The sequence below is a fragment of the Leptonotus elevatus genome, chromosome 3 (genome assembly GCF_054856555.1).
Source record: "Leptonotus elevatus isolate MCC_2025b chromosome 3, RoL_Lele_1.0, whole genome shotgun sequence".
NCBI lineage: Eukaryota > Metazoa > Chordata > Actinopteri > Syngnathiformes > Syngnathidae > Leptonotus > Leptonotus elevatus.
The window spans coordinates 25915081-26059259 of NC_141241.1; the positions used below are offsets into that span (position 1 = coordinate 25915081).

At 39.0% G+C, this 144179-nt stretch overlaps 6 protein-coding genes across 10 annotated transcripts in view; 3 read left to right on the forward strand and 3 right to left on the reverse strand.

The window, feature by feature from the left end:
- Nucleotides 1–8213: 8213 nt before the first annotated feature.
- Nucleotides 8214–53270, reverse strand: crtc3 (CREB regulated transcription coactivator 3). 3 transcript variants are annotated; one of them, XM_086072048.1, is made up of 16 exons: nt 52792–53270; nt 52116–52292; nt 44937–45047; nt 42664–42795; nt 38133–38191; nt 29755–29817; nt 24628–24731; nt 23310–23360; nt 23132–23217; nt 22442–22491; nt 21673–21893; nt 19260–19495; nt 17117–17278; nt 16914–16997; nt 14080–14287; nt 8214–11901 (listed from the first exon to the last, which is right to left on the reverse strand). In XM_086072048.1, exons 2-16 carry the CDS (start codon nt 52245–52247, stop codon nt 11696–11698), a joined length of 1905 nt encoding a protein of 634 aa, XP_085928174.1. In that variant the 5' UTR covers nt 52248–52292; nt 52792–53270; the 3' UTR covers nt 8214–11695. The 3 variants fall into 3 exon arrangements, with proteins under 3 accessions (XP_085928174.1, XP_085928173.1, XP_085928175.1); XM_086072047.1 differs by having other exon boundaries at nt 52116–53270; XM_086072049.1 differs by lacking the exon at nt 29755–29817 and having other exon boundaries at nt 52116–53270.
- Nucleotides 53271–54289: 1019 nt separating this feature from the next.
- iqgap1 (IQ motif containing GTPase activating protein 1) lies at nt 54290–105068 on the reverse strand. The gene is made up of 37 exons (XM_086072046.1): nt 104762–105068; nt 103697–103799; nt 91790–91946; nt 90810–90887; nt 89627–89703; nt 88108–88175; nt 87593–87706; nt 86888–87066; nt 85776–85863; nt 85538–85695; nt 85373–85457; nt 84727–84890; nt 83213–83373; nt 83011–83135; nt 82754–82917; nt 69588–69678; nt 69319–69486; nt 68279–68421; nt 68025–68195; nt 67138–67221; nt 66967–67038; nt 66666–66735; nt 66217–66581; nt 65939–66102; nt 63543–63767; nt 61303–61443; nt 61124–61208; nt 59231–59463; nt 59001–59133; nt 58762–58864; nt 57404–57539; nt 57218–57305; nt 56580–56789; nt 56273–56439; nt 56070–56189; nt 54855–54963; nt 54290–54762 (listed from the first exon to the last, which is right to left on the reverse strand). The coding sequence occupies exons 1-37, from the start codon at nt 104805–104807 to the stop codon at nt 54649–54651; spliced, it is 4959 nt and encodes a 1652-aa protein (XP_085928172.1). The 5' UTR covers nt 104808–105068; the 3' UTR covers nt 54290–54648.
- A 3123-nt stretch (nt 105069–108191) lies between these two features.
- cartl (cocaine- and amphetamine-regulated transcript-like) lies at nt 108192–110029 on the forward strand. The gene is made up of 3 exons (XM_086072050.1): nt 108192–108449; nt 109301–109375; nt 109692–110029. Exons 1-3 carry the CDS (start codon nt 108312–108314, stop codon nt 109797–109799), a joined length of 321 nt encoding a protein of 106 aa, XP_085928176.1. The 5' UTR covers nt 108192–108311; the 3' UTR covers nt 109800–110029.
- An 18622-nt stretch (nt 110030–128651) lies between these two features.
- On the forward strand, nt 128652–130085 carry cart3 (cocaine- and amphetamine-regulated transcript 3). Its single transcript, XM_086071126.1, has 3 exons — nt 128652–129004; nt 129310–129393; nt 129493–130085. The coding sequence occupies exons 1-3, from the start codon at nt 128801–128803 to the stop codon at nt 129598–129600; spliced, it is 396 nt and encodes a 131-aa protein (XP_085927252.1). The 5' UTR covers nt 128652–128800; the 3' UTR covers nt 129601–130085.
- Nucleotides 130086–134353: 4268 nt separating this feature from the next.
- cdkn2aip (CDKN2A interacting protein) lies at nt 134354–138274 on the reverse strand. Of its 2 annotated transcripts, none has more exons than XM_086070763.1 (4): nt 138123–138274; nt 137563–137812; nt 137385–137494; nt 134354–135873 (listed from the first exon to the last, which is right to left on the reverse strand). In XM_086070763.1, the coding sequence occupies exons 1-4, from the start codon at nt 138253–138255 to the stop codon at nt 135284–135286; spliced, it is 1083 nt and encodes a 360-aa protein (XP_085926889.1). In that variant the 5' UTR covers nt 138256–138274; the 3' UTR covers nt 134354–135283. The 2 variants fall into 2 exon arrangements, with proteins under 2 accessions (XP_085926889.1, XP_085926890.1); XM_086070764.1 differs by lacking the exon at nt 138123–138274 and adding an exon at nt 137928–138113.
- Nucleotides 138275–138438: 164 nt separating this feature from the next.
- tubgcp4 (tubulin gamma complex component 4) overlaps nt 138439–144179 on the forward strand; it is a 14337-nt gene continuing 8596 nt past the window's right edge. For both annotated transcript variants that reach the window (XM_086070760.1, XM_086070761.1), the window contains exons 1-10: nt 138439–138615; nt 139140–139268; nt 140456–140578; nt 140654–140707; nt 140796–140852; nt 141058–141137; nt 141351–141552; nt 142094–142259; nt 142357–142481; nt 142810–142860. In XM_086070760.1, coding sequence (XP_085926886.1) covers nt 138538–138615; nt 139140–139268; nt 140456–140578; nt 140654–140707; nt 140796–140852; nt 141058–141137; nt 141351–141552; nt 142094–142259; nt 142357–142481; nt 142810–142860 — 1065 coding nt within the window. In that variant the 5' untranslated portion in view covers nt 138439–138537. The remainder of the gene's footprint in view (nt 138616–139139; nt 139269–140455; nt 140579–140653; nt 140708–140795; nt 140853–141057; nt 141138–141350; nt 141553–142093; nt 142260–142356; nt 142482–142809; nt 142861–144179) is intronic.

Here is a 144179-nt window from a genome sequence, read left to right on the forward strand (position 1 = left end):
GGGAATTTGCCGGACCTGGGGCGTTTTCTAGATGGTAGCCTTTAGACAAGCTAAAATCAGGTCTAAGTTGTGGCGCAGCTTGTGTAACACGATTTTGGTGGATTTGATCGAGGCGCAGGCAGATTGATTCTGAGCTCCGCTGACGTGTGGTGGATGTCATCATATTTCAAACATAAATATGACAACAGCATGTGTCAATCCCTCTCAATGATTGCAGTAATCAATTATTTGAATGCATTTTTAATTCATATCATCATCAAATATTATCCAGCTGCACCCGAAAGCTCCACCCATGCCCGCACTTTGCGCTAGGACCCAATTCTGGTCAGACCTTTTAATATCATGTAAGGCTGCAGTCTTTAGACTTATGCATTAATACTGATGAGGAAAAATAGGTAAATTAATCAATCCCCAAAAGAGAATACATTTAGCACTGAATTAAACTTTTTGGCTAACTGATGAAGTACAGTTGTCTGTCTTGGAGACTGGGCTGCAAGGCCCAGTGCGGGGAACCATCAGCTCGCTATGCTGCTCAATGCATGTATCTTTTAAATCTTGTATGCAGGCCAAGTGGAATGAGGTAAACACACGGGCGTGGGAGGAGTTTGGTGAGGACATGGAAAATGACTTCCGGACGGCTTCGGGGAAATTCTGGTCCACCATCCGGCGTCTCAGGAAGTGGGAAGTGGTCCACCATCAATAATGTTTAATGTATAGCGGTCGATGAGGTGCTACTGACCTCAACTCAGGACGCTGATAGGCAGTGGGAAGAATACTTTGAAGACCTTCTCAATTCCACCGACTTTTGATGAAGCAGTCTGGGGACTCTGAGGTGAGCTCTCATGAATATCTCTGAGTTTGAGGTCACTGAGGTGGTAAAAAAAAAAAAATTCGTCTCTGGCAGGGCCAAGGGGATGGATGTGTTCCTAAAGGCTGTCCTGGTTGGCACATCTCTGCAGCATCGCATGGACAACGGGGATAGCGCCTCAGAAATGGCAGACTGGGGTGGCGGTCCTCATTAACTATTGGTTTGTTACAATTCTGCTTAACGTGGCTATGAATCAGGCTGAATTTTTAAATCACTGATTTTTTTTTTTAAACCTGCATAGTTATTTGTGTCATCTCTTGTGTCATACCTAAATATAAAAATGAAAATCGGTTGATATTTTGGGAGAGTTGCGCAATCTAAGGCTATTTGAAAGTCTGTGCTCCATTGACTGATTATCTAGCAGTTACAGATGCGCAGATTGCCACATTGTTGGTTCTTTTTTTGTGTGTGTTTGGCCTGCAGGGGCAAATGTGAGTTAGGGGGTCTGATTATTCATTTGTTTATGGTTTTGTTCCTGCTATTGCCTGTGACTATTAGCGGTGGGAATCTTTGAATGTCTCACGATTCGATTCCGATTTTTGTGTGCACGATTCGATTCAGAATCGATTTTTGATTAGGAGCGATTCTTGATTCAAAATGATTTGATTGACAATGATTTATAATTTAATTTATAGATGTTTAAGGAATCATAAAGATCTACTCCAGTCCGACTCGCTAATGCTAATTTGTGCGCTATTCGCGGCACTTTTATCACTCAAAAGAACGGCTCCACGCTGCAAAAAAACCCCAACTTTTATTGGAATAACTTGATCGTGACTTTTTCCTTCTACTCTTTAATGTGGCTACAACTTAACAGTATATCAGACTGCGTGGAACCCCATTGCCCCTAAGTGGCCAAATCGGGTACAACATGAACAGCGCTCCCAATAAAGGCACACACAAACAAAGGAAAGACGGTATAAAATAATTTAAATAAAATCAATTTTGGGACATTTAAAAACGATTCTCAATCGTACTAAATGAGAATCGCGATTCTTATGAGAATCGATGTTTTGGCACTCTCCTAGTGACTATGAATAATTATGTAAATCACTTTTTTCCACATCACAGCTGAGGACTTTTTGTTTTCGATCCAATAGAACCATCGAGACTCTGAAGTGTGTTTTAAGACTCCAAGTCTATTTTAGTTTGCTCTTAAGGTCAGCGAAAGTAAGCAGAGTCTGCATGAATAGTCATGTGTCTTAAGTTCCGTTCATGTTCTCTCAAGTCCTCCTTTATACCCAGTTTTAGTTTAATAAGAAATTAATTAAACGTGTCATAAATTTGACACAAGTCTTTCCAGCAAGTCATTCAAGCAAAGATAAATGTCATCTTGAATTGCAATAAAATGATTTTGTCTGTTACACAGTGATGTCTTTCAGCTGTCTTCCTGTCCCTGCTTGTAGAAAGATTTTCCTCATAGTTTCATCCTGATAAATGGTGAACCCACTTCATGCTTTAAATAGTGAGTTTGCTGAGAGACAGCGACTGTCAGGACGCATGTTTACAGTAATCATCACATTCATACACGTGAGTTTGGTATCTTTTTCATTATGTGCATTTGGCAGCATGCCGCTCTGTAATCAGAGGCAACAGAGCCCAAGGAGGCCCTTTAGTGCTCCAACATGACATTAAAGGGCCTTCCTCAACCCCCACCATCCTTTTTCAGTCTTTTACTGAGCTGGCAATCTGCCAGTATGACTGCAGACTCTTGATGGATGGTACAGGTTTCACACACTGATAAAATACTGCCAGCGTGAACAGTCATATCCATTACACACAGCCGGGATGCGTCGAACTAACAACTTCGTAGATGTACTCAGGAGTAGGGATATTATAGTTTTTGAATTTACATTTTAGTTACAGGGAAGTTTTTTTTAAATTAGTTAGTTTTCAGGGTGGTTCTGTTAGTTTTACTTAAAAAAAAAATGCTTAGTTTTGGATTAGTTTTAATTAATTAGTTTCAGTATTAGTTTTTGTTTTATGAAATGTGTGCATTACTTGTGTGCAATATTTAATAAACACCATGGTAAAAAAAAAAAAAATTCTTACTGAGCGTTGCATTTCGGCTGAGTTAAATGAAAAAGCAGGCGAGCTGAGCCATTGGAGCCAAAAGCCCCCCTCCCACCCCTTTTTTAAAAATAAACTTTATTAAACAATCTTAACTTTGCCCCCCCCCCCTTTTTTTATATAAAACAAACTTTGGTCAACAATCTTAATTTAGCCACGTCAATCTTTTTTTTAACCAGCTTTATTGAACCATAGAATAAGTACAGAACAGTATACCTGAAATAAACAAAATGAAACATTATATATTAGTATACTAATGTACAATATAAAGGAAACAAATCAAAAGCACAAAAAACAAAAAAACAATAATGCCAAGGGTTTCATATAAAGTTTTCAGAGCCTTTCTGTTATGAGAGTCATTTATAAGTCTAATATAAGTGATAGTATCAAAGTGAAAGTGTGTGAAGTTGGTTTTTGATTTCCATACTTGCATTTATGATTTTTTTTGTTGCCCAAAGTATCAACAAATTAATAATAGCCAAAAGTCAAGCATGCAAAATTGTCAGCTAGGAGCGACGTCATATGAAGGTGCTTTTCTTTTGTCTGCTGCTGCTAGATGACGTCACGTCTATGCGACACACTTTCAAACGTCCTTATTCCGGTGAATGTCGAAATAAATAAATATACTTAAACTCACATTTAAAATCACCCCCAAAGGCACATGTGTTAAATTAATTACCAAAGACTAAAACGAAGGACGTCTGGGAGGCAGGTGGAACGGAGCGGGGGGATATCATTTCCCTCTGCTCCATCTCACCTGCTCCCAATTTTAATGCACCACACACACACACACACACTTGTATATACACTGGGTGGGGTCACATTCACGGTGTAGGGGTCGAGTTCGCCAGTCGGCGAGCTGGCGAACTCAGTAACAGGGTTAGTTTTCACTAAGGATGCTGGTGTGACAACCGGGGCCTTTCCCCGCTGGGTCTGGGGTACGGGGGGGCCGCCCGTCCCCCGGTGCTCCCATCTCCCTTTCTGTCTCCAGTGTTCCGTCCCACCACATGGCTGGAGGTGGGGTGGGCACGGGTGCCCTCGCTGCTCCGCTGTCCGGCCCCTCTTTTACAGAATGAACAATACTGAGCTCTCAAAAAAAAAAAAAAAACAAGGACGTTGCTGCTAGTAGTTTCAGTTAGTTTTCGTTTTTTAAAAAACATTTTCATTTTTATTTTATTTTCTTAATGAAAATGTTTTTTTGAATTTTTGTTTTATTTATTTATTTATTTTTATTTATAATCAAGACACATACTCCGTTGATTACGCAAGACTACAAATGCGCAGCTATCATATTGCGCAAAATTGGAAGAGTAAACAGAACTATTGGCAACGGATATGTGCAAAGAGCCCATTGACGCCCACCCAATAAGGTTTGTATAGTAATTGACCATACAGTTGATGCCATAAGCACTTTTTTCTGTTAGTATAGATGGCATTTGCATGGCGTCATGTGTGTGGGGTGCATGGAAAATTGCAAGGATATATCGAAAAGATTTCCAACCAAGTCTACCGAAGTGTGTTCTGACCATTTTGATTAAGAGTCTACTTGTAAGATGATTAAAATGCATTTTACCGTAATGCGATCGTAATATATGTGCCCTGCTAGCCATGGCTAGCTCTGGCTAAAAATAGATCTAAGTGGTCAAAAGTTTCCATTTTGAGATTTCTCCAAATACCCTCATTAAGATCTCTATTTTCCTTTCCCAGCCACCCAAAAGTTGAAATTATAGTCAAAGTGTATGAAAAAAGAAGAAGTGATGAGTCAACAATGTTCTTGTTCTAGCATGCTAGCGTGTGTAGCTAGCATGGTCGGAGAACTAGCTAACTTGGTTACAAAATAACCCAAGACTCGTCGCCTCTAATTCACAAATTATAATGCCCATAACAACTAATAAAAGCCGAAAGTACAGAAGGCGCAAGAATATCTGTGTGTTGGGATCGAGCCATTCTACCAGAGCAAGCGTGAATGTCGCCATGGAGTCCGGACACCGGCAAATGTTTCTAATCCAATCGATACCATTAATCAAATGTTTCAGCGTGTACCACTGCCTATGTCTTCTTTACATGTTTGAAGAAGCTGGGGATAACAAAATAACATTCGGTGTAAACACAATGGGAACACTGCGAAGTAGCCTACGCTGAAAAGTCGCCACACCAGATGGAGTCGACTTGCAGGCCGTGACGTAGAATATCATCAATAGTCTTACTAGATGAGGCTCTTCAGTTCACTATCATGGGCTATGGGTAGCCCCCTGCCTAGAAACCACAAAAATAAAAGTTAACCATTATTGCTTAGCAGTAAAATGCCACCAGATAGAGCCACCGCAATATTTTAGACGCAAAAACATTAAATGTGGTTAGTTTTTCAATAAATAACAGATATATGCGAAATTTCCAATTCAGAACAGCATAAATGCAGAGGTTCCATACTGTACAATATATCAGATAAATCAGACAGCCACATATTAAGGTAATGACTATAAAAACAGCACTGTAAGGTTCGTGAGCAAAGTACAATTAAGCTAACATAAATAGTTAATTTTGCAATGGAATCACTGCTTTATAAGTTCTAAAAAGACCACCACTTGCCCCCTCAAACTAAGGATCACTATCAAGAAATACGTGGTGTGATTCCTCAAAAGTAAAAAAGCAAACAAAAAAAGCTGTGAAAAGGCATGTAGTGTTTATTTTTAGGACGTTTGGGATGCAGATGGTGGAAGAGTCTGCGCTGCTGTTGTGAGGGTCTCAAATAACATAGTGTCACTCAAGCCAACAAATTTGATCCCAAAAGGAAGGAAGCAGCGTGTGATCTGTAAATGGAAGCCTTGACATGCTGGACTGGACTGGCTTGTGGCCTTTGTTTACATCCTTGGCTGTGTTATTCTCAGCCAATCGGATCGCATCATTGCTCCATGGGAACAGCTGCTTGCAATAAGCCACACACAAATAACAATTTGGTGGATTTGATAGATAAGAAGTTATTTTTACATGCTCAGTGGCTGCAGCTGTTATTTCTATTGCGATGTGTGAATGAAGAGATTTGTCAAACTATCGCGCCACTGACATGAAACAGTGCATTAGAGCTGCTTCCAGCGAGACACCTATGCGTGTGATTTAGGGGCTTGTGGGTACATCTCTGACACTGTGCACACTTTGGTGGTTTATTCCACTTCACACGCAAAGGAAAGACCCGAGGTAACATCCGTCTATTATGGACAGAAGCAGCACATGTTTCTCATCCAGACTCCTTGTGTGGACCAACTCTGAACATGGAACACAAGTCTTTTCTATCTACTATCTCTCTCTCTCTCTCTCTCTCTCTCTCTCTCTCTCTCTCTCTCTCTCTCTCTCTCTCTCTCTATTTATATATCTTTCATTTCCTGTCAAGTATAAATGAAACTCTTTGCATGACATGCGCTTGAAATTGTACTAAGTAAACAGAAGTCCCTTCAGTGAGTCAACAGACAACTTATTCCTATCCTTTGTCCACTGGCTTTGCATCAGTGAAAAATATTCTCTCTACTTTAGAGTTATGTGGAGAAATGCAAAGGCTCTCCGTCCCTGCAGCAGTAAGTTTAACATCAGTTTTTGCATTGACGAAATAGTCCACTATTTTACCTGAAGAGCTTTCCCCAACGGGTAGTTGAACTCATATGGTGGTCCAAATCGCCGGGCCCCTTTGTTGGCGACGGAGATGTACGTGCCAGCTTTGCACACCAAACATTCTGCCTCGAATGAATCCCGACCAAAACGGAAACGGGTATCTATTTCTTCTTGAGGTTATTGTCGTTTTGGCATTTTGGAGGTCTGGCCGCGGTACAGTATATGTGAATGTTAGATCTTTTTTCGTCCAATCAGATTTCAGCATCAATGTGTTACCATGTCGATCTCACCTGCCCCAAACCTTCAGAATAAGAAGACAGTGCAGGCCAATCAAACCTAAACTATATTAAAGATAACACAATTTCATTAACTAATTACTTTGGAAATTTGGCACACAGGGTTAGTTAGCACAAAAATTTTAGTATTGTTCAGTCCTCTGTGATTGGTTGGCCAGCGTAAGCCAAGTTTGACTAGCAAAACATGTCTGAAGCGGTCATTCATAATTAGCATTCGGTGAGTATGACGTTTTCTATGTTTATGTTTGATTTTAAAATATTCCAGATCTTGTAGGTAGCACTGTTACATTTCAGTTTTGTATAGTATTGATAATTGTGACATGTTAATGGTGGTAAAACTCACCACTGAAGGCCCAAAAACCAAGTTGAACATTTGACTCCTCTATAAAGCCCAATTGTCGTGTAATCTGTTTTGGGATGCTTGGAACAAATACAAAATCGGTGTTGTTTAGTTTTCATTACACCCTTTAAAATAAGCGACCCATAAAAACTGAAACCAGCATTCCAAGATGTTTATGAATGTTGTATTCTTAACATCAACTGGAATCAATATTTTACAATTACCCGGGGACATATTCAAATACTGCTTGGTTTTCCAAGGTGGGGTAAAATTTAATTCACTGGCCGACCGCACTCACTGGGCCACATGAACACAACAGCACATATGAGCACTCGAGGAGGTAGAAGTCAAAAGGCCGTTCAAGCTGTAAAAAGATGAGCAAACAAAAAAAATGAGCTCAATGCAAATGAGTGAATCATAATGTTAATAATTGAATTGTTTAGTCTAAAAGTCAGACATTCACTGTTTTTGCAACAACACAATTTTTTTTCTCCCCAGTTTTAGTTGAGTTATTTCATTAACTCTAATAACACTGAACAGTTTAAGGCATAGACAAAAGTTTTTTCTAAGTTCCTTTCTTGTATAATTTAATTTGATGCTGTAAAATCCATTCAAACGGCTTCCAATTGTTGGTTGGTTGCATTGATGTGAAATCTTAATTGAGATGGGGAATTTTCATGAAATGAATAGCGTTTGGGGTAATTTAATGGGAAACGAGCGTCATTGTCTCCAGTTTTTCCACTAATAAAAGCCCAAAACAAAATGATCGCATCTATCATGATTTGTTTAATTCTTATAGTTTCCTACGAATCTTAAATTCTCCACCAGAAGATTTAAGGACAATTACAAGCTTCCAAATGTGTGAAAATCACCTCGGGAAGGCCCTTTTCTGTTCCAACATGAGTGCGCCTCACATATTAAAAGCAAGATCAGATTGGAAGGCAAATCCTATAAAAATGATTGGACAAAATGCTGAAGTCACACCTGTGCCTTTACTGCCACCTAACGGGAAAAAAAGGAACATCACCAAGTATCATTCTTGATGTACACAGTTATGACATTTATTGTTTATATTAAACCAAAAGGGTGAGCACTAACATATATCAAAAACAAAGACAGTTAAATTTTATGTGAAAGGAAAAAAAATAAAGATGCAGATCAAATAACAAAATGATCATAACACTAGTGGACATTTCTTTAAATAACAGAACTGTACATAATATGTCGCTAAAAAGTAAGACACACACACACAAAAAAAAGTGATACTAAGTGACAAAATATAATTACAGGCAGCTGATACAAACAACCCAGGCTATGAGGAAGCGGTGGCTATCTGGAATATAAAAAGTACAAATACACATGTAAGGCAGCAGAAGGTAGGCAATTGAGAGACCGAAAGCAGGAAACAGGCAGGGCATAGACAGAAACACAAAAAGAAAAATGCACACAAAAGTGGCTCCATCACTCACAGTGACCCCACCGTCTCACGCTGTTTACAACATAGCCAGTACAAATGTATATAGAAGCTCAAACTAAATATAAACTCTGATAAACAACCCCCCCCCCCAAGACCCCCTTCATTTTCAACCACACATCATAAAGGTGAAGCTCTTTTGTACCCGTGCATCACCTTCTGACTGAAAAGTAAAACGCAAACAGTGCCATTAAGGGGAGTTCTAAATTTAGTGCCGTTCCTATGGCACTGCAGGCGCGTTTTAAATTCTCCAGATGGCGACACCCACCCAACGCTTACAAACACTGTGGACACTGGACACATGTAATATTGAGACTTCACATTATGTTCTGCCCATATATATATATATGTATATATATAAACTGCATGTTTAGTTCCACTGCATAGTGTACATGTACCTGTTCAACAGGTGGGGGGGAAATAAATCAGAAAACAATTGCATAGCTGAAAGAGCAAAGTCAGAACAATGCTTTGTTTTTATGCTTTCATTAAAAATATAGTTCCTGACTTTCAGTGAAAACAGACAACAGGGGCACTCAATGCCCAAAGTGGCGCATTTCTCTAAATCAGTTGGTTATAAAAACATCGCAATGGTCCTAAATATGTATACATGTGGTGTCCAAACTATGACCCAGTGGCCATTTGCGGCTCGCCATTTTTCAGTGGCCTGTGAAATACACAAAAAATTTCATTTGACACAGTTAAAGGGGAAGTACCCCCATTTTTTTTAAGGGGGGGGGGGGGGAATAATATACTCTATGCAGCTCCACTAATCTAAATAAGGTATTCTAGTTGATATTGCATTAGTGGAATATGAGTTGAGCAGCAAAATCCAACCGTTTTTATCCATCTCAGGGGGCGGCTATTTTGACACGTGCTGTCGAGTGAAGATGACATCAATGTTGCTCAGGTCTCAGGTAAGAACCAATCAAAGCTCAGCTTCAGAAAACAGATGAGCTGTAATTGGTCATTGCCTGAGCCCTGAGCAACTGTGATGTCAACAGCAAGTGGCAAAATGGCCGCCCATGAGATGGATATAAATGGCTGGATTTTGCTTCATAACTCTTTTTCCACAAATGTAATATTAATCAGAATGTCATGTTAGTGAAGTCACATATAACATATTATTGTCAAGAAATTTTTAAAATTGACTTCCATTTTGAAATATAAAAAAACATGGTGCCACTATTTCAAATAAATTGGTTTATTTACGAGATATGCAAAAGCACAAATTTGTACCAATTTTTTTTTTTTTTTAGGACTAAACACAATTTTTCTTCATAACATTATTGTGGCCCATGAGTTCAGATTTTCTGTATTTGGCCCTCAAATGGAAAACGTTTGGACACCCCTGATGTATACTGTATATATTCAAATATCCTCTATATTTTTATCATAAAAAAATCAATAGTTGCTCCATTAAACTTAAAATTCTCATTCTCAATTTAATTGACACCTTCTTCATAATGGCTTCATTCAACTTCTTTGGGTTATCAGGTAACATAATCACATTGGAGCAGGTGTAAGACACGTGAACCAATCAGTGCAAAAGACGTGAAGTGCAACGTTACACGATGTCCCGCGTCCACGTGAGTCGTCTGCACTCAGTCACGCACACGCGCGGGGTATTACCGTACTGCAAACACAATTGATCCACAGCAGTACAACGCATGCCCTTTATCACAACATTTAAGCACAGTGCAAGCGCCAGCACAACTTAGTACAAAACTTAAAATACAATACACTGATGTAAAAAAAAAAAAGAAGAAAAAAGTTATTTTCATCTTTTAAAATTGATGCATACAATGTTTCCCTGTTGAGGGGGTTATATAGGCTTTATGCAGCACATATGAGAATTTTAGCTCTTAGTTATAAATCCAAACATCTATATTCTTTAGTAACGTAGGTAAAATATCTTTGTAAACAGTTTGCCCTTTTTGTTTTGTAGTACATTCTAATCATACTAAAATTGAAACTTATATTAGTATCTCTCTCAAAAAATAATCTGTTCTCGATTCCAAACATCATCTGTGATCTTTTTCCTGATACGATTGTTCGAGAGCGTGAAGCTGTTTGATACCTCAGCATGAAGGAAGCGAATGTTGACCTCGAGCACCTCTCATCTGGCATTCCCTCACTCACGGGAGCTGTGAGAAAAGTCAATTGTGGTGGGTTGGCATCTTTGCGGCTCTTCAGCACATTAATGGGATTGCCATGGGAATGTAACCTTGGCAACGATACTGCCACGGTTACGAGGGTTGGCTGTGAGGAAGAGGAGGGTGAGAGAAGAAGGATGGCCCAGGCTCCTCAATGGACCAACTCACGGACTTTTGGATGTCAGTGGGCGAGGCGGCCTGAGGGATCACTCCCATGACCACCAATGTCGGACAAATATGAGATTAACTCATTCAATCCCCAAAACGTATAAATATGTTTTTAATACTTTGTCCTGCACTCCCAAAAACGTATTTATAAGTTTTTTTATGCTAGAGCATATAGAAGGCTTTGATGCAGCTTCTGACCTGAAGAGGTCGCTTACAGCAATGGTAGGTCAACCAGGACCATGTTGCAACAAGCTCTTTTTGTCAGTGTTTTCAACAGGTTTGTGAATAATGATTACATTTAGCTATATTCTAATGGTAATTGTTGCAAAACGGAAACAGATATAAATTCACTTTTTTTCCTGATGAAAGAAGAGACTCTAATCTTTCTTTTGGTAGGTTCCACTTTTTTTCATAGCAATAGAACAGAATATTCTGTGGGCCGTAAAACAGCCGGGAGCGAAGGGGGTTGCTACAATGAAAATGGTTGGGAGTGAATGAGTTAAGCAAGTGTGAGGATGCCAATTTTGCATGGAGCAGGTTTCTTTAATATCCAATTTGATGCATTTTATGATTTTTTTAGTGGCTGTCAATGCATGGCGCAGTCGGCCAATTGAAAACATGCATTTTCAGATTCATGCTCTTTATACTGCAAATGTGACTGTGTGTTGTCTGTGTGTGTGTGAGTTCACGTTTGCAAGAAAGGGGGATAACGTGTCCCGTTCAAAGTCTGTCACTGCGGAAAGTATCCTCGACTGATGGGTCCGGCAGCACCATGTCGGGATCGCTGAGCATGCTCAGACCATCCAGGCTGAGGGGCTCGATGTGCAGCTCGTCCTCCAGCGGGAAGCCTCCTTCCGAGTCGAAGCACTCTGACATTGTCGACAGCACACCGCTGATGTCCTTTGACAGACTCAGGTTGGACTCATCTGTAGGGAGAGGGGGAGACAAATTAAAGTGGTTCAAATTCACTTCCACCGGCTGCTTCATTGACCTCACGAGTACTCATATTTAAATGACACTTATCCAGTAGCCCAGAATTGGTTCACAAAATATTTGCATACTATAGGTTTGGGGGGGGGGGGGGTCTTGCATAACAGCCCAACACATCTCATTATGATTCATGGTCTTTCATGCCCTTGCTGGTTATTTATTGACAGCCAGTCGTCTCTGTAGAGGAGGATGGATTCTTTGTCATTTGTTTGTCAGTCTGTCAAGAATATCCTAAAAGTGAGCACACCCCTCACATTTCTGCAGATATTTAGTATCTTTTCATGCTTATATAACAGAGTAACTGTATTGTTCCCTCAAAACACAGCCATTAACTCATTCACTCCCAGCCATTTTCACGGAAGCAATCCCCTTCGCTCCCGGTTGTTTTACTGGATTTTGACTGATTTTGCAAGACTCTCAGAATATTGTGTTCTGTTACTATAAAAAAAACATGAAAGATTAAAGTCTCTTCTTTTATCAGGAAAAAAAAGGTATATTTGTATCTCTTTCCATTTTGCAGCAATTAGCATTAGAATATAGTTAAGTTTTATCATTATTCACAAATCTTTTTAGAATTCTGAGTAATTGAGGGGTTTTTCAACATGGTCCTGGTTAATTTCCTATGCTCTGCTGCCACCTGCTGGCCGCTTGTGTAATAACTACAATTTATTCAACTGTTCTGTGCAGTTGAGAGGCTGCATCAAAGTCTTCCGTATGCTTTAGCATAAAAAACACACACATAAAAACGTATAAATACGTCTTTGGGACACTTGACACATTTAAAATAAAACATATTCATACGTTTTTGGGAGAAAATTAGTTAATAGCTAAAGAACTGGCAACACAAATGAGTAGACCGATAAGTGAAAGTCATTTTCCCTCCTTAGTCTTATATGACTAAGTCGTTAGTGTTAGCACAAGTCTAAGGTGTGAATAGGGATGTGATGTGTTAAATTTGGTGAAGTGTCCCGGGCTCGCCAGACCCATCCTTTTACCAGCGAGCGAGTCTGCCCCTGCGACCCGGACCAGACAAAAATGGATGGATGTAAGCTTAAAATCCTAATTGGTTTTAATTCTATGCATTAAAATGAAATGCAATGGGAAGGCTGCTTATTCTATTCCAAATAGCATGATTTAAAACTCATCTTGAGTTAAGCCCAGAGGTATCTGTTAAAAATAGTCTTATAGTAATTTATCTTTACAACCCAAACATTTACTTGACTGTAAAGGAATAACAAATTTGACATATTTCCCCAAGTTTTGATTTGGAATGGAATGAGCAGCCTTCCAGATACATTTGTGTGTATTGAATTAAAAATGGAATTAAAGCTATTATCGAGTTTGTTTAACTGTTTTAACTTTTCAGTTGTAGGTTTGCCTCAAATATAGATTATTATCTCTTACATTGAAGAATGATGAATTGCATGGATTTTTCTTTCATTTTATGTTACATTGGAGGTCGAATTGAAAGCGCTCATCACATTTTAATGATAAGAAAAGCCATTATCTTTCGACAGGCAGCAGTTAATAATACATCTGAAAAGTTTTCTCTACATTTTTTAAGCATGGTGCACTTTAACCCTTTAAGCCAAAGTTATTTCTCAGGCTCTTGTTCGAAAATTACATACCCAAAATAAAAAGAGGATATCTCTGCAACCACAAGGTCTATTCGAATTATTGTGTCATAATAAAGGAAACGCTTGTGAGATTTGTATATATGTAACTGGTTAAAAGTAAATAAAGATGGCACACAGCACAAATGCTAATTAAATTAGTTGGCGTTGAAGCTGTGTTTGGGCCCGGGGCATGTAAAAATGGCTTTTATATTCTTGTAGCCCCAGTTCTTCAGTTTAATTTGATGTGTGACATCATTATATTCTTTCATGATTAGTGCATTGTTTCAGACAATTTCTTCTTCAAAGTCAGAGAGGCCGCCAATTGGGGGCGCTCGGGCTTAAAGGGCTACATCCGACCTAACCTTGAAATAAAGGTATTCACCAAAAAAAGGGCAGGTTATAATGACCATTTTTATCTTTCATGCCTGAATGTAACATTATTTTGTGTTGTAGTTTCAATCTGTTGTCTTCTGCAGAAGTCTGATGGTGAATACTCACCAGTAAGTATGATGTTGGGCAGTCCTCTGCTGCAATTGGAGTACAGCATGTTTGAAGCCATGTGCATGGGGTCATGCAAGTTGCCATGGCTGCCACCCAGCCCTTCCATGGCCGCCTGGGAGGAGTACAGAGAGGATGGAGAAGGGTCGAAGCAAGATCCGCCTGCTGTGGAATTCATCACATTTTCCAACAGACTGAACTGGTCCGACTAGCCAGCAGATGGTTGACAAGAGAGGGCAAAAAGCAGAAAACAAAGTGTCTCAGTATTCCATGTTTCTTAACATAATCATTAAACAATGATAAATATTCATTACAAACATTGATATTCATCCATATCACACGTTGTTTTATTTTGCTCTACAGGGTTCCTTAACGCAAATTCAATTTAGGACTTTCTTTTAGTGAACACTTTCATGGTTCACATGCCCATCAAATTACATTTCACCGTTCTCATACATACATACATCTGAAAATTACAGGTTGAATATTTGTTCTTTCCACTGTAATATGGGAATACAATGAATACAATGTAGTAATTAAAACTCCCTAGAGAATGAATACTGCTGTGCACCTTTAAGATATCTAACAAAGAAAGCTATAAAAGTGAAATAAAGATGGATGAATACAAAAATGACTTGCAACTAAACATTATCTAAAAGAGGGTAGTACTTGTGTTTTTCCATTTGGTCAGAAACACACTTGTTGCAGTCTTATTGCAAAATTATTTCTGAGCATCTTGTCAATTCATTCATCAATCATAGCTTTTCCTAATCTTAACCACCTCCTTGTAATGGCCGTCCTACAGGCAGCACTAAGAATCTGAAACAGGAATTTATCATTGGAGGACAAATGTCCTGGTGCCATTTCCCCGAGATAGAGAGAAACAAAATTAAATGGAATATAAGTGGGTAACATTTGATGCATATTTTGATCGACCTCCTGCCGAAAGGTACTGAGCAAGAACAAAATATGTACAGTGTTCTCTTCGCTACTTTTCAGTTCAGTTACTGCGGATTCACTGTATCCAAGATATTCATTTGTGACCAATGTGTGACATTTGTAATCCGGTTTCTAGTTAAAGTAAGCCATTTTGAGATTAAAAAGAAAAATCCTGAAACTGTTAATCAGACATATGAATTGGAAGGGTTTGAAAGAGATACAACATCCTCGGCAGCATAATCATTTGATCTGATTCAAGAAACGGTACCAGCTCCCATCTTCTTATGTCTTCCTTAATTTTGTTGTTCAGGCGGACAAAGTTGAGTGAGAACAATTTGGTAAGTCCTTATGTACGTACATTCACCCCGAGATAACTCGTGGAATCAGTTTCCCATCTCAACATTTCTGAGGGGCTATAATTGAAAGAAGGAATTTGTGTTTTGGAAACAATTTATAGGCTGAACAAGATCCTTTTTTTTTTTTTTCAAAACTGAAAATATCTGTTCAAGAGATTGCTCTGAGTCGGATAACTGAAACAACACATCATCAGCAAACAAGGACATCTTTTATTCTCTTCCTTCGATATTTATTCCTTTAATTTCTTTATTCTGAATAATCCAGGGCATCACGGTGGCTGACTGGTTAGCACGTCCGCCTCCCAGTGCAGAGGACGTGAGATCGAGTCCGGGCTTTGGCCTTCCTGGGTGGAGTTTGCATGTTCTTCCCGTGCTTGTGTGGGTTTTCTCCGGGTAGTCCGGTTTCCTCCCACATTCCAAAGACATGCATGGCAGGTAATGAGTGCTTGAGTGAACACTCCAAATTGTCCATAGGTGTGATTGTAAGTGTGGATGGTTGTTTGTCTCTGTGTGGCCAGTGATTGGCTGACAACCAGTTCAGGGTGTACCCCGCCTACTGCCCGAAGTCAGCTGGGATAGGCTCCAGTGACCCTTGTGAGGACAAGTGGTTAAGAAAATGGATGGATGGATGGATGGATGGATGAATAATCCACTGGCTAGGGGGCTCAATAGAAATTGTGACTAAAAGGGGACGAATTGGATAACATTGTCTCGTTCCACGTTTCAGTAAAAAGGAACTTGAAACCCATGTATTAATTTTCATTATCGCCCACAGGCTATCGCTGAGAGCTTGTATTCTTTTAACAAAATAATTATGGAAACAAAAATGTTTCTTTAGTTGTTTTTAACAAACCAGACTTACTTAAAAGTGCTGTTTTAGCTGGCAAAGTTGCTAGTGTGGTTCTTAAGCTATATTCGTCTCACAGCTCAAAATCTCACTAATGTAGCAGAGCCCAACAAGTCAAGTTGGATCGTGTTATTATAAGAACAAGTAATTATTTACATTTAGTAAAATCCAGAAAAAAAACCTTATTATATGTATTTATTTATTTATTTTGATTAAACATTACTGTTAAAAATGCACTTCCAAAGAGTGTTGGCAAAACCGGTTATCATTTTTATGTTGCTGAATGTAGCTGATAAAGTAATTTGTCCAACATTTGTTACCGGAACAAAGTGTCAATCAGCAACAAATGTATATTATCTGCAGTAATACGAAAGTGGCCAAACATTAGTTTTGAGGGTCACAAAAACGGTTTTCAAATGATTAATTATAGTTTCTAGGCAGAAATTTATGTCTCACCCAATTTTTTTGGTCGACTTAACCTTGTTAGCCGATCCCCCCCCCCCCCCCCCCCCCGAGTAGCAAAACTGCTTGTATTCATATTCAGGCGAGCAGTGTCCACACATTTGACTGTATCATTTAAGCAGATAACTATTTTTTTCAATAAATGTTCAGTTTGGTATTTTTTTTACTGTCAAATCTGCTATTTTTATTGACAGCCCAAGTGTCTGTCCATCGTTACAGAGTCGACCAACCTGGTACGGAAAGGTTTTGTTGTGGCGACTGGAGAATTGTTGCTCCATGAATGAGTCACAGAAGAGCGGAGCAAAATTGTTGTGCTGTAAGGAATGAAAAGTGACAATGTTCAGAAAAAGTCATTAATTTCTAACTGTATAGTGACAAGTGACATGTATTATGTGTGTAATATTGTGATGGAGACCATCTTCCTGGCACTGACTTGGCTTGGGTTGAAGTCAAGTGCGACGCTTTGCAGAGGGGAACCACGCTGATGTTGATGCTGGCACTGACGCACCTGGTCCACTGCATGCTGGGATTGCTGGTAGAGTGGATAGGGAGGGGGTGGATCCCTTGGCATATTGCTGGTATCTAAAGCAACTCCCTACAGAATAAAAATAAGCCAGCAGGGGTCACTAGTGAATGATTATAAGTTTATTCAGAGTTAAATAGGGGGTCATCCGTTTTTTGGTGGGCCCCACATACATTAGGTTCTGAGATAACAAACGTTTTGTTAAATATTTATGGCCCGAAGTGTTTTTCAAACAAATAATTGCTGTAATTATGATATTGCATTAGCATCGGATTGTGATTGACGACGTTCCAACTTCTGTACAAATTCAGGTTACACCAATATTGGAACGGCACTCTATAGTAAACCAAAATCCCTCTGACTGGAAAGAGATCAAATGAACTTAGTAAATACGGTATAACTTGAAACCGGAACAGCACTTGAACTGATGATTTTTACAATATTTTCTTTTTTAGAGCTATATTGTACTTTTGTCTGATTGTTTTCATACTTGTATTTTTTCCATTTATCTCATTACTAGATTATGCAAAATCATAAAGGGGACGTCAACCAATTATTTTTTGACAATAATATATTCTATGCAGCCCCTCTGGTCTATGGTATTGTGGTTAATAGTGCGCTAGTGGAATATGAGTTAACCCATTAAGGCCTAAAGTGCCTGGCGAAACATGTCTCTAAAACCTATGGGTCACTTTTGAGTCACTGCCGAAAACCTGAAGTTTTCCTGGAAATTCAACAATATTTAAAATAATTGATATCAAAGCTCTGCGATTGGCTGGCAACCAGTTCAGGGTGTACCCCGCCTACTGCCCGAAGCTAGCTGGGATAGGCTCCAGCGCCCCCGCGACCCTTGTGAGGAAAAGCGGTTAAGAAAATGGATAGATGGATGGATGGATATCAAAGCTCCTGAAGCAGATAGAAACATCATTCCATAAACATTTCAGAGCTTACACCTTTGGTGTTCACACAAACCTAAGTTTATTATTATAAACATTATTATTATTATTTTTTTTTAAATCAACAAACAAATGTCGCATCTGCGGGTATATAACTCCATATATATTTACCTTCAGCTTTAGAGCGCAGTTGTAATAACCTCGGGGGATCGAGTGGTAATTATTCATCCGTCCATTCCGTTACAAAGCCGCCAAAATTTTCAACATACTCATTGTCTACAAACATATTTCTTAACATTATGTCACTGTTGACTCGTTACACTGATTTGAATTCCTCCCACGGCGGCGTCAATCGCGTAATTTATTTCATAACTCCTGCAAATCTGTGTCAACCATAAATGCTCAGATAAAATTCCAGGACATGCTATGAGGCCCACGTCATCCTCTCGTGCACATTCTGATGCATTTCATCATCGGCTAAGAGACCAAGAATTGGTCAAAACAATATGAAATATCCGCTCTCCCGGATTTAAAGAGAGAACAGCGCAGGAGTGCTCCCGGCTTTAATGGGTTAAGCAGCAAAATCCAGCAGTTTTTATCAATATAAGAAGGCGGCTATTTTGCCACTTGCTGTTGACTGAAGATGACATCACAGTTGCTCAGGTCTCAGGTAACAACCAATCACAGCTCAGCTTCAGAAAACAGGTGAGCTGTGATTGGTTGTTGTCTGAGCCCTGAGCAACTGTGATATCATCTTTAACACTCAACGTCAAGACTGCTTGATCAAATAAGATAATTAAGTAATGAGTATCTTAAAATAAACAAAATGATCTTGTCTGACAATTTTATGTTAAGTGAAAAAAAACTTCAGAGCAAAATAAGCAAATTTAGGTGAAATTTAAGAAATTATATGTTACTTAAGATTTCAGTTTTTGCAATGTAATAGTCTTTGAGCTCTGACTTCTATAGTCATATATTTTCACATCAGAAAATATATCCTACACTGTTTTTTGGCATGGTAGAGATTTGCACACACAGGCCAGATGATTTTAAATCCACGCACATGCCTGTGTTGTTTAATTAAGATGTTTGTTTGAGTATTTCCACTTAAATAAATGTTACATTGCCACAGTATTTATTAAAATGTTTGGTATCACCTGTGTGATGGGAGACAAGGATGGGGACATGGTGGGAGACAACTGCTTTGACAGACCCCGACGCTGCTCAGCACCAGGAGAAAGGGTGAGGGGGCTGATGGGTGCTGGTCTTCGCCGAGGGGAGTTACCAGAAAGACGCAGAGAAGAATTTATGGAGGGATTGCTGAGAGAAGACTGCAATTGGCAGTTGTTGAGGGAAGCTTGAATTGTGGGGTTACTCAGAGAAGAGGAGAGGCCTGCAAAACAAACACATGTAAGACATCAAACCATTGAACAGCCAGATTAAAAAGGATAAACTGAGTCATGTTCCCTTCAAATGTTATAGAGCGGTTGGTCTTTGAAATAGCTGCATCAAATATGTAAATACTGCATAATTAGGCCATGTCAGGGTGGCACTGTGCAACTCAGGAATTATATTCCACAAAAAAGAGGGATTTTACCAGGAGCACATTGTGACAATAGCAGCACTCAGTTTAACCAAACTGCGTTGCTTGGTAGAAACGTAATTGAACAAAGCCATGAAACCGAGGCAACTGAAGGCCTTTGGAATCCCAGAGAAACTGTGGGTGCTGCAGTAGAATGCATTATGTATTACATTTCCGGCATGCTTTCCAACACCACGTTAACGACACCAGCCCCATATTCTGTCAGTGGGGATTTTTACTGTGTGATTGGGAGGAAAGTAAGGCAGCCAATATGAGAAAACAGAGGCAAAATAAGTAAGAAGAAAAGAGCTCATTGTAGGGACCAATGGGTCAAAAGTTCCTGTGTCCCCGCTCACCCAGGCTGAACTGTGTTCTGCCGCACAGACTCAAACTACAGAGGCTCAGAGGGCGCAGGCGTGGAAGCCGAAGTACAAAGTGAGAACGTTTGTGACAGAGAGATCATTCACTGAGCTTTCTGTAACACATAGTCGGCTGGCAGAGATAAACATCTCAAGCTCAAAGCAGTGGTTTTAGTGTGAAAGCACCCGGCAAAAACTGGCTGGAAGGAGAGGAACTCACAAAAGAGAGAGAGAAAAAAAAGGTATGTGATTGGCCAAACTGTGTCACATGTATTATGGGAATGGGACTAAAAAGGACAGGACACTATTGTCTATGGTAGTGTGCATGAAATTCTTAAGCGGTTGTTTACAATCTCACAGTCACTTCTAACTAAAGTGAAAATTCATTGTCTTCATTCGATTAAGCAGTGCGTAGAAACAATAATAGTGTAAATATCAATAGCGTCTGAGTCCTTGAAAAAAAGTTGAATCCAATTAAGTAGCCTGTGCAGCACCATTTTGGCCAGTTTTGATCACTGTGATGTCGTGCATGCTGTAACATGGCACTGTTCATGCTTGATTTGTTTCCTCGTCTATTTTGCTATAAAAATGCTGTATGGTGTCGTCAAGTATTGCCATCCTAACTATGGAGGACCAAAACTGCCAAAAATGAAAAATAAATAAATAAATAAATAAATGTCTAGAAGAATAAAAACGGATATATAAAATACAATTATATATATATATATATAAATACATAAATAAAAGTAAGAATAAATACAAAAATAAATATATAAATACAATTAAATATCAATAAATAAAAACACTTTGCTTTCACATTTATTTATTTCATGCTGCAGACGCTCTGTCTGGACGAAATGTTATTGAAATGAGGGGGCGTGTCTTGGGTTGCATTCCATCGTTGCAAACTGCCTTTTTTTTCCTTCCTGAGAGAGCTCAGTATTATTCATTCGGTAATCTTACCAATTTGACATGTCAGCGTGAGAATGTGCGTGTGCGTGTGTGCATATGTGCGTGCGTGTGTGCTCATTAATTCACCTAAAACCTATTAAAAATCCCATACCGTCTATGGAGGTCTATGAGGTATGATTAATATCTCTCTCCTGCTTGGACTGCAAACTGCATGTAGTCTACTTTTCATCACCAAATTGCTAGATGCACTGCGGGTGGGTGAGGACCAATTGCCATTTTTTGTCATGGTAGGTCCAAGGCATGTTTGTAAGTATCACGCATTGTGCGGCAGCCCTAACGTACAGTGTGTTTGTAGAATGTGGGAGTAAGCCAGAGTACCCAAAGAAAACCCACGCAAGCACATGGAGAACATTCAAAATCTACACAGGCAAGTGTGATTCAAAATTAAGAGTCCAATGCCTCTTGACTGCTAGGCAGCTGTTCTAACCACAATTTACTGTGTAAGAAAACATGTCACATGGACTCAAACACCAAAGTCTCTGCACAGTAGATGGAGGACTGGAATGTCTCTGTAAGCTTGTTTAATTTACTGAATCAACAAAAATCATAAACATATGGCACATTTTTATAATCTCTCTGACAGCTACGTGGGTGGGAACACACCAGTTCACCAACGGTACTCTTGTGTAAATGGTGGAGCTCTAAGCTTCAACTCACCCTGTGAATTACTAATGCCAAGGTGCATCATGGCAGCCGGTAGATTTCCAGTACTGCTACCTCCGCTGAGATTGGGGTATCCGCCATTGTCCTCGGGGTCCAATGGAGTTGAGAGAGGGGACGGGAAGTGCAGGTTGGTGAGATCGGGTAAGGAGCCTCCCGTATTTAATGAACCCTGGTAGTGGGAGAGACCAGGGTTTTGCTCCGGAGATGGGAAAATACTGCAAGAAAAAAAAATCTTACATAATCTTGCTTATCCAGGGCATTGTAACAGGTGAATCTTTGCCAGTTGACTTCGGTGGGCAAATGACGGACGTGGTGGACTGCTCGCAAGTCAATTGCAGGATGCACATAGAAAAGCAATTATTCAGTGACATTTAGACCTATGTGCATTCTAAGTCCTCAATCAACCAACCATTAAAACCACACAGATGTCAGCGCTGGATTTGAAGCCACAACTAACTGCTGCTAACTAAAAACTACAGGGGTAGTCAACCTCCCAAAAAAGTTCTTTACAATAATATGTTCTATGCACCCTACTGGACTAATATGTGTGTGTCTTTGCTACATTGTGGGGCCCATACACGTGTTTTTCCAGGTTTAACTTCTATTGTGGGGACCGACTTGAAATTGTGGGGACATTTTGGTGGTCCCCACAAGTTCAGACCTCTTTTTGAGGGTCAAGACTTGGTTTTAGAGCTTACGTTTCAATTAGGTTATGGTTGAGGTTAGGGTAAGGAATGGGAAAAAAAATGTATAAAACACTTACTTGATACCAGGCACTTCACATGATTTAGGCCTCAATGCGAGAGACTGGGCCTGAAAAAGAAGTGTTTTCAATTAGAGTAACACATAAGTATGTACTCATTCAGTATACAGTATACTTCTCAAAGTGAAGAGCTGCGGTCTAGTGAAATGTGTTGGTAATTTGTGAAAAGACTAATATTTAATAGCATCACTATCGTTATGCATTTGCAGTGCAATTAAGATGACACCGCTTTTCTGATTCCTTCTCGTAAAAAATAGGTTTCCAAATCACAAAAAATATAAACCACAATCTCGTGTGTGGAAATATTTTGCATCATACACAACTTGATGTTGATCATTTTACTTGGTCACAGCTGTATAGGGCAATAGGGCAAAAAATGTTCACCTTCATTTTACCTATCTGCAGTGTGAATTAATGAGGTGGGGACAACTATTTTCAGAGATCTACGGTAAAAACCACCTCAATGTAAGATTGTATTTGTATTTCATTTTCTCCATAATGGTTTCCTCGCCATTGTTTTTGGATTCAGGAAATCAGTTTGCAAGAAGCATTAATAATTACGGAGGAGGACACTTGAGGACGGATGAGGATCAAAGTCCCTTGGTTTTCATACTTATCTGCTTTTATATGGTTTCGGTAGATTTTAGAAAGCATTAACATAGCACCAAGTACAGTATACACCAATCTCACCTTCTTGGCTTCCCACAGCTGCTTGGGGAGAAGTTTATTGACACCTATGAGACCCTCCTCATTAGACAGGGAGGGGAAAGAAAATACTGCAGAAAGGATTACAAAGTCGAATTATTGATTTTGTGCAGAGTAATACAGACCTATTACATATATAATGTGTAAGGAACATACTACTTACCGTCGCGAGACCCATCCAACTCTGCCTCATTTACACTAGTTGTATGCCAGCCTCCATGAGAAACACATGTAAACAAGCAGAAAAAAATGTTAAATAGGTAGAGACAATCAATAGAGAAATGAGAAAGAAAAGAAAAACACATACAATGTGTATTACCCCATTCAAAGCATGCAACATATTGGCCGCTAATCCCAGAAGTGGCGTGACAAGGGTGTGTGTGAATTTGCTGGCTGGCTAATTCATTTGAATACATGTATTAGTACAGGCAACGTATTACTGGTGGTGAGTGACAATCACAAATGCATGCAGAACACTTCACGTAAACATACATATTTACCATAATACCATTAATTAAATTTTGGGAATTTTACCTCTATTATTTCAACAGTAAGAGACTTAAGTGGAGACTTTGAAACATCAATTTTTACACATCATTAACAAACATCAATAATGACGCAGACTTTAATTTCTGTAGCAAAGGTAACATTGCAGAAACCAGTAGAATGTGTCAAGTTGTGCTGCATGCTTAGAATGTGAAAAGTGAACACTTGTGGGCAAACCCAAAAATGAAATGCTAGAGATCCAAATTTAAAGGAACACTGGCCAAATTAACATTTATAGCATGATTGGTAATAATTATTCGTGCTTGGAAGATTGCCTAAAAGATGAAAAATACAACATCTATATTGATTTGTTGTATTTTACGGCACCATTTTCAATTAAACGGTGTGTCCGTATTGGCCGCTAATCTTAGAAGTGGCACAACTGTAAGTTTGTCGTATCACACTGACCATTTCTAATTACTGTGGATGAAATGGTTGACACACATGCCTTTGATTTTATTTCCTTTTTGGATTTTGCTATTCTATTTTAACGGTTGTGTTGTTTTTAATTCCCTGTGCATCTTGCTTTTTTTTTGTGTGTGTCAATTTTAACAAAGCCAACATGGATGTATAACCAGCTTGAGCTTTTGGTGGTAGGCCTTAAAAGCAGCTGGCTAGATTGACTGTGTTTTCTGTTAATAAATAACCAGTAGAACAGAAACACAAACACCATAAATTATTACAACACTGGTCTCAGACTATAGAAGTGTAGACTCAAATAGGGCACGCTGTTTTACATCAAATTAAGAATAAAATGTGAATGGATAACAAAAACATGGCGAAGCTGTTTAAATGAGAAGTACACATGAGAGGGCATTTCTCATTCTGATTATAGTTACTGTATATTATAAGTATGACCATTAAATCACAACGAGAAAGCATATGAAGAAGCAAGCATCTAGTGCCCTAAGTGCCTGTGTGAGTGCTACCCTCACCATTGCGCTGTGGGGGACCTCGACCCATCTGCTGATTCATGCTGAAGGGGTCCTGTGGGTTTGGGTTCATCACACTTGTATGAAGAGCAGAATCTGAGTTGGTTCTGTGTAGGAGGATGAGGACAAATATTCAATGTGTTTTAGCACCTTGGACAGAGGCAGATGACTTCCTCGGGCCATACATTCAGTGAGTTATTTTCCTTCCTCCGCATTTATCTGTATGCTCATACTGACCCAACATAAAAACAACAGGGGAAAAAATCCTGCAAAGTACAGTGAAGGACAGTGATTGTGTGGTATGTGTACTGCTGGTGGTACATGGAGCTCCCTGTGGTGATGACAACCATTGACATGTGCAGTACCTGCCCTGGTAACCTACATACTGATATAATCTATGATAGTGATCGATTTAGCAACATAATTTTCCAGAATTTTTGGCACTATCAGATCATTTCTTATTTTATACCTTACACATTTTAATATATTAAAAACCATCAAGTTGTCTTTTAACTATGTGTACAGCGCACCTGGAAAGCATTTACAGTGCTTCACAATAACAAAATTCCCACAAAAATTCTACACACAACACCCAATAATGACAATTAAAAATAAATGCAAATCTATTTAAAAAAAAAAGAAGAAATCACCTATACATAAGTATTCATAGCCTTTGCCATGAAGCTCAAAATTCAATTAAACTCAAACTGAAAATCCTTGAGAGGCTTTAACAGCTACACTGGAGTCCACCTGTAATAAATTCAGTTGATTGGACATGATTTGGAAAGGCACACACTGTTTTCATAAGGCCCCACAAGTGACGGTGCATGTCAGTACACAAACAAAGCATAAAATCAAAGTAATTGCCTGTAGAATTCTGAGACAGCATTGTCTCAAAGTGCAACTCTAGGTAAGGATATAGAAAAAAAACTCTGTTTTTCCAATTAGCACAGTGGCCTCTATCATCTTTAAATGGAAGAAGTTCCAACCCACCAGGACTCTTCCTAGAGTTGGTCGGCCGGCCGTCTAAATTGAGCAATCCGGGGAGAAGGGCCTTTGTCTGGGAGGTGACCAAGAACCCAGTGGTCAGAGGAGAACCTTCCAGAAAGACACCCATCTCTGCAGTCCTTTACCAATCAGGCCTGTATAGTAGTTTGGTCAAATGGAAGCCACTCCTTAGTAAAAGGCACGTGGCAGCCTGCTTGGAGTTTGCCAAGAGGTACCCGAAGGACTCTCAGACTTAAGAAAAATATACTCTGGTCTGATTAGACCAAGATTCAACTCTTTGGCATGAATGCCAGGTGTCATGTTTGGAGAAAATGAAACCAGGAACCACTCATCACCTGACCAATACCATCCATACAGTAAAGCATGGTGGTGGCAGCATCACGCTGTGGGGATATTTTTCAGCGGTAGCAACTGGGAGTTTAGTCAGGATTGAGGGAAACATGAATGCAGCAATGTACAATCCTTGATGAAAACCTGCTCCAGAATGCTCAGGATCTCAGATTGGGACAAAAGTTTACATTTCAACAGGACAATGGCCCTAAGCACACAACCAAAACATGTAGGAGTGGCTTCAGGACTTGAACATCTCTGGAGAGATCTGAAAATGGCTGTGCACTAACGCTTCCCATCCAACATGTTAGAGCTTGATACAGTGGGTGTACCAAGCTTGTGGCATCACAACTTGTATACATCCACGTGATGTCTTAGTTTAATTTTAATAAGTTTGCAAATTCAAATAAATAAATAAATAAACTTTTTTCGTTTTTGGGGGGTTTGTGTGTAGAATTTTGAGGATTTTTTCTCGGGATGGTACCCATAAAAGAAAAGAAAAAGACGCTCACAGTGGATTGGTTAATTACAAAAAAAATATCTATTTTTTTGCATATTTCTTATATTATTCGTACTGTATATTAATTATATTAGTATAATAGTACATTATTGGACACATGCACAGCAGCAGCAATCATGAAAATATACAGTACTCTTTTGTTTTTACAAATAAAATCAATGATAAAAAAGAAAACTGAGAAAAACCTTGACACTGTAACAAATCTTTTAAGTCAGCACACTGAAAATAATTTTTCGGTTGCACATGATTAAAATGTAGTTAGAATGATGTAATATCCCCCAGCTTTTCCTGGAAAATAATCAAATAAAATGTGTTAGTTTATCACATTTTAATCACATGCAACATGTGTACATGTTCGAATTAAGTAAATTCAGAGGACGTGTTTTCTGTGGATCTGTGTAAAAAATACTTCTTCACTCGTGTGTTACTTTTCCTGAAAACAGTCATTGAAGTTTTGGATAGAGTAAAAATTTTCACTTGTAACAATGCATACGCAGCATGTTTGAATATAAAATAATTTAAAATTGTTCCACATTATCAAGTACAGTTGTTTTATATTTTTAGGAAATGTTTGAGAACCACTGTTTGAGAGTAGTGTTAATGTTCGAAATGCATAATGTTTGTGTCTGCTAGTGTCCTTCCTTTTAAATGCACAGTATTTTCTTTAGGAATAAAACCTCTGCTCCTTTTTTTCCCCTTCTTTTTTTGTGAACACTTGGGCCTGTGTTACTGTATTTTAATGTTAGCCATCATGGTGTTACTTCGAGTGCTTAATATTTTTTTTATGTGGTACTTCATGTAAATAATTCAAGAACCATGCTAAATGTCTATAAATGATAAAGATGTATTTTTGGAACATAATTACATAACTGGGACCGTCAAATGTGAATGACACTGAAATACACAGCAAAAACATTGCAATTTAATTGTCTCCCATTTTACTGTTATTACTGAGTGAAGTTTATTTTTTAATTAACACAAATTGTGAAAAAAAAGAGTAAAATATGTGTCACTTCTGTTTATCCTCAATAAGTAAAATCTCATGCTTTTATTATCATATAGTTAGGTAGATGGGAGTCTATTTGGACAATACATGTTTGTTTTTCCCTCTAGGATGTCTCCAGGACATTTTCAGTGATGATTCAACTAGAACAACAAATAACGGATGATGATAAGATAAGAATGATAAGATTTTGGGATGTGAGAAAAAAGTTTTTAAATTCCAAGCAAAAGAGAAATTGGACACTTCACTTGGGTCACCACTGGAGGCCAATATCACCTTACTTCTACATATCTTTTTATTAGGCACCACCGCTTTTAAATTGATCTGTACTGTCAATAAAGCTTACTATAGGATTTGCAATTTAGGCTTAGGTAGTAAAATAACATAAAATTGATAGCACCCATTCATTAAAGAAAAGAAGAAAAGAAAAAAAATTACATGGAAATAATTTATACCTGTCAAAGTAATAAATACAAATTTACTGAAAAATTAACTACTTAAACTCAGTCATTGCTTTTTATGGGTCCAACCAAAAATGAAACTGGCCTAGACAAAAGCAATGGTATCCTTAACCTAGTACTCTGTGAATTTGCTGGAGCAATCATCGCAACAAAATGATTAAAGCAGCACATGTCTCTCTTGGATGGCTTAATAGCCACATTTTATTGTACCTGGCACAGATTCAAGACACAGAACGCTAGACGAACAAGCAAGCCTCTGGGTAAAGATGAAGATACGCTTTTTTGTCCTGGACACTATAAACATGAAATTTGACCTCTGCATTTGACCCACCACAGTGAACACACACCGTTAGTGGCACCCACTGTGGTGCAGGTGGGCTGCTTAAGCGCCTGAGAAGCACTTTGGAGTATTAGTGTATTGCTCACGGACATCGCAGCTGTGTATGTGGGGATGGTCCCTCGGTGGTAAGTGACAATCTTAAGCACTTGGCCACGGATTCTTTGTACCCTCAGCAAGGGAAATTTGTTGCTACCCTTTTATTAAAAGAAAACCCCACAATCATTACAAGAATTGTCACAGAAACATTGCGGCTTGTCTCATCAGTTAAGTTATTTCTGTGAAAATTGCAGGTTTTTCCTTAACAAAAGTATACCAACAATTTTGCTAATGCCATGCGTACCCCAAAAAATTATTTAAAAAAAACACACACATCAGAGGTGGGCACTTCCAATGGACTGTCCACCTCTGAAAAAAAGAACACTCCACCTTATTCTGTGAAACATGAAGGAGGCTCGGTTATGATCTGGGGCTGCTTTGCTAATGTGGCCCAGGGTTTTCTTGAATCTGTGCAGGATACAATGAAATCTCAAGACTATCAAGGCATTCTACAGAGAAATGTGCTGCTGTCTACTGTCAGAAAGCTATGTCTCAGTCGCAGGTCATGGGTTTTCTAACAGGATAATGACCCAAAACACACAGCTAAAAAACACCTAAGAATGGCTCAGAGCAAAACATTGGACAATTCTAAAGTGGCCTTATATGAGCTATGACCTAAATCCTATTGAACATCTGTGGAAGGAGCTGGCATCTGGAGAAGGCATCCTTTCAAACCTAAGATAACTGGAGCAGTTTGCTCGTGACAGTGATTGCCTTGTAAGGCTGTCCAACAAAATATCAAGTTAAGGGTACCATCATTTTTGTCCAGGTCTGATTAATTTGCTTGTTTTTAAATTGGTTGGACCACAATAATAAGGTGATGTGTAATTTCCTCTTACACCCTTTCGCTAATGGATGGGTACCAACAATTTTGTCCACCTATGTAACATTCACGAAATGTGAGTCAGTTTAATAGACAGTTGAATGAAGTAGTTCATAGAAATCAAAATGGAAACATAACATTGTTTAGACAACAAATAAAGAGAATGACAATATCAAAATGTAAATCATTATGCTGGATGCTAGCTTGGAGGAGGCCTTGACTCTAAAGATGTGTTAGTAAAGGAGAAATAGGTGATTAATGTCTCAGCTGCCACACTGCATAGAAGATCGGGAAACAGTTGGGAGAAAAAATACTGAATAAATCATCAAAAAATACATTAGTTGAGACTTTGTTGCATTTCAGTGCTACGGAGGAAAGAGAGAGCCATTGTGATGTTAGAAAAGAAGCAGAAAGAATTGAAAAGCAAGACACGCTAGCTAAATGAGATTGCAATATGACAACATGGTGGTGGTTATGTGAGCGTGGGATGAAGCAGTCACCAGAGACTAGAGCAAAGTGATGATAGAGGGGCGAGAGGTCAAGTGTCACCTGTTGAGTTGTGATACTAATCTAAACCCAGGGCGCTTTTCCTCACTCCACGGGGGCTGATCCCTTCAAAAGAAACAAATGTATTTGGAGTTAGGCAGAGACCTGAGGTTGGAGAGAAATTGCATTGGCCGCTGTTGATTACTTGTTCTGTAGAACAATCAACAGAGACTGGTACACATATTGCCGGGTTTTACTGCTGTTGTCCCAGAAACTAGAGCACAGGGAAACTGACATGCCCATATGGGGCAAGGACAACTTAACAGAAAAGGTGGCAGAAAGCATGGACATTAGCTTAGCATCGTCGTAGGCACGCAGCTCAAAAGGACTGTAAACATTTTTTTTTTATCAAGCCCTTCTCTATGGCATCCAATCATAACGGAGATGGAAAAAAAACCCCATATGTGCCTACATTGTGTCTCATGAATCTACTATTCATTTCCGTACAATATTTGATGCTTATTCCTGGCCCACGCCATAATTCTCCAAATTCCACAGAAAATGATTCAGTTTATTATTATTATTATTTAGTTTAGCTTTTCTTGCAGTTGAAACAAACTCATTCAAAAAACACACGGGTGGCACTAACTCGCAAATGTCTCAAGTTTTAACCTTCAAAGTATCAAGGTAGTCCCAAGTTACTGTGGCAAAAAGCAAGTCAAGTTGGGCTCCTACTAAATTTCAAGAACAGGAAAAGGTCATGCCTTGGTGAATTAAGCAAGCCAGAGTAAAGAGTTGTTGTTTTTTTAAAGTACACTGATGTAATAAAAGATTTGCCCGTTTTGCGTCTAGTGGCGTAAACAAGATCAAAGCCAATAAATAACAATAAATCCATAATTGGAATTACAATTTAAATCAATGACACAAAATTAGAAAACAACAACTGGCGATTTATTAAGATCTGCACAGCATGATGCTGCCACTCCCATGTTCCACAGCATGCATCAGGAATGGGTATCGTTAAAATTTTAATGATACTACTATACTCTCAACGATACTGCTTATCGATCCGGCACTTTCAATAATAATTATAATAATAATAATAATAATAATACCCCCCCCACCCCCCCCCCAGGCAATGCCACGGCGCGTAGTGATTAAGGCAAAGGGAATCCAACCAACTATTGAAGATTGACATCGTTTTGAAAATAACACCCCCCCCCATGCAAAATGCAAAACACTGGGAAGTATGCATGGTGATTTCCTCACATTATTCAAATTTTTTGACATCCTGTTTTCATGGGTTTTAAGAGCTGGAAGCCCAAATAATGTAAAAATAAACAAATAAATACTTGAAATCACTTGAGTTGTGGGCCCTGAATCTATAATCTATGAAAGTTTGACTTTTTGAATGGAATTACGGAAATTATGCAACTTTTTGAGGATATTCAAATTTTTTGACGAGCACCTGTATATGGCAGTCTGGTCCCAAAACTCTTCAGGTCATGAACCAGCTCCTCCTTTGTAGCTCTAGGCTGATTCCATGCCCTCACTGATATCCCCAAATTTTGAGATCTTGCAGAGCCCCAGTCCAAAGGAGTTTGACAGTCATCATTACCCTCTTCTATTTTTCATGCAATTGCTCCAATCTTTTTTCACTAAGCTGCTTTGCAATTGCCCTGTAACCCTTGTGGAGAGGTCAACCATTTTGTTCCTGGTGTCTTTTGAAAGTGCTTTGGTTTTGCCCATGGTAGCAGTTGTAGTTTTGACAGATTCATGTACAAATGTTTTTATGCACCTAACAACCTAAAAAAGGTGTTGCTACGTTAGATTAATAAGTGGATCAAAGGTGGACTTTTTGAAGGCACAGTAACAAGTCTTTGAGGGACAGAGTTCTTGTTGATTGGCACATGGTCAAATACTTATTTTCAGCACTAACATACAAATAAATTATTTAAAAATCATGCAATATTATTTCCCGAGTTTTTAAAATTTTTAGATTGTGTCTCTCACAGTGGACTTGCACCTACGAGGAAAATTTAATACCCCTCCATAATTTCTAAGTGGATGACCTTGCAAAATCGCAGGGTGTTCAAATACTGTTTTTCCTCACTGTATGTTAAAACCCATGTACATGGATGTGGGATCATTTGTCTGCTGTAGAGTGAGAATTTCTGCTTCTAGCCAGAGAAAAAAAACTCACTGTGTGTGCTTGCTGTGGGACAGCCAGGTAACGTTTACACAACTTGGCCAAACGGACTAACCTGTCCTCATTTTGGCCCATCACAAACAGCGTGTTCTGCAGAGTCAGAATTTTCTGTGTGTCCAAATAATCACAGAGCACTGCCTGTGTGGTGGATAATTCCCCGCTCTCCTTCCACTTTGATATCGTGGGCAGAAATACTGTTCAAAATATCCCTGAAGCCGAATGTGTTTATTTATTTTTGTGTATGTAAATGGTACTTCACTTATATAGTGCTTTTCCACCTTACAAAGCCCCAGGGCTGGGGGGGGGGAAAAGACGACCAAATCAACCACAAAAAGTGGTTGACTAATATTATTTTGCCCCGAGGCATTGTGTGCTATACACACAGTAATTTCCAGGGCACATTACGCTCTCTAACCCATTCATTACCATTTCACACCCGATTAGTAGCCTCTCTTGGTGGAAAGCGGACACTGCAGTCAGTGAGATTTTTCATAGGTATTAGGAGCACGTTTCGTCAGTTGTCTGTCGCTACAGTGTTCCATATAGTTTTTACATTGGTCAGTGCTTTTAATCTATCATTGCTGGTTAGAACATAGTTTATCGCTAGTTGGAAAGTACTGCATGGTGTTTGTAGACTAGATATCATGTGTGACAGTTGGAAATGGAAACACAAAGCTTGAGGCAAATCTGTTGTCAACACATCACTAAGAAAGTGTGTATGAGAACTAAATGGCAGTGTTTGTTTACCTTAAATGGGGAATCACTAGCGCAGTAATCACAATCACTAATTGTTTAGCATAGACAAATGTTGTTAGTTTTTAATAATGCATATGTACATAAGATAATTAATGACTAGTTATCAACTCACATTCAACATTTTTATGAAAAAAAATGATGTGGGAGCGGGACGATTATTCGATGGAATAATCCATAGGATAACTGATTTTAAGAAGATTCAATAGTGACAGGCAGCCCTACGAGGCCCTCAAAGTGCTTTTCATTTTGACGATTCATTCAGCTACTGATGATGCAACATCAGGAGCAACTAAGGGTTCAGTATCTTGCTCAAGGATACTTCGACATGATTACAATGGCCTGGGATTGAACCCATAACCTCAGGGTTGTGAGATGAACACTCTACCACTGAGCCGCGCCAAACGCATATTGACGGTAATTCTTAAATGGCCTCAAACTGAAATGTTTTTTTTTTTATTGAATCAGCTATAAATCTTTACCAAAAATCTAATACATTTCAAGCTACAAACATTGAGAAAAGACATAATACATAAGTATAATATAACACACAAGTATTTTATCAATAAATAGTCATTCCTTTTCATTGTTTCTTTTCATTTGTTTGAAAGATCGTCAACAATGAGCTGTATTGGTGGCAGTTTGTGCTCTATTTTTGCTGTCTGATATTATATAATGAATGCATTCATTATATCAGAATTCAGGACATTATGAAAATGATGTACGATACAATCGTGTTCTGTTTTTGCAAAACAAAAGCAGACTGGGTGGTACATATTAAATTAGTGCTGTATAAAACAGTTCAGCAATACTTTTCTGTATTTCAAACCACTGCACTTTGGTTATTTAACACAGCTATGCTGTAATAGGATCTCATGTTTTGGTATTGTACTTACTAACACAAACTGACATTTTTGAAAGAGGGCAGCAATAAGCCCACCTAGCACTTGAAAATGCAAAAACAAATGCCTACACAAAAACTAAGAGGGAAAGCAGACATTTTAAAATCTCTCTCCTTTGAAGGCCATTCTACAATACAGTGCCATCTCCAGGGAGCTTGGTCTGGGATTTCATCCCAAGAGAGGCTTGTACAGGAACAGAAGGCCAAAGTTTGGTGAAAAGAAGGGGGAGAGCGTGGGACAATATCATGGTTTTGGCCTTATAGGACACACAACTCCACTATTCCACACCACATCAAGCGAAATTAAATGACAATCAATCATAAAATGTGATTTGCCACTCATTATAATCACACTACGTTATCACAGGCAGCTCTTTTCAATAGGTGTTACTAGACATGATTTTGACAATTCTGGGTTTTTTCTGTCAACAAGTAGCACAGCTGCAAGTCAATGAAGTGTCAGATTTACGAAATTTTTGTATAAAACTGTATAAAACTTGATTGGTCACGCAAACATATGTGGAAGTATGACTGAGTGTGATATATTACTGTGAGGCTCATTTTGCACATTCTGAGAGAAAGACATGCAAATAGACAAATGTGAGAAAGGGCAATGTGATTAATCAAAACTGAGACAGATTGTGATGGCCTATTTTGCAACTTTATACTGCTTCTGAAAGGCAGGTGCGAACTGGCACACACTGCGGTGCAAAGGGAGAGGCAAGGTGAGCTTTTCTGCTTGCCAGAAACAAAACATATCACGACATGTGGTTTAATCGGCAATTCAATTTTGGAGCTTGTGAGGGCTTAATCAGAGCCAGTCAGAAGAAGGAGTCATGCCACATCACCTACAGCAGTGTTTCTCAACCCGGTCCTCAAGTACCCCTATCCAGCCTGTTTTTCATGTCTCCCTCAGCCAACACAGCTGAGATCGTTATCAGGCTTCATGCAGAGCTTGCTGATTAGCTGAAAAACCTGTGTTGGTTGAGAGAGACATAGAAAACAGGCTGGATAGGGGTACTTGAGGACCGTGGTTGAGAACCACTGACCTACAGTATAACAAGATTCCTTTCAACTGCTCATTTTCTTGCATCTGGGTCATTTCAGGGCAGTGGGACAATTGTTTGCTTTTGGCCTCTTCCAGAGCAGTTTTTTGGGTGTCACAATAGATGCAAAGGTTAATCACACATTGTGCATCCAATTGCGCTGAACTTGGGACAAGTTAAATCATACTTAACGTTGCTTTTAAGTTTTGATGGCTTCTATCAGACTGTTGGAGTGCGTTTATTAGATTACAGGGGTGGGGGGCGTAGGGATTTGTTTTATTTTATTTTATACTGACAACAATCTCTTTTTTGACAACTTTACACTGCAATAAAAAAAAAATTTAAACACTGAACATTCAGATTACAGCGCATACTGTGTGAATCATTTGATTTAGATTTTTTTTTAATTAATCTTGAATTTTAACTGGAAATTCAGTATAATTGTTGACATCCGTTCGAAAAGTAGTAGGCACTAAAAGCAATGCAGGTGTTAAAAGAGATTTCTTCCCTAGATTGCATTGGCTGTAATGCAATACAGATGAGGTTGGCGTTGTAAACACTTCCCACCCCACTACCCCCCGAGAAAGAGAACCAGGCAATTATTCCCGCATAACAAAACAAAGCAAAGATAATTTCCCTGGATGGCTATGATCTATTCTTAAGAAAAAGCGGGTGGAATAAACAAAGAAAACATTAGTTATAAACACAATAGTTTCTTTTAGAGAAGTCTAACAACAATTTCCATCTGTGATGCTTGGATTTCCCAGTTTCCTACTGGAAGAAGAGTCATTTTTATATGGAAAGAGTTGAGTTAGTGATGAATGGAAATAAAAGGGCTGGTGAACTGCATCAGCAATCCGCCCCTCTTAACATTTATCTGGTTCTACACAAACTCTGTGTAGGTTCTTTGAGCCGATAACCTATTCATTAGTTATGCAAAAATCAGTTGCAAAAGGCTAACTAACATTATAATCAACATAACCAACCATAGTCTGAGATTTTTAAGAGGCAAAAATTGAACTACAGTACAATATAATAAACTGATATATTGATTCCCTTTTTTGCTTAGTAAACTGTTTGCTTTGGAAACTAACATGTTATTCAATTATGTTATAAGGTGTGTATTGTTTTGCTGATTGTATTTTCCCCTGAGGGATCTCCACTCAGAATTCTGGTGATGTAATACTTGTGTTGAAAAAATTATAATCACATTGGCACAATATCAAGCTGTCCTCATGTTACATCTTTTCAACAAATTTTGAATACATTGTGGATATGTTGTGCTTAGTCCACTTGATTGATATTGCACTGGGCCAAAATCCACCACTGACGGGGAGGTAGCCCTAATTCACACTGTGGCAACAATCTGCTGCAGATCGGTACAGGAGGCTGTTAGATCTGAACAGACTACACAAATCTGTGCCAATCACTTAAGCAGCAATTTAAAAAAAAAAAGGATTAGAGTAAATGTGGAAAATTGTGTCAGTTGTAGGCCTACAACTAACAATTATTTAATAATCAATTGACCTTTAGCAAACCACGCCCCCAAATGGTCAAGGTCCGTCAAGCTCGTGTCAGGATAGACTTCCATTTTAACAGTGAACAACAAAATTTCTGTCAGCTGCCATAAAACTTTACCCAAAAAAGTTCCAACAAGCTGTGGACTTCCAACAAACAAAAATGTGAAGCGATGTGCTCATGTATTATGTAAATCGGACACCAAGTATCCCACGAGTTTGTCAGAGTCCTATTCTTATGCCAAAAACACAGCTGGAACGCTGCCTTCAAAGGATTTAATAGTGTGGAACAAACATTCCTATGTATGCTCCAAGGTAAGGGCCTGTAAAGCAGCTAGAGTGCTAAAGCCATCCCGGATAACTAGCAACCAAACGAGCTAAAAGCTAGCTTGTTGTCAAATTAACTTAGATCATGGGCATGAGATCGTGGGCAAAAATCTGTTGTTTCATCGGTCAGTCATCACCGAAATCGGCGAGTGCTTACGCATTTTCAGCTAATTCTTTATCGCACGATGCCTCGTAAAAATACACGGACTGAAAATAAACATTTGTCCTTACCCCGATCGACTTATGTAATTGACGTACGTAAACCTGCTTCAGTAATTTTTGGTGAGTTCTTTATCACACGATGCCTCGTAAAAATACACCGACTGAAAATAAACATCTGTCCTTACCCCGATCGACGTACGTAATTGACGTACGTAAACCTGCTTCAGTCTGTGCTCAGTCCGTGTATTTTTACAAAGTTTTTCGTCAAAAATTACTCGCTAAGTTTAGCTTGATCATTGTTATTAATGTTAGCTGGGCAACTTTTGTGAATTTAAATTAAGAAGTTGATTATTTTCGATTCTTTAACGAATTTGATTTTTTAAAGGGTTTATTTCCATCCCCATGTTAAAAATAGGACCTTTTTAAGATTGCAGTGCAGATAATGCACAAATATTAATTAAAATTCAAACACTGGTTTTGTCCGTAACATATCAGAAAATAGGCAAAAATGTTGATCAATGTTTTTCATGTGAAAGCAGATGTTTGCATCAATTATCCAAAATAATTATCGATTCATTTGATAATGCATTGGTCGTTGGTTAAGGATTGCAAATGCAAACCATTTTAATGATGTTCATCCATTAGGTCTTGGCAAAACCTACATTGTGTCATGCCCTAATGCATCAAGTTGCAAAGAGTAAAATACAATCTAAATCATTAATCAAGAATTTTTTTTAAACAAACGAGTTTATAATATGTTGCACACAGAAACACACCTACTCTAAGAAACCCCGCTGTTTGGTTGCTCTGGATGTTTGTAAGCCAACCTGTTTTGTGGCATCAACAAAGACAAGTAGGTGTGGCCCTTACTCATTCTTAAGCACAAGCTGGTATGTTGCGCTCAACACAGAGGCCTAGTGCCTGTTTTGGCACTATGGAAGACAAGCAAAACTCACGTCCAGCCAAGCAAGCACTGAGAACTCAAGAGTAAAGGAAAGTGAATAGGGAGGAGCCTAGCTCAGCTTTTAAGGCAGTAGATCTTAATTAACTTCCTTGTCAACACTGAGGCAAAGTTGCCTATTCTGACTGCTATACAGTAAGTACATGGGCACATCCAGGGATAGAAACCATTCTCTTCAAGTAGTTCCACTAGACTGTTTTAACTTGAAATGGTTGTTTCTGAAATCCTGCAATACTGGAGGTTGGACTAAGTGTTTGTTCAAGACAAGAGAAAATCCAAGAACACCAAGACAAGTGCTGTGGGCCTTGACCTGTAATATTAAAAGTCTGTCTGCGTCTCTTATACACCTTTACATCCTGAGGGTAAACACAATGAAGGCCAACAGCTACAACTGCTCAACGTACATCACACTGTATATCCACCATGCAGTCATCTATTTCATATTAGCGTATGAACAAGAGAAGAAGAAGAAAACATGTCGGTATGCAAAGAGACACAGACTGCAAACAGAAAAGTAAAACATTTTTGGAAGAAGAAATTGCATTTAGTCAAATGAGACACTCACCTTCTCCAGTTGTTGTCTGGAGGTGGGGACAGGTATACGGTTCCATATGGAGAACTCTCTATGTGGGCTTTGGTCAAGGAAAATGGTTGGTGCTGGTAAATGAATATTGTCAATGGTCAACTACATTACGTTGCATTTGAAAATAAGCAAATAAAGACCAAAGAATGCAAGTAAAGAATGTTAACGATTTAAAAAAATAAATAAAGACTTTGCTATATATCACTGTGTTGCTTTGTGTTATATTCCAATTATAGATTGATAAAGTACATTTGTGTGGCTGGTACTATAAGTATGACACTCTAAAATGATCCTTTTATTTAGTACAGTCATTTTTAGCTATAGTCAAAAAGTTCATTAGGATCAAGTTTTGCATGTATAGTGGAAACAAAGACACGACCATAAGAATAGTTTCAAAACATAAAGGACATTGCGGCAGTTCCTACACTTAAAAAGAACCAGATGCAAAAAACAAGTTAAACTGGTTCATATTCTTAAAAAGTAAATTCCCATCTGTGCATGGCATGCAGAAGTTATCTTATCCCACTTCTACACTGTAAATTAGGGAATGATTGATGATATGCATGTACTGGAATATTACTGAAACATACACCACCTGTGCTTACTGGTCTTATAACTATGATATTAAAGAAAAAAAAAGGAACTGGCATGTTTGTCTCAACATAGAGTATCTGTCTTAATTGCCCTAATTAAACAATGCAGATGTACTAAGTGGGAAACAGAAGCGGGCAGTAGGTCATATATAGGGGTGTGCTAAAAAAAAGAAAATAAATTGATACAAGAATATAATGTTGTGGCCGTCTTACAATACACGTATCAATACGGAGGCATCAGAATCGAAATTGCTAATTTATTCATAAAGTTCCCTGGCGCGTCTCTAAAAGCTGATCTTTACTATGCAGTGTGCACACTAGGCACAGTGCTGGTGGTAAACCAGAAGTGCTGCTGACAGTAAAAAAATAAAATACAATAAAAATTACCATCCAGTATAATAAAAATATCATTTAGGTTTACATATGAATGTTTTCATAAAAACATATGTAATGTAAAATATCAGGATATGCAGGCCATCTATTGGGATACATTAGTATCGCGTGACCCCTGTATTGTGATACGCATTGTATCGTGAGGTTGTTGCCAATACCCAGCCCTTGTCATATGACACAGGAAGAACTCTTTTTCACTTTCACAAAACGCACAGGTCATTGAATCATTGCTATCTTCTGGCAAGAGAAAACACTCACACTCATTCAAATGCTATGGCGTTGGGGGTGTACTGTTGGATTAGTGGGCAATATGTGTTACATGCAAATGTACCATATTGGGTGTGAAGAACCCCTCCCCCATCAAATTCATCCAATCCATCTTAGAGATCCTTCCTGTATCTCTTGGCAACTGTTAACCAATTGAAAGAAAATGTTCCCGTATTACCTTTTAGGTATAAATCATTTAAAATATATTTTATTATATTCTATATAATCAAGTGGATTGTCTTGTTGATGAGTCAAATATTCATTCGCCCAATGCACTTGCTTTGTATGCCACTATTTTGGGTACTGTGAGAGCGTACTCACACCAGGACATTCAAACATTACCGAACTTGGCTGAGATTCACCACCCATCTCCTGTCCCCCATTGGCCTGGGCTCACAATGCTCATTAAACAGTCAGGCTTGCAGCCTATTTAGGTGTGCCATCAGTTCAGGAAATACATGGATGGGGGCACCATACATTTATTTCCTATACAGGTTATCTGGATGCGGGTGATCTTGCGTCAACTGACTTTTAAGCGAGAGTCAATAACCGGACATAAAGACAAACAACCATTTAAACTAACATTCACACCAATTGACAATGTAGTGTTAAATTGACCGAAAATGTGCTTGCATTTAGAATGTGGGCAGAAACCAGATTAACTGGGGAAAACCCACACATCAAAAGGAGAACATGCAAACGTCAAAAAGCAAGGCTAAGATTCAAACCTCAGAACGTCAACAACTGTGTCACCTGTTAGTCTTTTAGTTTTTCTCCATAGGTTTAGCACATTTCTTGAAACTGAAATGACATTTTCAAAACTGCAAGCTCATTTGGCCAAACAGACTTACATTTATGCACAACCTATTCAGTTCAGTAACAAAAGCACATATCTATCCCATAACTGGCCACACATGCTTCACTCCAAGTTCCTTTCCCAAATAAAGAGTTGGTACTGTCACAACTGCAAATATCCTTCTCAATTGCTTTGGCTCATCTGCATTCACTTAGTACTTTTGCCAAAAATAACTTGGGATGATTTTACACAACACCATGGATCACCTGCAAAAGCTCTCTCCCAAAACAGCTTACTTATGTGTCACAATCAAATTTGTCATACAAGTAGTCAGTGCCCACACAATGCATCGTCCCTTTGGCATTGTGTGAGCAATTCAAGTCAAAATGATTAGATTCCCGACTCTGGCAATCCTGTGTGGGGTTTTTTAAGTTCTCCCTGAGCTTGCGTGGATTTTTCTTTTCTCAAAAGACATTCATGTTAGTTTAAGACTCGAAATTGTCATTTAGTGTAAAAGTGAGTGTGAATGCTTGTTTGTTTGTATGTGCCCAGCGGTCAGTTTAGGGTGTTTTCCACTTCTCTCACTCGCGACCATACTAAGGATAATCAGCATAGAAAAGGGATGTCCTCAACTCCAACTATATTATTGGGTGGGAAAGTCTCAAAGCACTTCCTGATATTTTCTAATTTTGTTAGGAGGTTGCATAAAGAAAAGTACCACTATTTTTTCTTAATTTTCTCATTCATGCATTTCACAGTGTACGTTTCACGTTTTGCATTTTTACGACAGCAGATGGCAGTAGTAGTAGTAGTAGTAGTAGTAGTAGTAGTAGTCATCTTAAGTCTACAGACAATTACAAACATTATTCTATGTCAGACGAAGAGTTATCAATAAAAGTGTGCTAGACCAAAGGCTAGTGAAAAGGATTTGAAAAGTGGATGTATAATGTGTGTATCTCACAAGAAGAAACGTATTTAAATCAACACGTAGCATTACACCAATTCAATCCAAGAACACGACTTTATTCCCATGACATTTTTTCCTGAAAATATGACTTATTTTGAAAATGTCACTAATTTGTTTCATTCTTGCAAGATTACAATTTAAATCTTGTAGGGTAATTTATTTTTTCTTTTCAGTGTGGCTCTAAAATTCCTTTGTATTATTTGATACCCATTATCCTCCGGCCAGAGTCGATTGTACTAATCATTGTGTTAATTTTTATTGTGCACAGTTACAATCATCTTCTCCATTTTAGTATAAGACAGTATGTGCTGCTTTGAACACCCCCTTTTTTCTTTTATCGCTTAGTTCCTTAGACCCCCAATATTAGATTTGGCAGAGGCATCTTTTATTGAATTACAGTTATAATTCTTTAAAAATAAATATACACATTTACTCCTGTACATGTTTATACATGTATTTAAGGCAAGTTGTAAAATGTCTGAAGTCCTCTTGTTGATGTGTAACAAATTTAAAACATCATAAATCATGCTGTTTCTACAAAATACTGTCTCAAATGTTCTCCAATTTTGATACTGTAAATAGGATCGTATGCCGAGAAACGTGTCTTGGGAGGAGCAATATGGCGGCCTCGCGGCCACAAAAGTATTGGCCTATCGGCTATCCAGTAATATATACAGATCAGTGGCACAATAAGACACGCCATAGACTACATTTTAGTGAGCGGATCATGACACGGATAGCCATGTATGAGTCAACTACTATATATATATATATATATATATATATATATATATATATATATATATATATATATATATATATATATATATATATATATATATATATATATATATATATATATAGATATATATAGATATATATATATAGATAGATAGCTATATATATATATATATATATATATAGATAGATAGATAGCTATATAGAGATTTTATTTTATTTTACGAACATGTACAGGTATAAATTGACTCGACTGTGGACCATTTGAGAAAGTAACCCACTGACAAATGATGTCATAAAATGTGGCTAATTATACTATTCACAAGACTTTGGCTCATGAAATCCGGTTTCATGACAATCCTCAGCATTGTGTGTCAAATATTATGTGGAAACATTCTAGGCGAATAGATGAAATGGGTTGAATTGATGTTTTGCGCAAACGCCTATTCTGCAGGTTCTCCAGAACATTGAGCACATTCATCACATTCAGCGTATGCAGAGAACCACGTACTGCAATGTCCACCAGGCATATATCTTCCTCACCGTCTCTGCATTCCTTCAATCAACGTGTCTAATTCTCTTTAAGAGGCTATGACTGCCTACAATTGTGTAGCCACTCTTAAAACTGCATTACAGGTCTTTATTTCTTACTTTACAAACATAACTACAAACCACACTATGAACAGCAGATTAACATGCAATGATGAAAATTCTATCTGCGTCACAAATCCTACTTTTAAAGACTTAGATTTGGTAGGATATCTGCCGTCCATGCTTGTCAATGGGCCTGCGATGAGGAGAGTTGATGCGGTTACGTTCCCTGTGGACCCTCTCAACCAGCCCGTGGTGGCGAGTACCTCTTACAGAATCCAATCCTGCTGGAAAGCCTCCCTGACAAATACAGAAAAAGACAACGTGGGCATTAGACTGCCGTTTTTAAAATGCATTCACATATAAAGGGATACTCAATTATAGCCAGCAGTTCTAACAAGGAATGACACTTTGAATACTATTCTGAATGGGCTTAGCCAAACTCAACAACATTGAAAAAAATTCACTGAATGGTATCAGTAATAACAATTTTGTTCTGACCTCAAATGGGAATAAATGTGAAAGGGGCTTTGTACTGTAACTGTTCTAATAAACCCAATGCTAGATAATTTTAAGTAACAATAACAAAGATACTAAAATGTTCTTCACAATAAAATATTTTATGGAGCCCCACTGGTCTAAACACAGTACTTTGATTGAATAAATATGAATAAAGCAGCAAAATTCACCTGTTTTTATCCATCTCACGGGGCGGCCATTTTGCTACTTGCTGTCGACTTAACGGCTCACCTGTTGTCTGAGTTTGTTCATGTGACGTTTGCAAGCTTTGCCGAGAATATAATCAGAGTACCATGTTTAGACCAGTGGGGCTGCATAGAATTCTATAGAACATTTTTGGGTTGACTTCCCCTTTAAAATAAATTGTACACAATTGCCATTGTGTATTATTACTCATCACTGTCTCAGGCCACATTGTAGTTTTGTTTTTCCTAAGTGTGCTGTAACTGCTATTATGATGATTTGAAAACTATATGAATGTAAAATCACCTGTTTGCATTATTACATATAGACTGCTGTACACTCCAATTCCAATGAAGTTGGGACGTTGTGTTAAACATGAATAAAAACAGAATACTGTTATGTCTGTTATCTGGTGTCCTGTACCCTATTGCAGAGTACAGGGGAGCAGTGGGCGGTGCCCTGGCAACACACCTGTCACCTATCTGCAATCAGCAGCTATTTAAGGGTGGCTGCAGCAGCGTGCTGCTGCCAAAGGATTGTTTGCTTTCTCCCATGTGCCCGGCAGCTGTCAGTGTTTAGTGCTCTTTGTTGTTAAATACATGTGCTAAGTTTTTCTTTTTCTTTCGCGTTTACCCCTGCTACCGTGAGTACGTTATCTTTTGTATCTAGAACTTAGTCCTTTTGTGTTGAACTTTTAGGCCGACCTTTTGGCGAGCTGTTGTGTTCTTTTCTCTTGTAGTTGCGAGCGTCTTTTGTCCTTTTCACGTGTTTCGTGCGCCTTGTGTTTAATAAACCTTTTTGTAATTTTTTTTTAGTCTGCTTTGGGATTCAGTTTACTCGGCATTGCCGAACTCATAACAAATGCAATGATTTGCAAACCTTTATTTAATTGAATATACTGCAAAATATCAAACTGATAAACTGTGTTTTTAGCAAAAAAATAATCAAACTTAGAACACATTCCAAAAAAGCTGGGGCAGTGTAATGTTTGCCACTGTGTTAAATAGAAGTCCTCTGGTTAAAAGAAAAGCACCAGAGTATGCCAGGCCAATAATTAAAGCACCCAGATAAATATAGGGCTGTGCAATTAATCAAAATGTGATGACACTCGACAATTACAAAATTGGCATAATCATAAACTAAAATAAAATATTTTTAATACTAATTTTGAGTTGCTTAAATATATATATTTACACTTTAATTTAATAAATTGTTTGGTAAAAATAAACTTGCATAATTAAAGTGTTTCAAAGAAATTGATTTGTCTTAATGTTTTTTTTACATGTAAACCTTTTCTTGATTTGCACCAAAGAACAAATGATCGTCCTAATCGTGATTTCAATTATTACCACATGAATCATGATTAATATTTTCTTCATAATCGAGCAGCCCTAGAAAAATGCACATATAATATAGGAGTGTGCACAGGCCAAAATAGAAGTCCTTCTCTAAGAAATGGCTTGAACAAGATATAATCCCTAGAAAATGTCAAATGTAAAATATTACGTTTGATTTTATACTGGAAAGAAAAGAAACCCTCTCATAAACACGCAAAAAAAGTTAACTACTTCCAGAGTTATACTGTGTATAACAATATAACTTTTAGCAATTTTAGGACATTTGCTTTACATGATTTCCAGCAAAATGGGCAGTATGAGTAATTACACACTAACTTAGTGTGTTAAAAGCATAGTGACACTTTTATAGAGTTGTGAATATGTTAGGTGATGACTTCCCACCTGAAATTCAGTGCTTGTGTTGCCAATCTGATTGACATTGGGCAAAGAGCCGCCATAGTACTGTGGTCGTGATTGAGACAAACGGAGCTGCTGGATTTTCTGGAACTGCACCTGTTAGTCAAAAAAAGAAGGGGGGGGGGGAATCACATTGTTCAAGTGATGAGGACACACAGACTACGTTCTGATTAGAGGTTTGAAGTAGGAATGAGCGTAATATTTGAGTTGTTTTTATTATCTTTAAGTAGTCTGACGATTGTGAGGAATTGAGTGCATGCATCTCGAACAAGGGTTAAAGCAAAAAAAAAATTATTCGCTGAATTTTTTTTCAGATTTAAATTTGATTGCGGTCAATTAACAAATTTTGCAGGGCAGTAGGGCGCACACTGATTCTTTTTAAATAATATGTAGGCATTAATTAGTGATGAAAATGTGACAAGTATTCGACAGTAACAGTGGACCCCACCTATTTGCAGAAATAGAGACCGGGCCGGACTGCAAATAACGAAAATCCATGTGTAATTGACACCCATTTGGATGGATGGATAGATGGAGATAGATAGATAGATGGGCACGGATGGGTGGTGAGCTGTTGTGTTCACCTCATGAGGGAAGTAGATTTGCTTTCTCCATAACAGGTGTTGCCATCATAACGTGTGAAATGGGGTAAAGCGGAAAAATAACGCTTATGAAGGCAACATTTACAGATTTACATCAACCGCAAAATGAATTTTTATCCCAGTCGCTAGTTTTTACATTTGTATTGTTAATATGGTGTTTAACTCTTTGACCGCCAAAAACATTTAATAACGTTTAGTAAAATCCAAATGAGTGCCGCCAAAAACGTTAAAAGACGTTAAATATGTTGTTGTTGTTTTTTTTGGGGGGGGGGGGGGGGGTGGAGGAAAGCCTTGGCCAGCTGTGCTGAAAGTATCAAGCAGATCGAGTTAGTATAATGACTATTTATGGGCACTAGATGGCAGCGATGACTCTCTTTGGACAAGATCGGGTAGGAGTCAGTAGAAGACGTGAGGCGGAGCTAGAGTGTTGAGGGGAGAATGGCTGAGGAAGCGAAAATGGCGACCGGTTGCAAGCAGCTCACGCTTGAGCATTTTTTTCAAAGACGAAAAGCATCGACCAATGCTAAAGAGCACGATGATGATGGTGACTCCGAGGTTGACGCCGAAGTTGGAAGCGTTGACGTCGTAAAGCCTCACCGGCTAGCGATGCTAATGCCGGAAAACGTGGTGCACAACAGAGCACTTCTGCACATGCGGATGTTCAATCGGACGATGAAGAGTACCCCGAGTCCAATGCATATTCATCGGAGGAGTGGGTACAGTCTGATCACGGAGAAGACACTGGTTCTGGACTACGATGCCACCATGAATGGAGCGGATAAGATGGACATCTCTTACCACCCGGTATAGGAACCGAAGGACATGAGGAAGCCAGATGTAACACCAGGTCACCGTATCATGATCCTGAGAGTAGACTTGATGACAACATGGCCAAACACACACTGCAGTATATACCTGCTACTCGCCGGTAAGAAAGTGCACGCGAAGGGGCAATCGCAGTGAAACCAATCTGTGGTGCAAATCCTGCTGCGTCCCCTTGCACGCAGGGGAGTTTTACACGATATACCTCACAAAAAGAAAAATTGTGTAGTTGAAACATCCACACAATTGTAAATAGTTTGCCAAACTGTTTTGTCAAATTGTTACACTGTTGAATGTAAATAACCGTATTTTGCTATCAAAAAACACTTTTTCATTGTTAGTGGTAGTGTTTTACATAAGTAAAGCACTGTTTAGGTGTTTGTGGCATCATTCATGAAAAAAAAAAGGTGTCAAATTTACTAGAGTGCATGAAATATCGTTCCACAAAAAGCTTGATTTCTCCGTATTTTGGTCCAAAACAGAGCATTTGAGTGAAACTAACCTATTTTCTATTGTTGATTACTGAAAAACTGAATAAGGTAGAAACAAACTTTTTTTTTCCGATGAGAGTTCAATCTTTCATTTGGTAGCATCTGTGTTTCCATTGTCCAAACACAAAATTTTCTGTGGACCTTAAAAGATCAGTCAAAATGCTTAACTCTTTGACTGCCATAAACGTTAAATAACGTTTAGTAAAAACCTACGGAGGGACGCCATAGACGTTAAAAGACGTTCACTATGGTTTTTTTGGGAAACGGGTGGAGGAAAGCCTTGGGCAGCTGTGCTGAAAGTATCAAGCAGATCTAGTTAGTATAATGACTCGTTTTGGCCCCTAGATGGCAGCGATGACTCTCTTTGGACAAGATTGGGTGGGCGTCAGTAGAAGACGTGAGGCGGAGCTAGAGTGTTGAGGGGACAATGGCTGATGAAGCAACAATGGCGACCGGTTGCAAGCAGCTCACGCTTGAGCATTTTTTTCAAAGACGGAAAGCATCGATCAATACTAAAAAGCGCATTGATGTCGACGATGATGATGATGGTGACTCCGAGCTTGACGCCGAAGTTGGAAGCGTTGATGCGACCGTTATGATCACGTAGTAAGCCTCACCGGCTAGCGATGCTAACGCCGGAAAACGCGCAGCACAACCGACCGGGCACTTCTGCACAAGCGGACATTCGATCGGACGATGGAGAGTAGTCGAAAAGCATCGACCAATGCACATTGATGATGATGATGATGGTGACTCCCGAGGTAGACGCCACAGTTGGAAGCATTGACGCGGCCGTTATTCTCACGTCATAAAGCCTCACCGGCTAGCGATGCTAACGCCGGAAAACGCGGACCTGCACAAGCGGACATTCGATCAGACGATGGAGAGTACCCCGAGTCCAATGCATATTCATCGGAGGAGCGGGTACAGTCTGATCCCGGAGAAGACACTGGTTCTGGACTACGATGCCACCATGAATGGAGTGGATAAGATGGATCAGAACATCTACCACCCGGTATAGGAACTGAAGGACATGAGGAAGCCAGACGTAACACCACCGTAACGTAACCGTATCATGATCCTGATAGTAGACTTGATGGCAACACACACTGCAGTATATACTTGCTATTCCCCGGAAAAAACGGCCGGCAAGAAAGTGTAGCCTCTGCACGCGAAGAGGCAATCGCAGTGAAACTAATCTGTTGTGCAAATCCTGTTGCGTCTCCTTGCACGCAGGGGAGTGTTACACAAAAAGAAAAACTGTCGTTGAAACATACACATAATTGTAAATAGTACCACAGTTGCACACATTTGTAAATAGTTTGCCAAAATTGTTGTCAAATTGTTACACTGTTGAATGTAAATAAACGTATTTTGCTATCAAAAAACACTTTTTCATTCTTGGTGGTAGTGTTTTATAGAAGTAAAGCACTATTTAGGTGTTTGTGGCATCATTCATGGACAAAAAGAAGTGTAAAATTCACTAGAGTGCATGAAATAATATCGTTTCACTAAAAGCTTGATTTCTCCGTATTTTGGTCCAAAACAAGCGCATTTGGGTGAAACTAACCATTTTCTATTGTTGATTACTAAAGAACGGAATAAGGTAGAAACAAACTTTTTTTTTCTGATGAAAGATGAAAGTTCAATCTTTCATTTGGTAGTATGTGTGTTTCCATAGTCCAAACAGACAATTTTCTGTGAACCTTGAAAGATCAGTTAAAATGCTTAAATCAGCTGACACTCACAGCATCCCTTTTCTGAAAATGCTTGGCAGTCAAAGAGTTAAATAGTACATTGGTGCGTGATACGTAAGGAAGGTGGAACTCTGACTCACGTTAGCATGTAGCAGGTTACAACTAGCTCCTCCGTTGCAGGACGTCGCATCACGCTGACAGTTCAAACTTTTTCCTTTTCTTCAGTGAGTAAATTCCAAACTGTGAAATGCGATTAAAACTTCCTCTTTCCTCTCCTACATTCAAATTGGCCGCGTAGTGTGTGAAGGACTCGACTCTCGACATGTCCCGTCCGCAATGCCACCCTGCACTCTAGGGACAGACAACTTCTCCTAATATGGCTTGCTGCTTCTCCAAGGAAAAAGTACACACCGCATGAAATTTAAGATCTCACCCAGATATTAAAATTCAATACTTTTTCAATAATTTTTAAGGTGGTATTTCCAAATTAATCAATTCATTGCGTGAAAGCAATGTCAATTTAGTGATGGGATCATAAACAACAAACGTGCAGTCCCCATGGGATTTTGTTTATGAGGTGCACCCTTGTCTCATTTTCAAAATGACGGAAATCCGTCCCCACGACGGAGAAATGGAGAAATGTAACCGCTGATCTTGATACTGGGTCAAAAAAAAGAAGAAGAGTGCACTACGAGGCAGCAACTATAACAGAAGCGCTGTTGACTCAGTTTGAGGTCAAGAGAAGTACAGTATTATCTAAGTTATCATGGGGGTTACGCTCCAGGAACACCCCACCCCCCCTTGGAGACTAAAGTCCGCGTAATAGTGACCATATATTCATTATGTACACTCCATTTGGTCGTGTCTATCTTTGACCACCCGTGGAGGGATTATAATACATTCTAACTAGTGTTGGTGGGCTGGTATATTAAATTTGCGTACAATGTTTACTTTACCATAGCCGTGCAGTCATGTAGGTCATTTCAGCTTTGCAGAAGACACTTTGCACGATACCTTATTTTTTGTTATCTTTCCAAATGTGAAATTATCCCAAATGAAGATCACTCTTTTATGGACTCTTTCTTCCTGGCTCGCACTTACTACATGAGTCTGCAGGAACAGGCCATGTAGAAAAATGATCACCGTCAAAACCTGCACCTGCAGTATAGCCAAAAATCCCTGACTTAAAATTAATTACATATGATAAAAATGCTGTGAGACAGCGAAAAGTGAACACCACATAAGTGTGATTCGGCATTTGCAAATTCACAAAATGTTCTCAGAATTTATACCACGTTAAAAAACACACCTGTTATAGACAGCTCTATGTGATTTTATGGGGATTAACTCGAACACCTCATCCAAACAGATACTGTGTTCAAAGAGTGTGGTCGGACACAAGAGAAGAATCAATGTGGCTTTAATCCTGACCCCGCAATTCCAATTTTACACAGACAAGCTGAGATCAAACAAAAAATATATTAACTGCCACGACACACTCAACATTTATGAAGTGAAGAGTGGAATGAGTAACGCTAATCATCAACAATACGCGAGTATAAAAGTAGTTGAAACGGTAAACTATTTTAAATGATGAATAATGTTATTACTAATTACTAGGGGTGCACCGATCAATCGGCCGGGATCGGTGCTGATTTCCTTCATTTTGGGGGAAATCGATGATCGGCTAATCCCTTAACTCATTCGTTCTCAAACACATTTCCAGGATCTTGTTCTTTCATTCACGACCCACAGTTCATGAACATAGTGAGGGTTGGAACAGAGATCGACTGGTATTGAGAGCTTTGCCCTCCGGCTCAGCTCCTTTACCACAACGGACCGATACAGTGTCTGCATCACAGCATAGGCTGTGATGGGACATTTTAGGGGTCTATATCTTGGAAATGTTTTGTGTTGGTAGTGTTTCAAGTTTTTCAACTGATTTATAATCATATTTGGGAACTCTAATATGTATTTAGAGAGTTTTAAGTCACTCAGGCCTTTGGTGGGGGTACAGAAGGGCTACGGGACAAAATTAACATTTTGAACCCCGTTCTTGGCCATGTGGGCACATGACATGCGGATAACGAACGATATGCACTGGTTCATATTCATCGATGAGGTGGGTGGGTGGGTGGGTGTGATGCTTAGCCTGGTAGGTTAATCGGTTGAGCAAGAAAAGGTTTCCTGTGTCCTTGGGCAAGACACTTCACACATTGCCTCCAGTGCCACTCACACTGTTGTATGAATGGTGCAAATGTTAGGGGGTGGTCGGCGGCGCACACTAGCAGTCACGCATCTGTCAGCCTGCCCCAGGTCAGCTGTGGCTACTTGCGTAGTTTACCGCCACCAGAGTGTGAATGTGTGAGTGCATGAATAATGTATCCATTGTAAAGCATCTTTGAGTGTCCAGAAAAGCGCTATATAAATCTGATGCATTATTATTATTATTTGTATTGGCTCCAAATGTTGATGAAAGGTGACTGTTGATGGGGGGAATCTCCTTCCGATCATCATGTGCCCACATGGTCAACTTGTGGCCTGAAGTAGGGGGGCTGAAATGGTCATTTTATCCTGTAGCCATTATTGGAGCCCTCTTGTACCCCCACCAAACGCCTGAGTGACTTGAAACTCTCTAATCACATAGTAGGAGTCACAAATATGATGATAAATATGTTGAAACCCCACTAACACAAAATATTTCCAAGATATGGAACCATAAAATGACAACAAAATGTATTGCGTCATTTTAAAAAATGCACTTTTTAAGGGTTAATATCTCTACAAATAATACATGTAGGCTATTTTTAAGTGAAGATTATGAAAGACAGAGTCAGAATACATAGAAAGCAATTTAGAAGTCTATACCTACATTGGAACACAAGATAGGGGCCTCCAAATATGGTCCAAATTTTTGTGTGTGATTCCCGGATGCCAAAAGTGGGCGTGTCACCCACAAGGGCCGTAACTCGAAAACCATTTTAGCTCGGAGGCTCAAACTTCGGATTCTCTCTATTGACATCATGAGGCCATAATAGAATAAAAACCAAGCAATTTGAATAGGTGTCACAGGGGAGTGGAGTGTGTGTGAATTAACATGAAATGACCCAGTGATTGAACAAACACATAATTGTAACTGAAGTCATTGTCGGTATATGGCAATGTAAAGCCTTTTTTTTTAAGTTCTTTGTAAATTCCACACTCCCAGTGGAGCCCCTCAAGGGTTCAAACTCAAGGGATTCAGCCAAAAGATGTGAATGACCAAATGCAAACTCAGCACAATTCTTAGGAGATTGCACTCCCTTTGGAGTACTTGAGAGCAAGGGAAACTAGTGACCACTGATGTGATGTCAACAAACTACTTTCCCATTTTCTGTTTTACGGATAGCTACAATTTTCTAGTTTTTAGTTTGTTTCATTCAAAATTGATCCTTGCTGTATTTAAAACCTACACATCACGTCAAATTCTAGGGGTTTGCAGCAGACACTGTTTCGGTCTCAGAGCAGCCAAAGTCTCATTCAAGAAGACAACAGAATAACAAGAGTATTTACCCTTGAGAGAGTGAGGTCCGTCATCAGCTGTTCGAAGGCTCGCGTCTCCTCTGCTTGCTTCTGGTTATGCAGGGCAATCTTTTCACTGAACTTCCTGGGGTTCGAGCCCCCTGTGCCCGGGGAGCCGGACATCGTTCTACAACTTCAGCTACTTTGGAAGAGAAGTCCGCCGTGGTGCTTAGAATATAAGTTTAAAGGTCTCTTAGTGGGCACTCCATTGGAAAAGTACAACATATGCAGATCAACGTTAGGATTATGGCGAAACGGTTAAAAAAAAAAAAAAAATTGAGTATTTGCAAATATTAAATGTTTGCAGGTTAATGACGACGACTTTCACTGAGAAAGATTATTTTTCTCACAGTGGCGTTTCGATAAAGCTAAGTTAATGATACAATAAAACTTCATACTGACACATTGCCAGTATCCACTTGTACGAGTTTGACGTTGACATAGCTTAGCTGTCAAAGCTAACAACATAATATGGAGGTGAACGGATATAAGAGGAGCTGCAGCTAGTAGCTAGGTTAGCTTAACTGCTGTCAAATCCGCATTTTTTGCACAAAAGCACTTTGCCAACTTGTCGATACTTCGGCAAACATTTAAGAGACACGTATCAGTGTACGTTTCGCTCTAGATATTTAGTTTTGAAAAAGTAGAGTGCCCCGTTAGCAAATACCTTGCTAACAATGTTAGCTCAGTTCCCAAGCAATGGAGCCAAGCTTTTCTCGCTTAACTGTATTTCAACAAGTGTCCGCTGGTCTTATCCGGACTCACTCAGTGTCGAGTTTCTCCGACCACAAAATTAGGAAAAACCTCCTCCACGCGCGCACTTGAAGCAAGGGTATCGTTCACAAATTCACACTTTAACATGTAGATCACAGCGAAATCGAGTCTTGCGTTAATCCACGGACAGCAGCAGGAGACCTCAAACTCCGACCCGATGACTCCATGAAGAGAAACAACCGACGTCAAAGGTTAAAACTCATTTCCTCCTCACAAATTGAGACAAATTCTTCTGCCGGGGTGCCGGAATTTGGTTGCACCACACTCACTAAATGTCGGTTGACACGGCTGGAATAAAAGCAAGTCTGACCCGTCCGCTTGTTATCCAGTCTCAGTCTCTGCTGCGAGAAAAACATTGCCTTGTTAAATTCCTTCTGTTCTCCCAAAGACCACACGGAGGCGACAACGGCTGGCCATCACGCGAAACTGATTCGGGTGAACGTACAGTACTGCAATAATAACGTGTTATTTACGGTCTTGTTTCAAAGTGAATTCGGCATAGAATATTCTGTTAAGCAATCAAATAAAGGTACAGCACACTTACAGGTACAGTATTGACAAATAAATCACAAACTGTTCATTCATACTGAATAGACTGTGTTCCACTCACAAAACCCCTACATAAACTCAAATGTGTACAAATTCTGCTTCTGTTATAACTTACACATAATAAAATGTGCATCCAGTCAACATCTTCCATCCATTAGATTGTATGTTGTACAGATAAAACAGACATTCTTTTTTCTTGTTTTACTTTTGTAACATGATCATGTTTCCCTTATGACATAAATGAACATGAGATTTGAAAATAAATCTAATTAAATGAAAAATCAAATGCCAAAATACAAATGAAGCAATATAAGAAAGTGCAGGAATGTTGAGGCCTGATGACTTTCAAAGCCAGACTTTTTTCAGGATGAAAAAAGGAAGCCAAGGCAGAAGCTGGCTTCTGACTTCAAGGAGCTTTCATTTTCACTTTCAGCTGCGTCAAATTGTTTGTTAGTAGTCTGGGTAATTAGATAGTAGAAGACGTTTGCTTCTAAGATGATTTACGTTGAATCTATTGGATAGGAAGAATATCGGCCGCAGTTCCAGCTTATCAAATGTCACATGATGTTGCTATAGAAAATATTTTTCCACATATAGGGCAAGGTTGCTCAAATCCAAATCTGTGAATACGGTTTAAAAACAACAACAATATATTGTTTATCTTTTTTGGGTTGTTTCTTTGGAATGTATATATATATACACAATTTTAATCAATACAAAACACACAAATACCCAGATAGAAGTCTAGGAATATACTTATTCCACAGCCCTGCTGAAAGAGGTGCTTATCAAGCCTTTATCAGTCAGGTCAGCAAATTAATAAGCGGCAAACAAAAACACAATCTCGTTACATAAAACATCTATTTTATAAGTGATCAAAGCCTGTGCACAAGATATTGTTCATATTTTAAGAGAAAAAAATACAACTTTTTAACATCTGCCAAGGCTGCATTACATAAAATTCTCAAGCAAATATATGTTTTGTTGGTCTGAGTGCCACAAAAAGTGACCATTAGGAACAAAGCTCATATGGTGATTTACATATTTAAAATAAAATTAAAAAACATATATTTGCAAAGGCACATAAGACAAGTGCGTCGGGGAAAGTGTTAGACAACCATAATCATTTAGGTCAAGGCTTTCAGAAAGCCTACTTGTGGTCAAATCAGTCTGTTGCCTTCTTATGAACTTTTTTCCCCCTCTATTTCCCATAAAATTTCTTGTTGAGTAAGAAAATAAGTAGGTTAACATTTATTGTCGCCTTGTCGAAGAGTTTCATCACTGCCACACCTTCGTACTGCAGTTGGAGAAGATCCTGAGAGCAATAAAAGAATCAAGAAAAATCAAAATGAAGTAAAGCACTTACAGTAATTGTACTAAAAGTCTGTTTGTAAAAAAATAGCGTACCTGATATTCTAACTGTAATGTCTCCAAGTGTACCCCCATGAACTTCGCCTTCACGTCAAAGACACCAACAGCCTCGGCTGGAGAAATCTCAAAAATAGCATTCTTGAACCTATGAGGAGAGCAACAATACTATAACTTTTTAACTTGACTAAAGAACACCCATTGACATAGTTCAAAATTCAACATTTAAATCCCACACATTTATTAATATGTCCCATTATTACTTTAAAAATGCATTGCATTCAGTTGACTTGCTGTCGACTGAAGATGACATCACAGCGCAGCTTCAGAAAACAGATGAGCTGTGATTAGTCGTTGCCGTGAAACCTGAGCCACACTGTGATGTCATCTTCAGTCGACAGCAAGTGGCAAAATGGCCGCCCCGAGATGGGCAAAAATGGCTGGATTTTGCGTCATAACTCATATTCCACAAATGTAATATTAATCAGAATGTCATGTTTAGACTAGTGAAGTCACATAAAACATATTATTGTCAAAAAATGTTTAAAGTTGGCTTCCACTTTAAAATGTGAGATATTTGCAAAAAGAAAGTAACGTTCATCAGTCTGAACATAGTGTACTCAATTGAATATAGGTTGAAAAAGATTTGTAAATCACCATATTCTGTTTTTATTTACATTTTAAGCAAGGTACCAACTTCATTGGAATTGGGGTTTGTACTCTCTCATAATGTGGGTGGTGTCTCCATTTTGAACACCACCAAGGGGAAGTCAACACAAAAAAATGCTTTACACTAAGATGTTTTATGCGCCCCCCCCCCCCCCCCCACACTAGTCTCAACACAACATTCAGATTATATTTGTGCAATATGAATTAAGCATCAAAATCCATCTGTTTTTATCCATCCCAGGAGGCGGCCATTTTGACACTTGCTGCCGACTGAAAAGTTGCTCAGGACGAAGGTAACAGCCAATCACAGCTCACCTGTCTGAGTTTGGTCATGTGACGTTAGCAAACTGAGCCGTGATTGGTCGTTACCTGATCCCTGAGCAACTGTGATGTAATTTTCAGTTGACAGCAAGTAGCAAAATGGCTGCCCCGAGAATAAAAATGGGTGGATTTTGGGGGTCAATTTATAGTCCACAAACGGATTATTCAAAATGCCGTTTTTAGGAACATGATTGTAAAGAAAATATTTGGTTTGACTTCCCCTTTAGGTTACAAATATGTTTTTTTGGCAAGTGCAAAACTTACTGATTAGGCTGCAGATCCTCTATTGAAATCAGTACTCCCTTCTCATATAGACGCGAGGCAGTGTATTTCTGTGAAACTTGTTTACTCTTCTTGGCCTTGTTGGCACCAGGCTTTGACAACCTGAGAAGAAAATAATCATTCAGCATACAGCAAAAGATTCTTAGGCTCAATATATGAAGTGATGAATAAAAAAAGACACTTACTTGCCCTTACTGGCCAAGTTGTCCATGCACGTTTTAATATACTGATTGTATGAATCAATCTGCACATTGTAAAACTTGGTCTTTGAATTCAGGGCTGTGTTGGTTTGCTGAAGCTTTACAAGTTCAGCTTTTCTGCGTTGGCGATAACGTCTCTGATTTCTAATGTCCTGTAATACACAGACAAATTTTAATGCAATGTACGGTTTGATAATTGACAACAAGATTATATTCAGGGGCGCACATAAAATGGTCATGCGCACCGGCGCACCACTTATGCGCACCCCTGATTATATTGCATTCTTTTAACCTTGGCTATGTCGTTAATGAGGTCCTGATAGCGGTTCTCAGGATTAACTTTGGCAAGCTCTGCTAGCCGCTGCAGGTTACTACTGATCTTCTCCTTTTTCCCCTGCAATGTTAGGCTGTCGTCCACCACTGGTTTGACTTGCTTGATCTTCTCTGGAGTCTTCGCATCACGGATGGCCCTCCTCTGCATAACACGCTGGTATTCTGCTTCCTGTTACCACAGAACAAAACATAGTAAGCGTAGCCGCAATTTTTTTTTATTGCACCATGACTTTGTTTAGTCTTATCAGAAACACACAAATTAAGATTTGGTGCGCTCAAAGCAAATAGTTTCACATTAGCATGAGGACAGGAGTTCCCGAACTGCAGTGTGCGATCTGATCCTGGTATAGACGTCTTTGTGAGATGGTGTTTCCGCACGTGATGCTTTGTACCCAGACTCTGATCTTTGTCATTGAGTGATCTCTTAAACTTTTACTTGTGTATGTTTGGGTTCTTTTGGGTGGTAGGGCTGTGGTGATAGTGGTGAGATGCAGCTCTCTGTCTTCTAGTGGAGGTCTGGTTTGGCTACGGTCATAACTCAGTGAAACTGACTGACAAGAAAACTGACTGACAAGAAAACATTTAGTATATTTTGACCTGATCTGGACCAGCTGATGAATCCAGTATCTCAGTCAGAGTCTCCCCAGGCTGGAACCGGATCACATCCACAATCAGCCTCTTGGTGCTAAAATGACGTGACAAAAAAATGAATTTGTGAAGCAGTTACATTGATCTAAGCTATAAAAAATATATATATAAATAATGAAATAGTATAAACTTTACTTGAGTAGGAGGGTCTTGGCATCCACCTCACTATTGGCCTCACCAGGGACATCAAATTTGTTGGTCAGTGTAAGAGAAACTTCAGTCTTGCCCATAATCTCTTTGTTGGGGTCACCGGGTGAAAGAGGATTTTCGCCTGTTTAACACAGCATAACAACACTTTGACCATTAACTCATTTGCTCCCAAAAACATATAAAATGTTCAATTTTAAATATTACCATGGTCCTAAAAATGTATGTCTACGTTTTTTTTTAAGCTAGAGCATACAGTACACAAGGCTTTGATGCAGCTTCTGACCTGAAGTGGTCGCCTAAAGCAATGGTAGTAATTACAAAAAATGGCCAGCATATGGCAGCCGAGTATAAGAGCTCAGCCAGGGTCATGTTGCAACAAGCTCGTTTCCCCAGTGTTTTCAACAAGTTTGTGAATAATGATTAAACTGAGCTATATTCTAATGCTAATTGCTGCAAAATGGAAACAGATACAAATATATTTTTTTCCTGATGAAAGAAGAGACTCAATTCTTTATTTTGGTTGGTTCCATGTTTTTATAGCAATAGAACAGAATATTCTGTGGGCCTTGCATAATCAGTCAAAATCCAGTAAAACAACCGGGAGCGAAAGGGGTTGCTTCAGTGAAAATGGCTGGGAGTGAATAAGTTAAACAGTTCTAATGTTCTATATTCATCTGTGTATTTTATTCCTGCACAGTCACTGCGCTAGCACTGTTGTGGTACACGCAGCTGACGTGGGTTCGATTACCAGCCAATGCCCCAATACCCAGCCACTGCCAGCCTCAAGCCCAGATAAATGGGAGGGTTGCGTCATAAAGGACATCTGGTGTCAAAACTGCGGCCCAAAAAAAATCTTACGAGTAACACGCTCCAGCGATCCCTGACGAGGACGCTCCGAAAATCACAACAACACATGTATTATTCTATTTCTGGTTGCTGTTATTTATTCATTATTTTCTACCACACTCGCTAGTGAGCTTGAGCCTTTCCCAGACAGCTCACAGGACGAGGCAGTTTATGTTAACAACTGAATTCAACTTTCTATAGTATAGTTGTCAGAATAATATAAGACTTGCCTGTTCTTAAAATAGGCAGCACTACTGTGTCACTTGCACTGTACTGATTGGTTGCAATTATGACGAACAGCTGGGTCCAGACACACAGAATTTAAAATGCATAATACCACCAAGAGATTTTGAGTGAGGAATTTCAGATCTCAACTGAACTTGCTATCATTTCACTGCAGTCTCCTTGTTTTTGGCTCTTGCTGCCTTTAACCGGCCAAGTATTTTGAGAGCTTTTTTTTCATTTTCCTATCACTGCCGACTTTTATATCCACTCACCAATGAGAGACTCCACAGTGGGCACCTCTCCCAGGTCCTCCAGAAGCTCGTGAATGGGATCATTGTGCTCTGGTGCAATGGCATCCTGATGGTCCAGAAGAAGCTAATAGCAAAGAACAGTCAAATCATAAGTGACAAAATATGACACTGATGATAAAACTATGGGTTACAATAGAGGAAATGCCATTATGAGGGTCATTTTAGAAAGATGCAAGATATTGAGGCAAAATCAAACTCACTGTGTGCGTGTTAATCATCTCTCCAATAGAGATGTAAATGACAGGTTTGGTGACGGTGACCAGGTCAGAATACTGATCCACATTAAATTTATCTTCAAGTGAGAGCACGTCACACGCCGTCAAAAAATACCGCCTGTGAAGAAAAAGGTACATTACATTTGCAACAATGTGAAGCACAAATCACAAAAGGTTCCTCAACGTTTTTTTTCTACATCAAAAAAATACCGTACCTGAACTTTTGATAAGAGTTGCTGAGATATTCATTGATGGGATTCAGGTGGGCATTATCTCCAAGAAACATCTTGTTGGAGGCAGCGTGCTGCAGCATCTTGGCGACAGAACCTAAGTTTCGGCGCTGCTCAGTTGTTAGCTGACCACCTGCCGACATCTCAATTATGTCGAAGGCATCCGGGGCAACAATTGCCGGGTTCATGTAACGGTAATACAAAAGGTTGCCCACGATCTGAAATAGCAAAATGGTTTTGTTACAAAGAGGACAGTTCAAATTGTATCTTTTCATGTTTGTCATATTATTGAAACAAAAGAAAGACTGTACAATTATGTTCATGTGTTGATGCAAGAGGGTATCAGAACACAGCTTGTGCAGAAGGAGGAAGAGGTCAGAGAGATGAATAAGATAGCTCACCTTGTGACAACAGCTAGAGAGGAGAGAGAGGTACGCCTCAACACCGAGGGGTTGGTAAGGTGGAAACAGAAATTTAAGAGACAAAACAAGGACACGATTATGAAACAAGAAGGTCAGGCGGAAGAGAAAAGGGAACAGGGAAAAACAATTGGGAGGGTGCTACATTACTGAATACTACATGTGGCAGAAAATGTGGAATTGGGACAGGCTGATTGGGTGTAGATGGGGTCCGAATACTCCGACAGTGGTGAACCCCCTCAGTCTGATATGTCTCATCTGAGTATAAAATGAATATTCGAATATTTTTGTAATTAATATGAAGCGTTACACTGTTAAAATAAATATTAAAAAAATAAAATAACCACATTTTGATGTAATTTTACTCGATTTTTACAGATTTTTCCTATATTTTAAAAATGTCATTTAATTTTCATAAATAGACTGTAATCTGTGATGCTGAATGTAAAATAACATGACATCACTATTTTTGTTTTTAGTAAATTGTCACAATTTTAAACCCAATATCTAGTTATTTAACAGTTTGTTAGCATGTTTTGAAAAATGTCAAAAATCACATTATTTTTTGTGTCATATACTGTTATATTACATCAAACACAAATGATCATACAACCTCTTTAAATAAAATCATGTCATTAGAAACAACCAATAACAGCACATTTCTGTAATTGTATGCATTACTATTCGTAATGCGATGTTTACATACTATATTTCTAGGTAATTTAATTGTTTTTAAAATGCGATAATGTTTCTAATTTAACATTAAAAACAACCTGATGAGGCAAAAACTTGTTGAAATTACAACTATAAACTGTATTTTATTTATGGAAAACAACTGTTTTTTATGAGAAGTAAGTAAGAATAAGTTATATATTTTTTGGGTGCCCCAGCTGCCGGAAAATTACAGTTTTAATTTTTTTATATATATTTTTTTACACTCTACTTTAACTCATTCACTCCCAGACATTTTTACGGAAGCAACCGCCTTCGCTCCCGGCTGTTTTACTGGATTTTGCAAGACCCACAGAATATTGTGTTCTATTGCTATAAAAACATGGAACCTACCAAAAGAAAGATTAGAGTCTCTTCTTTCATCAGGAAAAAAAAGTATATTTTTATGTTTCCGATTTGCAGCAATTAGCATTAGAATATAGCTAAGTTTCATCATTATTCACAAATCTGTGGGTAAATGAGCTTTTTTCAACATTGCCCTGGTTGATCTATTTTGCTCTGCTGTCATCTGCTGGCCGGTTTTGTAATAATTCCCATTTATTCAACCGTTCTCTGCAGTTGATAGGCTGCATAAAAGCCTTCTGTATTCTCCAGCATAAAAAAACTACTTAGAAATACGTCTTTGGGACACTTAAAACAACCAAATAGAACGTATTTATACGTTTTTGGGAGCACGTGAGTTAGAGACTGTGTTGCGTACAACAATGTCGGGATGAAGTCAGCAAACCTTCAGCAGTTCATCCTCTGTAGCATCTGGGAACTTCTCATGGAGGGAGTCTTTAAGGACCTTGGAAATGAAGCGCATCCCATACCTAAATGACATCAGTGGTCAGAGTCAGATGCATTTGCACTCAAGTTAAATTCATGTTGATTTGAATTGTCTGACTAAAGACACTATATACTTACGGAATTTTATCAACAGAAACAATGATGGCAGAAAGGAACTTGTCAGTGATCGTCTTCATGCTCTTGATGGAGGCTTCCAGTCTATTCCGAACTTCTTCATGGGACATTGCCTGCTCAGGCGTTACATCATATGGCAGTTTACTGTGGACGACAGGTAACCAGAAAAAGAGATACTTTGACGTACAGTAGTTTCTTAAAGTATAATGTTGCCTTTATTGTAAAAACTGGATATTTTTTAATAGCAAATAATTAAATATTTAGGGTGACAAAATTGACTGGTGAATTGCTTGTATAGAAATAGTTGGGTCTCTGGAGTGCTTAGCTACCCATCGAGTGTGAAATAAACAACCAAGTAACTCTTGAAAAAATTAATTGTATTTGAAGAAAATACAGCTACCCATATCTGAAAGTGTTCTTGAGTAAGCCTTTCTGAATTTTGCTGAATTGTGATAGGCAATTTGATTTTTCCAAACAAAGTCAGTGACTTAGAAATTAAATGTTACACACTCTTACTGAACATCAAATGGTTTAATAGTATATCAAACAATAAGGTATGGTTGAGAATGAACATGGCAGATATAGCACAAACAGATACGTAAAGCGCAGCAGACTGTTATGTAAAGAAACTGATGTCATGATCCTTGTTTGTTGAGATTCGTATTTGGTTTTGCATCATGTAATGTCTTGTTTTCTTGCGGTTCATGTCTTTCTTGTTATGGTTTTGTGTCCACCTGTTTGTAAGCCCCTGTCTCTTTTGTCTACCAATCAGATCCCTTAGCCACTTGTGTCATGTCCAAATGTTTCTCATTGTCTCGTTACTTTGCTTGCATTTAGGCCCCGTCCACACGAAGCCAGTTTCAATGTATGCTCACAGGTTTCTTACCGTTTAGGCGGATTTCGAACTTGAAACCGATCACTTTTGAAACTGGGCTCCAGAGTGGAAAGATTTCAAAACGCGCCCCGTACGCGTCCATTTGGACACCATATGCAGGACACTCCTCCAGTGATGACATAATGGTCGCAGCTCGATGACGACGCATTGTCGCACATTGATAACGTAGTGCGCCAATTCTCGCGTGACTGCGCGCGAACCGTCATTCTGTCAACAACAATGGCGGATAGCCCTGCCGTAGTCGTTTTGCGCAGCATCCTTAGCTTGCTTATGCTTTTGCAGCAAAATATTTTGCTTCTGTATTCCCACGTTCAACGAGTGGTGTTGTACTTGAATCACCCGCCATTGTCACTTCTCCTGTGTTTGACTTTTTCATGTTGTTTTGATACATGGAAAGCCATGTTTGTTCTGTAGATTGCAATAAAGTTAGAAAAAAAAAAGTGTTCGTCTTCTTCGCTGATTCTTCTGCTACGGAAAATCCCTGTGGCTGCGCTACAGCGCCACTCCGGACTTGGCATATACATTACAGCCGTTAAACGTCCTCAGCGTCTTCTTTTGGACACACGCAAGTCTTGAAAATGATGTGACAAATGTATTTATGTTTTTAACTGTTGTTGTAAGGGGACCTTGAGTGACCAGAAAGGCGCCTATAAATAAAATGTATTATTATTATTAAATGAGCTTTTTGCTGCTGATTCTTGGTTTGTTTTTAACTTTGCCTTTGAAATAGATAATCATTTCTAAACATAACTTAATGACCTAAATGCTTTGATGAGACACACATTACGATCGCATTGAATCAAAAACTTTTTTTTTTTTGCAACAGGGCATCTTACGTTTCCACAGAAAGCATTAGAGAGGGAAAGAATGACCTGCAAAAACATGTCGCTCAGACCAGGAATTGAACCAGTGTCCACTGCGTAATGGTCTAACCTTAGTACATAGTGCAAGAGCGATACCACACGTGGGGATACATACACTAAATTACAAATGCAATTCAGAAAGTTGGTGAAGTGCTGACGACACACGGGAAAACACAATCCATATGGAAACCAAATGGGTAGTTGGCATTGGCTCAGTGTATGTATGTATGTAGCAAGGGTGCCAGTGGCCCACTTGTAGAGACACGACTACACTGTCACAAAAAAAACTGTTGACAAAGCGTTCTGTAGTTGTCTTACAGTCATGTTACTAAGATAACAGGAGACAGGTTCAAAATGTGAAAAAACATATTTGTATGTTGTTTTCGTTCACGGACTGACTTAAGTCATGTACCATTTAAATATTGACTTGGATGAGTTTGTCTAATTAATGATAAAATCTTTTGACAATCTCCCCTCGATCTCACCTGGCCTCCCCAGTCTGCGTTTCCATCTGGTTGACCCAGCTCTTATAGATGTCCACTGGGTCGGTCTTGATGTTGAGTGCTTTGTCATCCATGATCTCCTTCACAACCGGGGCCAAGATCTGTCTCAGTGCATTCTGGCCCCTCGCACCTCGGTGGAAACTTACCACCATTTTAATGACAGTCGGATTTCCTGTGACAATCTCCTTCATCTGGTCAACTTTTGACCTGCAGACAGTTAATGAACGTGGAAGGTTATGCAACACCTTTTTTTGCCAAGTTTTTCCTTTAGCATTGCACAATACATAATGTTTATATTTATAAATAATGTATTTTATCTTTTACAGCAATTCTATTAATTTCATCACTTGTTTGTTAATATAACATATTTGTAAACATTCACAGACCTTTGAATATGTTGTAAATTGTTTTTAAATTAGGCTCGGGACACGTTAATTTTGATGAATTAATTACAGAACAAAACAATCCATCCATTATCTGAACCGCTTATCCTCACAAACACATTTAATCACAAGTTGTTGTTTTTTTTCTTTAAACGTATGACTTTTCTCAGTGCTCTAATTTCTGGCTTACCTATGACACTGATGCACAAAATAAGTGACGTTAGCACGCTAAAACGCTCGGCTGAGGGCAAATGCAAAATTGTATCTGGGGGGTATTAATGCCCTGAAGACCATGGTTACACAATTTGTGCAACAAAGACTTTGCTTATTACCAAGGCATTTCAAGCCTACACTATCACATGAATGCAAATCATGTTGCAACGAGAATAGACAGTGAGGTAACGTTAGCGCATCAGTAAGCACAAGGCTAGTTTGTCTTTAGAAGAAATAGATGTAGCAGTATTGTGAGGTCAATGGGTATTATTATTTTTTTATTATTGTGCATAAACAACCCCAAGAAAGATGGAAACATTTCCAAAAGGCATCAAATTACAGATGAGACATTCTTACATGTCAAATAAAGCTAGATTTGATTTCCATCATTTCCACCTTCAAAATAATAGAAAAACAAAAATAATGGTGTCTGCAAAAGTTTGGGTACCCTATAGCGTTTTTAACATGCACTGCCCCCTTTGGAAAGCTGAGACGAGATAATGTCAGGGATTGCTCACAATTATTGAATGGAAAGATTCTTAAAGGTTTTTTAAAAATGCATCTGACCTTGCCCCAACAATGAGTATTTAAAAAATGTCAGGAAAAGCCTACATCAACAACTGAAACTGAAAATAATGACCCTCACAATGCAGGAGAAGGCTATAAGAACAGAAGATAGCAAAACGTTTTCGTATGCCAATATCCTCGGTTCGGAACGTAATTAGAAAATGTCAGTCATCAGAAACAGTGGAAGTTTGCAAGAACTGTAAGACCAAGAAAAATATAGGAAGGAACAACTTGCAGGATTGTGAAAAAAGCAAGTCAAAACACACATTTGACTGCACGATCCCTCCAGAAAGATCTGGCAGGTGCTGGAATTGTGCTACTGCTACACTATTCCACTATAAAGAGATACTTGTACAAAATCACAGAAGAGTCTTCAGAAGAAAACCTCATCTACGTCCTCATCACTAAAATCAGTGTTTGAATTCGCAAATGAACATACAAACAATTATAAAATAATAATATACAATTTTTGATACGGTCAACTTGAATTTCTGATTTCAGACTACAGCCTTGAGAGCACTGTCATTAACTTCAGCTTGGAATCATATTCTTATCATTGCACTTTGTAAGAAAAAAAATTGCACTAATCTTTTTAGTAGCAGAATGGAAAATAAACAGTTTGGATTGACCTGCATGATATCAATTGTACAAGTCGATTTCAAATATGTGTCAAATATTTGCATTTAATTATAAGTATATGCATTGTTTAAGGGGAAGTCAACCTTAAACATTTCTTGACAATAATATGTTAGATGTGACTTCACTAGTCTTAACATGACATTCTGATTAACATTACATTTGTGCAATATGAGTTATGATGCAAAATCAAGCCGTTTTTATCCATCTCAGGGGTCGGCCATTTTGCCACTCGCTGTCGACTAAAGATGACACCACAGTTGCTCAGGGCTCAGGCAATAACCAATCACAGCTAACCTGTTGTCTGAAGCTGATCTGTGATTGTTAACCTGAGACCTAAGCAACTGTGATGCCATTTTCACTCGACAGCAAGTGGCAAAATGGCTGCCTTCTGATATTGATAAAAATGGCAGGATTTTGCTGTTTAACTAATATTCCACTAACGCAATATTAACCAGAATACCATATTTAGACTAGTGGGGCTGCATAGAACATTTTGTTGTAGATTTTTTTTTTGGTGGGGGGGGACTTTTCCTTCAATAATGAATTATAAAGCCCTTATTTAATTACACTACTCACTTGATTTCCTCCTGCAAGGCAGTCTTAAAGAGCTTGAGCAGCAGGTACTCCTCTCTCTGGTTTGAGGCATAATTATAGAGGGTGAAGATGACAGAATCCATAAACTTTGTTGATTTATTCTGAGGCATCTGGAAGATCAGCTTGGCAAGATATGTTGGATTGGTCTGACAACAGGCAATAATGGGTGGTTAGAATATCATCGGAGAGATGAAGTGGATGCAAAAATACAAATTCACAATTTCAATGATGCAATAATACAAAGTAGTACAAGTTAGTACCTGTAATAGGTAGAAGAGGTGCTGGTAAGCTTCCAATTTGATTCTTTTCTCCTTGCTTAGGGCCTTGAGACCACCTCTATGTTTGTTCATCATCATCATATCTGACAGCTGACCCTTGTTTTTTTTGGTCAGCTTCTTGCTGTGTGACACCACATCCTGCAGGGTGATTTTGTTTTTCACCAGCAGACCGATCTTGATGTCCATCAGGTTCAGGTCATTCTCCAGCTGCTGATTGGAGCGGATGTTGGTGACCACCTCCTCGCGGAGCCGCATCAGCTCCAGCTCCTCTTGGAAGTCCTGGTCACTGTGATCCAACAGATGCACAAACTTCCTCACCACCGCCATCGGGGGATCTTCGGCACTGACTGAGTGGAGACGTTTTGCATTGTTAATTAAGGAAAAGCTAAAACCAGAGATTTGTTGACATAAATTCAGGATTTCCATCTTACTCAGTGTCTTGTAGTCATCCCTGGCCTTGTTGGCTCTGATGAAAGCCTGAATCTTCACCACATCTTTAATCTGCAGTAAAAACATCTATCACTCGGCCGCTCAACAGTCCACGTTATTAACAGCACAAAGCTAAGGCATACTAAATGAGCTCCATGCCCTAAAAGCCCCCAAGGACTTCGAGTAAATGTCAACAGATGTGTGTTACAGTATATTGGATTGGATTTTTTTTAAATGACATTACTTACATCACAATACAAAACACAGAACACACACACAGTCACATATACATGTAATACTGACGTGATCCTTGAAGTACTTCAGGCGATCCCTGTACTTTTTACGAGCTTGATGCATCCGAACCATTGATTGGATCTGAGAGACAAAAAAATTATTATTTATGCCTAAGTGGAAAGTCTCGTATTTACTTCTGATTGCATTGACATCACAATTGCCATAACAGATTCATTTCACCTTTACAGCATCATCACTGTGGTCTTCTAAATACTTCTTGCGGTCCTTGAAATCCTTCCTTTGTTTGTAGCCTTTCCAGTGAGCCTAGAGAAAATGATCAGAGAGCAAAATGTGTTAGGAGTGGGTCATATAGCCTCAAAATTACAGAAAATTCTTAGCAAGTTTAGCAATATTGATGTTGCAATACATCACAATATGGCTTTTTGCATTGTTTTCAGTAGGCGTGTCAGACGATTACAATTTTTTATCAAAATTAATCGCATGGAATGAGATGAAAGAATATTTTTTTCTACGTTTTCATACTCTTGTTAACATAAAAGTGGAAAAAAAGTTCAACGAACAGAAATATGGCAGCATTTTTTAGTCATTGATACAGTCATTTCATAATAATTCATAAAATGGTGTAAAAATTAAAAATATGTACTGTACTGTAAAAAAAAAATGAGTGTGATATTGATTTGTGTGAAGGTCATTTTTCTGCCATTAGATGGCATAATTGCAAGACATTGGTGACAGCTCAGTGCATTTTACTTTTGATATTAAGAGATATCTAATCTTTAATATGAAGTAACTTGTGAAATTCTGCACATTTTAAAACTGTCAAATACAGCTCTCCACAAATATATGCATTATCATTACATTTACTACTGCTAAATTTTGATGTGGGTGTGTCTGCTGCCTTGCGACTGGAATTTGCCCAATACAGGCTTTCCAAGTAGGGGGCGGTCATTATTCGTGCGTTGAATTTTTTTAAAATTAACTCAAAATTAACACACTAATTATGACAGCCCTGGTTTTGAGTAACAAAACACAGTAGTCTAGAATGTGTTGTGCTGTTGTACCTCAGACTCTCTGTAAATGCGTAAATAAAATGGCCTTGATCTCACCTGTATCTGTGTAACAGCTGGCTCTTGTGATTTTAGGAAGTTTATCCGTTCCTTTAGGCCCTTCCTCACCAGGTAGCCACGACAACGAGCTTGCAGCTTGGTAATGAGAGTCTCGTTCGCCAACCACAGCTGCTCTCGATTGTAAGCTGTGGTTACCCCTGAAACTACAGACTGAGGCGAGCAATAAAAAAACAAAAAGTTAAAACAGCTAAACAGCGGGGACTATACAGCGTTGCACACGTACAACAACGTACCTGGATGTCCTCCTTGTTGAGATGTGTATTGTTTTGTAGGAAACCCTCTGGTTCCACCCAGGTACCCTCTTTTGTATTCAGGTTGTAGTAATAGTTGTGTCCACCTTTCACCCAGTGTTGTACCCACTCACTGCCGTTATTACCTGGATATCATAGCAGAGTTTAAAACAAAGGTTAATGTTCAATCTGGGCATAAATTAATGTCATCTTATCGTACACTGATAGATGCCATCTGATGCTCAGGTCTCACTCACATATGCAGCTCGCCCTTTACACGCTCAATTGACGCCTCTGTTATGTCTGGTTATATCAAAATGTAGATAGACTATACAGCAAAAATATTGCATTCCCCTTCCACACATCATGAAGCTGAACTTAACACTTCCCGCGGTACCTACAAAATAAAAGTGCCCACATATTCCAGCTGTCAAGACAGCTTTATTGTGACAAGGTGTGACAACTGTGCATGCAACGCTGTATAAATGACATTTTTGTCTGTCAAATAGCGCAGTCAGCGCACGCCTGTTTTATTAATTTTATTAATTATAATGATTAATTTTGAACATGTTCATAATTTCTCTGTACTACAGATGGATGGATTGGGTGTAAGTATTTTAAGACTTGGGTAAATTATATTTTAGACCTGCGATGAATTATAGGGTGTGCGGTTTTTTTAAGACTGTGGGAACGCTATCTTTGTCTTCAAACTGTGCACAAAGCTGAATTACTGGTAATTTGGTGAGAAAGAACTTGACTGATATTGCTCGACTGGCCATCCGGTCCCAACTGCCTGATGGGATGAATTGGCCAAAATTCCCACATGAGTACAACAATCTTGTAGACTGTCTTTCCAAAAAACACAGATGTACTGTATGTCCCACAATGGAAGCCCAAAAGTGTCATAATTAAATAAATAAAAACAACAGTTTGAAATAAATGCCCTTTTGGTAAATAACAGACAATTATGTAATATGGTCATTAAATTGTGAAATGTAGTATAAAGTTATGTAATTATTAACCCTATTCGGATCCTTCCTCACCATCTTTCTTCTTCACTTCTTTGACTTTGGTCAAGTCATCCTGGTAGGTTTGCGCACATTCAGAGGTGACTCCATACAGTCCTGCTCCAGGGTTCCGCAGAGCTGTGACGGTCTGAGCTGCATCGCCATTATCCACCGCCTCATTTATGGCATGAATAGACTGAGAGACTGTTGACACAAATACAGCATACAACATCGAGCCAGCGCAATGTCGCAAACCTTTTGTAATCTTCTAAATGTGTGTGCCATGAACAAATGCGTGTGCTTACACAACAAGGCGTCCTTTGTGTCCTGGTTTGCCTTGAGAATAGCATCCTGGATCTCATCCAGCCAAAGCACAGCAGAAGGATCTTGTGTCTCCTAGATGGACATTGAAAACCATGTTGAGTTGCATATGTACTAACTAAGGCTGTGACAAAAATAACGATTTGGATAGAATTAATTTTTTTTAATTTGAGTGCATCAAATGGTACTGAATCTTTCAAATAAATCGAGATACATTTCGAATCATCTTTTATTGGAGTAATTTATCTTTGAAGGAAATACCACATTTACAATACTGATAAGTTCATTCATAAATGTAAAATGACAACAAGAAACCTGCATCATACCCTCTTAAAGTGAGCCGTATTATAATGAATCAAATCGTAATCCCACTGAATTAAACAGGATCAAATCGATATACACCCCCAGGCCAGTGCTAGACCTAACTGCTTCATTTGTATATTTTTTTGGCTCCACAGTTTATCTCTGTTGTTGTCTTGAGCAATTCAATTTTCATGATCATTTAGCCTTTATATATATATATATATATATATATGCTTCTAATTTTTTATGTATACATTGTTCCCTCGTTTTCCACTGGGGTTAGGTTCCAAAAAATACCCGCAATAAATGAAATCCGCAAAGTAGTTAGCTTTATGTTTTACATTTATTGTAATTGTTTTAATGCTCTAAAACCCCTCACCACACAGTTTATACTTTTTTTGAGGCATTTACTTGTTCTCACGCTTTTCTCTTGTTTAAACAATCTCAATGTTCAAACCTTCATACATTTTTATAAAATAGGTATAGGTACATTACTGTAAAAAAAAAAAAAGCATGCAAAATTGCACAAAAAAAAATCCGCAAAACAGCGAGGCCGCGAAAAGTGAACCGCGTTATAGGGAGGGAACACTGTATAAGATAATGTATCTTTAAAAAATGCTTAAGTTGCATTTGAGTTACACAAATTTTGAGTCACTGCCAAAGTTTGGCCACACCTGCCCTTTTTTACCCCACAATATTACAAAACTTAATCAGATCAACCAATAAAAGTGAGGTAGCGGATAAATAGTAATCCACCAATAAGTGTTGCAACACAGGCAAAAAAAAAAAAAAAAAATCTCATACCATGAAACCTTGGTGAGATAAACTAAGGTTACGCCAATAAACCACATAATATAGTGTAGTAACCCTTTATTGTATCCAGATGGCGCACTGTTTCTCTATATAAAGGACTTCTGCTCTCAGTCTAACAGCCACCTCATCTCGTTCCAGTCCTCGCCCTTCTTTCTGTGCTGCATGGCAGAGGAGAGGAGAGAGAGGAGGTGTGTGCATTTGAGGAAGGGGCGGGTGAGTCAAACTGATACCTGATCTGAAATCCGAAGGGGCGGGCAGGCAGCTACCAACATTTGTAGCAGCATGCCGCTCAAGTCTACCAAACTATCTTTGCAGTAGGTACAGTTAAACCTGAGAGTTTGGATGTTTGCAGTAGGTGTTAGTACGTTGTATTTGCAGAGGCAGCCAGTAAGGGTGTGGCACTTGAGCAGTGAGACGACTGGTGCAATAACTGGCACAGCTTGTCACATATTACCAACATATCATGTAACTAAAGGAGAAGTGAAAGCTGGAAGGGTAGAAAATAATAACTCATCTTCCTGAATTTTGCTTGCATGCTACTCACGTTTGCTTCCTTAGTAGCCACGAGCTAATTAAAAAAATAAAAATAATAATCACTACAATTTGTGTTTAAAATCCACAAATAGATGAATGTTTCATACAAGCTAGTTTATGATAGCACTATGTCAATTTTAAGACTTGTTAGAGCTTGCTAGTAAACTGAGCATAAGCAGAACTTCCTGCTGTTTATCCCACAGTAGTGTTAATTTTATCAGGCAATTTAATCTCAGTTTTAGTCCAGTTTCAATCATGTTTGTTAGTTTTTAATCATAGTTAATAAACATCATCGCATTTTTATTTAGTCAACTATATAGCATTTTAGTATTTTAGTCCAAGAAAACATAATTTTATTTATCTAGATTTAGTCAACAAAAACTGTCAATGTTTTAGTCTAGTTTTTGTCAGGACAATCATTTTATCCCTGTATATTTTTTTGTCAGAAGATAATGTTGACTACTATTTCACACCAAATTGTCTCTCATTTTTTCTTCACACTTCACACGCAATTACAGTATATCAACAAGTGGCTACTATGGCTCCATGCTACGAGCTAGTAAGTTAGCCAGCATTAGTTAGCGGTCGGATTAACATTATTGTTGGAATGTTATAGCCGTTGGATTCATGTTACGTTATAACTAAAATGTACTTTTATTTTATGTTTTTACCGTGAATCCACCCCCTGTCTGTCCCATGTATTTGTTGCAGATTTGAAAGGGTGTGTGTCACTCAAGGTTATCTTAGTTAACTAAAACTAACGAAAAAACGAAAACGAAAATTCAAAAAACAATTTTGTTAACGAAATAAAAAAAAACGAAAATGCTTTTAAAAAAAACGAAAATGCTTTTAAAAAAAACGAAAACTAACTGAAACTACATTTTATAAATTAACTATAATTATAGCAAAAATGTCCTTCATTTTAGTCTTTGATCATTAATTTAATACATGGGGATGATTTTAAATGTGATTTTAAGTAGTTTTATTTTTATTTTAGCCGAAATAAGGACGTTTGAAAGTGTTTCACACAAAAGTGACGTCATCTAGCAGCATCCGATAGAAAAGTACCTTCAGATGTCGTCACTCCCATGGTGGTTTTTAAATATTGCGCACAAGTAATACACTTTTTATTAAAACTGTAACTAATACTGAAACTAACTAAAACTAAGCTGAAATAAAAATTAACTAAAATGAAAAATTCCAAAACTATAATAACCCTGGTGTCACTATGACACTGTCACAGTGACGGATTAGCAGACAGGATGTGATAAAATCCTATAATTTTTGTCTCGTCTTTGTTCATGACCTAAAATATCTATAGATTTTAGTCCAGTTTTTATAAGTGATGTACATATTCATATCATCTTCATAAATAAACAAACTCTGAATATCGACCAATGGTCTAACCTCCTCAGAAATCACATTTTAATGGAAAAAATATCTGCCTCAAATAAAAACCAAATGTCAAAATTTAAAGAAACATGGTCTACGTATATAGAATTTTTTAACCTAAACCTGGTTACTTAATTCTGCCTGTTAGCGAGAGCCACAGCAGCGTGATAACTTACATTGATGTTTCTGTATTTGGCAATTTGTAACTAATGGTTGTGTTTCTATAGTCAGGAACCCAGCTGCTGCCAACAGGATCGAGCAGATTCGCCTCCAATGGGCACTAAGGGTTAATATTCGGATTCACGGCATGCCAGTGGGTTAATTCTATAGGTGCTGTCCCCCCCTGGCTGGGCGTGGGCGGGTCTGCCCCTCTGTTGGCTGCTGGGTGGCGGCTGCGTCTTGGGCGTTCCCTGGGTCTCATGGGGGGTGCTGCGTTGCGGGGCTCTCCCTGGTGCCCGTCCTCCGCCTCCCTCGTCACCCTTCCTCCTCCTCTCCCCCTCTCTGTGCGGCCCTGCCGCTGCCCCCTGCCCTTCTTGTCGTCTCCTTCCCCCCTCCCCGGTACGCCTTCCTTCCCCTCCCCTGGGCCGGGGGCTCCATCCATGGCCCGGGTCTCGGTGCTCCGGGGGCCGGCAGGGGTGGCTGGGGTTTGGTGTTGTGCCCGCCCCGCTCCGGTGGGCGTCCTGGTGCCTCGGGCGGGCCCCAGTATCCGGGGGGCGAGCCCTATCGCCCCGCCGGGCTGGTCCCATATGCCCGCCGGAGTCCCGGTGGGGTGGGTGGGGGCTTGGTGGGCGGGTGCGCCCCCTGCCCCCGCCCGGTTGGGGGGGGGGGGGGGCCCGCTGGTCGCTCCTCTTAACTCACTACACTAGGTTTGCACAATACACTTTTATAGACATATAGGGCACATAACACACTTTGGGGGGGTGGGGTAGGGTGGAAACACCGTCTTCACCCTACAACTCCCCTCCAATTTTAATGCACCACACAACTGGGGGGGGGGGGGCTTGTGGGGGTGCCATCGGTTGGGGACCGCGGTATAGAGCAGTGCTGCGGTCCCCTGTCCATGTCCCCGCCGCCCAGCATTGCAATGTTCCTAACCATGTTCTCTTTTTAAAACACCTCAAACTGCCTCAGTAAAGACTAGAATGTTGCAGTGTAGCAGTCAACTTTCTGTCCCTTTATGGAAGTAAGGCTATGGAGGTTGTGCTTGTTATTTCCTGTCAAAAAGGCATGAAAATAGTTATCTTTCAATCGTTGTTTTCTTTGTCAAGAGTCCACATATTAAGTATTTAAGGGTTTGTGTGAACGCTGCTGTTGATATTTGTGGATGAGTGGGCTTCATCCATCAGATTTAGACCTGGCACGAGATGCTGTGACTATCGCGAGACCTACAGCGAGACCAGAAACCCTAACATGGCGGCGCCCTGCTGCTAAGATAGAACTAGCTCTATTATACTAAACTAATCCAAATTTAACCATCATATATCTTGCCTTTTCTCTTCTCTCTTTCATCCGGCAGATCTGAAATACCACCCAACGTGGAGGACCTTGAACGTTTCATCGACGGATATTTTTACAGCTGCGCGATGGAGGACCCTTCCGTCGAGAAACCATCGAAGAAACCTTCTTCGAAGAAGAGGAAAAACGATTCAGCGACGGACACGGACGACCTAACCACCACCACTACGGACGTTTCGGTCAGTGTGCTGGAGTCCATAAATAAAAAACTTGACGTCCTCGGCCTCATCCTCGAGGACGTCAAAGAATTAAAAGTAAGCATGGAATTTATCAGTCAGTAGGTAAGTGTCCTTAAACAGGAAAATGCCGAGTTACATTCTACACTCACGACTGTTTCAGCCGAGCTGGAAACTATGAAAAAAGAAAATAAAACGCTAAAAGAAACAGTTTTAGATGTACAATCCCGTAGTATGCGGGAGAATTTAATATTCTCAGGTATATCTGAGAATACCTCTGATAACCCAGAGGTTGAGATAAAAAAAATTATGACGAATTCATTAAAAATTCCTCAGGAGACGGTAAATAACATCTCTTTTGACCGGGTACATCGGCTTGGAGCCCGTAGAGGCAACAAACCCCGTCCTATTATTGCCAAGTTTGAGCATTTTAAACAGAAATTATTTGTTAAAAGTAAAGGACGGGAGCTTAAAGGGACCTCATTTGGAATGAATGATCAATTCCCGAGAGAGATCAATGAGCGGCGAAAGGTACTGTTTCCTATAATGAAACAAAATAGGCAGGAGGGTAAACGGACTACGATAGCCGTTGATAAGTTATATATCGATGGCCAACTATTCCGGAACCCCAATTCCACTCCCTGGCTGTTCTAATTAGCATTGGTGGAACTAAACTTAGTTTGATTACTAGGTGTATACATATACTGTATATGTGGTTATAAAACCAAAAACATGAATACTTATTATGTTTAGGCTATATTATAAATATAATATTAATACACAACTATATCTAAAGTATATTTATAAAAAAAAAAAAAAATCTCGCTGGGGTTACTGGTGTATTGTTATGTTTAATCCCCTGTTAATTTCCTTCACTTTCACCGCCCTACTCGTTTTTGCACTGTTTTATTTACTTACACGTTACCTTACACGTTACCTTACACGTTACCTTACACGTTACCTTACACGTTACCTTACACGTTACCTTACACATTACCTTACATGTTACCTTATACGTTACCTCATATTTTATACAAACTATATAAATCACCTAACCACTTTGATTCTATCCTATAACATGCCAGTGGTGGCAAATGGCCTATACAGATATATACATAGGACTGTGTTTATATTATTTGTATGCATAAATTAGTTCTGGTTTCCTGGAATGTTTGTGGCGCTCGCTCACAGGCAAAAAGAATAAAAACTTTAGACCATCTCTTAAAATTAAAAGCAGATATTTGCCTCCTACAAGAAACCCACCTACAAAAATCTGAAGAAAAATTACTTATTGATATAAATTTTAGCCAAGCGTACTCTGCCCCTTATAACAGTAGACAAAGGGGAGTCTGTATACTCATACATAAGAATTTACTCTTTACTCTAAATAATACAATAACAGACCCAGAGGGCCGATACATTATTATTCAGGTGACTATATTTAATAAAATATATACATTCGGTAATTTATATGCCCCTAATAATGATGATCCGGCTTTTTTCCATGAATTTTTCTCTAAGCTGTTTGAATTAGCAGCGAACTCTACTATTATTATTGGAGGAGACTTTAACACAACCTTAAATCCATTAATAGATCGTTCTAATAAAACAACATGTATAAGGCGATCACAATCCACAAAAGTAATAGGGGAATATATGGATGACTTTGGCCTCGTCGACAGCTGGAGACTTAAAAACCCAAATAAGAAGGAATTTACCTTCTTTTCCGCTGTGCACCGGTCCTTTTCAAGAATTGATTTTTTTCTTACAAATAATTCTATTGCTGATAAAACCGTTACAAAAATACATCCTATTATTATTAGCGACCATGCACCAGTCTCCCTTTCCCTACAAGTTGATTATACCTTTAAACCACCACCTACATGGCGTTTTAACATCTCACTACTAAACGACGCAAAATTTGACAAAATTGTAAGAAAAGAATGGGCAGACTTTTTGGAAATAAATGACTCTCCAGACCTATCTCCAGCTCTTCTCTGGGAAGCCGGGAAAGCAGTAATTAGAGGTAAAATTATATCATATTCATCTTATAAAAAGAAACAGGATCAAAAATTAGAAAAAGACTTGGAAGATAAAATTAAACAACTGACGGATGAGTACGCAATAAACCCAAATAACCAAATATGGACTGACTTACAAAATACAAAAATACAGTTAGACGATATGTTAACTAAAAAGACAGAGTTTATAATACAACAATTGAGATACAACAACTTTGAATATAATAACAAATCAGGTAAATTTCTTGCAAACCAACTTCAACGTAATCGGGAAAAATCGCTTATAACGGCTATTAAAGGTACAACTGGTGAATGTACACAATCACCAGAAGAAATTAATCAAATTTTTTATAATTATTATCACAACTTATACTCAGAAACTAATAAACCTAACCCAGAGCATATTGAGGCATTCCTCAGTAGCTTAAGTATACCTCAGGTAACTACTGAATATAAAGATATGTTAGATGCACCACTTACTATAAACGAGTTGTACAGTGCTCTAGATAGTATGCCAAATGGCAAAGCACCCGGCCCGGATGGTTATCCGGCTATATTTTTAAAGCACTTCTGGTCAATGCTTGCTCCACTATTCTTAAGAGTAGTAACAGAAATTAAAACTAATGGTCACATACGCCCACACATGAATACAGCAGCAATTAAACTTTTATTAAAGCCAGAAAAAGACCCCACCCTTCCATCAAGTTACCGTCCGATTTCACTAATTAACACTGATATTAAAATTATCACTAAGGCTTTTACATCTAGATTAGAAACAGTAATCCCGACAATCATTCATAGCGACCAAACAGGCTTTATTAAAGAGCGTCACTCTACTAATAATATTAGAAGGCTCTTTAACCTTATTAGTATGTCACAGCGGCATGATAAAAAGGCAGTTATTATATCATTGGATGCAGAAAAAGCTTTTGATAAAGTTAACTGGTCCGTCCTCTTTGCTGTTTTAAATAAATTTGGCTTTGGGAAGTCATTTATTCACTGGGTGTCAGTATTATATGATTCTCCTAAAGCTACTGTTACTACTAATGGGATTATATCTAAGAGTTTTACTCTACAGAGAGGCACAAGACAGGGATGCCCACTGTCGCCTTTATTATTTGCAATATTTATTGAACCGCTTGCATTAGCCATACGCCAGGAAAGAATGATTCAAGGAATTCACTCTGGGGTAACAGAACATAAAATTAATCTATATGCCGATGATATTTTACTTTATTTAGAAAAGCCTGCTATTTCATTAGGGGAAGTATTTAACTTAATAACTAAATTCTCACAGTTATCAGACTATTCTATTAACTGGACAAAATCAACACTTCTACCTATTACAGAAAATTCATTATATAGCCAACCAGCTACAATATATTATTTTATGGGCACAACCCAATAGAGATACTAACTGTTGGCTGGAACTAGAACAGAAGGATTGTAATAACCTCAGACTCCTAGATTTACTCTTTATTACAACATCGATTAAGCGCCATAACTGCTTTAAAAATCCAATGATTTCCGCCACCCTGACTGCCTGGTGGAAGGCACTAGAAATGACAAAAGCCAAAGTGGAGCCCAGCGGGCTTTCTCCCCTATGGCATAACCCCGAGTTTCAAATTAACAACCAATCGTTTTATTTGAATGTGTGGGAGCAGAAAGGAATTACACATCTCCACCATCTCTTCTCAGATAATATGTTTATATCATATACATCCTTGCTCCAAAAATATAAAATAAAAAACGGAAACTTTTTACATTATTTGCAAGTTAAAAGTATGATAAAGAAACAAATTCCAACACTCCAGGGTACGCTCCAACCGCCTGTTTTAGCTAAAGATATTACCAAGCTTTCTCCGACAACAACAAAAAAACTCTCAAAAATATATAAGTTACTTTCATATACTGATAAAACGTCTTTACCCATCTCAAAATGGGAAACAGACTTGTCTATAGCTCCGGAATCTGTCTTTTGGATTCAAGTTTGTGAAAATGTTTTTAAAATGACAAAACACACAAATTTACAACTTATCCAATATAAAATTATTCACAGAACATACATTACTCAATATATGATGAAGAAAATGGGACTCTCAGACTCCGACATTTGTCTCCAGTGTTTACAAAACACTACAGACACTTATTTTCATGCTTTATGGTTATGTACTCCGGTTATGTGTTTCTGGACTAAAGTCTTAGAAAAACTTTCCGCTGTCTTGGACTGTAGGATACCGTTCTCTCCAAACTTGTGTTTGCTAGGTGACTTAACAACAATTGACTTACCACATAAACAATTTCAATCTATACTTGTAGCCCTTACTATCGCAAAAAAAACAATTCTTGTTAACTGGAAAAATAAACAAACTTTAAATATCGACCAATGGTCTAACCTCCTCATAAATCATATTTTAATGGAAAAAATATCTGCCTCAAATAAAAACCAAATGTCAAAATTTAAAGAAACATGGTCTACGTATATAGAATTTTTTAACCTAAACTTGGATTTTAATTCTGCCTGTTAGCGAGAGCCACAGCAGCGTTATAACTTGCATTGATGTTTCTGTATTAGGCAATTTGTAACTAATGGTTGTGTTTCTATAGTCAGGAACCCGGCTGCTGCCAGCGGGATCGAGCGGATTCACCTCCGATGGGCACCAGGGGTTGATATTCGGATTCACGGCATGCCAGTGGGTTAATTCTGTGGGTGCTGTCCCCCCTGGCGGGGAGTGGGCGGGTCTGCCCCTCTGTTGGCTGCTGGGTGGCGGCTGCGTCTTGGCCGTTCCCTGGGTCTCTTGGGGGGTGCTGCGTTGCGGGGCTTTCCCTGGTGTCGGGGGCGGCGCCGTTCCGGCGCGGTCCGTCGCTCTGGGCCCGGCGACGCGGTTCGGGGCCTGTGGGCCGCCGGGGTGCCCGGTGGTTCCCTCCTCCCTTCCCCTTCCCCGGTACGCCTTCCTTCCCCTCCCCTGGGCCGGGGGCTCCATCCATGGCCCGGGTCTCGGTGCTATGGGGGCCGGCGGGGGTGGCTGGGGTTTGGTGTCGTGCCCGCCCCGCTCCGGTGGGCGTCCTGACACCTCGGGCGGGACCCAGTATCCGGGGGGCGAGCCCTATCGCCCCGCCGGACGGGTCCCATATGCCCGCCGGGGTCCTGGTGGGGTGGGTGGGGGCTTGGTGGGCCGGTGCGCCTCCTGCCCCCGCCCGGTTGGGGGGGGCCCCGCTGGTCACACCTCTTAACTCACTACACCAGGTTTGCACAATACACTTTTATAGACATATAGGGCACATAACACACTTTGGGGGGTGGGGTAGGGTGGAAACACCGTCTTCACCCTACAACTCCCCTCCAATTTTAATACACCACACAACTTGTGGGTGGGGGGGGGGCTTGTGGGGGTGCCATCGGTTGGGGGCCGCAGTATAGAGCAGTGCTGCGGTCCCCTGTCCGTGTCGCCACCCCCCCCCCCCCCGCCCTATCTATTTTTTTTAATGCACCACATACACTCAGCAACATGCTTGGGTGGCGGGTGGATCGGAGCGTGGGAATATCATTTCCATCGGCTCCGGTTCACCTGCTCCTAATTTTAATGCACCACACACACACACTTGTATATACACTGGGTGGGGTCACATTCACGGTTTAGGGGTAGAGTTCGCCAGTCCGCGAGCTGGCGGACTCAGTAACAGGGGTTAATTTTCACAAAGAACGCTGGGGTGACGACCGGGGCCTTCCCCCGCTGGGCCTGGGGTTCGGGGGTGTCGGCCGCCCTCCGGTGCCCCCATCTCCCCCTTCTGCCCCCGGTGTTCCGTCCTTCCACACGGCGGGGGGTGGGGTGGGCGCGGCTGCCCTCTCCGCTCCGCTGTCCGGCCCCTCTTCGGCGCCGGTGCCTGGGTGCGGGTGGTCCCCGGGGGCTGGGGGTCGGGGGTTGGGGGGCTGCCGGTTGGTCGGGGTGGGGTCGGGGGGGGGGGGGGGGCGGCTTTGTCCGAAACTCAGACACAATCTGTTTCCTCCTCAGGTTATTGAATCGGTGGAGGCTGGTGTCTGCGGATCTCACGCGGCTTCGTCTGTCCTTCCTTCCTTTTCTCGGTCTCTCCGTTGGTCTCTTGAGGCCTCCCTGATTTTATGTTTTTTGGATTTGTTGGGGTCTGGATGTTTCTTGGGCTGGGGAGGAGTTCTGGTGGGGGGTGTCTGGTCGGTGCTGGATTTCACCTTCCTTGGTTTTCTTCGGTCCCCTCGGGTCTCCTGGTGTTCGATTTAGGTGAACGGTATGAGATTTTTTTCTAATAGGTTTTCTGGTGAGCTAACAAATACACACACGCACGCACGCACGCACATACACATACTCACCCACACACACAAAAAAAATAAAAAATATGTATATATGTATGTATGTATATATGTATATATATGTATATATATATATATATGTGTGTGTATATATATATGTATATATATATATTAAAAAAAAAAAAAAGAGCAATGATGATGACATTTCCGAATGAACAATACTGAGCTCTTAAAAGGAAATTAAAAAAAAAGAAAAGAAAAAAAAAAAGATTTAGACCTGATAAGCAACTTTATTCTTTTTTTTCTTTTATTTTTTAGGAATTCTCGGAGAGCTTGAAAAAAACTCAGCAAGATAATAAACTGATAGCCAATGTCCTTAAAAATGGCTTTTGAGAAATACAATGTCATCAATTCAAAATGTGTTATGTATTAAACAGCTCTGAGGGGAAAAACAAGTTAAGCATTACTTTGGTTAGCAATTTATCTTTTGTGGCAGAGACCCAAACCAAATCTTGTGTGCATATGCAAAAACAAGATACAAAGGCCAATGAGTCAGAACTGGTTTTATAGACTCGTATCAACAATGTTTTGTCTTTGATCAAAGTTTGCACAAAGACATCCAAAGAAATGTATGTAAGGAAACAGCAAGGGTTCAGGAAGTGACAGGAAGTGGGAGGAAGTGGGAGGAAGTGATGATCACAGCATGACATCATCCAACTGCACGAGTCATGTGCTGCTCATAGGCCTGAGTCAAACAGAGCCGTCTGCAAGTGTTATGTGACTATGAGCTCTGTTTTCCCTACACATCGGTCGGTTCGGATCAGGCGCAAGGCTCGGATCGCGCACGATCCGCGGATTTGTTGGTGGAGAGAAAAAAAACAAAGTGCGCACTCACAATGGATACCATTCTGACATGTCAAGGAACGCTGAGCCTAACTTCAAAATAACGTTTACCAAATACAGTAATACATTGACGGCAGTAAAAGTGTACTGTACACATTTACTTTGAAGTTGGCCCACGTCGTGGCGTGATGGTTAGCTTTACTTCCATTGTAGTTGCGACCAACATCAACACAACGCTATCCCGAACTCATGTTCAATCGCTAATTTAGGACACTAAGTAACCTCTAAATAATTACGCCATCATTGTAAGATACGGCAGAAGTCTCCGAGGTAAGTGGCTAGCTATTAGCATTACCAACGACGTCTGGCTGGTAGCTGTAAATTAGTTTGACAGCTGGTACCTGAGTTATTTTAATTACTTTTTCAATATGCTGGACCAGGGCTACTTTGTAATTCACTCTCCATGTTTAAATTGCACGTTGAGGTATTTTCATTATTAAAAATAGATAAATAAATAGAACTATGTGTTAATTTAGTTTATAAAACACTTTTGCCCATTAAAAAAGAAAACCATTCAACTCAAAATGTCAAACTTAGCTTTTAGTTTAGATTTTAAGAACACAACGTTAAGTCATTAATACCCTGTTATTTCACACATGAACCATGTATAAAATAAGAATGTTTCTGCCTCATATTGCACTTAAAGTTGTGTTCCTAAATCCTATAAATGGCTATATTTGATATTTTGAATATTTTTTTTAATTTAATTTAATGGGGAAAAGCGTTTTACAAAACAAATGAAGGCAAAGTACTATTTATCTTTCTTTTTTTTTGCTGGTCCAAAAAACGATCCGATCCGTGACTTATCCATGATCCAAACAGAACTGCGACTTTTGTGATCCGTTGCACCACCTGCAAGTCTGTCCTGTCCGAGACCAAGACCAAACCAAGTAAAAATGCCTTCAATTCCGAGACGAGACAGAGACCCTTAAAAAGTGGTCTTGAGATCAAGACCGATCTCGAGAACTACAACACTGTCAACTGCATTGCTTGGGCTGGGTAACACAAAAGGTAACAACCATGATGTTTATTGTCGTATCAACTAAATGTATGAATAGAAACAAATTAAGTGATAAATGGTGTGCTACATTATTTGTAATCTTTTTTTAAAATATATATGACGTAATAAATGGTGTACTACCTTGATTGAAATATTGTGAAACCTCTACGTGTAATGTAAAGTACATTTGTGCTTATAGTGATCTTACATGAGCCTTCTCCCTGCGGGCCTCCAGCAGCTTGTCGTGGTAGTGCTGAGCAACAGATGGGTCCACGTCTGTGAGCTTAGCTGATGGGCTCTGCAACATGGCCAGGGTCTTCAAGGGATCTCCTTCATCCAATGCCTCATTGATCAGTCCGATAGCTGCAATTCCTACAAAGGATATTGTAGGATATTGCAATTAATAGAAATGAAAATGTTTTGTGTAAAAACTGCATGTGAGCGTGTACTGAGTGCATTTCTTACGTTCATGCTCCTCCTGTACAGACATGTTGACTTGATCAATACAAGCTTGTATGTCATTCCAGGTGAGATAATCACAGCCCTCCTCCCTGGCTGCTGCCTTAAGACGAATCAACTCATCCATGTACCTACGACGTAACAAGAACAACAGGCATAATATTGCATTGTAAACCAATCAGACATCATCTTATTGATGCCTACACACCTTTGTGCATATTCAGGCTCCACGTTACTAAGCCCTGTGATGGAGCTAGACAGTTGTCTCCAAAGGGTGGCCCGGTCTCCAACGTCAATGGCTTCATTGATCAGCACCACTGATGACAGCATCTCAACGGCAACAAGAAGCTCTGGATGGGATAGAGAGCTCTGCGGAAAAGACACCCAAAATTGTCCACATTGTTCATGTATGTATGTAGCTTCCCAAAGCTTAGAAGAAAACAAGCATCATTAAGTATTCGTTTCTCATGCCTGGAAAATGAAACACTAAAATTCAAGCTTAACTAACACTATCAAACGCACTGATCGACATTTACATATGACATGAAATTGTATTTAGTTTTTTTTACAGTCTTTTGTCTTCGGTGGGCAGGTTCCAGTCGTTTGTGTTTGTTTGTTTGTTTTGGTCCAGATTTCAGATTCCACTGTTTGTGGTGCCATATCAATGTAAACATTCCAGGTCCTTCAGACTCAATGCCAAATAGACAAAAATGGCTGGTTCTTTTTTTTCCGGAACCACTCCGATTTCAGATTCAATAAACAATGCCAGGTTTGCTGATAGAACTTTTTCCACATAGGTATAATGACTAGGGATGGGTGAGAATCGATACCAAGTATCGGTATCGGGCTGATACCAGGCCTCATTTCAAGGTATCTGTACTCGCAAGTCCTGTGGTGGCCGTTTTAGAAATAGGAACTAAAAATTAGCAATCAGAAGAATAGAAAATTGCCAATAATTTAATGAAGATGTGAGGGAAAATGCTATATTGGGCTGTGTCAGTCTTACTTTAAAATTATCTGTCATTGTTTTGTTTTTTTTTGGGGGGGGGGGTTGTATAAGTACTAGTGTTATCGGTACTTGGTATCGGTAGGCTATTGGCGACTACTTAAGAGTTGTGTGCTCGTACTGGTATCGGTGTGGGGAAAAAAGTGGCATTGAACTTATGTGTGACGTATACATGTCATGACATACTACAGTATAATAAAAGTGGGGATGTTCAATACCACTTTTTTCATACCGATACCAGTACGAGTATTCAATTTGAGTAGTCAGCGTCCGATACGTATACCAAGTACCAGTAATACTTTTAATGCAAAAAAAAATCCCCCTAAAAAACAATGACATTTTAAAGAAGGCCTATGTATTTCAATGTAGCATTTTTTCTTAAAATTGCATGAAATTAATGTCAATTTTCAATTCTTCTAATTTCTAATTCCTGATTGTAAAACGGCAACTACAAGGCACGAGTACCGATACCTTGAATATGGCCTGGTATCGGCCCAATACTGATACCTGGTATCCGTATTCACTCAACCCTAATTCAAGGTAAATCAGTATACCCCACCATCATAAAATACAGGATATTGAATGTATGCTATACATACTGATTTGTGTACAGTATCAGTGGCTAGAATTGTGCTTCATATTTATTTGATATTAAACAAATCAACTCAAAAAACATTGCACACCTCCTGTAATTGTGTGTGTTTCATTGTGGGTACCTCTGGGCTTTGCTGCTGCAAGCTGGACAGCTCTCGCTGGTAAAGATTTGCAGCACTGGGATAGACTTCAGGAAGCTGAGCGTCAGGGTTCATCAGCTCCTCCACAGTCTTCTCTGGTACACCTTCCCTAATGGCAAAGTTGATGCGCTCCACTGCCTTTAACACTACCCGCAAATTAAAAGGAAGGAGTTACAAATTGTATTTGCTTAAAAAAAGTCAATATTCTCTCAGTCCACATGTAAATAAAAGATCACTTGAATATTTGCAAGGATAATGCAGAGACATTCCGCAAAAAATCTAATTATACGGCCTTAAATAATTTAATATATCTCGGTTACACCATCAAATCAATAAAATTCCATCCAACTGAACAGTCTTAGAGTAAATTTAATAGTGATCCCTGCAGCTGTTGTTTTGATACGGAGCTGCGGTGCAGGGCCAACTGGGAGTTTTGTTGGAAACGCAGACGATGTTGGTCATGTAATGACTGGAAGGAATTATAGCATGGAAAGCCTGAATAGATACAAACACAATGCAATACAGCTTTGACTTTTTTAGAAGACATGATACAATATGATACAAGTGGACAGAATATCAATACTGTTGTCTCAGGAAGACTCGGGGTGTGTTCTATGGGTGCACATACTTTTTATGTAGCTTTCTGATAAGTCATTCGCCACGTCCACACCAGCCTGCAGTTCATCCTTAGTCAGCGCTTGGCCTGGAGATGCCTAATAAAGAAGATGTCTAGATGAGATCACATTAGCAACAAAGACACAAAGGATTTCAATCATCTCAACATGCATCCTACTAGTTCTTTGTTCTCTCTGTCAGCCAGGAGTTGTTTCAGGTACCAGCCTTTGTTATGGGCCAGCAGGTTCTGAATGCCCATGGCCTTCAACACCTCATATAACTTGTCCTCATCCCCTTTCAGCAAGGCCTGTTCAGCAGCATTTATGCCATTATTCACTGTTGGAGGGGAAAATTCACATTTCACTACAGATCTAAAGGAAATACTTGTTCAGTTAAAACTAACCATTGGCACTTACTATTGACTTTGTTAACATTGCCCTGGATTTCAGCCTGGGTGAGAAGCTCATCGTAGATATCTCTCTCGGCGTCGACATTTTCCATTTGCTGTTTGACCAGAACAACATACGTTGAATTAAATTCCAGTATATTTGTACAGCTCTAAATATATGGAGGACCAAAACTGCCAAAATAAAAAAATTATATAACAATATACACATTTAGGATGTTAATGTTGCAAATGATATGTGATCGATGTAACCTGTAATAATGTGTACGAAAGGAAAAAATTACTAAAACAAATAAAACAAAACAAGTATAAGTGACTTGTCCTTTTAAGTCACATGAACGCTTAGGATATTGGTCAAATTCAACTTTTCTTCCCCTGAAACTTTGTCACGGTTGAATTTGGTTTTGGACCGAAGTGTGGGGAGGCAGAGCAAGGTAAAGTCCAAAACAAACGGGTTTTATTAATTAAACAAAAACAAGGTGGTGCACAACGTGCCAACAGGAAACAACAAAAACAACAAGTCCTAAATCAAAGCAAACTCAAGTGGCATGACGAGGAACTGGCAAGACATGGGAGAAACGACAAAATGTGGAAACGACAATGGACCGACACAGACTGGACAAACACAACAGACTAAATACACTAACTAATGAGACACACTTGGGGAACACAATAGGCTGAGGGCACTGATTGATCAGATACACTAGGAAGGGAAGAAACACATAGGTGGACGTGATCAGACATAACGAGACAAGGGGAGAAATCAGGAAACACCAAAAACAACAAACACACCCATAATAAACAAAATCCAACCCCTATAAAACCGAAACATAACAATTATGCATCCCAATCTAATTTCTGTTGTTAGACACAATAAGTCAAAGAGATCTTCATGCATTGCCTGCAAGACCATAAATATTAAATTTGATGTTGTCTGGGTGCTTTGTGTGTTGCCTCAGGCTGCTTCACATTTAATTAGATATATATCCTCCATTTTGGATTCAAGCGCTTTTCATTCTCTCAAGACAAAAAAAAAGCTTCAGGCTACCATTCATATGTAGTCAACTGAAACATCTGCACATCATTAACCGCACACAACTGAGGATGTACACAACGTCATACCCGTTTGCGCGAATTGGCCACCTTCTCTCCCTTGGCCTGGTATAATGTGTGATGATACTGGCGAGCAGAGTTGCGGTCCAGGTTGACCAGCATGGCGTTGTGGTTTTGCATGGCGGCCATTGTACCCTCCGGGACGCCCTGATCGATAGCCTCGTTGATGGCGATCACGGCAGCGTGTACTGAGGGTGAAAAGAGACGCCTGGTGAGCAAGCGCCTTCACACGAATTAAGAAGGGCTTTCATTTAATTTGGTTTATTAAAAGTCATAAATAAATATTATTGATCAGTAGTTTCTTTTCTGTACTGCTTCTTGTTTAAAAAAAGAGAGCAGCACATTTCTTTCTGCAGTGTCATCGCATTCACATCCCTATTGTTTTCTTTAATAGTTTCCTTGCGGGTACACAGTAAACCTAATGACCCTTAGGAATGCAATAATTGAAATTTATTACAGTAAATAACCTGCCTGCCTATTTATGTTGCTGTATTACTCATGAAGAGGTGGTCAATGTTGATTAAAAAATAAATAAATAATCCTATTTATTTATTTATTTTAATTATTTTTAATTTATTATTATTATTGTTTATTTTATTTTGACTTTTTAATTTAATCTATTTACTTATTATTATTATTATTATTTTTAACATAAATGTCAACTGAGCCGATAAAGGCATTCAAAGGTTTAATGGGACATCGAGCAACTCTCACATGCAGCTTCATCCACTGAGAGCTCATTGGCCAGGATTCCACCAATCTTGCTGAAGGCAGGCATCTGGATCCCATACTTTTCCAGCTCACTCTTCATGTTGTTGATCTCCTCCTCTAGGAAAGAGAAGACACAGCACAAGTAAGCCACCAACAAAGGTGGTGAAAAGAAAGACACAAATGCACATAAATAAGCCTGGGTAGAGAGCCAAGGGACACTCAGAAGACAGACTGTCCCTGGCTTGCGTGTGATAATGTGCATTCTGGCTCTGGGACAGAGTGGAGTTGTAAACTCCACACACAGGAAAAGCTCTCACAGTTACTAATGACTTTCACATTGCCAGAAGCTCCTGCTCACTTGCGCAGCAGTTTGGTGGAGAAAACATTAAAACTCTGCGCTTTTCTTCTTATGCTCAGTATACAGATACATTCAACACATGCATGTTAACTGTGCCAAAGTGGTCAAGTTCACAGAATCAAAGACAGAAGGAGGCTTGTTTGCAGGTTCACAGTCTTACCAGTGAAATCGACTTTTCCATACAGATCCTGAATCTGCGGTGCAAGGCCCAGCTTAAACAGGTAGAGGCTGCAAAAGGAAGAAAACAAAGATGAAAAGACAAAATAGCACCTGCAAGACTTTGTACTGTCTGTTTTATATATTTTTATACTTTTTACTTTTACTTTATTACTACACTGTAATAAAGAGAACAGCAGCCATCTCCTCACTATGACATCATGGCATCAGTCTGGTTGAATATAGACTAAATTCTATATTTGACCAGCCTGAATAGCCCTCATGTGGCAGTGCTAACGTAATTGTTCAGCGTTGTGTGCATTGGTTGTACAAACGCTTGCACACACTTAAGAAGAAAACATTGATACCAGACAGGTTGTTCTTTTTCTTTTGGGCTTTCAGAGATAGTAAAAACTTTAAGGTTTGCTTACTTTAATAGTGACGAGGGCTGAACAATTAATCAAATTCAAATCGACATTGCAGTGTAGTGTAATGCAATTTTTAAATCACAAAGGCTGCAATTTGATAAATAAATGAATACATAAATAAACAGCTTCATTCCAGTTGGCCAGGATGCTTTATTTATTTTATTTTTTTATTCATTTTTACCTACAATTAAGTAATCATATTGTGTCTAGAGAAGTTCAGGGATTAAGAAGTGCAGTTCACCTTTACATGTCATTGTTTAATGGAACATGAAAAGTTGAAAGGATAACGCCACAGATTTGCTTGCATTTTTATGTATTCTGATTTGACTTATTGATTTATGCTTACATCACATTTGTTTGGGAGAATTTTGTTGTCGTAATGAACGTTTAAAACACTGGAAGTCAACATATTTAGTAAGTTAATAATTCTAATTGAAGTAACTAAATAAATTAAATTAATTCATGGTTTTATTGCCTTTATTTGAGCGTAAACTCAACATATAAAGACCATTTATGTATTGTATAATATTTTTAAATAATCTGATATCTTATTGTATTATAGATTAATGTATTACACACACGCACACACACACACGCTTGTTTCTTTGTGGGGCCATCTCATTGACATAATGCATTTACTAGCCCCTCCCCCTAACCCCAACCATCAAAGATGATTGCCTACTCCTATTCCTTACCCTAGCCTCAACCATAACCCAATTCAAACCTACACTCTAAAACCAAGTCTTGACCCTCAAAAAGAGGTGTAAACTTGTGGGGCCCAGCAAAATGACCCCACATGGACGGGTGGGCCCCACAACTCTGTGAAATCCCGAAATGTTGGCCCCACTATGTAACAAAAACAAGGCCACACACACACACGAAGAGGAGGGTGATACAATATGTATATATTACATTGCAATATTGAGGTGGAAAAAAATGTGAATATTTTTCAACATCATTCAGCTCTAATAGTAACTCAATTGACAAATTAACTAATTCAAATAATAGAATGGGAATTAAACTGAAGTGTCTGAATGCTAACTGACCCAGTTTTGAAATAGCGAGAGAGAAGGATTCGGGAAATTAAGGGAGTACCTTAGTGCATGTATGCAGTAAATGCAGCGTGGCATGTTCTTTCTGTCGTATATATCTGTCGTCTCGGGGTAGAATATCTGAAACATCAGGAACAATGATTCAATTCCTGCTGCAATACAATGATAGAAGCACATCCACATCTTACAGGAGGTGACCTTGGAGTATGATTTCAATGTGTTCAATTTCTTGCCAAAGTCATTTACTTAACATTACAGAACAATGGAAAATGAGATTGCGAATAATGCACCATTTGGTGTGTGCCGCATACCATCTTGCTCAAGAGTACTTCAACAGAAGGGGGACTATGGGGAGGAATTCACCATAGGGGACTGCTACAGGCCACTATAGCGACAGTGCAAAACGCTAAACATGTGATTACAATGGAAGAGTTACTAAGGCTGTGTATCGATTCAGATTTCCAAAATGTATTCGATTCCATTCACAGAGGCCCAATTCAATTAAATTGACGATTCACATTGATTTTCGATTCAGTTCAGGATTTCATGCCTTACCAATTTTGCTTTCATAAAGAACACAAGCACCAATGCTGAAAATAGTAGAGACAACTTGATCTTACACAGAATTTAATCGAATGCCATTTTATTAATCAATGTATGTTTTAAGTGTTTTCATATTTGTGATATCAGTTCTTTATATTACTACAAACTTTCACTGTTCTACAAAATATGACAACTCATTAAAACTGTGTGTGTAAAATAGTATTTGGCACAGCCCCTCTGGCACAGCCCCTTTGGAACACATTATTCTGTTAATATCTGACATTAAAAGAGGAACATTCAGAGAGCACGATTTTCCCCATCTTTAGATACAGTAGGGGCTTAAACTCGACTGTCAGTGTCTGTTGTTCAGTTTTGCTTTGTGACTAAGTACTTCATGTTTAAGTGTTAAAGTAATTTTTTCATAACAAACATTCTTGAAATATAGAAATTATACGTGGCAAAACACATTTAATTAAAAAGTGCCATATGATTTTAAATAATAATAATAATTTTCATTGTTGTTGTTGTAAAGAAATAATAATCAACTTTGTGCCCTACGATTGCCTGGCAACCTGTCCATTCCGGGGTGTACTGCTGAACTGCCATTGCGGATACAGCAAGAAACTGGCGTATAATATATATAATATAATATAGACAACACAAAAACATATTGCCATGCCCACCTTTGGCAGTCCCTTCTCAGACATAGCATTGAGCCACTGGATGACATTGTCAGTGTGCCTGAAATGGAGCCCTGTCGCCTGTTAGAGAGAAGAAAAAAAAAGTTGGGGTCATAATGACAATCAAGAGGCGTACAGCAGAACCAGAGGCTTACAGCACTTTACAAAACAAAACTGGCATGTTAGTTGAGCCATTAACATTGCATTGTCAAACAGAGCACGTCATTTTCTGCATTAGATTGGTCAATATGCTGTAAAAAAAAGAATACAAAAAAATAAAATAAAATCACACATCCCCAAAAATATTAAATTGACCAAATTTGGATATAGGCGGTTTGCGCCCCACAGTAAAGTTATACAACCTCAGCTCTCGTGGTGATGTAGGCAAAATCATGAAAACGAAGTCAAGAACAATAATGGCATGTTCAACTTGCATGTTCATACAGCACCCAGAAACCGTCTGACGTAAGAAGAAGAATTTAGCAATGATTGGCACCACTTGCATGTTTCATACAGATTGCTTCAATACATTTTCTGCATACAACAGTCGCTATCTTGATGATTATTTACTTTGCATACATCAGACACTCAAGGGATGTTTCAGCATGATTAACAATCTTTCATGTGTAAACGCCTTAATAACAGGACATTCCTATAGCCCTTTATCTGTAAAGGAACCATATTTGGCAACTTTAGTCGTGAACAGATTGTGTATGTCAGAAATAGTGCAATGCTATATTACAATATATCGTCACTAATTGCTGCAAAACAGATACAAATATATATATTTTTTCCTGATGAAAGAAGAGACTCTAATCTTTCTTTTGGTAGGTTCATGTTTTTATAGCAATAGAACACAATATTGTGTAGGCCTGGCATAATGAGTCAAAAACCAGTAAAACAGCCGCCGGGAGCGAAGGGGGTTGCTTTAGTGAAAATGGCTGGGAGTGAATGAGTTAATGAAATATACATATTGCCATCACCTTGTACCGTGTCTGCTCGCGGTCGTAGATCTTCTTAACGGAGACGGTGCGCGGAGCGAAGAAGTTGCCAAGTTTGGCCAGATAAACTCCATTCCGCAGGCCCTCTTCCAGCTCTGTAGTAGGCGGTAACTCTTCATTTAAACAGGCCTCCATCCATCTGCAAGGAGAGCAACATTACATCCAAGTCAGATATTTCTTATAAAATGACCATTTGAGGTAATTGCTGCTAAGAAGAGTTTATCACAATTATTAAACTCATTTGCTCGCAAAAACGTATAAATACGTTCTATTTTAAATGTTTTAAGTGTCCCGAAGACGTATTTATAAATTGTTTATGTTTTTTTTATGCTAGAGCATACAGAAGGCTTTGGTGCAGCCTCTCTCATCTGCAAAGAATGGTTGAAGAAATGGTAGTTATTATTACACAAACGGCCAGCAGGTGGCAGCAGAGCATAGGAAATGAACCAGGATCATGTTGAAAAAACCCTCAATTACTCAGAATTCTAAATAGATTTGTGAATAATGATGAAACTTAGCTATATTCTAATGCTAATTGCTGCAAAACAGGAACAGAAAAAAAATTCTGATTAAAGAAGAGACTTTAATTTTTCTTTTGGTAGGTTTCATTACATTTTGCTGAACTCAAAAATGCTTGCTTAATAATGAACCTTTTTTATTGAAATTCATAGATCATTTCACTCCAACTTCACTTTAAGACCAATAAACCAGCACAGTTGAACCTGTCATCCAGAGTTTCCAGCATTCCTCATGTGTGACCTTTCATTTCTTTCATGTCATACTGTGAAGCCACATTCTTGCCGTGTGTCAGCAGCCTTCAGCCATTGGGGCCTGCTGAGCTCTCTGACATGGACAACCCTGTTGTGACTGAATTCCACTAGCTCATGTCTTCACCACCTGGTAACTATGGACCAAACAGGTTATGTTGTGGAACTACATTTTTCAGCAGAATAGGTTGATTTTTTATTTCATTAGATTTTTGATTTTGTCTTAAAATGATCAATTTATAAATATTTCTATGAATACGTATGCGTGTGACTGATGTGAGTTACAGTATCTCTGAACGAAGGTTTTGACAAATTATTGTATTTGCATAATTGTAATTGCAAATTATTCAAAAGGTCTTGGTTTCACAACACTTTCATGGGTGTGTTGCTTTGTGTGGCTACATATAGTTAAATTCAAATGCATGTGATCAAATCAATTAATAAGGAGTTACATAAACAATGCCAAACATGCAACTGTGTCACAGATTAACTCAAAGAAAATTATCAGCAACTCTGCAGGCCAATTTAGCCCTTTGGAGCATTGAAGTGACATTAAGCAGTAAGCACGCTTCAATTGTTCAGTCAATTATTTTATTTTGTTATTGAAATGTCAGACGAGCACTAGTTGGAGAGCACAAATTACTTTTCCCACACTACACTAAACTAATATAGAAAACACTTGAGAAACTAGAATTAGAGTTTCAATGTTAAATGTATAAATTAGTTGAAAGGTTAAGAAATCATTGATATAATAATTTGCTGCAGCTCTACCTTGCAGTTGAACAGCCGGCTGATGTCAAATGCCTGTTGATGGCTGCCACTATTGAATATTTTTAGAATCGATTATTCTATTGATTATTCCATGAATTAATGGAATAATCGGATACAATTTTATTTTGCATTAAAATGTATTACTAAACCATCGGTCATTGCTTTCCAAAGTAAAAGCAGATGTTTGCAAATGTGTGTTCATTGATTAAACACAAAAGATAATCAGTCTGCTTTCATGAAGGACTTCAGAAATCAGAGAATAATTACTGTTGAGAGGTTGAATTCAGAGAATTTGGACATTTTAAATTAAACAATGGCTTGAAATGATTACACTGCTAGTCTTAAACAGGTTTGTCTCAGTTTAGCTCTACTTGCTTAACGTTGTGGACTGCGGTTTTCCACTTAGCACGGGAAAACTGGAAAAACCATACCATCAGCCAAAGCAAGCCACTTATGACAAAAACTGATCATAGAAGGGAATGATAGTTTTATCTACTTATTTCTAGGCATGTTTCTGTACACATTCAGGAGATTCATTTTATCCAAGAGGTCAAGAAAACTTTCTAGAACTACACTTAAAACTACACATGCTCTAATATAGCATCATGACAGTCTGAATAAAACTGAAGAATGTTTAGGGAAGACTTACACATGAGATGACGTGGACTTTTAAAGTATTACGCCATAGCCACTTTTAGACATCAAGGACAGATTAGCATTGGTTGACTCTGTAGGCTGCACATGAAATGGTTGTGTTAAGACTGTCGGGCAGCAGACATGATACTACCGTAAAGATAAGATTATTGGCAATGAAGAAAGGACATTCAAAGAGGGCACAGGAAAGTTAAAACAATATCATATTTGCCCAATCACCCTATAAGAGTATAAACCAAAGCTGCTTAGCTAAGATAATATGTAAAGTTGCATTAGTATTAATCATTGCTCCTTCCTCTGATGCTCTTTTTTAGATGATTTTATATTAAGGCCTTCTCATATCAGCTCTGATTAGGAAAGCCTTGAGTTTATCTTTGTTGGTGAGGAAACTCAAGACTGAGGGCAGACAGAGTGAGGTCACACTTGGCCTACTGGAAACAGGCACAGTCTCACTATTTTCATGATGCTAAGAAAACACTCCCACTCCTCCATAACTACGGTCTTTGTCAAGCAACAGCATGGTTGGGACATTTAAAGATGATTCCCACCTAACGCTCACCTATTTCCACAACTATGCTATGTGTTTGTTATTTGGTGTCGTAATCTATTCCAGCCTCGTCATAATCCTAAACTATTTTTCTCCTATCTTTTAAAATGATTTGAGATATTTGGACCTCATACATAAACACGCCTACTCAACAACATGTTGCTCTGCACAGGCCAGCGCCCTCTCAGCTGAAACAACTCCCGTCTCGGGATGTTGAGACACAGGGTCTCCACACAGGCTTGCTATTGAAGTTGGGGTGGCCAGACGGGAACAAACTCCCCCTTTCACTATGCACTGGAGCAGTGAAAGGCTCCATGAAGACTAATGGCTCCTTTATCAGGCAACACACCCTTTCCAGACTCACGCAAACAAAGACACACCCAACACTAAATCTGTAAGACAGCAGCTATAATTGGGATTTTTTTAGCATTGATGAGTAGTTTGAACAGCAGTGGCAAGCAGCCAGAATGCGTTTGAAGTTTTAGTTAGTATGCAACAGGCAAGTCTCAACAAAAATAAATAATGGTAGAAAAACACAGTAGTTGAATCATTTGAAGATCTTCAAAAACAACTGTTGCCAAGGATAGTGTCTCATCAAGAGTGTATTATTGTGGTAATTTTAAAAGTGTTTATTTTCTGTTTGAATGAGTTAGCATGCCACTTATTTAGCATTTAGCAAGCACACAAGCTGATGTGGGACCAATGGTATGTCTACTATCAAAGCGGAAATCAAGTCTGAAATGTTATGTTCTATGCGCCCCCACTAGTCTAAACACGGCATTCTGATTAATATTGCGTTTGTGGAATATGAATTAAGCAGCAAAGCGCACCCATTTTTGTCCATCTCAGGGGGCGGACATTTTGCCACTCTTTATCGACTGAAAATGACCTCATAGTACAAAAGGGCCCAGGTAACAACAGTCACGGCTCACCTGTTTTCTGGGTTTGGTCATGTGACGTTCGCAAGCTGAGCCCTTCAGCAATGTGATGTCATTTTCACTCGACAGCAAGAGTCAAAATGGCCGCCCCTTGTGATGGATATAAACAGGTGGATTTTTCTGATTAAGTCATATTCCACAAACGCAACATTAATCAAAATGCTGTGTTTAGAGTAGATTAGTGGGGCTCAAAGAAAATATTGTTGTAAAGAACATTCTTGACTTGACTTTCCCTTTAAACTAAAATTAAACTACATGACACTGAACTACAACTACTATTAACTACTACATATTTGTAATAGTTGAACCTTAAATGATACATTTAGCAAATTTTTCTCAATTTAGAACAATTCCCACATGTCTTAACAAAGGTCTGACATTCTTCAGTCAAAATAAACAAAGGGTTAAAAAAATAATTATAGCACATTTGTCATAGTCAAAATGAGGTAATGACAGAGCAGTAGCCTACTCAGTGTTGTCAACTTAAAGTCTGCGGGGAAACTCAAGAGCCAAAATACTCCAAATATTCTTCTACTTTAAAGCAAAGTGGCACGTGAAGCGGACTAATCACAGTAAAATAAGCCGATTTACGGCAGGCCAAGACTTTCTTACACCGGTGACTGGCCAATCAAATAACGCTAAAAGAAAATTTGCCAGTCATGGCAAAACAGCCACCTCAATTTACATAACAGTACTTGTACTTGTAAAATTAGCAGACAGTTGGAGGGGATGACAAGCTCAGACCTCGAAGTTGACAAACAAAGTTTTACTTTTCTACTTTATCAACACATAGATTGACATTTCTAGAAGTATTTGATTCAAGGTAGAAGTTTTGCACATTGATTCCAAGAGTAGAAATATGGTTACTTTTGTTAACTGATTAAATAAAAGCAAAACTTTTTAAGTTCTTGGTTTGTGTAATAATAATAATAATAATAATAATAATAATAATAATAATAATAATAATAATAATAATAATAATAATAATAATAATAATAATAATATAAAATCGGGGAAAACTTTTGTTAAAAAATCTGAGATTTTATTTTTAGGCAAAATCGCACAGCCCTAAAAGGAATAATCATTTCTTCCTTCTGTGCAAAAGTAGGAAACTGGCGTTGTGCTGAGGTCACAGGTCAGTCTCATAGGAAGAGGCCTGCGACTGACCACTGTCTCTCCAGGAAGAGATCAGCACTCCTTCCGCCCACTGCTGTGGAAATGAATCCTCTGTTCTACAGCACGATTTACATCCACATGACACCTAGAGTGACCTTGCTGACTTCACATCCATACAAGCATCCTTCTTCATATGATTGTGTCATGGACACACGCAGGGCTTGAAAGTTCATTTATGCATCCATCCATTTTCCGAACCACTTGTTCCTCACAAGATTAAAGTTAATAATTGATTTAAAAAACCTTGTTAGAGGGCCTTATTAACTGACAAGCCTAGTAGATGAGTTATTGTAAGGCTGTGGAGTGCTGTTCTTTTGTTTATTGCAGGAGGGCCCCGAATGGGCTCAGCAATGCCATTGTTTAGTGAGCACTCTGGCCTATAAACAAACAATGAAAGTACACTTCATTATACGAACTGACACAACATATCATTCAACAACATATTTCACAGCAAAAATAAATAAATCCAGCAGCACAATTAGACAACATCCAAATCTGGAATATGTTAATTCAAATCAAATTAAAAACACAAAGCTAACGAGATTTAAAATCAGATTTACATTTTGTGCAATGCCTAACCTAACTGCAATTGTACATGGATACTGCCCTCAGCTATGCTGTCAGTGAGGAGCTTATTCAAAAAAAAACTCAACATAAAACAAAACATGACCCCACCAGGGCTTATGTTTACTTTTGAGAAATAATAGCAAGAAACAGAAAGCATAAAAAATATATTAAAAAAAGATGAATGGTGCTTTTATCATAGAAACATAGAGCCAAATGGTCCATTACATGCTTTGCTGCAACAGTGGAATCTGTGCACCCACAGGTTGCTCACTGCAGCAACTTTTGACCAGCCTCAGGATTAACACTTCCTTGTTGTCTCAAATTGGGACTTTTGGGGAGATCTTAAAGAATGTTGCCCCAAACCTAAAACACAATTCATGTCTTCAATAGGGATATCCTTAAAAAGCTTCTTTACAATTAACCTGACAAGCCAGATTGATAATTGTGTTTCACTCAAGGGACTTCTTCACGTTATCAATATGGAACTTCACTCGGCAGATCCGTTTGGGAAAGGTGGTACATTCTGTACAATACTTTGAGCTGATTGGACGATGCAACATCTTGAGCGCGTTTGTTTTGACCAATCACAGCAACGGATGAAAATGTCGTCTTCGGTTTCATTTTAGGGGGGGGAAACAAAAAACACTAACATCTTTACCAGATACAAATGCACGAAGGCACAACATAATTCCACAGATTTTGACTCCTAGCCTAGAGCATAATTTCTCTCCTATTCAAATTACAATGACTTGGCCTTTGCCAGTATTAGGGAAGCAGCCAGTTACAAACCTTGTGTCTTATCAAATTTGCCATTATAACTGAAGAGAGTCATCATATGAGTTGTGTACAAAAAGTGCAAGTAGAAGATTGTTTTCCCATTGCAACAAGCATTCTGTGACAGTGCTCACAAAAACAATGAGTCAGCAGTATTTTAGCCTTTTTTGGCCACTACTAAAACCACCTCAACACAACTACCAGCTGGAAACAAATGTGAAAAGCTGTAAAAACAGAAACCTAAGTGTGCCTGGGGGTCGGAATCAGGTAGAGCTGTTAATCAGGTGGACGTGAGGGAGGGTACTCTGAGGGTATGCGCAGGGGAAGGGGGGACAGAGCTGAGACAGCAGTTTCATCCGACTGACAAGTTCCGCCGTCACCACTCTTGAAAACAATGACTTTCTCCGTGTTGTCATCCAAGCCAGAAGTGTAACTCTCAGCCTTCTCAGGTTGCGCAAAAATCTGAGGCGGGCCGTTGCTGGCTTGACAGAGGCGGCATGGATCCTTCAACTCTGAATGTGTGACTCTATAGTAACCATTAGCATTTACTGAACTATTTGAGCTCTTTCTGATTTGAAAAGGGGAACTAATTCTCTGTTAATGTGGCCCACAATGAACATTATGATATACTTCACTGCTTAGTCAAGCTACAAATATGTTTTTGCAAAGAATGCTATTGTTCATCCATTATGAATGTGATATTTGAACAATTATTGGCTGGATTTGACTAAATTCAATGAGTGTTTGTTCTTCAATGTGTGTTGTGGGCTTAACAATTAATTGAAACAATAACATTCTCTCAAACTTCCTGGTAATAAAAATGGTTCACCAATCGAATATTAGTCACCCAAGGAAAGGTCATACCACTAAAATAACATTATAGCTTTCTTGTTCACAGCAGTGCAAAGCTGGTTTGGTGTTTACAAAATGTGCACTTCAGCAGCAGCCATCCACAAGAGTATTTGGACATACTGTGGTTTGAAAACAGGAAATTACAAGTAAATGACCTGATCTTGAGGAGGAAACTGGGTTTGTATTGCGCTGGAGACCCAGAGAGAGAATATGGTGCTTCCTTATGTGGAAATAAATTCTATCAGGATGCTATGGCATCATACATAAGTCCCTAAAGCAGCAGTTAGAGATAATTGCTTAATTTGCTTGATTACGGTATGTTTTGCTCCCAGCCATCCATTCAGTTGTCAAGTGTAAATTACATTGAAGTTACACAGTAGTTTTACACCACTGCCTACTACCAAAAGAATAATAAACACACAGCTTCAAGCAATGTGTTTACATAAATTTGGGGCAACATTCTGATGGCTATCTTTAACATAACAATGTTATCACCTAGGAGTGGGGCTGGGCAATCAAAATAATTTGATTAACTTGTCATTTTAAAATTCAACGACTTGAAAATTAGCCAAAACGTAAAATCGAGGGAAGGAATTTAAGAGTTGAATTTGAATCAATCAAAGCTCATGGCGCTGACTATTGTCATTATTTTTAGTATGCAGTCGTGTAAAACTGTACCACATCCTGCTAAGAGCTCAAATATTTTGACTCCCATGTAACTTAATCAGGTAATGAAAATATTAGTATGATATATCCGGTCCACTGCGAAATACACCCGCAATTTGTTAATCAGAATAGAGTTACTCTCTTCCCAAACGGAAAATTTGCATGTATCATCTCTCATTTGCTTGTCCAAGTGCTCATAATGTTGTTCATCTGTATATTTACTCAGCCAATATGAAAATTGCCTCAAACCACACTCATATTACTGTGTGAATTTTAATTAGAGCACTATAACAACCAAACTCAGGCATGAATTATATTGGCAATCCCAAATGTTTCTCATTAAAATTGGTGTAGTGACGTAAGCTTCACACATTAGATGTTGTCATAGACAACAAGCTGTAACAATACATCTATTTATACAACAACTCTCAAATGGCACAATGTGCTTTCAGATGCACTCTCCTATGTTCAAAATGTCATTTAACTACCAAGCAGTTGTACTCTACAATATGTATCCCATACGGCTATTGGCACATTTTAAAATAAAGATGAAGAGAACAATAATGCGGTATGCAAAACTTTAAAAGGGTGAGGCTTGACTGCTACTGTTTCATGACCCGCTCAGCTTTTTGTCAGCTGGCTTGTTGCAATGATTCTTATCTGTTTCAATCAATGTTTAGAAATCAAATATGATACAGACTCTCCTCCCTTGTAAGAAAACTGCTGGCTGGGTGACTTTGATTAGCTTCGCTCCACAATGGAAAATGAGCCAGACAGGTGCCAAAAGCATTCTGGTAAGACACTAATTTGCCTTGAGGAAATACATTATTAGAGCAGCTGAAAGTGCAATCAGCAGAAGACACTAATCAATAATTACGACATGTTTAACTGCATTCCCCAGCTGGGTTAAAGGAGAATCAAAAGACTGATGGTTTTATTGTGGTGTATTTGCTTCTGTACGTAATCAAATGTAATGTTGACTAAAATATTTATATAACCAAATATTTTGAAGAGGTGACCTTGTCCTGTGGTGACTATTTGTTTCTGTTTTTTAATGTTTATAGCTTTGGCAAATAGTCAGTAATTGTGAGAAATATTGTAATAATTCAAAAGGGGAAACAAGGATTCCAGGGCTCGAGATTGCCCATACAGTAAAGGATGACATTTTGCCCCTAAAATTGGACACAGTACAAGTCCTTTTTTCATCTACTTGCTCATCTGCGACCAGTAAATTTGCTTTAAAAAAAAAAAGATTATTTATATATTATTCATTTATTGCTGACAATCCTCTGCTCCACACTTCAGCTAATTTATTTATCAGTAATATAGTGAAAATGAATGGAAATGTGAATATTTGCAGGACGATTTGTGCGCTCTGAAATGTTCTATTTGTGTCCCTAACATTTCTGGTTAGGGGCCACTGTGCTCCTAGGAAAAACGGTCTGGACTCAGCCCTGAGGATATATATTTGACAGTTACAAACATAAAAAGCAGTGAAGGGCAAAAACACAAGCAAGGTATGCAATGACGTACAGCACAAACAAGATTGATCTGTGACGTGTGTGAAAAACGACATAAACAATGTCAAACTCAATGCTCGGAAAAGCGTGTTCCTGGCAATTTAAAAAAAAAAAAGTCTTAAAGCAAGCCATGAAGGATTTCTCTGCTCCAATAAATAAACGTCAGAAATAGTTACAATAAAGTGTCACAGTGCATTCCTTCAGCTCAACATGTGCACACGTTAGTGTTCTCACACACCCTGCTGTGCACCTGCAAGAAGAATTCCCATCATTCCGCAAGCGGCCAACCGCGATCCAGCTGACAGCACGCAGGTGCCCCACCAACATGAGCAGCTTGTTCAAATTAATCCAGCGTGACATTTGGAGGCTTTCTTTCTACCATGGTGACATTAATGATTATTAACTGAGGAAAAAGATGCAAATAAGGTAAGAATCTAGCTTTTGATAAAGTCTGCATGCAAGGTCAAGCATGAAATATGCAAATACTAAACAAGATCACTTCAAATCAGTCCTCTTAATGATAGTGTTCCACACAATTGTGATATGTTGAACAAGCCCCATCATTATAAGTGATGATAACCAAAGATAATGCATACATGATGACACCAATTTTCCGATAACAATTAATGGAAATTGTGGGTCATGGTCATGATAAAACCTAAAACAGGCCATGTTTAAAGTGGAAGTCAACCTTAAACATTTCTTGACAATAATATGTTAGATGTGACTTCACTAGTCTTAACATGACATTCTGATTAACATTACATTGGTGGAATATGAGTTATGAAGCAAAATCCAGTCATTTATAATATCCATCTTAGGGGTGTCGACTGAAGATGACATCAGTGTTACTCGGTTCTCAGGCAACGACAAAACACAGTTCACCTGTTTTCTAAAGCTGTGCTGTGATTGGTTGTTACCTGAGCAACATTGATGTCATCTTCAGTCGACAGCAAGTGGCAAAATGGCTGCCCCTTGAGATGGATAAAAACGGCTGGATTTTGCTGCTTAACTCATATTCCGCAATTTAGACTAGAGGGGCTGCATAGAACATATTATTGTCACAAAAAAAGGGTTGACTTGCTCTTTAAAGTAATATGTTCACATTCTTAACAGTTGTAAAATTATAGCTGTAAATCAAAGGGGTGTTGCATTTTGCTTTTTTTTTAAACAACCATATCCAAGGAAAAACAACCTATCAGAGAGAGAAGGCATGTCAGACAAGTTGTCAATCATTTACCAATCAAAATGATTCCCGAGCGCGGCTCCTGCTGCTGCTCACCGCTCCCTCGGGATGGGTCAAATACAAAGAAAGAATTTTGTCCCACTTAGTTGGGTGTGACAATCAGTGGCACTTTAACTTTAACTTGACTATGCAAAATTAACTGCTATTAGAAATGGCCAAGTTTGAAAATCGCATTGCAGCTTGCCTTTGATTAAAAAAATAATCGTCCCCAAAAATGTTGGTTGAACTTCAAAATTGTCCGAATCTAGGAACATTTGAATTTGATGTTCCAATGCATGCAGTGACACAGTGGGGAAACATTTGAAGAGTGGGCTGAAAGAGAATACATGTGCAACCGGGATGGCAAAACTCTTCCAACGTGACATGTAGATTTCAGAGGAGAAAGCCTGTCATAGCGTGGTATGACACGTGTGGGTGTGTGGTGGAAAAGCCATGACACGGAGAACTTGGGAGGACATTTTTAAAACATACAACATATTTGTTGCATGCTTTACACTATAAAAAGGTCGGACAATTTATCACTCAAGAATTCCAGAACATGAAGGCTGAATGATAAATGCAGAGTGGATGTTTACATACTGCCATTGAACTATTTTTAATGAGAGCCTCTACTTTTGCAGCAGCGCGCACTTCGGCGCTTACACCGGAACCTGTTGCCATGACAACAGCACGTTTCTGTGGCAACAGCGATAAATACAAAAATCAACGGGGGACTGAGTCACTTCCTGTCTCATACAATCCTTCCTCTTTTAAATCTGTGAGCCTGTTGGTGCCGCAGTCTACCCCTGAGGCACCAAAAGCAAACATACTCAGCTGTTAACACACTCTCATGAATATATGTGTGGGCAAACAAAAGAGCAGGCCTCACCTGCAATGGCATAAACGGTAGAAGCTCTTTTAAGTATACAGTATACATTTTAAATCATCAGACTGCATCAACAAAGAAAATCTCCAAAAATATCCTGATGCAGTCATGTAAACAACTTAATTATGTGGGGACTCTATTTAGTAGCAGAGACAAGGAATAGAGAAAGAAAACGGATGAAAAGCCATGACCTGAAAGGTGGATCCATTTCACACAGCAAAGGCATGAGTTTTAATGACGCTCACCTCGTAATGAAAATAAACCTACAAGCCAGTTGCAACCTGCTCTAAGTGCATGAATGGGCCTGATCAAACCTGGTACAAGACAATGAGCACTAAAGGTAACGCATGCCTCCTGTATAATTCAGTGCATCCCTATCATTCAGTGAGATTCACAATGACCAGGTCCAAATATATATATATATATTTTTTTTTTAACTAGCAATATGACAACGCATTCAAGGTCATTTTCATTGTCAAGTTATAACAAAGTTGCAATCCCAAATCTAGTTGTCAGTTATATGGCCTTCAGACTTCTAGCTCTAACCTCTTTGCCTCTTCCAGATGACACAGATACTCGTAGGCCATGTTCTGCTGTCGCCTCTCATCCATCTCCTCCGCCGTGAGTCGCTCCACGCCATCCAGAACAGCTGGAGCATGAGAAAGATATATGAAAAGATTTGCATTTGTTGGGTTGTAGAATACAGAATAGAAATCCTTTGTGAATTTAAAAATGTTCATTGTGACATGACCTTTTTTTCCACAAATAGCTTCCTTGCTTGCATAATGTTGCCCACTTTCCACATAGCTTGCTGACTTTTCTAAAGTTCCTCTCACAGGGAATTCACAAAGGAAGCCTGGCTTGCTTATTAGTCATCTGTGTGCCTGGTTAACACAATTGTGCTCTGGGTTGCTTGCCTGTATGATGTGGTTATGCTTTTGTGCTTATTTACACACACAAAAAAAGGGGGGTGGGGTAATTCATTGAATGTTTGTGGAGTCATTATCGTGAGGGTACAGAGCGCAACTGTGTTTCCTAATTATGGGGAGAGATTGTGGTGAAAGGGGGGCAAGTAAGACAGAGGCCCCTTTTAATCCTCTTGTCATAGGTAGACTTGTATTGCACCACAGGCCACATCAGCAGCAGATAGATCCTGTTCTCCAAAACAACAGGAGCAAAGTGGTGTGTACATAGGGACTATGTTGACGCTTTTTGCTCTTTTCATTACTACATGTAATAAACTGATAACTTATTCTTTCCCAGACCATTGAGAAATTGGCTTCAGATTTTTAATTAGGTAACATGTCGATGTGTTTTTAACTAGTAAATAAAAGTAAGTAAGAAAGTGGAAAGAGTCTGTGCTGTACAAAGGAGATCTCTCAACGCATAGATTATTGAAAGAAAACGCGGAAGTCTGTAAGCATGCTGCCAAGACACACACGCACAGAGCTGGGTGTGAGCTCTTCATATTAGATCAAAGACACTTTCCTCAAGTGTTCTTGCTTTGTAGCAAAGCAGACTTGAGGTCTGGAGCTGCTTACGTGCAGTGTTACGGAAAAGGGTGCCAGTCTGGCATAAAAAAAAAAAAAAAAAGCAAGAATGACAACTTACAGCCATATCGTGGCCGCGGCCCGTCTGTCTCGTCTGAAGCTGACATCCTCGTCTTTTGACAAACGTCCACCTTCTGTTCACTTGAGTTTAACTCCAAACTCAACGGGACGTACAAGCCGCCACACTCCGAAGTCGAAAACCGAGTTCGAGCGAAAAGAAAACCGACAAGGACCTTTCGGCCCGCTTGTTCCTTCACTGCACACTTACAGTTGAAACTTTTTTTTTTCTTCAAACCTCACTTGTGTCACTGGGTGTGTTCTTCCTAATCCAAAAGTATGCGTTTCAGGAAACGGAGTTCTGCGAGCTCTGCCGCGCCAAACCTGACGGCGCAGCGACCCCTGCTGTCCGCTGCAGGCAGCAGGCAGGGCTGTGTGCCCTTATTGGCTTGACTCCAACAGTGTCCAAATATTATCCTTTGGGGTACGTACGTATACACAAAAACTGAAAGATGCAAAGGCCACCTTGGATTTCTTCACATTTACTTCATTAAACACGCTAAATCCATCCATCCAGCAAATACCTGAACAGTGTATATATCGGTTTTTATATGAGGTCCTTGTACTACATTGTATTAACTAGACTACTACAAGTCTAGTGCATGTTTTATCATGCTCCTTTCTAGTAAGACAATTCATCACACGAGTAGAAAACTTAACGTATTTGAGTAAAAAAAAAAACACTGTTGCCTTTACAGCAAGGATGAGAGGATGGAAGGTGACCACACAAACAAACAAAAAACAACACAAAAATGTGTGAGTAAGGAATTATAAACATATTTACTCTAATATTTTTTAATTAAAAAAAAAAAGACAAAAAAAAGGGTGAGTGAGGAATTATAAACATGTTTTCCCTCAAACCACTGTTTTCATGGAAAATGTATTTTGGAAGTTTGTCAGCGTTTTTTTCGTGAGCTAGACCTGGTGCCTCCCTATCCCACGCAAATAGCCGGGTTCTAATGTAAAGTTCGTTGTAATGTAAGCATTCACCACTAGATGTCAGACATTACTTAGTTGCACTTTGCACCTGAAAATGACAAAACCTAATAGATTTGGAATGAGATGCAGGACAAACACACAATACCTACAATACCATGCTACAATGTCATTTCATTTGTGATGTAGTCATCTGGAAACATCTACCTCCTAGGTCTATTGTCGATAAATGTAATGTTCCCATTGAGAATGACAAAGTTACTATGTTTCATTCAGTCATTCAACTTTATAGCATCACTTAAATGTGCATCCTACAGTGCTTATCCTCATTGGGGTCACAGATGAGCTGGAGTCTACCCCAGCTGACTTTGTGCAACACAAAGTATACACACAGCAAAATCGCCAGTGTTAGATTAACACTGAGAGTGTTAAATCTAACACTAGAAAAGTGTTTATATATGTCCACACCAAGGTGTGTAAAGCTGACACTTTTCAAAGTTACTTTTGTCAGTGTTACTCCCACACTGTATAGTGTTAAAAATCTGCACTGGTAAACACTGACTCTACTCTACACTAGTGTCAATGTTGAACATTTAATTCTGCCAAACTACACTTAACTCTGGTGTTTAAACACATCTGAGTGTATTGCACTAGTGTCATTGTTAAAAATGTAACTCAAACGACACTTTACTCTGGTAAATGGCACTTCATTTACATAGCATTTTGCCTCCTTACAAGGCCCTCAAAGCACTTATTGGCATAGTCACACTGGCTTGGGATCAAACCAACACTCTCAGGGTCATGAGAAGACCACTCGATCACTGAGCCATACCACCCCCAATATCAACTGAGATATCGACAGCACGCTGGAAAATTGGAAAGCTTCTTCACCGGAAATGAGGGTGTGGTCAATTTAACACTCAAGGTAGTGCTATTCAGGTTACACCCAACATCCACCCCAACACTCAAGGAAATTTACTCTGACAGCGTAACCTTTTATCCTAACAGTGCTGAAATAACACTGCTGCATATTTGATCGAACACTGGAAATTTAACACTAACCAATTTGCTATGCATCCTGACTGGATTGGTTACTTATCAATCGCAGGGCACATACAGAAAATCAACCATTCTCTTTGTTTTAATGTAGCGCTTTGTCTCCATCATATGGTGCTCAATGCCTCACATTCACACACCAGTGGTCAGCTGCTGCCATGCAGGGAGCTACCAGGTCAACTGAGAGCAAATCAAGGTTCAGTGTCTTGTTCAAGAAAACTTCGACATGGTGACCAGGGATGAGGATCGAACCCGTGAACCTCTCGGGTGAGCAATGACCGCTCTACCACTGAGCCATGCCACGACACATACTTACATTCATGCCTAGGGCCAATTTAGAGTCCTCAATTAAACTAAAGCATGTTTATTGGAATGTGGGTGATGTGTTATTTTTCTTCCTTTTTGATATTGTTGAACTATTCTTCTTTTGTTTTGATGTGGCTTTCTGTTGAAATTGTCAAGAAATGACAAGTAGAGATTTCTGCCTATATGCAATCAAATTTGAATGTGACTGATGCGAAGATTGTAATTTTTACCCCCTGAACACTGGTTGTTTTACATACAGTAGTAATTGCTACTGAATACCCGCACTCAACCTTATGAGATTAATTTCTTGTAACCAGTTATTGATGGTAGCAATTATCATGGAGGCTAACGTAATTGGTGGCGCATCAAGCGAGACCTAGTGAGGGATTTACTGCTGTCACTATACCCAAGGGCATTATCACACAAAACCAATCTTTGCCAGACCTGGAGGCTTTTCAAATAGGAGGCAATCTCGCCATCTCCACTCATTACAAGAGCGTCAAAAACATTATGTTTCATTATCATTATCATTCACACATTTGATTATTATTATTATTATTGTGATTATGGCAATTATATATATCGAATAAAAAATAATATCTAAACATTATTTGTCGTCAGTTCTGATACTTGTATTTGTGTATATAATCAAATAGAAAATATGTAAATTTATGTAAATAGTATTTATCTTTTTTTTTCTATTATCATACCTGTCTTCATGAGAAAAAAGAATTATCCCTACAGTGAGGATTTGAGGTACAATTGGTATCCATACTATAACCTACTATAGCTTATTTAAAAAAAAAAAAAAAAAAAAAATAATAATAATAATAATAATAATAATAATGATGATGATGTGCTAGAGTGCTCAAGTGCATTGCTCAGGAGCATCTCAGCAGTGTTTGGTGACCTTATTCTTAACATTAGTTTATTCCAACCCTCGTATAAATGGGCTTAGCCTTTTTTTTTAAGTATAAACATATAGCATAAGATGGGGAAAATCAAACATAATGTTTTCCTTCCCAGACCCAGGCCTTTCGCTGTGCTCGAGTCAAACCCTCTAGGCAGCAGCACACTCCAACCTGCCGCAGTGGCCTTTCGGGCGGGGCCAAACACGTCTGTATAAAAGGGCAGAAATCATCTGACTGTTGGACAGCCTCACGTGAACCCGTTCACGACTTGTGCTCCTCTCCTTGTCCCGCCTCCTCTCTCGTGACGACCTCGGCGCTTCTCCGTCCACTCAACGGAGCAGAACCATGGAGAGTTCCGCTGTTCTCCGCGGGATGCTGGTGGTCAGCCTGCTGGTTCTCTTGTGTCACGGCCAGACGTCCCAGGAAGTGTCGGTTGAAGACTTGGAAGGAGACAGAGGCGAACCAGGAACAGACCGAGACCTGGTTAGTGTACATTGATAGGTTTAAATGTTTTTCTTTTGCGTTTGTTTGTTTGTTTTTGGTCACTTTTTGTCAGTTCCTGTATTTTTACATTTCACAGACATCCCACATGATGACTTTTATAGTACATTTTAAAATAAATTTTAATTTATGTATCGTTTTTCATACATTAAAAATGCAAAACAAAGTGCTGTGTAAAGATAAGAACAATGATAATTTCAAATACTGTACAATACTTTGGGTGGCGTAGAGCTACAGTATAAATCTGATGCCTGTATAGGTAATTTATTTGCTTGAATGTGAATTTTGGGGGGAAAAAGCCACATATTTTGCGTCTCTCATCAAGTAGTAGTTCTTAAAATAAGTTTTTCTTAATGCTAAAATGTGATGTTGCACAGATATATTTTTTATATTACAAAATATTCCATGTAAAAAAAATATGACTAATCTTTCTCAGTGCATGCATATCCAGTGCTCAAAATGTAATACTTACTATGTACATATGATACGATGACAATACTAATTTTCAAAATGTGGAAAAAAATGAAATACTTACAAATATTTATGGGTTTTTTGTTTGTTTTTTACCCATAAAAAATCCCTTTATATTTGGCTATGGTATGAATAATTTTGGTCTATTGAGTGAACATCCAGTTTTAAATGACTTTCAGTAAGCTAAATAATAATAATAATAATAAAACTGAATTTACATTTTAAATGCTGCACATTTCACTTGACACATTTACTTTGAATGTTATTCCTCAGATTGTGTCACAATTTAGTTTTATGTTTTATTTTGTATTGGCCCATGATCCAGAAATTTCACCTTGTGTTCTGTTGATCTTGTTGAGCAGATCGAAGCACTGGATGTTTTGCTGGGCAGGATGCATAATAGGATTTCCACAGAGAAGAGAGGCAGCATCCCACTGGTAAGGCAATGTATTGACACATTTATGCAAATGAGCCCTTGATACAAATCCACCTAGTTTTCTGTCATGAAAGGCTGAGTATATGTAGCGAAACGATAGTCAATGCTCATTTAGTGCAATGTGTTTCATTCATCATTCCGTTGTTGCTAATTAAACCAGTGTGTCGCCTACCTAATTAAAAGATAAAGTTAAACAGTCTTTCAGTCCGTAGTTACAGAACAACTTTGATTGTTTTCCATATTAAATTAGCTGAGGTAGAAGGAGCAAGTATACCTCTTGAAACAAATACGTTTGTGTGTGTCTGTTGTACGCTTAGTGTGGAATGGGCGACCGGTGTGCCATGAAGTTCGGGCCACGAATTGGGAAGCTCTGCGACTGCGGCAGAGGAGCCAACTGCAATTCCTACCTTCTCAAGTGTATCTGAACCACTCCTAATTTGAAAGTCATGTCTGCAGGAAGAATGTGCACATTTTTAAAACCACAAACCTTCATTCTGTTGTCGGCCTACAGTGCCCTCATTTACAGTCTGTTACGCATTACGGTTGTTTTCAGATGTTGTTGATGTTGGATGTCCAGCATGAGTTGATGGCGTGGACCCTCCAGGTTTTAGCATGCAAATGTTTCACATTCAATAAACAAAGACATTTATCAACATTGGTTGTTGCTTTCTCTTGTAGTTAACACATAGTTCTCTTATATATATTGATATTAGCCCATGCATGCATCACAGTCCTCAGGCAGACGCTATAAAGCAGTGGTGTCCAAACTCGGTCCTCGAGGGCTGGCGTACTGCAGGTTGTGGATGTTTCCCTGCTCTAATGCACCTGTTTCAGGATCAGGATCATTACCAGGCTTATGCTTATAAAGTTGATGATGAGCTTCAACTGTGTAGGAGACAGGAAAAATCCCAAACTTGCAGGACTCTGGCCCTCGAGGACAGATTCTGGACACCACTTGTATAAAGTATTCTTTATAACAAAGCTTATCTTTACTGAAACTGTATTTGTTTGCAGTTTAGGAGAAAAGAGTTCAGTACAGACCTCAGCTTTGTGCTCTCTCTGTTCACTACCACTGAGGGTCTTCTGTTTTTTGGGAAATGAGTCACAGTTCTTAAGCACTCAATATTGTTTCCTTCCTTTTATTTATTTATTTAGTTGTGGTTCATTACAACTTTGACAAATGAAAGCAAACCACATACTGTATCCAGGATGTGACCAGAACCATGCAGATACAATATGTGTTTGCTTCATTAGTCCCCAAAGTCTTAACCCACCAAACCATGACAAGCGATGTAAGACTCCCTTGGCTCCACTGGGCTTTGAGCGAGAGAAGACACAAATAGAGCCTCATGTTGTTGTCGTTCAATGCCTGAAGCAATTTAGTCTGTAATCACACAGGTCAATAGTGGACAAATTTGCTTCGCTCTTGATTTTGCTCAGGGAAGCGTTCTTGTATTTCCTGATGCAACTGCTTGTTTACATTTAAAACAGGGCAATTGCTACTTTGTACGTTGTTTGTTTTTGCTTCGTTATATTATCAAATTAAGAGCACTCTTTAAAGAATGGGGGGGGGGGGGCGGCTATTGCGAAAGGTCACTTTCCTTACATGGATAAATAAAGGTTAAATAAACAAATACAAACGAGCCACTAAGTGATTAGAAAGGTAATGTTTGGGCTAATGGTTATAGTGCTTGGTCTGCTATTGACCTTAGCCCCATTTAGAACGGTACAGTATAACCAATGCCTCGCTCACACTAATTGTCTCAAAGGCGATGAATTACACATGTTAACAACACACAACAACCATCATAAGAAACTACATTGTTCAGCGATTGTTAGAGGGGAGCAGTGGGGAGAATAAAACTCTGACATTTATTGTTTTTCAATCTGAATATGAACCATGGTTAATAGTTTTTTCACATGTTTGACCTTGATAATTATAAATTGTTAACTGTAACAAGGTTTTATGATCGCAACAGTTTGATGATTTCTATTTCCATTATTTGCTTCAGGAAAAAGTTTTGGGAATTATAATCTGATGAAAGGTCAACCTTAGTGACCTTCACTGCTGTCCTATATGGACTCTTCTTAAGCTTGGCTTTGCTTTCATGTGCTAAAGAAAAAGGGCGAGATTCATTTTAACTGACTTTGTTTTTATTAATCAATAGAAAATCATTTAGGTATTTATTTGTGTGCTTTATTAACTGGATAGAGTGACTTTTACTTTAAGACAAACTGTGTAATACAGATCTTATATATTATGCTCTGAGCTGAATATTTTAATGTAACTAATGCATTAATTGTCATGCAGTTTGTTCGTAAGTCATTTAATTAATGATGTTATTATCTCACTGATGGATTATTGTCCTGGAAGCACCAAACAAAAGTTTTATTTTGTTTTTAAATGCAATTTGAGTGAAAGTAAGATTCATCAGCAGTGTGTGCATGCAGTCAGTATTATTCAGACAACATTTCTGAATGCGCGCATGAATTGCATCTCCCACTTGGATGGGTTGTTACATGCTTGATGATGCAGAAAACCTCTATTATCTTTGGTGGTTCAGAAATCAGTACCTGTGTGTATGTCGTCGAAGAGAAGAGTTAAACATTTGTGCATTAATAAATCACAAATAATAGAAACCGTTAATTATGTAACATCACAAAATTAATCCATAGAAATTATATTAATGATTAAAGTTATTTTTTTTAAACTGCTTTATACTTTATTTATACTTCATCCTTCATTTCCAGTCAGAAGCTTGCAGGAGTAAAGAGCGCAGGTGTTAATCTGCTATTAGAAAATGTTTGATTCATAAATGGTCAAATATAAAGGCGATTGTAAAGATATTTTTACACAAAATCCACTGTAAAAAAATATATATTTACTTGAAAAAACCTAGTAAAGTTTTTTCACTCAGAAATTCTAGGTAACTATTACAAGGAGAGTTTTGAGTACATTTTACGAGTTTCTATGTATACACATATATATACATTACATATACATATACATACATATACATATACATACACACACACACACATATATATATATATATATATATAGCGAGAGAGAGAGAGAGAGAGAGAGAGAGAGAGAGAGAGAGAGAGAGAGAGAGAGAGAGAGAGAGAATTCAAATAGTTAATATCTAGAGCTTCACTATCGGTACTAGTAGCATGCAGATGTATATATACTAACTAACATACAGAAGGGGTGGCATGGCTCAGGTGCTAAAGTGGCTGTCATACATACGATAGTGAAGCTCTAGTTATTAACTATTTGAATTATATATATATATATATATATATATATATATATATATATATATATATACGTACTAGTAGCATGCAGATGTATATATATATATATATATATATATATATATATGACAGCCACTTTAGCACCTGAGCCATGCCACCCCTTCTGTATGTTAGTATATTGCTGGAGCCAGGTACCTCCACGAGACCGGTTTTAGTCTTATCTTGGACACACCAGCAATGTAGTATAGTGGCAAACAGCAAAAGTGGCAAGGCTCAGGTGGTAGCATGTCTGCATGTCTCCCAAGCTGAAGGTCATGACTTCATTTCTCAACGCTTACATCGATTGAAAAAAATAATAATAAACTAGCAAAACGTACTAAAATTTCTTAATTTTTTAGAGTGAAAAAAAAAACGTACTATGTTTTTTAAGTAAATATTACTCCCCATTTTTTACAGTGAAACATTCTGGAGATTTCACTTCAGCTTTTGCAAAACGATAACATGTGGTTCACTATAGGGTGACCATTCTCTATATGCATGTTTGGTGCAGTATTACACTGAATTATCATTTTCACGCCCATTAGTTTACCCAGAATGTCTCCATTGTAGGATGGATTTGTTTTAGTTCATATAATCCCTTTGAGATCAAATTTTGGAATTCTTGATGATTGTGTGCGAGATGAGGTGGTGAAAATACTCATAAACATTTCAGGGATTTTAAAGAGTTCATTCAACCTGCATATCCTATAGAGTGCAATGCACGCTATACGGTTCGTGTCTTATCAATAAGCATGTGTAATTACCTCACTGAACAAGTGTCTGCTGAAGTGCTCAAAATCAATTGCAACACAAACATGGAAGTAAAAGATAACAGAAAATGTTGACGTCAATGCAGGATGGATTTCTGGAGACATCAAGCTATTCTACAGGAATGATTTATGAATATTTTAATGGAAAAAATATCTGCCTCAAATAAAAACCAAATGTCAAAATTTAAAGAAACATGGTCTACGTATATAGAATTTTTTAACCTAAACTTGGATTTTAATTCTGCCTGTTAGCGAGAGCCACAGCAGCGTTATAACTTGCATTGATGTTTCTGGTCTGGGGCGGGGGTCGTGGGGGGGGCGGGGGTTGTTGGCCGGTGGGGTGCCTGGTGGGCCTGCAGTGCCCCGTCCTGCTGCGTTGGGCCGGGGGCGCGGGCCGTGTTGGGGCGGGGGGCGCTCCTGCTCCTGGGTTTGCTCTCCGGCCGGTGGCCCTGGCGGGGCCCGGGGGTCGTCCTTTGGCGCTGCCGCGGCCTGGGGGGCCCTGAGGTGTTGCGCTTGCTCTGTTCCGGCGGGGGTCGACGGCTCCCCTCTTTGGTGGAGATTTTCATGCATGCCAGATCCACCACACCAGCATCTACCGAAACTCAGACACAATCTGTTTCCTCCTCAGGTTATTGAATCGGTGGAGGCTGGTGTCTGCGGATCTCACGCGGCTTCGTCTGTCCTTCCTTCCTTTTCTCGGTCTCTCCTTTGGTCTCTTGAGGCCTCCCTGATTTTATGTTTTTTGGATTTGTTGGGGTCTGGATGTTTCTTGGGCTGGGGAGGAGTTCTGGTGGGGGGTGTCTGGTCGGTGCTGGATTTCACCTTCCTTGGTTTTCTTCGGTCCCCTCGGGTCTCCTGGTGTTCGGTTTAGGTGAACGGTATGAGATTTTTTTCTAATAGGTTTTCTGGTGAGCTAACAAATACACACACGCACGCACGCACGCACGCACGCACGCACGCACATACACATACTCACCCACACACACAAAAAAAAAATATATATATATATATATATATATATATATAAAAAAAAAAGAAAAAGAAAAAAAAGAGCAATGATGATGACATTTCCGAATGAACAATACTGAGCTCTTAAAAAAAAAAAAGGAATGATTTATGAAGTGATCCTTGGTGACTACGCAAAAGGATTTAAAAATATATGCAAAGCTATCAGCACGATGTGATAGTCTGTAGCTCGTCTAAATTAGAAGTTTGAATCGTGTATGTACTCTGAGTCTCTGTGTTTACATGGGTTATGGAAAAATACTATATTGTGACAGACATCTCTTAGTTTAAAATGATCTGTCATTGATTTTGGGCAAATTTTTGTATTTGTGGTATTGGCGTTTGGTATCTGTGACTACTCAAGAGTACGCCTACTCGTATCAGTCTAAAAAAAAAGTGGTATTGAACATCCCTGAAAAATACTTTTTCCCCCCAATTTGTTTTTTTCTGTTTTTGGCTTTTTTTGTGCATACAATAGCAATATAGTTTTGGTACATCACAATGGAAGTACTCGGGCTTCCACCCAAAATCCAAAAGCAACACAGGTGTGTGTGAGCATTATTAGTTGTCTCTATATAACAATGAAGACAGGAGGAATTGCAAAATGATTTTGGCACTGGACACTTTTTCCTGCAACGCGTGCATGCATGACTTCTGAAAAAAGCAACAACAACAACAACAACAAAAAGCGTCCTTTTTTTGGTTGTTTTAACTGGAAATGACACGAGAATGATGACAGGATTATATTGGGGGGAAAAACAACTATGTATATTTTGTATTTTCTGCTCTTGGACAAAAAGTTCCATTTAAGGGAGCATATAAGGGGGAGAAGTCTTTGGTTGGAACAATCACGATAGTCCTTGCATCTGCAAAGTTATGAAGAGTATCAATGTTTTTAGTTGAGTTTAATTTGATCCCGCTTGAAACATAAAATGGACATTTGTGGTAAAAATTGACCCACCCAGAAGGTTCATTTGTGACACGTGTCAATGACGTGGAAACGGTCCACCTCAGATTTTGGTTCGGTTGATCGATGCAGAATTCATTATAGCAACAGCTTCAGATTTGATTATCGCCACATAGTTCCCACTTGAATCAGAAGAGGAGTAGCCATGAGAGAGGAGAAGTGGCAGTAAAAAAGACAAAAATCCAGATGTCAGAGGGCAAGGCAGGACAAGAGTCAATTTGCATACTTGGTGTGGTTTAAATAAATGCGACAGTGTAAAAATAAGTCTGTCTATGTTATGTGGCAAGTTATCTTTTATTATTATTATTATTATTATTATTATTATTATTATTATTATTATTATTATTATTATTATTATTATTATTATTATTATTATTATTGTTTGTTTTTTCTTCAGTGCAGCTCTCATGTTATGAAAGACAGTGGGCCATGACTCAAATTAAATTGGTGATCAACAGGCATGAAGCGCTTGTCACTACTGACGTATTGGCTAGTACAATAATTTGCCCCCAAAATGCTACTCTAATTTGTACGTCACGCAGAAAGACGATCAAGTGCCAAGCAGTAAAATTGAGAAGTTTTCAGTGACAAATGTGAGTCAACATAACAGCTCAAGATGAATTATTTACCCATACAACTGTTTTCAATAGTGTGCACTGTTGTGTAATCACCATTTATGTTGTATTTTACATCTGGATTGGTTGTTATCCAATCCCAGGTCACATAGAGAAAAACATCCATTCACATGCCTATTCACATCTTTTGGACAATTTATTCTTCAACTCACCCTTTAGGCAGAACACAAAACTCCGCACCTGGCACTGAAATTTGAAACCCAAACCTCAGAACTGTTGGTCAAACAGGCTAACCACTAGCATACCATGCTACCTAGTACCCCGGTTTACAGGTATTAATTCTTCAAAAACTCAAGTTTGATGGACAAGAGAGGTGTTTTGCTTTTGCCACACTGTAAACAATATCAGTGATGAAAATATGTATTTTGGTGCCAATAATAGATTAATGCAAACGAAAGCTGTTATGGAAAATAATAATTTAGCAAGCATCAGCATAACATTTGTATTGTTTATTGTGAACGCCTACATTTTCTACAATGAGCCTTTTACTTTTTGCTCATGAAAATTCAGTGTGAAGCTAGAACGATATGATCTTTGACTGATAAGCCTGCTCAAAACAGAAGAAGAAGAGGTACCTTCATTTTCAGACTGCTCTGTTCCTGACTCTTTAACTCACCTCCCTAACCGTATCTCAGGCTGCATCAGAATCTTCCCATAATACTTTTCTGCGCTCTCTCTCACAGACCACATCTTGTGAGACTTGTGTATTTGAAGCTTCAAATATCAAGAAACCCAAAAGACAAATTTTATTTGGAATTTAAAAAAAAAAAAATTTTATTATCATTATTGATCTCGCCTATCTAATGAAAATTCCACAAATAAAGGATAGTTTAAAAAGAAAAGAAAATAATAGTGCCTGCTTATCAGAGGGCGTGGCTCAGGGTGTAGAGCCGGTCGTTCAGTAACCAGAAGGTCGGCTGTTCGATCCCCGCTCTCCCCAAATCATGTGTCGTTTTGTCCTTGGGCAAGGCACTTCATACACATTGCCTCCAGTGCTACTCACTTGTGTATGGAAGGTGCGGATGTTTGGTGGTGGTCGGAGGGGCGGTAGGCGCACACTGGCAGCCACACTTCCGTCAGCCTGCCCCAGGGCAGCTGTGGCTACTTAAGTAACTTACCGCCACCAATGTGAATGTGTGAGCGCATGAATAATGCAACCACTGGGAAGCGTCTTTGATTGTCCAAAAAAGCGCTATATACATTTTATACATTATTATAATTATTTATATTACACCTAATCTTTTAACTAGGGATGGACGAACACCAGGCTTTGGAATCGGTCCGTTTTGGCGGCCGATACCAGTATCAGCTGCCCTCTTGTGACTGTTTTACCATCAGAAAGTAGAACTAATGAATTAGACCAATAGAAAATCTCCATTACTTTCATGCAGTTTTATGGAAAACATGCTATATTGGGATGTATAGGTCTTTCTTTAAAATGATCTTTCCTCATTTTTAGGGAAACTGTATGTATCAAAAGTACTATAGTGGTATTGGTACTTGATATCGGTATCAGTGTTTATTCAATAGTTGAGTAGTCGTACTAGTATCGGTCTGGAAAAAAAAGTTAAATCGAACATCTATACTTTTAGCTAACAATCAAGGAGACTAATTACTAAAACATTACTGCATAATTTCAGGGCTCAAATTAAAATGACAGATTCAAATAACAGGATTTTGTGCTTAATAAAAGTCTCTTACTTCTGACCTCCAAATTTTGCCACGCCCTCCCTGTGGTAACGAGATGGATCCATTAACAGCTTTCCTTCAGTAATAAAAACCTCTCACAATTCGAAAAAACACCCATCAGTGAGTCATTTACAAGAAACGGCTTACTAAAAGCATTAGTGGAAGAATAAACATTTTCTCAGGTCTGACAAGCAATGCAACGTTCCCATTATTCAAAGTGAAATGACACTAACATCGGCACAGACCATTTCACTGCCTGGGATTTTACATTGAAGAGTCCTCCAGTATTTCAGGTTGAAAAAAATAATTATAAATGAATGTGATACAGTGGATATAATAAGTCTACACACCCCTTTTCACATGACACGATTTGTCTTGTTAATAGAATTAAACCAAGATAAATCATCTCCAAACATTTTCCATAGTTCAATAACCTGTACTTCAATAACTGCAATAGTATTTAAAAATATATATATATTTTGAAAATCTTCTTTGTTATACTTGTAAGACAGTTAATCAATTCTGGGAATAAGATGCCAGAGATATTTGCACTTTTTTTTCTTTATACGCAATGCCTAATCACATACTGGAAAATTAGTTATAGGTGGTGTGTTCTTTTTTTAAATTTTAGCTGAAACATTCCCTGAAGGAACAGTTAATGAAAGTGTTTATGGTTGTAATTTGACTAAAATATTACGAATTTAAGGGTCAGCCATGGATCTATTTTCACATTTGCATAGATGTCAAGATGTTTAAAAATCTACTTAAATCTTAAATCATCTGATGTGAGCTCTAACTATGGGCATGTTTTTCACACTGATATAGAAAAATGCAGATAAATAAGAAATACTAAACAGCACACATTCATAAAAGCACAAAGCAGCCAGTTCGCCATCATCATTTATTTGACATTTAGGTAAACTGCATTATGTTCTAAAATAGTTTCAGGTAAATGCAGCTGAAACCTCAAAGCAGATTTATGAAGTCTGGTGTTTTTTTATTTTTGTTTTTAAATAAAATATGGTGACTACGTAATTTTACCTAGTGATGAGTTTGAGCAGATTATTAAACTGAATTTGGTGTTTGTTGGAATGGAGGCAGAGACATTTCTGTGGACAATCCACGAAAGATTAGAATGCGACGTCAGTATTCCACTTCCTGCTTACCACTGGGGAGTTAGCTTTGTATATATTTTCTGCCTTAGCAACAAGAGAGTCAACGTGGAATACAGTTGAGTTTTTCATCATATTAGCCTGTTCCCAATATTCCTGATTATGAATTAAAAAGTGCCCTTGGCAACATAACATTACAGATTTCTCTGTGATATTCAATTTGTTATAGACTGAAACAGCAGTCTAAGATCAACACTGAGTCATTAGCAAGTAACTTTAAAATATTGGTTGTGTTGTGTTGTGTTAATTGTGTGTTTACGGTAATGGTAATAGTAAATGGACTGCTTTTTTAGCGCTTTAACTATGCATGTATATTGGCTCTGCACTAGAACCAAACTGGAGGTAGAAGACTGCATTATTAAACCACAAATGTGAAGACAGAAGCTAAAAGGTTCCAAACAGGCAACCCTTAATTACCTCACAGTGACGCACAAGAGGACCTCTGCAGGACGTTAGTTTGTCGCAGTGAACTCTTGCAAGTGTGTGATATTTACCAATCTGGTGAATTTGACTCATTTTTGTCCTGTGGGTTCCAACGTAAAAGGGCAGCGTGAGGTACGTTACTTCATTATTAAGCACAATGGCATTATTATATATGCTTTGAGGTTATTTCGAGTTTTTTTGTGTGTGTTTGTTTGCAGTTCAGAGAAGTTGGAATATTCCTCCATAAAGAAAAGGCAGATCAAAGCTGCTTCACCATCCCTTTAATGCGCTTGAACTATTCTGCAATGGAACGCTTGAACTTGTTGAAAGAGAGCGCCCACGCATGCAACATCTTGTGTCTTGACTGAACTTGCCAGCCTCCAAGCGACTCAGCATTATGATTTAATGTGAGGTGATTGACAGCTTTTGCATTAATCATCTTCTCCTCGTGATGCACGTGCTTTTGCCTCTCCACTCCCCATTTTAATAATGCAGAACGGATCAAAATAAAATGTTTGAAATCAAATGGATGTGACAGATCAAGTAAAGAGACTTGTAATGGGTGGTCTTTGTATGATTTAGTTTTCCAAGACCGTCTCTACAAAGGATGAGCAGTCAGGCCATCTTTTATTTCACTAATTGGAAGAGCATTGAAATCATCAATAACAAACATACAGACAGAAAACAGATAATTACGTTACAATCATGGTTAGAATGGAGAAGCAGCTAAATGCATCTTGTCACAAATGGACACTGCTGATTGGTGCCTCAGTGTAGCACAATGGCAACCGAAAATCAGCTATGACAAAGCCTCATTATCACCCTTTACTTTTACAAAAGTGTTTATTAGGCTCTTCTTTTCACTCATTTTAGCTCACCGAAATGGCTTTGATTTGATGTAGTCAAAAATAAACACAGGATGAAAAACAAAAGGTTAAATAGCAGTGAACATAATTCAGTCATGTTTAATAATTGGACCTTAATTAAACCACAATGCGACAATGATGCAACGAGGAAAACAGAGAACTAAATATAGACACACTGAATAGACAACAAGAATCACGTGGTCAAGACACAAGTGGCTGCGGGAGCTGAATGAAAGACACAAGGAATTTGGAAAAAATGGGACACCAGGAAAACATGACATAACCAAAATCCAATCAAAACCAAAAAAGAACAAACACAGACTATGACAGGACTAATCTGCATTTAAGGAAGGTGAGAAGTCCGACTTGGAATCTCCCAGTTCTGACCTTAAAGCATTTGAATCGAATGTAAACAACAAAGATGGCTGCATGACTTCGATAAATTCACGTTACATTATGTAAAGTTGTTTTTTTTCTTTTGAATAACTAAATTAATGTTATAATAAATAATTTAAAAAAAAATTGTTATAATCATGTAAATTATGTTTTGCCATTCATGACCTTTGTCTTTTCAGGATTTACCATTGTCAAATGACATCAAATTAAAACCGGTCGCTGAAATCGAGGTTCCTTTTTTCCCCCCACTTTGCAACTCGAATTTACGAGGAGCGATCCCGTGCATACTTCCTGGTATGAAGTAAAAAAAAAAAATCAGATTTTCAGCTTCCTTGAATGCAGCATAACCAGCGGCAATCAGCACTTCGAATTATGGGCATTTAATCATTGCCGTGCGACTCTAAAGCTGGGCAAATGCAGTGTGAAAAGGGCTTTAGTGTGTGTAACCCTCACTGGTCCAATACATTTGCGTAATACATGACAGAGTATGTTATAAGCATCATAAATGTGATGCAATAATGTCAATCGTTTCATTTCAGCCTCCCTCCCTCCCACTCCAATTAATTGTAAGGCTATTCTGAAATGCTTTAAATGTGTTTTTTTTCAATTTCAACCCCCCCCCCCCCCCCCCAGACAAGGCCAAATACTGAAAATGCTTATCTCATCTAAAATGAAGATTTGTGTTATGATGTTGCAAAAGTGGAGCTACACAAAAAAAAACATTGCATTGTATGTTCTACCAATGACCCAGCAATAATTGATGTCACTTATATGTTACCAGTATGGAATACCTGGAAGCCCGGCCGACCGGCTACTACAAATACTGTAGTGCTGCATATTTACTGGTTTCATAAAAGTCTAGCGTAAACTAATTGAGCTTGAGAGCAGTGCAACCAATTGACGCCATTGCAAGGCAATATAAAAGAAAGATAACTTACTTACGTGGTTGTGATAGTCCTTAAATATTTTAATTATTCATAGACAGCAAACTTTGAGGCTTCCCTTTAGGTATTTAGTGCCAATAAACACAGTTTTAACTGTCTCATATAACATAAACTTAGATGCCCGAAGGAATGCTATGGCATTTACTTCAGGGTGAAACGTGAAGATCAATTATTCCAAGTACAACAACCTTTGGCTATAAAAGTGAAGAATGTTTTCAATTATTAATAAGTCAGTTAGTAGAGCTGAATTATTGACAATGCCAGCACGGCGGGCGAGTGGTTATCACGAGTGTGCACGTTCTCACTATGCGCTCCAAAAACAAACATGTTAGCTGAATTGAAGTCTCTAAAATTGTCCATGGGTAGCTATGAATGTGAGTTTGTCTATCTATACCCTGTGGTTGACTGGCGACCATTCCGGTGTATACGCTACATCCTTCCTAAAGTCTGCTGTGACCGGCTCCAGCTCTCCTAATAACACTTATTAGTGCACTGTTACTTTTTATTTTACAGCTTTTTTTTCTGTATTTCAAAAATATCATTTAATTTACAAAAATAAACTCTGATTTTACATGTCAAATGTAAAATAATATGAAATAACTAACTGTAAAAACACACACACAAAAATACATATATTGATTGTTAAAATATGTTCACAAATGTATCGCAATTCTGTAATGTCCTATAAATGGTAGCATTAATTGTATTAACATTTATTTTGAAATGACAGCTAATGAAATATACACTGTAAAAAAAAATTGTAAAAACAAAACAGAACGTAACGGTAACAGTTAAAAACTGCACTTTTATTATGGAAAAAAAACGGTGTTTTTACGAAAAGGTGATTTTCTGTTACGTCACAATATTTTCTGGCAACACAGCTGCCGGAAAATTACCCTTTTTTTATTTTATTTTTTCAGTGTACCGAACTGTCGCATAGGCTATCCACAATATTCACTTGATTACCATGCAACATGTGATCTGTAGTGTTTTGTTTCTTTACTCAAAGATTCAAATGTCCACACAGCAGTAGCAAGTTTCAATGCAGTTGGAGTGTATCATACGGACAGCTTTCCAATGAATGTGATTTCAACTAATTGTAGTAGGAACAAGTTTTCACATGACTCACTCTGCCATAAAATTGGATTCAACAGCCACCAGGAAGGCTGGCTTCTTTTTTTTAAATGAGACTTTATATCTAATTTTTTTTGACACCAGAGCTGTAACGATTCACACTAATCCAAGCCTATTTCACAGACTCTGATGCAGAAATTAGTGATGAGTCACCACGGGAATTAGAAGTCCACCAAGCCGGTTCTTGATGGTACGCCGGTTGATGACCAATCAAACTAATGCACGGGAAAGACATAGTGATTTATGTGCTGAAGAGCTGCAGGCTGAGAGAGGAGCTGTGATGTGATCCGCTTATGTCACCTCATCTTCATTACGCCTTTCCTTCCTCCCATTCCCTTAAGTTGCTGTTTGAGGGGTATTGCGCGAAAGGAAGATGCAACGGAAATAGTGCAAGTCAAACCTACAGGCTCATCATGAAATTTACAAAGAAAAATTATGTGTGCTCAAAAACGGGAGAGATGTTTTTCTAAAATCATCGCAACTCCTGCGTCCTATTTACCACAGAAACAGATTAACAAACCCTTCCAGTTTTACTGCCCTTTGAATGAACTTGCACATCTACAGTAAAGTGTAATGAGTTTGTAATATTATTTAATGACAAAGTTCAAGACATTAAAAATGCAATTAACTCAACAATTTTTCTGCAGCTATAGGCACATAGAGATTCTACATTTTACTGACAAAACAGTTATCTGTTGACATGTTCCCTTGATAAGCTGCCCACTAGAGTCAGAGGACACTATTTCCTTATGGAGTCCAGCGTAGCCCTTGACTGGGCCATCTGGAGGGTCAGGACACAGCCCACAGTTTATAGCACTGACTGCCTGCCTTTATAACTAAGGGTGTCACCAAATGACAATAATTTAATACCAAAAGTAGCAAAACTTGAATCCATGAATAGAAACAATAAACAATCTTAACTATATCAAACATTGTCTGTACAAAAATAACACAGAAAAAGAGGCAAAACACAATCACAAGTGTTTCTAGTAACAGCAACAAAGCATAATGGGAAAGCCTCCTATGATTACCGTTGCTCTCTTCATGTTAGCATCAGTCAGCTCAGTAGTGTGAACCAGAAGTGGTGAGAACACATTTTCAAAATAAGAGTACTATCAGGAAGTACAGTGTTAGCTGCCTTAATCTTGCTGGTTGAACTACATTTGTTAAGTGTGTCTTGTGAAGTGTACTCCAGGGCTGATAATGGGTCCCAGTCTGGCCCTTTTGCCCCGGAGAATAGGAAGGAGCTGGCCTCGGCGATCGGCGAGGTGACTGTTGCAAGCAGCAGTACGAGCCAGGGCCGCCCTTGTGTCCCTCCAAATCCAGTGGGCCCGTCTAAGGTGAACCTGCACAGAAGGGACAACCACCTCACCCTCCTGTGAAGGGAATAATGGAGGCTGGAAACCATATGCTGTCATGAATGGAGGAGTTGCTGTGCAGGCTGCCACCTGGTGGCCCGGTTGATCGCAGTAACCACCCCCCCGACCGCCCCGTGCCAATCGACGGCGCAATCATTCAAACCGTAAATAAGAAGCACAATGACACAACAATCTCTTTAATTCTTCACGTTACTTTTTGTTTATATTTGTTGGGCAAAGTTGGTAAAAATCTGCTTTTTATTTTATAGAACCTTGCTGTGGATGGCCACCATAATGCTGCGCCCCTTTGTGTTTCGTTATTTGTCCTGGTCCTGTCACGTTTCCATGGCCAGTTGTTGCTAGGCAGAATTGATTCTGCTGAATCAATAAAACACACCTTTCCAAACCATGGGTGTTCTCCTGTCAATTATGGCCAGCGCCTCTGCTGCCACACACAGCAAAAGTCAAGAGAAGCACGAGGAATTTGGTCACCACTGTGTATAAACAAGACAGATTAGGAGACTGTATATTCATTTTATAGTAATATCAAATTAGTTTTAAGAGTTTAATTTCTGCATTTTTTTTTTATCAGAAGGAGCACTGCCCTACCTGCTTTTGATACAGAATTACTACTAGAACACAAACACAGGATAAAACTAGAAAAATGCACATAACTAAAGCAAATATTAATAATATCTGAAAACGACTACATGTGCAACTTCCAGCCAAGTGTTGCAATGCAACGTTTAAATGTTGCTGATGGGCAGGTGCCTTCTGCCTTTTTCGTCCTTTTTGTGTTTTCTGGCTACACTTCACTGATCTTCTGTCTGCTTTTGTTTGGACGGAGATGGAAGAGCATAAAACTTTGATCATGCTTGAGGCGGCATGACTCACATCCCCCGATTTTTTAATGAGTGGGCGATCGATTTAACTTTTCATTCACAAGCACAATTCCATTCGTATTTCTGTCTTTGCATCCTGAGTTTGTCCTGGGGTGCAACTTTAGTTGGTGGTAGGTGATTCAGATTCGGCTGTTGCTGATTTAACACTTCAACTCAAAACAACCAAATAGTTTGTTAAAGTTCTCATTATTCAATCTTAATATTGTAGACAGAGGTGGAAAATCCAGGTCCAGAAAGTAACACAGTTTGGCTTTAGCCCCTTGTGCTAGCTAGCTAGCTCCCTAGCAGGTATCCGAGCACCCGGGGAGCTAGGGTGCTTGCTAGCTACCACCCGGAGCTAAAGCTAAATTGTGGCAGGGTTTTTACTTTCTGGACCTGGTTTTATCAAAATCTGTTTCTAAATACATTCTACAAACATGTCTGAAGATAAGTGTTTCTTTACGTTTGTGTTCTATCTCATGCAGTAATTTGCTTGCTACCAGCCAGTCAGAGTGATTAATTGTCCCTGAAAAACGACGCCATTTTGCATACTGTCAATTAGGGTGGCCAAAGAGCAGCCAGTGTTGATCACGGCCACTAATGGCCACTACGTAGCTCCACCCCTGCCTGTCATCCTCAAGTGGACAAGAAGTGGATTGATGGGCAAATACAGATGCTATTATAAAAGGGTTGCGACTGCTGATAATTTGACAGCTGACATGTTTATTCTATAGCTGATCATTCACCATGCTTTTAGGATCGCACAGTTTGATGTTACTATATTACTGTTGCTACGGAGCAAATATGGGTCTTTGTATTTCTCATCATCTACTAATCTTTAATTAGACTACACTGTAAGCCATGCCCTTTTCCTAAATCAAATCAAATGTTTTTTTGCCCATAGATCATTTGTTAACCACTGCATTGATATATTGTGGTTTAGAGTCGAAACATATTTGCCACTCAACTTAATATGAAAACTACTCCAGTTTCTTACAGAGCTGGGTGATTACTTTATTTTATAGATTAATTGGAGTTTACATGTCAGGCCTTTGTTTTTAAATAGATTTCCTTTCATCGATTTCCTTAGTTCAAAGATCAACTCAACATGCATACAACAACATGGCTGCAAACAGAGATGTGCTAGTTTAGAAAAGCACAGTGTTGCCAAATTAGCGGCATTATCACTGTATTTAGGATTTTCTGACCTGTCCAGTGACTTTTTTATTTTATTTCATAATGTCCACCATGCTGTGTAAATGGCAAGCTAGTATTAAACATGCATTTCACACTAATACTTCATTACTCTGTAACTACTACTACTAAATAATTTTACCAATGAAAACCAATACCCAGAATTAGACAAGCCTTTAGTCATTCTTGGTCCTCAATGTTTTTTTCCACATCATGCTTGAGGTAAATTGGAGTTTTGATGTCAAGGAAAGGCGGAAAGGGATGGAGAAAATATGACAAAAGGGCACACTGACAGAACAGGGACTTCATTTAGCGAAGAATTTATGCAGAGGTCAGTGATAACAGGCAACAATACTGTGATGTCTTGTTAGTCTTGGTAAGAGCATATTTATTTGTAGAGCACAGTTTGTACACATGGCAATTCCGTTTGCTTGACAGCTGCACGGAATTATTCCATCCATCCATCCATCCATCCATTATCCCAACCGCTGATTCTATAATACAAAAATAATCATTAATTAAATTAAAAGTGAGGAGTGCAGATAACTTCTTTCAGTTGTTAAATTAAAGGGATACTTGACCCATTTAGCCATTTTCAGCAGTTAGAAGTTACAATTAAAACCTTTAAAAACACATTTGGCCACTTGCTGTTTGTTGACTGTAAATTACATCACACAAGCTCAAGGCTCAGGTATCAACCAATCATGGGTCAGTTTGCAAACGTCACATGACCAAACCCAGAAAACAGGTGAGCCGTGATTGGTTGTTAACTGAGCTCTGAGTACCTGTGATGTCATTTACAGTCAACAGCATGTGGCAAAATGTGTTTTAATTGTACAAGAAAAATAATGAAGTTATCAAATTAATTATAGACAAAATATTAACTTCTTAATGCTGAAAATGTGTAAATGAGTCAAGAATGCAGTAAATTCCGTAGAGTAAATTTGACTGTATTCAGAGTGGCACCAAATAGACGAAATTTTAGAGTAGGCTAATATTTACACTTGGTAGAGAGTAAAATAAAGAATTTAAAATAATAATAAAAGTGACGCAAGGGTTGTGGAACGTACTCACGAGCTTCAGTTTAGGAGACTGCCACCTGAGCTATGCCCCTCCTACTGTTTGCTTATCTCCAAGAGACCCAAAACCATGTTTACTAATTGGTCCCTCTAGTTAGTAAGATTCCTGCTGACATGGGGTATATACTAACATAGAGCAGGAGCTGCGTGGTTCAGGGAGTAGATCAGCTGTCTCCCAAGCTGAAGGTCGTGTGTTTGTTCCTCAACCCTTGAGTGTGTTTTATTTTATTTTAAAAAATTCTTTATTTTACTCTCTTCCAAATGTAAATGTTACTTTAACCCATTAAGGCCGGGGTTTTTTTAATCAATGAACATATCACCAACCAGGACTATTCCTCTTTCAATAATAATAAAAAATAATTTATACTACTACATCAAAAATTTGAGTGTTAAATGTTTTGGAGTTGATTTCAACCCCAAAACTATATTTTTAACACTGTCTGATTTAAATGGAGGTAAGTATTGGAGTTATTTGACAGAGATGACTTATTTAGTGTTAAACCAACTCTGCAGAGAGTTAATCAAAGTAAGCTCTGCCCACTTCTAAGAGTGCTAAGTGTTACAGTTAAACGTACCTGTTATTTTATATTTAATAATCTCATGTTCATATTTTATTGTTAAACTATCAAAAATGTGTTAATTTCACTGTTACATGAGTTTGAGTGTTGTTATAATAACGGGGCACCTCGACTGGAAGTGGTAATGTGTCAGATGAGTTCCTGCCTCACAACAGCAACAGCGTCTGTACAGCGGGCTTCCCCAATCCTGGTCCTCGAGGGCCAGAGTCCTGCATGTTTTAGAGGTTTCCATACTCCAACACACCTCATTCCTATAATTAGCTCATCAGCAAGCTTTGCAGAAGCCTGATAACGATCCTGATCATTAGAATCAGGTGCGTTGAAGGATGGAATCATCTAAAACCTGCAGCACTCCAGTCATCGAGGACCAGAATTGGGGAAGGCTGTTGTACAACAGAGTTATATTTATTTATTTATTTTCCACAGTAGAGTAAACAACACTGCTGGGAGTCATAGTTACTCTCTTAAGAGTTATTTAACCTGTAGTGTTAGCTCGTGTTAATTTTTTACTCAGTTTTGAGCTACTTTTACACTGAAATTTTAACACTGAAAAGAGTTACTTTACCACCAATTCTGATAAGAACCAAATACACTCAGTGTTAAATTCGACTCTTAAAGTGTTGAATTAACACTGCAAAATTAGCAGTTTCAAACATTACTATGCATTGAATGTAGCTATCAAGTGACTTGTGCATACTAAAATGCTCTCAGAATTTATTTAATCATTACCATATGAGTGCAATTATAAACGTTGACATCATCCCCTAAACAAATATTTTCATTCGTCCACCCTCCATTCAGACTTCCGTGTTTGTAGGAGAGAACCCCTGTAGTTGTGTGTGTTGTTGATCTTGTTTACTTTCTAGGCTTAATTTGCCCAGCAACTTTCACTGGATGACTCACCCAAGGCGCCTGTTACGCATGACGAAACTTTGCAGGAAAAAAAAATCTAAATCAAAGGGTGAGGTGGAGCAAACTGATCGCAGGCGTCAAATATAAAGGTGTTTGGCGCCCTCGTCCCTCTTTGAGACAGGCCACATGATGACGATGTCGTGCACCGGGAGTCGGACCATGCACAGCTCCAGGCGGCTCAGTGGCGCGCTATTGTGCGCATTGCTGCTGCAGACTTGCTTTTTCGCTCAAGCCCAGTTCGTGGACACCGAGTCTGAAGAAGAGCTGAGTCCCAGAGCCCTGCGGGATTTTTACCCCAAAGGTCCGAACCTGACCAGCGAGAAACAACTGGTAAGATTTAGATAGCGGCACCAAAATACCAATATGTGTTTTTGTTTGTTAAATGAAGTGTTTAAAGAAGAATTTAGTTGGTATTGAGTCATGTAGAACAACGTGAAATATTACATGCATGTTGGAAAATACTCTTTACGCAAAGACATTTCTGATTTCGTCATATACATTTTTACTCGGAAAAGATCATTAGAGCGACATTTTTTTTTTAAATGGAAACTGGACCGTTTTATGGTTGTTGATAGTATGCGCTGTTGTGCTGAATTTGTCCCTTACTAAAACAAATGAATGTTGCTGCGTGACAGCTTGGAGCTCTCCAAGAAGTTCTTGAAAAGCTGCAGACTAAACGACTGCCGATGTGGGAGAAGAAATTCGGCCAAGTCCCGACGGTATAAACTGTTCGATTTTTCAGTACATATTTGTTGTTGTTGGGTTTTTTTTTGGTTTTTTTACTGTACACTCAAGCTTGCTACCCTGTGCCTCTTTAGTGCGACATCGGGGAGCAGTGCGCGGTGAGGAAAGGAGCTCGCATCGGGAAGATGTGCGACTGCCCCCGGGGAGCTTTCTGCAACTTTTTCCTGCTCAAGTGCTTATGAGACTGCAGTGCTCGGCTCTCAATGTAGAAATATAATGTAGCATTAAGATAGGGAACTGTCACTCAATTCCTTCGTAATGTCATATTTTTATGAAAAGCTCTATAAGCCCACAGGGTGACAGATGAGATGAATATTATGTATTTATTTCCTTTATCACAGATATGTACTGCATATGAAGCACAATAAGAGTCCACACATGGGTGAGCCACTTTTGGACACGTAGACCTTCATCACCACGTGTAATTTAGAAGCAATTAATTGCTTAATGGTTTGATTTTGATTGAGGCCGTCATTACATTCCATTGCATACAACTGACTATAACCCAATGATGCTACATGGTATATCATTTTTAAATAGGCTACTCATCATGTGTGGAATTCTTCCATTAAAACACTGGTGCAATCTTGTTTCAGGTAAATGTCTGTGTATGTATCATAATTCATGACAGAAATAATAAATGGTGAATCGTGTTTTGTAAAGCAGTGCCCTTGTCGCATAATCTTTGTGAGATACAAAACTGATGAATCAGTCAACAACCACAGTGAAGCATGATGTACATTAACATATGCTAATAAACTGACCTCGGCCATCTTGGCACCACAAACTATAAATTATTGTAACAGACTTAAAATGTGTCTTTTAACCACACCACCACCATTATATATATATATATATATATATATATATATATATATATATATATATATATATTATCTACAAAATAAAGATAGAAATAAGGTGGTGAAATGTTTCACTCGCCTGACTTCCATGTCGGCAGCACGGTGTAAATGAGAGTGAAATTGCCTTTCCCTATACTGTATGTGCCCTGATTGACTATTGACCAGTCCCGGACATGAGTCAACCTTTCACTCAAAGTCAGCTGGCGTGATCCAAATGCCCGCAACCCTAAACAGAATAAACAAATTAAGAAATTGATGGATGGGTGTCATACGGGGATTTAGAGGAAATCACCAACCAAGTAGCAAGCAGGCAAGTGGAGAACATGCACACTCCACACAGGAGCCAATATTCGAATCCACAACCTCAGAAATGTGAGGCCAGGTCACAGTGCAGGAAAGTATACAAGGAAAGAGGTGAGCTAAGAAGACAACTGATGGAAAGAATACTTTGAGCATTGATGAAAGCAGGAAAACACATATTGTGTTTAATTGCTGGATTCTTTTATTTTTTTATTTTTTTATCAGAGAGCACTCTAAAGTCCCAAAGTTGACTTTGAGAGTAGTTTTTGCGACATGGATGCCACTGTGCATGTCTCAGAGCTTGTCTCTTACCCAACCGTCCTCTTTGCAACCTGTCAGTGCTCATCAATAATGAAGAGGAGACAAGTACAACATGTTTGACCTTTTTTTTTTTGGGGGGGGGGGGGGGGGGGTTATGTGTGTTTCTATTTGGGAAGTCCACATGGGAATAAAGGAACATTTTCTTTTGGACTGTCAACTCAACACACATTTGCATGAATATTTCACTAACATCTGAAAGAAAAAAAACTACAAATTGAATAAACCTTTTTTTAAGTTCGAACACTGAAGAAGAAGAAAAATCATCACAGACCCTGTGATAATCCGTAAGAACCAACATATGATATTACAATGTTACAATATGAAAAAAAAAAAAGGCCAAGTGACGTGGCAATGCTTTTATGTACTACTACTAATGTATTTGTAAAATGTGGCCATTTCTTTGTGAAGGAGCTCTTTACTGTCACTGAATGGCAAGAGTCAGTACAAATAAAGCAAACAAACATTGAAAGGGCTTTACATGATTTTGGGGGAATCTCTGCCTAAAAGATTTTAGATAAAATCAATTTCTCATCAATCTGATCTTACATTTTCATTAATACTGTATAAACAGCAAGGTTTATTGGGTTCTGCCTGCCCCAAATCCTGTTCCTTTAGTTTTTTGTGCATCTAGACAGGGAAGATTTGTCACTGATCCTCTTGGGGAATTGCCTCTAATGGTAATGTAGTGGCTTTTTCCCCCCTAGAGTCCAAACCGACGGGCTGGCGGTGCTCATTTGTGGGCAATAATTTGACAGAGACATAAATGAAGTCAAATGAGAAAAAGAGGCAGTGTGTGATTGAGAGTGTGAGGAATTAAGACACCGCACAAGAAACAAATGAGCGAGCCTGAAACACATATTGCTTAGCGACAAGATTGATTTTTGCTGGAAACGTCTCAATCTGTCAACACTAACAAATTTCCCGAGGCAGAGATACTGCTTTACATGATGTGAACGCTAATATGTGAATAAAGTCGAGCGTGCTGCGCATCCCCACCCCCAAATTATATAATATGGTTAATATACAGTATCACACATGTTCACTTTTGCATCGTCAGGAGGGACGTGAGTAATTGAGGGATGGCGGACCCAAATGCAGGACGTGACTTGACCAGTCGCCATGTCTGGACAGAACGTGACTAGACTGGTCGCAATGACTTGAATGAGCGTGATGTGACCTGATTTGCTTTGACTTGACTTGCTGTGGAGTGGCTATGACTTGGCTGGTGTTATGGCTTGGCTGTGGCTGTGACGAAGACGACTTGGCTGTGACAATAGCTACTTGGCTATGGCAAAGACTTGACACACAAACTCCCACACATAACGTCGTAGACAATGCTCCCACACTGACTGAACAAACCCCACAAACTAAATACACCTCTGCTAATTACTTGACAAGACACACCTGGGGAAGACACAGGCAGCTGAGGGCACTGACAAACAGGGGAAGGGAAGACACACAAGCGGACGCGGTTACACATGACGAGGCGAGGGGAAAGACAAGGACCACAAAACAAAACACTGAACACTCAGACAACAAAGAACATGAACACCCAAAATCAAACACAGAACCGAAACGTGACATGCATGGAGTCTGATTGCCAGCCAATCACAAAGTACATATAGATAAAACATTCAGTTGCAGTACCAGCTAGAGGAAATTTAGTCTTCAATCGGAATTTTCAGCAAGACCTACCAAAAATGTGATCTGGCAAACTATGGTCAAGGTAATAAAATGCAATGACTGCCCTATGACGGACGGCGGAAGGAAATGATTGTTGAATGGAAGTGGACGTGACCCGGAGCGACTTAGTGACTTAGCGACTGCTATTTTACAAATGAAAAGTTATTATTGCCCATGGAGCCATGGAATCTACTACTTCAACCGAAGTTCGCCTGTCAGTTGAAGTTGCACATTTAGCCGGACTCATAGAGCGCGATATTTACTTAAGTCAAACTTAAGTTTGAAAACAGCCCCTTATCTTCTGTCGCCTGCTGTTTTTACCAAGTTAATCAAATCGCCGACTTTGCCGAAATTCACAGCGCACGATCTATATCATTTTGTAGTCAATGCCGGTGTCTAACCGGCTTTCCTCCTTACACCAGAGCTGATTTAAACGCTTGTCGCTGGCGGTCTCTGGGACGAGATGCTACGCTCGCACCGGCGGACAATATACCTCATAATGCAAAGGTAAAACTTGTTGATCATGCTAACTGACTTATTGTGACACATTCGGTTCTGTATTGGAATGCTGTGATGATGTTATGTTGACCAGCATGGGAAAAAAAAAGACTAGTAGTGGCAAGCTATGCAGTCATTTCATGAATATGATTCCGGCCGGCTCCAGAGTGAAAAACTCCAAGCACAAAAACGAAATCCTAGTAAAATGTATGAACATTTATCTACTAACCTTGCAAAAAATGACCGCTGCAAATCCGTGAACACTTTGTGGGCTGTCAGTCCTTTCTGTTGATTGCTGCTATCAATCGACGTCTTTTGTCTTCATTAGTAGGTATGTGATAAAAAGCAACATTTGGTTTACTGCCTTGTCTGTCTGTACAACCGACCGCACAGCAAAATATGACCATTTTATGAGATAATTGATTAGATGAACGACTTTACGTTGTACGAGATTCAATGGTTACAATACAGGCAAGTGGTTCTTTTGCCGTCCATGGTCCTGGAGGGGGCGTTCCCATGGGGGCGGTGACATCACGTGCAAAAGGTCAATATATAAAAAAAATAATAATAATAAATAGCTCCATGCATTTAAAAATGTCAAAAGCATTACTGTACTTAACTACTGCCTAAATGTGTGATGTCTTCAAAGTATGAGTGATTTATTTCATTTGTATTGAATAGTGATTAAATTGTCTTTATATTTGTAAGGCAGTTAAAAATGTTACTTAAAAGCACAGGTATTGAATTTAGAGTCAAAAAGTCCCAAATGCTGTACTGTACTGTAACATTATAGACATGCAAGCAATGCTCCCCTCTAGTGGTCCTATTGGGGACCATCTCCAAATCTCTGTCATCATAACCAACAAATTAAAATTGAATTTAGGTACAGGTAATTCATAGCTGTAGCAAACAATGGTGATCTTTAATTCCAGAGTTTGTCTAAACTGTTAAAAGACAGTGTGCATTATTAAAACAAACATGTCAGTGTGTAGCAGCATGGATGATCTAACTCTTCATAATAACCTTGTTTGATTAGCAAAGATAGACAAATGTCAATTATTTAAACATAAATATAGTGGGGGAAATGAGTGCAGTATGCAAAAAATTAAATTAAATTTCAAAGAAATATAAAATCAGACAGAAACTGTTGGTGATGACTGACAGTCTTGTCTGCTTACCACTTAAATGGTCTGAAAGATTTAAATATCTGACATTTACTTGGTGAGGGAGCGAAAACAGACAGCAAGGCACACCACAAATCAGCCTTGGCAGAGTTTGAACGTTTATTGAAAATGAAAACCAAGCAATGAAGCACTGCTGTAAACTTTCATGAACAAAGGAGTGAAGATAATTTGCTGTTCACTATAAACCTGCTGCTCAACTCAAACACACCAATAACAGCAGCATTAAACCTTCCAAAACTCTCACATCCGGACTCAAATTGAAACAAGTTTCAGAACTCAAGAAGCTCAGTACTGAATTATAATAAAATTCTTGCCCCATCTCTAGGCGGTATTACAACAATGACAGCAGACTATGAGCAAGCAGTATGAACGAGGGTTCGTCACACATCCAGTGTCTGCAAAAGTTTCAACAATCTCAGCAAATGAATATGCTTCAGATGAGATAAACTCAAAGCCATGGGCAGTGTGACGCAAATATTGATGTCTAACAGTCAAACATCAACGCAGAGCAACAAGATTTACCTGAAAGAAAAGAGTTAAAGTCCGACTATTGAGATGAATCTTTTTTATATATATATAATTTCTCAAGCAAACATGCCCAAGAAGTGATGGTGTTTTGCAACACTTTTAATATATGCTTGCACTTATGAATGTTTCACAGCAGCCTGATATTTGTTTTATACCAATTTAAAAAACAACAACATAAATACGTGTTGTTGGCCTATGTCGAAAGTAAAGTTGCTACTGTGAGTAATGTGAAAGCAATTTCTTTTCACTGCTAACTTGAACAAAGGAAGGCTGTAAGTGTGAACCGCTGAAATGGGCCAGCTTAAAAAAAAAGTGCACAACGAAACTTGTGAAATGTGAACCTTCCTGCTTGTGATGCAATTCGAAATGACATCCAAACCTATGTGAGATGTGAAGCTGCGCAAGGCTGTGGTCCCCAAACCAATGTATCTTTCTTCAGTGCTTCATTCAGTAGACGCTCATGTTCCGAAATCACAAATGGGTCCGGTTTACAAAGAAGCGTCTCCCGCAGATTCGTCCTGAAAAGGGTAGCTGAGCGCGGGTGGGAAGCCCTGACTGCGAGGCTGCTCGTCCATCAACAATAAATCCTCCACGTCTCTCCCTTTGTACCGCCGTCTGGCGATTTTCACTGTCACTTTTCTGCCTTGAAAGACTTTCAGCGCCTCTTTGGAAGCCATGGCTCGGGCGGCGGGCTCGTCGCGCCCGTAGCCCGTGCCCATGTAGACGGTCTGGCAGCGGATCTCGCACACGTGGCCTTCCTTCTGCACGCGACTTGCTGGCAGGCCGGCGATGTCCTTCAGCGGCACAAAGACGCACGTCAGGGTCCGCTTACATGACTCCACGCAGCTAAAGAGTATTTCGAAATGGTCCAGGTTGGGGCCAAACCCCCCCGCCGACACCAACTTCCAGGCCACGGCCTTGTAGAGGCGGTTGAAGAAAGGCTGGTGCTCCGCCGGAGCCTGCAGGGTCGGCCCGCATTTCTGACTCATAGGTCGTGCCGACGCTTTCCCGGACGTTCGAGCCTCGGGCTCATTAGGAGCGTATCTGGCTCGTTTGGCGCAGCTGTCATCGGGAGGTTCTTCGTAAGATGAGCAAGAAAAAAGAGAAACAACATTTAATGAGGCAACAGCATGTAAACATGGAAGTGCTACATGAATGGAAAGGATGAAAAGCTCGCAGTACACTGTGGCTTTTCACAGACAACAAACAAAGGACCTTTCCACTGTTCTTTTTTATATATATACAAATGAGCTTTGTTAAAAGCGACTAAGTCAAAACAAAAGTTTGTTTTTTAACAATGAATGCACCTTCTGTTGTCTTCCTAATATAAATCCAATGCAGTGCTTTCAAAGCATAAAGTAATAGTAAAATGTACTTTTGCCACAGGATGAAAAAAAAATTACTTAAGAATCTGACATGCTACATTTAACTCATATTTTAATCCAATGTCCAAACTTTTTCCTTCGAGGGCCACAAACAGGAAACTCAAAGGATGCACGGTGCCACTTTGACATTGTCTGACTTTATTGAACATGCTGAAGCCAATCAGTCAAGCAATTAGTTTTGCGTTTTAAAAAGTTATTCTTAACACCTGAAACAGATGATTAGGCAGTTTGGAATTTTGCATGATTTGGGGTAGGCCACAGCCTTGTATCTGACTACAACAGGTCCACCCCTGCCCTGTCTGAGCAGATGTCCACATTCAGAACAAAAGCAGAATTAATTGCTAATAAGATTATCCTTTTAAAAGGGATGCTTGACTCAGAGACATTTTCAGCAGTAAAAAGCTCATATTTTATCCATGATTAATTTGATATCTTCATTATTTTCATGTACAGTTAATAGTGATGTCACTTTAAGTCAATAGCAAGTGACAAAATTAGTTTTAAAAGGTATTAATTGTTCATGAAAAATAATGACATTGTCACATTAATTATAGACAAAATATTATCTTATATACTGTTGAAAATGACTCAATGAGTCAAGTATCCCTTTAAAGTAGTAGAAACCTAAGATCTTAACCATTAATTGTATGTGTTCACAAATCGGACACTGACACAGACAGCAGAGGAAAATATTTTTGCTTCTGAAACTGAAATATTTAAAATCAAACTGAAAAACTCACAATGCATAATAAACAGAAATGAGCAATTCTAATTGTAAATAGTTTGTTTGTATATCTTAAAAAGTACACACACTTTTTCAACACTCTCACCCAATAAGGTAACAGGCCATGTCAAATGTTATTTCTTTATATGCTGAGAGCCACTACAAAATGAACAGTGGGTCACAAATGGCCCCCAGGCCATAGTTGTAGCAGTTCAGCACTAACGTAAGCCCAAGTACCTCCAGTGGTACTAGCACCGCACTTTTTGACTGACTCACTGCACACGGGCACACACACCTACTTTCAAAAGGAAGAACTATACAATGTTCTGGACTCTGCAAATACATTACATAAGTGTTCAATATTTTTACAAAAGGATGTCACAGATATGTTAGACACTGGCAACATTTCTGATAATGACTTTCTACCTCACACACCACACTCAACATCTGCAAAACGTTTTGAAATCAAGTTTGTCTTACCTAATGAGGCACTGCACTTTTCCTTGTGTGCACTTTGATGCACTGGTGGATCTTGGACATGTATTCCTTCACCCATCTCGTTGATCTTGTCCATGACAGCCTCCGGGTAGCTTAGACAATGGGAGAGAAGATATTAGCTTCCAGCTTGCACTAGTCGCGTTTGTGTTGCGTGTCCTACCTGCAGCCGAGGAAAACATGGTTAGCCCAAACCATGGAGAGGGACAGCAGCCGGTCCAGACTGCTGTTGGAGACTCCTGGTTTTACTGTGGGGTATGCGTCCATGTTTTTAAGGATAAACTCTCTGCGAGCAAACCACTGTCTCTTGTTTTCACAGTAGCCCCTTAAAGTGTCGACCCACTGGGCCACCTCTCGGTTCTGGGCCAGGTACTCCGAAACTATGTCCTCCTCCGTCCTCACTTTCGCCATACCTGCGATTTAATAATGCACACTTACGTAAATATAAGAACAGATTCCTTTAAACTGCTGCACGAGTAACAGTATACGTTCTTGTCATCAACCACGAGCGTTTTTGTACTAACTTGCCTGCTAAAAGCTTAATTCGTTGATGTATTTGAGAGAACTTCTGGCTTCATAACGTTACACGATTATGACGAGCTGAGTAGAAGCGATGCGTGTAAATACATACATATTAGCGATATTGATACAAATCACAACCTATACACGTCTAACATCGACAACATTTTGGTAACATCTTTTCAACTTGTTATATCGAATTACCAAGCTTTCTCTGTTGCGAAGTGTTGCTAGTAGCTACTGCATGACCAACTGATGACGTATGAGGTGAAGTTTCCGTCTTCGGCAAAGAACTACAATTCCCAACGACGCTGGACCAAGCAACAGGTTGATGCATATTTGTGAATATTTTGCCGATATAATAAAGTAGTTGGGGCACAAAGTGAAATGTTGACTTGTAAAAACCAAACTAATTGGTATTAACTTGACAGAGTGTAACTACAATCAAACGAAATTAAATACAGATGGCATCAAGCTAATTGCTACCACGTCCCAACATCCTTTGGGGAGTTACGTCACTAACCTGCGACAACTCCGGCGAGTCGGCGACAGTTTGTTTTGATGGCTGCTGAGAGCATTGCTGTGGATTTTCATTTATACTTTATTAATTAAAAGTAAGATGATTCACGAATTATTGTTGGCATTGAGTGGATACCCGGGCACCATTTTCACATGCAATAAACGGACAGGATTACAGGTAAAGCGTAAAACGACCCAAACAGAACAATAAAAAACGATTAGATTACACGGACGATCATACATTTGTGGATGCGTTTTTGATCCCGTTGATGTATACCATTACTAGGCCATATTTTTTCGTCTTTTATTCGGTTTTTCGTTTGTGTTATTGAACCTATGCAATCTCATTTGTGCCAATTTATTCATTGTAAGGCGCTGGCTAAAATTGCACCTAATCAGAACTATTTTGTCTAGTTCTGTTTGTCTATGAAGCTTGCATCTCTTATGAAGTTAACTTAAGATTTGAATAAACAGTTAATTAAAGTTAACTTGGTTTTAAATTGGTATCTTGTCGGCTGTCAGATAAAAAGGCTGAGGCCAATATTTGTCCAAATGCCGGATATCGGTGCCGATAATTGACCTGACCGATAATCGGTATATCCATAATCAGACTAGTTCAGATCCGCCGATTCATTCACCATGTCTGAAGCATAATGATCTAATGAAGCTGTTTTCTTTTGGACATGAAACTTGAACCTGCAGGTGTCCCAGGATCTACCCTTCCTTCACCCTAGCGAGACCAGTGTCCTCAATCGGCTCTGTAAACTGGGCTCCGATTACGTACGCTTTACGGAGTTCATAGAGCAACATACTGGCCATGTGCATCAACAAGTAAGTTCCAGATGTCCAGCTGAACATATTTTGCCTCTGTGCTTAATTTTCATTTAACAAAATATATAGTTTTACTGTCATTTTTATGGCTATAGCCTACTAGTCAGTTGCAAGAAAAAGTATATATTGTGAAGCCCATGGAGTTTCCTGGATTTTTTCGCATGGTAGAAAATACTAGAGTATCAACTAAAAACTTACAGAAATCTGTGGCACATGCTAACATTTCTGTTAAGAGAAATAAAACTTTAAACAAGAAAGGTTGTGACCATGAAGAAGCAATCCTTTGCTGTCCAAAACATGCTGAAAACTGAAACAGGTCCTTCTGACGGCCCTCATCTGCAACTACAGGAAACCAGTTATTAAATCCAAAGTTTCACAACCTTTTTCTGCCCTGGCTGCACTATGAGGTGTTCAATAACAACTTGAAAACATTGAGTAGTATCAGTTTAAGAAAACAGTGTCTGTTGTTGTTGATAAAGATCAGATTACATTTTATGACCAATGTATGCACACCTATTTTTGCAACTTGAAACTGATTTACCTGAATAATAATTTAAACTCTGGCCACAACTAATTCAGTCGTATTTGTGTACACCATTGTGTATGTTGTGTACATATACTGGACTGGACTGTCTCAGACGAGCTGAGATTTACTCTTTAACTTTTCTTTCTGAGAATAAAAGTGTGATAACAACCTTCCAGTGTTTATTGTCTTGCAGCTAGCTGCAACTAGCGATTATTTTCAATACTCAATACGTTTTTCGATTAATTAATGTATCAGTTAAAAACAGAAAATCCATCCCTGTATTCCAAAACATGACATTATTTCAAATTGGCAGCACAGATAATGCATAAACATAAATTATGATTCGGTTAATGGTTTGGTCATGCCACAAAATAGGCAAAAATGTTAATCGTTCTTTACCAAAGTCAAAGCAGATGTTTGCAAATGTCTTATTTTGGTTCAGCACAAAGATAATCAGCGTGCTTGCATGGACGACTACCAAAATCTGACAATATTTACTGTTGAGAGGCTGAAATTCCAAAGCATTTGGACAATTTTAAATTAAAGGAAGTCTCCAAACAATTAATTGATTGTCGAAAGAGTTGCCGATGAATTGTTGCTCCTCTAGTCATTTGTACAGTTTGATTCACACAATCTGAGTCATTGAATTATTTCTTTGTAGGAGCATCACACAAATCAGGCCAGCCAGACGGGACTTCATGGGATTTACTTGCGTGCATTCTGCACAGGTTTGGACTCAATGCTGCAGCCATACAGGCAGGCCCTACTGGACCTTGAACAGGAGGTATATTAAATAAAAAATAAATAAAAAAGTGACTTAAGATGACAGCAGGTCAACTTTTGTGTGTGTCACTTTCAGTTCCTCGGTGATCCCCACCTGACAATATCACATGTGAATTATAAGCTTGATGAGGTAGGCTTATAAACACCTGTGAATAAATGTAAAGAAATCCTGAAGAAAATAAGTCTGAACAGCTGTTCCATCCGTACCCTTTCTAAAGTTTCAGTTGCTTTTTCCCTCGGTGATGGTGGTGGTCGAGACGATTAAATCACAGAAGGTAAGGACTTGACAAAAACAGGTGCAATTCTGTCAGAAACAGTAGTATGTCAGATGAAGCCTAAATTCAGACACAAATTACCACGTTTAATAAGATCAACTGCCTACTCGAGTCCTCCATAATGATGGTGGAAGAAATGAGTAAGAACCTGTATCACTGGTTGTCTGAGCTGATAACCATCGGGTTAATGTCTCCTCCGCTTTAGATCCATGGCTGTCAGATCTTGGAAACTGTATACAAGCACAGTTGTGGGGGGCTCCCTCCTGTCCGCATGGCTTTAGAAAAGTAAATAAACCTTTGTAATATTCTTTGAATATTGCATAGCGCATATTACCAACCCATATGTGTGTGTGTGTGTGTGTGTGTGTGTGTGTGTGTGTGTGTGTGTGTGTGTGTGTGTGTGTGTGTGTGTGTGTGTGTGTGTGTGTGTGTGTGTGTGTGTGTGTGTGTGTGTGTGTGTGTGTGTGTGTGTGTGTGTGTGTTTGCAACACTCATTAGGATCCTTGCCGTGTGCCATGGTGTGATGTACAAGCAGCTTGCCGCCTGGATGCTGCATGGATTACTGCTGGACCAAAGTGAAGAGTTTTTCATAAAACAGGGTCCAAGCGCGGGAGGGGCTGCCGCCTACCAGGAGGAGGATGAGGAAGATCTCGGCCTGGGAGGCTTAAGCGGAAAACAGCTGCGAGAACTTCAGGACCTGGTGAGAAGCACGGCTGATATCCAACTCTCAATTTTCCAATTGATTCTTAACTCATCTGCTCCCAAAACCTTCTATTTTAAATATTACCATGCTCCCAAAGACGTGTTTATATGTTTTTATGTTGTTGTTTTTTAAATGCTAGAGCATACAAAGAAGGCTTTGATGCAGCCTCTGAACTGAAGAGAGTGCTTGAAGATTTGGTAGTTATTACAAAAACGACCAGCAGGTGACAGAGTATAAGAGATCAACCAGGGCCACGTTGCAAAAAGCTCTTTCCCCCACTGTTTGAAACAGATTTGTGAATAATGATGAAACTTAGCTATATTCTAATGCTAATTGCTGCAAAACGGAAACAGATAGAAAGAAGAGACTCTAATCTTTCTTTTGGTAGGTTCCATGTTTTTATAGCAATAGAACAAAATATTCTGTGGGCCTTGCAAAATCAGTCAAAATCTAGTCAAACAGCCCGGAGCGAAAGGGTTTGCTTCAGTGAAAATGGCTGGGAGTGAATAAGTTAATGTTGTTTTGTGTGTTTTGGCAGAGACTGGTAGAGGAAGAGAACATGCTGGCTCCGTCCCTCCAGCAGTTCTCCCTGCGAGCGGAGATGTTGCCGTCTTACATTCCAATACGAGTGGCAGAGAAGATCCTCTTTGTTGGAGAATCTGTGCAGATGTTTGAAAACCATAACCACAGTCCGTCTCGAGCAGGTGCCGTATTTTACAAAAGTGGACTTTTGCGAGCACATTCCCATTTTATTTGAGTTAGTGTGAATAAAACATGCAAGATTATTGATGACTGTTTCAGGTTCCATATTGAAGCACCAGGAGGACACATTTGCTGCTGATTTGCACCGACTTAAGCAGCAGCCTCTTTTCAGCCTGGCTGATTTTGAAAATTTAATTGATCGCATCAGAAGCACGGTAGCAGAGGTAAAAATAAAAAATTAAATGGCTTTGGCTTGAAATTTCAGGATGAACTTAAAAATGTGCTATAAACCTTTCAGGTGTATTTAGTTTGACCTTTTCAAAACTGGACCACGTCCAACCGTTTGAGTACTTTTTGCACAACTTGCTGTTCTCTAGTGCTGAACGGTAAAATTTATGTTTTAGAGAATGTCAGATTAAATTCACCTCTAACTGTTATAGTGCTTTTTTTTATCCTGCAATTTTACCCAAAACTTGACTATCCATAACTCTTTATGAGTAGTGTGTGTCTTCCATCCAAAAATGCTACAATTACATTTTGATTGCCTTTTAGCATCTTTGGACGCTGATGGTGGAGGAGTCTGAGCTCCTTGAGCAGCTTAAGGTATGATATGCTTTACTATCACAATTATTTTTATATACCAAATTGGGGTTGATGAAAACAATCAGAATCAAGGATTTCACAGGGTTTCCGTGGGTCATTAACTCATTCGCTCCCAGACATTTTCACTAAAGCAACCCCCTTCGCTCCCGGGGCTGTTTTACTGGATTTTGCAAGGCCCACAGAATATTGTGTTCTATTGCTATAAAAACATGGAACTACCAAAAGAAAGATTAGAGTCTCTTCTTTCATTACATTCTGTGTAGAATATAGCTACTTTTCGTCAATCTTTGCATTCTGGCAAAAACACTGAGAAATAGAGCTTTTTGTAAAAGCATACATTTCAAGCATAACTTTGACTTTACTACTTTTTTTTTTTCTATTGTGTCAGCTCAAACAACTACCGGTAAATAATGCTTTCCTTTAACTAAACAACACTACAAAATAGCAATTTATTTGCCCGTAGCACCAAACTATTCAACTGAGTTAAACTGCATACAGGACTCTCTCTCAAACACACGCACGCACACACGCAGACACACACATTCACGCGCATACACACACACGCACGTACGCTTACTCCATTAGCAACAAATGACAACTTGCAAGCTAGTTAGCTTACCTTGGTCTCTGCCTCCCCGCTCCTTCCACTCCATACCACTCTCCTCACAGCAACTGATCGCCCACATAATGTTTAGATGAGGAAAGCCAAGCCCCCCCCACCCCCCAATAAAAAAAAAACAGCATCAACTGAAGTGGCTGACGTGACTTTCGTGTCTGTCACACTCACTGTTGTTATTGTGGTGTTCTGACTCTTATACTCTGCTGCCACCTGCTGTTTTTTTTTTATGTATTTATTTTTTTAAATAACTAACATTTGTTTTAAGCCAGCTCTTAATGCCAGAAGCTGCATCAAAGCCTTCTGCATCAAAGCCTTCTGTATGCTCTTGTATAAAAAAATATATATAAAAAAACGCATTTTTGGGAAACAAGGACAAATTATTTTAAAATGTTTTTACACGTTTTAGGGAATGAATAAGATAAAAAGCATTAAAAGTAATCAAATGGATTTTGCAAAAATTAAGGCCTTCAATGGCATTTAAAAGCATTAAGCACTATGACCAGAGGCATTAATGAACTTAAAACACCAGTGGTATGCTGCTGCTTAGCAGTCAGCACCGAGCTTGGTTGCCACAGAGCCTTTTGAGAGCTAAAAGGCAAGTGTATGCCTGGCTTGTCACTGGGAGTGACTCCAGGTCACTTGCTCTTTAGGCTTGAGGCGTATTTCATTCAGCAACTCCTGAATATAACTCGTGTAAAAT

Excerpts from the sequence above, each read along its gene's own strand:
- crtc3 (XM_086072048.1), bottom strand. The coding sequence starts at position 52,247 with ATGTCCGGCTCCCCGGGCACAGGGGGCTCGAACCCCAGGAAGTTCAGT. Across the intron at positions 17,279-19,259 it reads CCTTGTCTCCCATCACACAG|GGAGTTGCTTTAGATACCAG; the intron begins GTGATACCAAAC and ends TTTATTCTGTAG. Across the intron at positions 11,902-14,079 it reads GCCCAACATCATACTTACTG|ATGAGTCCAACCTGAGTCTG; the intron begins GTGAGTATTCAC and ends CTCTCCCTACAG.
- cart3 (XM_086071126.1), top strand. The coding sequence starts at position 128,801 with ATGATGACGATGTCGTGCACCGGGAGTCGGACCATGCACAGCTCCAGG. Across the intron at positions 129,005-129,309 it reads TGACCAGCGAGAAACAACTG|CTTGGAGCTCTCCAAGAAGT; the intron begins GTAAGATTTAGA and ends GCTGCGTGACAG. Across the intron at positions 129,394-129,492 it reads AATTCGGCCAAGTCCCGACG|TGCGACATCGGGGAGCAGTG; the intron begins GTATAAACTGTT and ends GTGCCTCTTTAG.
- iqgap1 (XM_086072046.1), bottom strand. The coding sequence starts at position 104,807 with ATGTCAGCTTCAGACGAGACAGACGGGCCGCGGCCACGATATGGCT. Across the intron at positions 85,696-85,775 it reads CAATGTTAACAAAGTCAATA|TGAATAATGGCATAAATGCT; the intron begins GTAAGTGCCAAT and ends CCCCTCCAACAG. Across the intron at positions 56,440-56,579 it reads TCATTAACGACATAGCCAAG|GACATTAGAAATCAGAGACG; the intron begins GTTAAAAGAATG and ends TGTGTATTACAG.
- cartl (XM_086072050.1), top strand. The coding sequence starts at position 108,312 with ATGGAGAGTTCCGCTGTTCTCCGCGGGATGCTGGTGGTCAGCCTGCTG. Across the intron at positions 108,450-109,300 it reads CAGGAACAGACCGAGACCTG|ATCGAAGCACTGGATGTTTT; the intron begins GTTAGTGTACAT and ends CTTGTTGAGCAG. Across the intron at positions 109,376-109,691 it reads AGAGAGGCAGCATCCCACTG|TGTGGAATGGGCGACCGGTG; the intron begins GTAAGGCAATGT and ends TTGTACGCTTAG.
- cdkn2aip (XM_086070763.1), bottom strand. The coding sequence starts at position 138,255 with ATGCATCAACCTGTTGCTTGGTCCAGCGTCGTTGGGAATTGTAGTTCT. Across the intron at positions 137,813-138,122 it reads TTCGCAACAGAGAAAGCTTG|GTATGGCGAAAGTGAGGACG; the intron begins GTAATTCGATAT and ends ATTAAATCGCAG. Across the intron at positions 135,874-137,384 it reads AAAGTGCAGTGCCTCATTAG|AACCTCCCGATGACAGCTGC; the intron begins GTAAGACAAACT and ends CATCTTACGAAG.